Raw genomic sequence first — 108,821 nt, forward strand, 5'->3', positions numbered from 1 at the left:
GGCAGAGAGGCAGCAGTAGGGTGATGTTGCTGCTGGTACCAAGGGAGATGAGTGATGACAGCAGTGAGCTGTGTCAACTTAGATGAATTATTCTCCCCATCAGTCAGTCTGGCTGTGGACACCAAGAAGCACAAGCTTGACAAGCTGCAGTCCAACTGGTCCTCACCAATCATCTGTGTCTCACTGATGTCATTCTGCTACAGGGAGCACAGCAAAACTCAGAGCTTTGCTTTGTTCTCAATTTCCCCATTTCAAGAAATCCTAAAAAAAAAAAAAAAAAAAAAAAAATTGTGCTTCCTCAGATTTGGTCACTTCTGTGTCTGTTTGACAAATATCAAGCTACAGCTATCAAATGGTTAGCATAGCTAAAACCTGTATAAGTACCTTTAGACTGTTGTTTGAACATGCTTTACCTTAGTGGTTTCATCACAAAATTGCTCACATTTCCTGAAGTTTGGTTTTTGCTGTTACCTGCCACACCAACAAATCAACCAATCAACATCATTCCTATATGCCATGTTTTTTTTCAACAGTGACTTGCAAAAATTTTACTCAGAAAAATTGTATCTCACATGTAAACCTCCTTGGTCATTCTTAGTCTGTGTCTTCTTTCAAAGGAATGTCATGTGACATGAACACAGTCTTGATCATGATTCAGACTGTCTAACCCATATGCAATATTAACTGTTTGCTGCACTTAATCTGAATATTTAATGAGTGTTGTAGACACTAGTTATTAGTCAGCTGATATTAGTTGTTTGCTGATGTATCAGGCTCAGCAGATATGAAAAGTTGAAAAGTAAAGAACGGACGAGAGAAACTGTCACGGTCTGGCTGGCAGACCGTGGGGAGATGGGGAAATAGGACCCAAACGCCGGACTCTTCAGTGCAACAGTGTTTATTTACAAGGTGGTGAAGTAAGCAACAATAAATCCCCAGTTTCCCAGACTCCCGTGTAGTGTCTTCTTCCCAAAAGTCCCCGTGTAGTGCTCTCTGCCCCAGTGTCCCTGCACTCCCCGTGCTCACTGCTCCTTCTCGTCCCACACTCCTCCTGAGGGGAAAACAATAGAGGCAGCCATTACAACTTATCCCAGCAGGCATACACTCACACTTGACTTGCTTGAAGACTGACGTGTAGTCAAACGCAATAATCCAGCGTCAGTGGAAGCTCCATCGCTCATCTAAATAGCTCCCCCGACGAGCCCAGATGAGGAGCAGGGCCCTATTTCAGGAAGCCGGTTTAGAAAACTCAGAGTGAAAAACGATACTCAGGGTTGAGTAACCCTGAACTGTCCAACTCGGAATATTCGGTTTCAGAAAGGCTGATAACAATTAGTTCAATCAACGCGGAGTTGCTTTAACCCCAAGTGAAGCGCGCGGACGAGGATACATAAAGCCCTGATAAGCGGAGCACAGATTAAGCGAGTCACCATGGAGGGTAAATGATAAATGAAAATGCTCATAGTAGCCACTCGTCACTCGTTGAGAATCTTGTGAAAGGTCCAAGTATTTGTTGACCGAGTGAAAGAAGGCGCGGTCAATGTATTTCACAGCGCTTGAGGCCGAAATTCTGATGGCAGCATATGCCGATAACATGCAAATTTCTCAGAAAAAAAGTAACACAGCCTCAGCTGCAAAACAAAGGGAGCATGCATGGCAAAACATAGCCGACAGAGTCAATGCGTGAGTGTTAATATAAACATTGATCTAGGGATTTCCACCCATTTAACACGTTATTTTATCATATGTTATTTTATTTGTTATTTTATACATTTTATTTTGTGATGTGATGTGAGCGCAGGTGCAACCCAACAGGCCCCAAACGTTCCTGGCAGCAAGTAAAAATGAAATATAAAAATATAGTCCAAACAGGTGAGGTGTAATTGTATTATGAGCCATAGTGCTTGGTCTGTTTGTCCTATGTAAATCAATTGCAGTTAGAGGCTACATTAATTTTCTTTCTGTAATTATTGAAATTATTGAAATTATTGAAATTATCTGAGCACATTACAAGTACATATTTGCTTACTCTGTATGCTCAAATGTGGCCCGTTATAGCCAACAGAAAAAAAGCGGAGGCCCGAAAAACAGGTGGGGGTCCTCCACCACTCACAGAGGCTGAGCAGTTGGCCCTCAGCCAAAACAGTGGGCGCCCTGTGGCCGAAGGCATCTCTGCGGGGACATCCTCTGAGTCAATAACCCCGCAAGACACAAGTGCCTACATAGGGGGTAAATTCAAAATAATACATGATGTGCATACATCCTTTCTTCACAGTCACCTTTGCAGTGCTGCTCATTCATTTGATAAACTCTTTACCATAATGGATTATTTTGTAGTGAAGTTATTTTCCTACTGATTTTGCCTTGCCTCAGTCTTGGTTGTCTTTGAGAGCATAATGACAATGACGTGTAAGGTGATTGGTATGTTTGTTAATTGCCATTTGGTCCCTTGTAAGTTATAAGTGACCTGTATAAACCTCATATTCTATCAGTTGATGGTGGTGGTGTACTGCATCTGGTGCAGCCTCCTGTTGAGCCAGACCAACATGCAGTTGTGAGTAATACTCCACAGATTATATGAGTTTACAGTAGAACAGCAATGTTGTTAACTTCTTTACTACAGGAAAATAATGAAGAAACATTGACAGCTGTTACAGAGGAGGAAGCAACAGAGACACTTTATGAGGTTTACATCTTTTAATACTTTGTGTACAGGAAACACAGGCGACCAATAAAGCCAGTTGAACAAAAAATCTGTTTATTCTTCTTTCAACATGTTGAGGTGATGGGTCAAAGGAAATGATTGTGACATATGGTGTCTCTGACTGCGCTTCCATCTTATATGTCCGTGCGAGGGTCAGGATGTTCATGGTTTGGATCACTGCTGATGTTTGGTTCAGAAGGACAGTGTTCTCCTCTAATTGTGGCAATGTTGTGAAGAATCACACATGCCACAATAATGTCACATGCCCTTTCTGGGGTGACCCTGAGTCTTTGCAGGCACTGGAACCGGGCCTTAAGCATTCCGATAGTCATTTCAATTCTGGCTCTTGTCCTGCAATTAGCCAGATTATATCGCTGCTGTGGGACCGGTTCAGGGTCAGGGTAAGGGGTAAGCAAATAAGGTAAACATGGATACCCCCTATCACCAAGCAAGTAGCCAGTGAACTCTCCTAAGACAGAAGGATACACTTCAGTTCAAATGTCCCTGAAGCAATTGGTCTTTATATATTTTAAAGTATTCTCAACTCACCATGTCCAAATTTTGTGCTCAGTGTACATTCACGGAATATTTGTGAGTCATGGACAGAGCCTGGCCACTTGGCTTCCACATTTGTGATAATGTTGGCAGCATCACATATGATCTTCACAGTGCAGAGAACACAAATTAGCATCCATTACTATAATGAAATAATTTGTTAGTTTGAAATGCTACAGGGAACTATGTACCTGTACATTAATGCTGTGGAAAGACTTCCTGTTCACATAGTCTCCTTCATTTACTGAAGGAGCAATGATTGGAATGTGAGTGCCATCTGTACAGCCAATCACGCCTGGGAACCGTGAAAATAAATGTAAAATTTAAGTAGTAGTCCAAGTATCACCACATCATAAATTAAGTTTTGGTCATCCTGATACCTGCAATTTTGTGGCATCCCTCTTTGATAAATCTTGTGGGTCTATGACCGGGGAACACCACAGACGAGTACAGGAGACGTTTCAGTGCAACTGTAACATTCCTGACTGCCCGACAGACGGTAGCCTTGGAAACGTGCTCAGCGTCACCAATATTATACAGAAAGCTCCCGTTTGCAAAAAACCGAAGTGCAATACAAATAATATGTACAGAACTGAGAGAATGTCCACGATGTGTCACATGCGTAATATATGGCCTGAGGATGTTATCCAAATAACTTATAGATTGTGCTGAGAAACGGTAACGTTCACACAGAAAATCATCAGGAAATGATAAAATGTCCAAACGCGCTCTGATCACTCTCTCCCGGCGGAGAGCTCTGCGGAGAATTTGGGCTTCACGATCTACTGGCTCTTCAAGGAGGGGCACGCCATGTCCGACACTTCCTACTGTCAGGTTTCCGACAAAGGGGCGGAGACAGTCAGGGTTAGTTGTAGTAAACCTGCTAGGGGGCAGGTTAGCTTCACGGAGTGTGTCGTCATAGTGACTCACTGAGGCTTCATCTGAACTCGCTTTGTGAAACCGAAAACCCAGAGTTTTCGTTAACTCAGGGTATACTTACTCAGTTTTTCCACTTAACCGGCTTCCTGAAACAGGGCCCAGGTGTGCGGCCAGGACTTCGGGTGTGGCCAGCCCTCAAGTTAGACCACGCCCCCAGGGCTGAAGGTGCCTGTAACTTGGCCACAGCAGAAAGGCAATACACACACATACCTGCCTACATACAGATGTGCACAGGGGCAGTGCAGACAACACACCAAATAATAATAATAATAATACCAATAACAACAACAACAACAACAACAACAGTCATCGTCCCCACTGCCCACGGACCCCGAGTCCCCAGAGCCGGGTCCGTGACAGAAACACCCTTCATTCATGCTACGAGTGTTGATGGTGCATGGTTTGTCCACCAGGGCCCTGTTTCAGGAAGCCGGTTTAGTGGAAAAACTGAGTAAGTATACCCTGAGTTAACGAAAACTCTGGGTTTTCGGTTTCACAAAGCGAGTTCAGCTGCAGCCTCAGTGAGTCACTATGACGACACACTCCGTGAAGCTAACCTGCCCCCTAGCAGGTTTACTACAACTAACCCTGACTGACCCCGCCTCTTTGTCGGAAACCTGACAGTAGGAAGTGTCGGACATGGCGTGCCACTTCCTTGAAGAGCCAGTAGATCGTGAAGCCCAAATTCTCCGCAGAGCTCTCCGCCGGGAGAGAGTGATCAGAGCGCGTTTGGACATTTTATCATTTCCTGATGATTTTCTGTGCGAACGTTACCGTTTCTCAGCACAATCTATAATTTATTTGGATAACATCCTCAGGCCATATATTACGCATGTGACACATCGCGGACATGCTCTCAGTTCATTGCATATTATTTGTATTGCACTTCGGTTTCTTGCAAACGGGAGCTTTCTGTATAATATTGGTGACGCTGAGCACGTTTCCAAGGCTACCGTCTGTCGGGCAGTCAGGAATGTTACAGTTGCACTGAAACGTCTCCTGTACTCGTTTGTGGTGTTCCCCGGTCACAGACCCACAAGATTTATTAAAGAGGGATGCCACAAAATTGCAGGTATCAGGATGACCAAAACTTAATGTATGATGTGGTGATACTTGGACTACTACTTAAATTTTACATTTATTCTCACGGTTCCCAGGCGTGATTGGCTGTACAGATGGCACTCACATTCCAATCATTGCTCCTTCAGTAAATGAAGGAGACTATGTGAACAGGAAGTCTTTCCACAGCATTAATGTACAGGTACATAGTTCCCTGTAGCATTTCAAACTAACAAATTATTTCATTATAGTAATGGATGCTAATTTGTGTTCTCTGCACTGTGAAGATCATATGTGATGCTGCCAACATTATCACAAATGTGGAAGCCAAGTGGCCAGGCTCTGTCCATGACTCACAAATATTCCGTGAATGTACACTGAGCACAAAATGTGGACATGGTGAGTTGAGAATACTTTAAAATATATAAAGACCAATTGCTTCAGGGACATTTGAACTGAAGTGTACCCTTCTGTCTTAGGAGAGTTCACTGGCTACTTGCTTGGTGATAGGGGGTATCCATGTTTACCCTATTTGCTTACCCCTTACCCTGACCCTGAACCGGGCCCACAGCAGTGATATAATCTGGCTAATTGCAGGACAAGAGCCAGAATTGAAATGACTATCGGAATGCTTAAGGCCCGGTTCCAGTGCCTGCAAAGACTCAGGGTCACCCCAGAAAGGGCATGTGACATTATTGTGGCATGTGTGATTCTTCACAACATTGCCACAATTAGAGGAGAACACTGTCCTTCTGAACCAAACATCAGCAGTGATCCAAACCATGAACATCCTGACCCTCGCACGGACATACAAGATGGAAGAGCAGTCAGAGACACCATATGTCACAATCATTTCTTTTGACCCATCACCTCAACATGTTGAAAGAAGAATAAACAGATTTTTTGTTCAACTGGCTTTATTGGTCGCCTGTATTTCCTGTACACAAAGTATTAAAAGATGTAAACCTCATAAAGTGTCTCTGTTGCTTCCTCCTCTGTAACAGCTGTCAATGTTTCTTCATTATTTTCCTGTAGTAAAGAAATAGACAACATTGCTGTTCTACTGTAAACTCATATAATCTGTGGAGTATTACTCACAACTGCATGTTGGTCTGGCTCAACAGGAGGCTGCACCAGATGCAGTACACCATCACCATCAACTGATAGAATATGAGGTTTATACAGGTCACTTATAACTTACAAGGGACCAAATGGCAATTAACAAACATACCAATCACCTTACACTTCATTGTCATTATGCTCTCAAAGACAACCAAGACTGAGGCAAGGCAAAATCAGTCGGAAAATAACTTCACTACAAAATAATTCATTATGGTAGAGAGTTTATCAAATGAATGTGTCGCACTGCAAAGGTGACTGTGAAGAAAGGATGTATGCACATCATGTATTATTTTGGATTTACCCCCTATGTAGGCACTTGTGTCTTGCGGGGTTATTGACTCAGAGGATGTCCCCGCAGAGATGCCTTCGGCCACAGGGCGCCCACTGTTTTGGCTGAGGGCCAACTGCTCAGCCTCTGTGAGTGGTGGTGGTGGAGGACCCCCACCTGTTTTTCGGGCCTCCGCTTTTTTTCTGTTGGCTATAACGGGCCACATTTGAGCATACAGAGTAAGCAAATATGTACTTGTAATGTGCTCAGATAATTTCAATAAGTGCTTACAGAAAGAAAATTAATGTAGCCTCTAACTGCAATTGATTTACATGGGACAAACAGACCAAGCACTATGGCTCATAATACAATTACACCTCACCTGTTTGGACTATATTTTTATATTTCATTTTTACTTGCTGCCAGGAATGTTTGGGGCCTGTTGGGTTGCACCTGCGCTCACATCACATCACAAAATAAAATGTATAAAATAACAAATAAAATAACATATGATAAAATAACGTGTTAAATGGGTGGAAATCCCTCGATCAATGTTTAAATTAACACTCACGCATTGACTCTGTCGGCTATGTTTTGCCATGCATGCTTTTGCAGCTGTGGCTGTGTTACTTTTTTCCGCGGAATTTGCATGTTATCGGCATATGCTGCCATCAGAATTTCGGCCTCAAGCGCTGTGAAATACATTGACCGCGCCTTCTTTCCCTCCGTCTCCATGGTGACTCGCTTAATCTGTGCTCCGCTTATCAGGGCTTTATGTATCCTCGTCCGCGCGCTTCACTTGGGGTTAAAGCAACTCCGCGTTGACTGAACTAATTGTTATCAGCCTTTCTGAAACGGAATATTCCGAGTTGGACAGTTCGGGGTTACTCAACCGTGAGTGTCGTTTTTCACTCTGAGTTTTCCAAACCGGCTTCCTGAAACAGGGCCCAGAGGGCGATTGGAAACCTACCTGTATTCGGGACACTGTGTAGGCTATGTGAGTGGCTGAAACTGTTACCAGCAATCTACTTTTGGGCAGTGCATGAATTACATATTTGTTTTGGTTGTGTCCCACCCACTTTGTAATACTTCACATCCAATCCAGTAGCTTTGGCTATTTCCATCTGCAAGACTTTATATTGAGGCAATAATTGTTATTCAGTCAAAAGCAGTATCAAAATTAGTGCTGTCAAGAGATTAAAAAAAAATAGAGATTAATTAATTATGATTTTTAATTAATTGATCTAATTAATCTCTTTTTTAATCTCACCTAAAAATAGCTGAGGAAAGCCCTCAACTTATTGTGGCAGACCAAAAGACTGATATAACAAAGAAAGTGACTTTATAAAGTCATTTATTGTTTAACAAACGTTAAACAGATGCAACCATTTACATACTGTTGTATTCTTTTGTAAAATAAGTGGAAAAATAAATACAAATAAAATCAAATAAATTAAGTGCTGCAAGTTAGCACATCAGAGTTGCTCTTTTCTGAGCAATACAGCACTGAAATTCCTCTGCTTCAGATAATGAAAAATAAAACTGACATTGCAGTGCTGCAAGTTAGCACATCAAAGTATTCTTCCATCACAAAAAAAAAGTGCTGAACATCAAGCAATCTATTCTAGTAGGCTACAAATGACACAGCAGCTATGCTGACCACATGTGTCTCATTTCTTCTTCCTCAGCCAGTCGCTAAGACACACCAGCCTGGTAACATTTTCTGGAAGCAAGGCTGCCCTTTTCTTTTGCACTATGTGGCCTGCAAGGCTAAAGAGTCTCTCACAGGGTACAGAGGTAGCTGGGGAGGCCAGGTACTTTTGTGCTAGGACTGACAGCTTTTCATAGACTCCTGAGTGAGCATACCACCACTGCAGGGGGCAGTCATCAATACTGATGCTGGGTTCTGCTCTGTAGCGCTGCAGCTCTCCAGACTCAATTCCATCTTCTGAGTCAGAGTCAGACCCCAGAAGGAGTTCGCTCCTCCTCTTCTTCTGAGCTGGTCCATCATCCTCTGTGGAGGGCTGGAGACTATCTGCTCTTCTGGGCTCTGCTGCCTGGAGCATATTCTCCAGAATGGTCCACACCTGAATGAATGAATGAATGAATGAATGAATGAATGATTGTGATTAAAACTAAGTGCTTTTTTATTTTATTTTATTTAATCTTGAAAAGAACTTTGTGTTCCATATAATAAATAAAAGTTTGATTTGATAATGAATTGGACTCATTAGTCCAGCTTAACCTTATTGTCCTACCTGTTCCCTCTTTTCTCTTGGAAGACATTTCAAATCCTTAAACCGTGGATCCAATGCTGTGGCCACCTCGAACCATATCTCGTTGCCATTAGCTCGTCGTGCTGCCAGATCCTTCTGGAAGGCATTCTTGAACTTCACCACGTAGGCAGGATCATCATCAGTAATGTCCATGACACGGTACAGATGGCGAAAAGCAGGCAGCACTACAGAGCAAGAGACGTAGGCCTCACCACCCAGCAGCTCTGTCACATACCTGCAGAGGTGGAGAGGTTTGCTAAATAAACCTAGCTGGATTCATTTAAATCAAAGTGTAACTGATTTCCAATTTAATTGTCCTTAAAAGTTCCTTGTTATGTTCATTAATTTTGATTTTACACATGTAACAGTAGTTTATATAATTAAAATGGGAAGGTGTTTATTTGAACTTACTTGCATGGTTCAAGCAGGAGCTCCAGCCTCTGCAGTTTCGCCCACTCAGCTTCGGTTGGCAAGACCAACCTGTGGTTCTGTTGGTCCAACGTAGCCTGGACAGCCTCTCGGTTACATAGGAGGCGTGAGACCATTGCGAGAGTCGAGTTCCACCTGGTGGGTACATCCTGTATAAGTTGATCGCTCTTCTTTCCGAGTGCTACTTGCTGTTGGTTAAGTTCTGTGGTACTCGCAGGGCTTTGTTTAAAATGACCAACAATCTTGCGGCACTTTGCCAGTACACCGACAAAACCACTGCTATCCAGACATACCGTGATGGTCCTCTGGAGAATGTGAGCATTGCAGGCGATGTGCTCATATGGAAGTGCTCTCATAGCAGCCAGCATGTTTGCTGAGCTGTCTGTGCCAATGGTGGATATCTTGTTTTCAATACCCCAGTCATTTGCTACCTTGAGGAACTGTTCGGCGCATTTATCAGCAAAGTGCCTGGTTTCTGTTCTCATGACGGTCAGTGCAAATGAGTTGAGGTTCCACTCACTATCAATAAAGTGTCCAGTCACCCCAAAATAGCTGTGGTTGCCAGCTGAGGTCCAGTGATCTCCGGTTATAGCAACACAGTTGGGAGAATCCTCCGCCAAAATCTCAAGTTTGTTTTTCTTTTCGCCGTCGTACATTTTGCTGATTTTGGTCGTTACTGTAGTCCTGCACGGCGGCTTGTATGACGGGTCATTGGACGCAATTTGCAACACCTCTGTCAATCCTTCGTCCTCTACTATATTTATCGGCCTACAGTTCATCGCTATCCACTTGGCAATAACATTAGTCAGCCTGTCGGTCGCAGACTTGCTCATACGAGGGGTATTCTCTAGTTTTGTTTGGCGAAAAGCTTTGCTCTGGCTTGCTATATTGCTAACGTCTTCACTGCTAGCTGTTGCTGCACTCGCGGCTGGGTGCTTTGCGTTGAGGTGATAGGCCAAACTTGAGCTGCTTCGGTGGTAAGCAAACTCCTTCTTACACTCTAGGCAGACCACTTTACCTTTGTCAATGGTGCCGTCGGGGCGTTTATGAAATACAAATTTCCCGTTCATTGGGCCAACAACTCTCAGATGCGCCTCCATATCCACACTGTAAGCTAATCACCACTTCTCACCTTGACCTCACGACGTGACTCCACCCCCAACAAGTCAAGCACAAGGAGCCCAGCACATAAAAACGGATTTTATAACATAGCAACTCTCATACAAAATCAATGACGTCAAGAGATTAAAAATTAGATTAACGAGATTAAAAAACATAACGCGCTAAATAGCATTGTAATTAATTAATCGCAATTAACGCGATAATTTGACACCCCTAATCAAAATATGCAAAGGAGGGATCAACAACGCTGAACAGGCAAATCACAATAGTTGTAGGTGGTGGTTGTAGAACCCTCTTTTTTATCAGGTGGAGTCTCTCATTCAAGTAAGGTGTGATTTTTTGAGCATTACTTTATTGAATCACTTCACATTGTAAAATCAGCATTGAGTGAAGGTAAGAATGGCACAAATAAATCATTTATAAAATTTCAGTCTTACTCTTTTTTTAAGGCACTCAGGAAGCCAATGTTAAAATGCTACGAGCGGGATAACCTCATTAGGATTAAACGTTTCTTTTAGGACCGGTTAGTGATCTGTCTTGCTTAGCTGACTGCAAAAGAGTCTCCTGCAGGCCAAAGATGCTTCACTGGTTTTGATTTTGCTTGGCACCGCTGTCTCCTGCTGATGTTTAATCAAAGGTTTGGGAGGGGGTTTTTTTTACCTGCTGGGAAGGTGTTGATGTTGAAATGACAGTGATGAATTACCTTTATGCGCTGTGACCTCAGGTGGTACATTTGCACCCATCCTTATTTAATCTTCTCTTCTTTTTTTCGACCAACTTTGTTTTGGCAGGATGCAGTGAAGCTGGATGATTCTGGGTGACTTTAATCAACAGAAAATGACATTTGGGAGTTGGCAGTTGGCAGAGGCAGTTCTAAGACTTGAAATAAGAAATTGGAACAAAAAAAGTAACATTAAGATGATTTTAGACACTAAAAGTTGCTCTGTCTGTCACACAAGGACGGTATGTAGAAAGGAGATTACAAATCATTGTATTTCTTACAAAGAATATCTCAAAATATGGCACGTTGATATATCACCGTGTCATTTTTACAACAGCGTACATGCACGTCTCTCCATGCTAACGCTTGCATATACCGTGTGTTTTATTGCAACTGAATTTGCATCCGCAAATCACCTAATCCCGATTGTACTTTGTCATTCGGCAAATGATTTAATAGCACGTAAAAGCAGGGCAGAGAAATGTGAGACGGCGTGGCCGATAGCTTCGGCATCATGAAATATTCAGTTGAGTGCACAGACTCTGAAATGATTTTATCAGCTGATTCATTTGAATCTGTTAGACATATGCTGCTAGAGACCTGAAAGATGTGGCCTCCCATCCGAGAAAACAAAGAGGAACTGATGACTGAATCAGACATGTCCTCCGCTAGATCTTCCCTCGCATTGTTTAGAATGGCTAATAAATCTAGTGCGCATGCGCCAACCAGCGTGCAGCCTGTTACAGTCGCTCCTGCTTTTCTCTTAGTTTAGCTCTTTTTTCTTACGTATTCTTTTTTTTTTCTGACTTGTATTTTCCTCCGTTTTCTATCTCTTACTCAATCATGTGGATTGAGAGAGTTTTTGTTCTTCTGGTGGCCGTGGAACTGTTACTTTTATCATGGAACGGGACCGCGGCACATCTCCTACACGCACGGACTGTTTACTCCAGAGATCAGCTGATCGCCCTGATGCCGGCCGGCTCGCTGGCCAGGCCCGCAGAAGTGCCCGCAGAAGTACCAGCTGAAATTTGGAGGAAAACACATCGGGGATGCAGAGGTCAAGGACAGAAGAGAAGAAAAAAGGTGACGGTGAGACAGCGGAGGCTCGAAGCGAGGAGGAGGTTTAAACCGTGTCTGCCGTCTATCGTGATGGGAAATGTGCGATCGTTGGCAAGTAAAATCGACGAGCTCTCAGCACTGGTACGGAGTCAGAGGGAATACCGAGAGTGTAGCCTGATGTGTTTCACCGAATCATGGCTGCACCAGGTCATTCCCGATGAGAATGCTTCCGTGGAAGGCTTCCACACTGTTCGGGCGGACAGGGACAGCATCGCTAGCGGTAAGCGTAAAGGAGGTGGGCTTGCTGTTTTAGTTAACAACCGGTGGTGTAACCCTGCCAACATAACAATCAAAGAAAGGATTTGTTGCCCGGACACTGAACTGTGTGCTGTTGGACTCAGGCCGTATTATTTACCCAGGGAATTCTCTCACGTCATCTTGGTGGCTGTTTATGTTCCCCCCTCTGCTAACCCCACAGCTGCATGTGACACTATCCACTCTGCCATAGCTCGGCTACAGACTCAGCACCCGAGTGCCTTTATTGTGATCTCGGGTGACTTCAACCATGTATCACTGGACAATACACTACCAACATTCAAACAATATGTGGACTGTCCCACCAGGGGAGAGAAAACTTTAGACTTACTGTATGCTAACGTCAAGGATGCATACAGCTCCTCCTCCCTCCCCCCACTTGGTAGGTCAGATCATAACCTGATTCACCTCACCCCCCGCTATGTGCCAATTGTGAGGAGGGAACCTGTGACCACCAGGACTGTTAGGAGGTGGTCAGAGGAGGCAATAGCGGAACTACAGGGCTGTTTCGAGGTGACCGACTGGGAAACACTCTGTGAGCCTCACGCCGAGGACATCAATGGGCTTACTGAGTGTATCACAGACTACATAACTTTCTGCACCGACTCCATTGTTCCAGCTCAGACTGTTCATTGTTACCCAAATAACAAGCCGTGGGTGACTAAGGACATCAAAGCCCTCCTCAACAACAAGAAGAGGGCTTTCAGAGGGGGCAACAAAGAGGAGGTGAGGAAGATCCAGGTGTTACTAAAGGACAAGATCAGAGAGGCTAAGGACAATTACAGGAGGAAGCTGGAGTGGAAACTCCAGCAGAACAGCATGAGAGAGGTGTGGAGGGGCATGAAGACCATCACTGGATTCAGGCCAACCAACAGCAGGGGAGCTGAGGGAGGTGAGAATAGAGCCGACGAGTTGAATCTGTTTTTCAATAGATTCGACACCACAGTGTCTGCTCCCACCCCCACAACCTCACCTGCAGTCAGCCTGGAATCCAGAGCCACACCACTGTGCCAGCCTCTCTCTTCACATGTTGCCTCCTGTGAGATTCCTGACACCCCTCCCCCACCCATCACCTTCACTCAATACCAGGTTGAGATGCAAATGAGGAGACTTCACTCAGGCAAGTCTGCTGGACCAGACGGAGTGAGTCCCCTTGTCCTCAAGGCCTGTGCCCCCCAGCTGTGTGGAGTCTTTCATAAACTGTTTATGCTGAGTCTGAGTCTGCAGAGGGTCCCGGTGATGTGGAAGACATCATGCCTCGTCCCTGTACCAAAGACGCCTCGTCCCAGTGGCCCCCAGGATTACAGGCCCGTGGCACTGACCTCCCACATCATGAAGACCCTGGAAAGGCTCATCCTGGACCAGCTGCGACCCATAGTAAGACCACATCTGGATCCCCTTCAGTTCGCTTATCAGCCTCGTCTCGGAACTGAGGACGCCATCATCTACCTGCTCAATCGTGTCTACACCCATCTGGACCAGCCGGCGAGCACTGTGAGGGTCATGTTTTTTGACTTTTCCAGTGCTTTCAACACCATCAGGCCGACCCTCCTGGGTGATAAGTTAGCAGCGATGCAGGTGGATGCTTCTCTGGTGTCCTGGATTGTTGATTACCTGACAGGAAGACCACAATATGTACGTCTCCCACAGTGTGTGTCTGACAAGGTGATTAGCAACACAGGGGCACCACAGGGGACTGTCCTCTCCCCCTTCCTCTTCACCCTCTACACCACAGACTTCAGCCACTGCACAGAGACCTGCCATCTTCAGAAGTTTTCTGATGACTCTGCGGTGGTTGGATGCATCAGCAGGGATGATGAGACAGAGTACCGGGCTGTGGTCGACTCCTTTGTCACGTGGTGTGAGCAGAATCATCTGCAGCTCAACGTGGCAAAGACCAAGGAACTGATCGTGGACTTCAGGAAGACCAGGAAACACTTGACCCCTGTTTCAATCCAGGGGGTCAGTGTTGACATTGTGGAGGACTATAAATACCTTGGAGTACACATTGACAATAAACTGGACTGGGCTAAAAACACCACAGCACTTTACAGGAAGGGCCAGAGTCGTCTCTATTTTTTGAGGCGACTGAGGTCCTTCAACATCTGCCAGAAAATGCTGAGGATTTTCTATGAGTCTGTGGTGGCCAGTGCGATCCTCTATGCTGTTGCATGCTGGGGGAGCAGGCTGAGGGTCGCAGATGCCAACAGACTTAATAAACTGATCCGTAAGGCCAGCAATGTTGTGGGGATGGAGCTGGACTCCCTCAAGGTGGTGTCGGAGAGGCGGATGCTGTCCAAGATAAAGACAATGTTGGATAACACCTCCCACCCACTCCATGACATGTTGGTCAGTCACAGGAGCTCGTTCAGTGAGAGACTGAGATTACCGAAAAGCACCACTGAACGACACAGGAAATCATTCCTGCCTGTGGCCATCTCCCTGTACAACGCATCCACTTAACACACTGTTTGCTGCTACAACTACACATGTTTCTTTTCCAAATATTTATTTATAAGTGACTTATGTATGTATGTATGTATATATATGTATATATTGTACTATTCTTAGTTAGCGTATTGTCTGTCTTGTCTTAATGTTGGTTTAAAATGGAGCACTGTAACAAAAAATAATTTCCCCCAGGGATCAATAAAGTATTCTGATTCTGATTCTGATTCTGAAATGGCGTGCAGTCTCCATAAAGCAAACCGGGGGGTTGTTAAGATCTCGTAATAATGGCTTCATCGTGATGCACATTCCTAATGCGACCCTGCTGCACGCTTGCATGTTAGACAACTGTACAATGATGCCACTGATCCCACCTGTGCTTACCCAGCATGCACCAGCAGAGATGTGGCTCATTTGTTTTTTTTGTTTTTTGTTTTTTGTTTTTTTTTGTTTTTTTTGGCCTGTCCCGTTTGGCTCTTTTGCCATCAGAATTGTTGTCTAAAGGCAAAGAAAGATGCCCAACGGATTTACTTTACCAAACTGACCATCCCAGCCTTGCCGTAATGGTCCATTTGATTCACCTTTTATTGTTTATTTTATTTTCACTTACTGAATACGGGACAGACTTGACTGGGGGAAAGAAGGGGAGAAAGAAAGAGGGAAAGAGAAACAGCTGAGAAGGGGGACGGGGGAGAAGGGCAAAAGACAAAAACCAACAGAACGGGCAGAGAAAAAAAAATGCATATATCAATCACCTGGATCACCTGCTGAGAAAGAAAAAAGAAAGCAAGCAGAAGAGAACAAGAGTAATAGAATAAACAACATCACAATGATATATGGGAATATGACAGTAAATACTAAATGTTAAACATTATTGTGCAGCACATAAGTATTTAGTATTTATTTATTTATTGTCATTGTCAAGAACAATGAAATTGCGTTTGGGGCTTCCATACAACCCAAAAAAAAGAAGAAAATAATAAATACCCCTTAAAACCCAAGTGTACATATTTAACCCAGTGTGACTCCAATGCAATAAGACAATCCTTAGCAATAATGTTCGTAGAAATTCAGACAAAGACCTGAGAAACATGACAAAATACAACAATGCAACCCGTTCAATATTATTGTACTGTGAGATATGATATCAGATATGATAGTTATCTATTTAAGAAAGAGGGGGGGGCGGGGGGGGGGGGGCAGGAGGGGGAAGAGAATAAAGATATGATGCACCAATGCAGACCAGTTCATTGCTATTAAGAAGTTGGATATGGTTATTGTCCGTGAGAGGGGGGCAGAGAGTTCAGGAGCCTCACAGCCTGTGGATACAGGCTGTTGGCCATTCTGGATGTTCTGGCCTGTATAGACCTGTACCTTCTCCCTGAGGGAAGCAGGTGGAAAAGGTGGCACGCAGGGTGATGTTGGTCCCGCAGGATACTGTGCACCCTCCTCAGACAGCGAGTGGGGAAGATATTACTGATCTCTGGCAGACTTGTTCCAATAATTCTGCCAGCTTCCTTCACCACCCGCTGGAGTGCTTGCTGATCGGCCTTGGTGCAGCTGGGGAACCACACTAGAAATCCATACGTCAGAACGCTGCTGATGGCACAGTTGTAGAAGTTCAACATCAGAGATCTGGGAATGTGTGCGCTCCGCAGTCTCCTCAGGTAGTAGAGGCGCTGTTGGGCCTTCCGTACAACTGAGGTGATATGGTTGCCCCAGGACAGGTCCTCGGTCACAGTTACCCCCAAGAATTTAAAACTGCTCACCCTCTCCACCGCCTCACTGCCAATGAAGAGAGGCAGATGGTTGTTATGACCCCTCTTCCGGAAATCTACAATGATCTCCTTGGTCTTTTTGGTGTTTAAGACCAAGTTATTGTCGTGGCACCATGACTCTAGTTGTTGCACCTCTGTCCTATAGTTTGTCTCATCATTGTTGGATATAAGTCCGAGCACTGTAGTGTCATCTGCAAACTTAACAATGAGATTGGACGCGCGGGAGGAAATACAGTCATGGGTGAAGAGAGTGTATAGCAGAGGGCTCAGAACACACCCCTGAGGGGCACCGGTGTTGACCACAAGGGTGGAAGAGGTGTTCTTACCCACTCTGACACTCTGTCTACGGTTAGTGAGGAAGTCTACAATCCAGTTGCACAGAGAGGAGTTAAGTCCCAGTTGGTGGAGTTTGGGACGGAGTTTGTATGGCCGGATGGTATTAAAAGCCGAGCTGTAGTCTACAAAGAGGAGCCGTGCATAGGTGTTCCTGTGTTCCAAGTGCTTCAGTAATGTGTGCAGCACTGTGGCGATCGCATCCTCGGTTGACCGGTTCTCCCTGTATGCAAACTGGTGCGAGTCCAGGGATGGTGGAAAAGCAGCTCTGATGTGTTTAATGACCAGTCTCTCCAGGCATTTGGCGGGAATGGGGGTGAGTGCCACAGGTCTGAAATCGTTCAGACATGTGACATTTGACTGTTTTGGGATGGGAACGATGGTTGCTGCTTTGAAACAGGATGGTACCAGTGAACAGGACAACGAGGTGTTATATATAGAGGTGAAGACGTCCGCCAGGTCCGCAGCACAGTCTTTTAGCACCCGGCCCAGCACTCCATCCGGCCCGGCCGCCTTCCTGGTGTTAATGCTCCGGAACACACGCCTCAGCTCATGAGTGCTCAGGACCGGAGCAGGGTCGGTTGAGGGGAGAGGGGACAGGACAGGGTCGGTGTTCTCCCTGTCAAAACGGGCATAAAAGAGATTTAGATCCTCAGCCAGAGTAGAACTGTCGGCTGAGGGTGATGGTGTTCTTCTTTTGTAGTCCGTGATAGCCCTGATGCCCTCCCAGACCTGCCTTGGGTTTGTGTTGTTCTCAAACCTGGCCTCGATACGCCTCCTGTGCTGCTGCTTGGCAGGCTTGATGCCTCTTCTCAGGTTGGCCCTGGCAGCACTGTATGCCTCCTGGTCCCCGGATTTGAAAGCGTTGTTCCTTGTTCGAATAAGTTGTTGAACTCCGTGTGTCATCCAGGGTGGATTATTAGGGAACACACGGAATCGTTTCCAAGTTGTTACATTGTCCACACAGAAACAGATGTAGTCCAAGACAGTGGAGGTGTAACTGTCCAATGCGACACGATTGTCAGTGTCCTGCCCTTGAATACATCCCAGTCTGTGCAGTGGAAACAGTCCTGAAGCATCGGAGTAGCATCCTGCGGCCATGTTCTCACGGTTTTGGTTGTAATCCCAGTGCTCTTGATCTTTTGTGTGTATATTGGGTGTAGCAGAAGGGAGAGATGGTCTGACAGACCCAGGTGGGGATAAGCCTGGGCTCTGTACGCATTCGCCATGTTGGTGTACACCTGGTCCAACGTTCTATCTCCTCTGGTAGCACACTTCACATTACGGTGGAAGTTGTGAAGTACAGATTTCAGGTCCGCGTGGTTAAAATCCCCAGCCGCAATAAAGACACTGTCCGGGTGTGCTACCAGGCTGTTATTGATGCTGCTGCTCAATTGTGCTAACGCTAGCTTAGCATTAGCATCTGGTGGAATGTAAACAGCGCAGATGTAAACGGCAGAAAATTCCCGAGGGAGATAGAATGGACGGCACTTTAACACCAACAGTTCTACCTCTGTACTGCACAGTTTTTCCGTTACCGTGACGTTCGTGCACCAAAGGTTGTTAATATAGATGCACAGCCCCCCGCCAGTCTTCTTACCCGAGTCCGCAGACCTGTCGGCTCGATAGGCGGTGCGGCCTGCTAGATCGATAGCCGCATCGGGAATGGCGCTGTCCAGCCAGGTTTCAGTGAAAATCATGCACGAACAGTTATTAAAAGTCCGTCGAGTGGCGATCTGCAGTCGTATTTCATCCAGTTTGTAACGGATTGAACGGGCGTTGGAGAGGAATATGATCGGGAGTGGTGGTTTAAACGGACTAGTCTTTAGCCGTGCCCACAGGCCTCCCCGCTTGCCTCTCTTCTGCCTCCGCTCGCAACGTCTCCTCCTGCGGCTTGCTGTTGCGGGTAGCCCCGGGGGTTGCTTAACGATCTCCGGGGGGATGAGATACTCGGATGTTAGTTGAAGATCTCCACGGCTTAGTTGTAGTAGATCATCTCTGTTGTATTGAAGTAACCCCAGACTGTGTGAAATAATACACAGTACCACCAAAAGTGCAAAAGTGTAGGAGCTCCGGGCCGCTGCGTCTGTGCGCGCCGCCATCTTCAGATCAACAGAACACAGTGTGCTTTGAGGTAGGAGCCAAAAAGGGTGTAGTTTGTGGGTGTGATCACCCGTGTGTACACCTGTGAGCATGGACGCGCTTGTTTTTTGTTTTTTAAAAGGTTCCTTCATGTAATAATCTGCTAGAGGGTGTGGGGGGGCCACAGCCCCGTCCTCCAGGGCATGAAGCAGGTGTGGATGAGATCAAAACTCCAGACATCCAGAGGCCCCCAGAACACAAGAGACCAAGGAAGATCAACACAGGGGCAGCTGCGCCACTGTCCCGGAAAGAGCTGAGGAGAGTCCCAGATGAGGGCTCACTCAGCAGCCGCGGAGCAGAAGCCAGGGGGAGTTGCAGTGACGCGCCCGTGAGCTCCGCCGGCAGCCAGCTGCGCCTGAGTGACCGAGCCCCAGGCCGAGAGGCCGGGGGCACCCCACCTCCGAAGTGGCCCGAGCGAGCCCCAGGCTCCAGGCCCCGATAAGCGGCCGCCAAGGAGTGAGCCGGTGTGTACCTGGACGTCCATCCCCGGACACAAAGAACCACCAACGCACCGATGTCTGAGGGGGTCCGCCACTGGCAGGGGAAGTGGTGGTAGGGGGAGATAGGCCTCCAAACCTTGGAGGGCCTGAGATGTCCCCAGAGAGGTGGCGCCTGACACCCAACCTGACATATAGACACAGACATACAGGCACACACAGATACAAACATCCATTCCCACCCTCATGCTCTCATATGCTCTTACTCCACACTCAACCAACGTGGAGACAGACATAAAGAGACGTTGTACACACGATCACACTCCCCAAGCGTACTCTACAAACCGGGTCTAGGTGCCCCCGCCCCTGGAGGGGGGAACTGCACCCAGACCCAGGTGGTGTTTCCCTTTTCCCTGTGGTGGGGGGAGGCAGACCGCCCCGACTCCGCAGCAGCAGGAAGGCTCCACACTCCAGACCGCAGTCGGACGGCCAACTCCTCCTCCTAGTCCTAGCCCCCCTGCTCCAGCAGGTCGCAGAGAATGGGGGTGAGAGAAGACTCCAAACCTCCCTCCACCCGCTCATTGTAATGTTGATGCATGTGTGTTCTAAGGTGCATTTAAAACCCAGGAGGGCTTGGAGCTACCTGCCAGAGAGCAGCAGGTAAGCGCATGGTCCCTCCTGCTAGCCCTCAATGTCTACGTGTATTTAAAATTGAGAGGTGGGCAACGATGCCAGGGGTGGGGTGTACACCCTGATGGTACTTTGGACTCCGTGTATCGTGCCCACCCCCAAGATCCTATATGTATGTGTAATGAGAGTGTGAGTAATGTGAATGTCTAAGTTGTGGGATAAAATTGAGGCAGAGGCAGCCAGAAGGGGACAGAGGGGGGGGGGGGGGGGTAGCCTCCTCTGCACCCTGGTGACATACCCCTACTCCAAGGCCCTGCATGTGTGGGTGGTTGTGGTGGAGCGGGAAGAGGGAGGCAGCTGGAGATGGGGAGGGAAGGAAGGGAGGGGCAAGTGACCCCTCCCTGGGGCCAGCTCCCCCGCTGACCCCAGTAGGCACCCCCATACTCCGCGACCCGCCAGGGAAAGGGGGCCCAGGCCCATCCAGACCGGGCCCAGTGCAGCAGCGCCGCCCGGCCCCACAGAATGTGGGGTCTTGCTTAGCTGACTGCAAAAGAGTCTCCTGCAGGCCAAAGATGCTTCACTGGTTTTGATTTTGCTTGGCACCGCTGTCTCCTGCTGATGTTTAATCAAAGGTTTGGGAGGGTTTTTTTTTTACCTGCTGGGAAGGTGTTGATGTTGAAATGACAGTGATGAATTACCTTTATGCGCTGTGACCTCAAGTGGTACATTTGCACCCATCCTTATTTAATCTTCTCTTCTTTTTTTCGACCAACTTTGTTTTGGCAGGATGCAGTGAAGCTGGATGATTCTGGGTGACTTTAATCAACAGAAAATGACATTTGGGTAAGTTGGCAGAGGCAGTTCTAAGACTTGAAATAAGAAATTGGAACAAAAAAAGTAACATTAAGATGATTTTAGACACTAAAAGTTGCTCTGTCTGTCACACAAGGACGGTATGTAGAAAGGAGATTACAAATCATTGTATTTCTTACAAAGAATATCTCAAAATATGGCACGTTGATATATCACCGTGTCATTTTTACAACAGCGTACATGCACGTCTCTCCATGCTAACGCTTGCATATACCGTGTGTTTTATTGCAACTGAATTTGCATCCGCAAATCACCTAATCCCGATTGTACTTTGTCATTTGGCAAATGATTTAATAGCACGTAAAAGCAGGGCAGAGAAATGTGAGACGGCGTGGCCGATAGCTTCGGCATCATGAAATATTCAGTTGAGTGCACAGACTCTGAAATGATTTTATCAGCTGATTCATTTGAATCTGTTAGACATATGCTGCTAGAGACCTGAAAGATGTGGCCTCCCATCCGAGAAAACAAAGAGGAACTGATGACTGAATCAGACATGTCCTCCGCTAGATCTTCCCTCGCATTGTTTAGAATGGCTAATAAATGGCGTGCAGTCTCCATAAAGCAAACCGGGGGGTTGTTAAGATCTCGTAATAATGGCTTCATCGTGATGCACATTCCTAATGCGACCCTGCTGCACGCTTGCATGTTAGACAACTGTACAATGATGCCACTGATCCCACCTGTGCTTACCCAGCATGCACCAGCAGAGATGTGGCTCATTTGTGAGAGGAGTAAAGGAAATAGAGTCAAAGAAATATTAGCAGAAGGTGTTTGTTGACAGATACCAGAACCACAAATAAAAGTCTCCCAAGTGAATCTGAGCGCAAACAAAATTGGTTTCTGTGTCATCGCCCCCCACCCCACGCTTCCGTGTATTCGCTATATGATATGCTTTTTTTTTCTCCTTTGTGTCTCAAAATGTCAAGCCATAAGGCATCTCCATCTCCTCCCCTGACTCCAGCGGCAAACCTTTCTCTCTGCACACTGGGCGGTCAGTCTCAGGAAAAACATATGATGAAAACAAAACAAAAAAAGCTGCCTCAAGTGCATTCATTCATTTCCACTGAATTTGTTGTCCTGGCTTCTGGCTGGATGAATAAAAAAATGTGTTTGTTCCTGGTCTGTTTTCCTCATATGAGCTATAAACCTTCAAGGTGGGTTTTTTTTTTTTGTTGTTGTTGTTTTGTGGGTATTTTACATGAGAGATGCCTGCAATTTTGTGCACCCAAAGGAACGGCATTTGAAGTGAAATTTGATGGGACTGTTTGTGCTTTGTTTCCAGCGCTCAGCTCAGTTTTAAGGCAGAAGAGTATACAATACGAAACACAAGAACTCGGTTAAGTGAATTCATTAAGCGATTAATTCACTCTGTCCTTGTTTGTCTTTCTTGAATGACATCAAGGGGAGAAAAAAATCTGCTCGTATTGTGCCTGGGAGAAATAATTAATGCTTTTAATTTGGGCCTGTCCTTGGCTGCTGTTCGGGCCCTGTACCACACACAGGTTTCAATGACCCTGCCTCTCTACAGGGGAGCACCGTAGTGTGGAGGAGAAGCCTGCAGCTTCAAAGCTGATACTCTAAGAGCCTGAAAATAGAACAGTGCTACTGTATGTGAGTGAAGAGCGGGGGGGAAGTGCAGGACCATATGCTCTTCCTTCTGGCTGTGAAACAAGATGATCTAATTAAATCAAGGGCTAAGTTTTACATGAGTGGGACAAAGCTTCTCCTGCTGAGAGAAGGTTCAAAGTCATATTGCTAACTGTTTCCGTTTGGCACCAAATTCAACAAATCACCTCGATACTTTAAGAATTTCTTCCTGAAAGTCGTCTGCACTGACACGCAATATGCCGTTTATGTTTACGTTGCAGGCTTTAATATTTCTTACTTCAAACTTTAAACATTTTTCTTCATTCTTGAGCCATCTCAAGCTTTCTCAGTCCCCTCGAGAAATCTCATTTCTACTAGGAAACTGAATTTAACGACCTCCCAGATGCTGCCTTCCCTCATGACGACAGCTGAGAAGAACAAAGGAGATCCACGGGACAGCAATGCTAATTCATCCCCAGCATGCTAATGATAACCGCTGACAATTATTTGAATATTATTCTAAATCCGATCCAAACTCATGTGTTATTTACCTGCTTTTCTGCAGGGAAAACATCACCGGCTGTGTGCTGTGTATTTACACATCAAACATCTCCCTCGCTTCCCTGTCGCTGCTTTCCCTTTTTTGTCTTCTAGTTCTTTTTTGCAATCCATCTGCTCTTAGCATCGGCTTTGCCTCCTCTCTAATCCTTTTACGTGATGTTTCTCTTTCCATTTTTTATTTTCTTGAAAACTTTGGCTCTCTCCCTCTCTCCCAACACAAAGTACAGCATTGTGATTATTGTCTGGTAATCATCTTAAAATTAGACCATGGTAGAAATAATTAGTTGTGCAACATCTGCTGGAATACATAAAATGAGTTGAAAGCCAAAGTAAAGGAAATAACTGCATGAATGGCACTATGAAGCAATGAACATCCAGCCCTGCTCTGTGACATGCATTAAAATGCTGAGCAGGCTCAGCTTCTTCCATCCTGCAAAGAAGATTAGATCTAAGACAGTTTGAAAGAGGGTTCATTGTTGGGAAATCAAATCATTGTTTACAAGTCGAGACAGAAGTACAGACATGCTGTTTGTCATCTTTATTCACTAAAATGATTGGTTTCAAAAGTATAAAACTGATGTAAATCTTACGCTGTGGCCTTAATGGTCACCAGGTCTCAACCACTGTGGATACGTCCGGTAGATTTTGGACCAATGTGTCAGACAGCACTCTGTCTCACCAAAACACCAAATCTTGGAATATCTGTAGGGAGGATGGTGTTTCATTCATCCATTAGAGTTTCAGAGACCTTTCAGAAGCCAAAGAGTGCTGAAGTTTTTAAGGTGACATTTGATAGACTGCCGCATTGCCAACACACTTGTTTTATCCTTCAATTTGTCACCAGTCTTCAGCAGAATTACAGAACACAGATTTCTTGGCAAACCCAGATGCGATTCACAAACTTTGAATGTTTGAAGAATACTTAACACTAATCAGCAGAGCAGTGAAACAAATATATACGATTCTTCAGACTGCAGTGGCTCCTATTCTGCCTCTGCACGCCCACACAGGTGCTGGAGCGCCATGTGGGAGTGTGCAGACTATGTTTGAGTGACATGTTCCAGACTCCCCTGACATTTTTTTCAAGATCCTGTTTTGATTGTTTGGGAATAAAATATGTGGTTTTAAATCCTGGCAGATTTGTGTCATATGTGCGCATAATTTTCAAATCCTCTTCTATCCTAGCATTCAATACAATTCTCATGGCCCCAGTCTGCCGGTAGGCAGCATTGAGTGTTTAGTTTGGGGTGTTTATCTGCTGCTCCGCTAAACTGCTGTTGAGGTTCTATTACAGCTACAATTATTGGCAAGGTGGTGGCAGAAGGAACGCTGGGAAGCAGCAATGGTCTTAAGTTGGAGAAACTATATTTTGCTGCTATTGACAACGGTGGTACTAAAGGTGTTGGAGCACTGGTATTACAGCTAAATTAATTTTGCCACACATTTGACTGTTGTGTTGATTGTGGAATGCAAAGCCACGGGACGTGACAAAACGTCGGTATACTACGCCCCGGGAGTGAGAACAGGCTGAAAGTACTGTGCAAAAGCCATGTGTCACCACTCATTTCTTGATTCTGCTAGAAAAATGCAGCACATGCATGAGGCAAAAACAGGGTTTTTATTCTTCTAACAACCTTGAAAGTCAGTATTTGGTATGACCACCTTTATTCTTCAACACAGCCTGAACTCTCTTAGGCAAACTTTCTTCTAGTTTCTTTAAGTAGTCCTCAGAAATAGTTCCCCAGGCTTCTTGAAGGACATTTAAAGCTCTTTTACACCATGTCAATAATCCCAAACTCACTTCTAACACAGTAAAAACATACCTGGAGAAAAAAAAACGCATGATAATAAAGCCCAGAGCCCAGAGCATGATGGGATTATCTTGACAGAGAACACAACAAATGGCAGTCAACAACCAAAGAAGATCCCCAACACCACTGGCCAAAATGCAGAGCATCTACCATGTTTTACAGAATGTAGACACTCACCGGTTGCCACAGATTTTAAATCCAATTCTTGTATAAATTGGCATACCTGAGCCTTTCCTCCCTGCTTCCCTTTCTGAAGAATAGTTTCATGACAGGAACCATTCCACATGCATGTCTCAGGTCCTGTGTCAGGATTTTGCTGGATTTTTTCCTATTTCTTATTTCAGTTCAATTCAATTCAATTTTATTTATATAGCGCCAAATTACAACAAAAGTCACCTCAAGGCGCTTCATAGATACAGAGAAAACCCCAACAATCATATGATCCCCTGTAAGCAAGCACTTTGGCGACAGTGGGAAGGAAAAACTCCTTTTTAACAGGAAGAAACCTCCGGCAGAACCAGGCTCAGGGAGGTTGGGGCGAGAGAAGAAAAACAGGATAAAGACATTCTGTGGAAGAGAGACAGAGGTTAATAACAGATATGATTGAATGCAGAGAGGTCTATTAACACATAGTGAGTGAGAAAGGTGACTGGAAAGGAAAAACTTAATGCATCATGGGAATCCCTGGCAGCCTTCATCTATTGCAGCATAACTAAGGGAGGATTCAGGGTCACCTGGTCCAGCCCTAACTATATGCTTTAGCAAAAAGGAAAGTTTTAAGCCTAATCTTAAAAGTAGAGATAGTGTCTGTCTCCCGAATCCAAACTGGAAGCTGGTTCCACAGAAGAGGGGCCTGAAAACTGAAGGCTCTCCCTCCCATTCTACTTTTAAATACTCTAGGAACAACAAGTAGGCCTGCAGAGCGAGAGCGAAGTGCTCTAATAGGGTGATATGGTACTACAAGGTCATTAAGATAAGATGGGGCCTGATTATTTAAGACCTTGTATGTGAGGAGCAGGATTTTGAATTCAATTCTGGATTTAACAGGAAGCCAATGAAGGGAAGCCAAAACAGGAGAAATATGCTCTCTCTTTCTAGTCCCTGTCAGCACTCTTGCTGCAGCATTTTGGATTAGCTGAAGGCTTTTCAGTGAGTTTTTTGAACATCCTGATAATAATGAATTACAGTAGTCCAGCCTGGAAGTAATAAATACATGAACTAGTTTTTCAGCGTCACTCTGAGACAGGATATTTCTAACTTTAGAGATGTTGTGCAAATGGAAGAACGCAGTCTTACATATTTGTTTAATATGTGCGTTGAAGGACATATTCTGGTCAAAAATGACTCACAGGTTCCTCACAGCGTTACTGGAGGCCAAGGTAATGAGTAAGAATCTGCTTAGATACCATATTTCTAAGCTTTTCAGGGCCGAGTACAATAACCTCAATTTTATCTGAATTAAGAAGCAGAAAGTTAGCGGCCATCCAGGTCTTTATGTCTTTAAGGCATTCCTGCAATTTAACTAATTGGTGTGTGTTATCTGGCTTCATGGACAGACTTCTTAAGGACATGCCCTTCACTTGTAGAGTTTCTTCAAATTTTTTTAGGAGCACACTGCACACTGTGCTGAGATATGCCAAGTCTTTGGCTTATAGCTCTTCGGGAATAACTGTGTCGGTGCAAAAACATTATTTTATTCTTGTCAACCTGTCTTTAGCATTTTTGTACATTCTATTAAACTAAAGAAATTAGAAGAAATGATGTGTTACTTAATGGGCTTTTTTATGTTTCAGTGAACTATAGGTCTGCGTTTTTAAAAGGTTTAACAAACATTTAAAAAAAAAACAATTATTTCTCTGAAGACAATCAGGTAGGAGGGCTGGATTGAAAATGAGTGACAAAGCCAATGTCCAAAGAAAAACAGAAAGACCTTCAGAAAGCCTGAAGAACTATTGTTTAAGACAACTTTGAGAAAATTCAAAGAAAGTCTGGCTCTGTGGAAGCAAAATAAAAAGATATAAGGGTAGCTCAAACTTTTTGCACGGTACTAGTCATAAGTAAAGCTGAGATAAAGTTGAAATCTATCACGTGTAAGGATTTAATTGAAAAGCAGACCCCAAAATGCTGGCAGGTGTAAAACAGAAGATGATTTTAATAGGACTCGTGGAAAAATGTGACAACAAAAGCCACTGCAAGCTGAACAGGATAAAAACCAAACTAGGGTACAGAGAAAAAATCCAATGAGTACAAAGGGAGATTAATATTAAGGAAAAGTTAAAAATAAAATAAAATAAAAAAATAAAAACACATAGGGCACACAAAGAGACAGGAGGCTGATAACTTGATGAACTGCCAAAGACTAAATGAACGGACTAAATACACAGCAGGGAGAAGGATAATAAGGCACAAGTGAGCTCACAGGAAGACAGAAAGGGAAAAAGTATAACAAGCCAGATGAGGATACAATAAAGAAAAATGGAAATAAGAGAAAGAGTAACATACCACATTCACACAGTTACTAAAAATAGGGGAAGAGAGGTAGAACAAAATATTTGTTGTTTTTTTATTTTCAGATACAGAGACAAAATCTCACATTTTTCCCTCAATGTCTTCCTTAAATCTTTAAGAGAATCTTGATCCCTCTTAAACTGCGACAGGGTACAAACACGGCAGCGACAGCCGAGAACTGCAGCTCTGTGCAATGCTTGGGTGGCCGACGCTAATCACATTACAGCACGCACAACCTGAACTGTATGGCCATTCCTCAATCTCAAAGTCTATTAGAGCAGAGCAGCCTTTTATTAATATTCCAATATGTCAGTGCCAGTGTTGTAACGCTATCTCATTCTAGCTCCTCTATCTGATTCGTATGTAAGTAGGTCAGCAGTGCAGGGTCAGGCGATGAATGGGCTCTGTTAGCTGAAAATCCACAGGCTCAAAGCAATTACACGTGAACACCGGGGTTTGGTCCCAAATTTCGCGTTTAACATCTGGCTTTTGACCCTTTAGCTCTTCCCCAACTTGCAGACCAAACATTTTAACAATGAATAATTAGCCTTTAGAGTGTTACTGGATTTTTTTTTTTTTTTTTTTGTATATATTAGGATCACTTATAAGAATCTAGAGGAAGTCCTATCCCCAACCTCACTTCATCAGTGCTACACACACACGCACACTCACAAGTTTCTTATTAAGCAAGCTATCAGAACAGAGGAAATGAAACTGGTTGATAAATAACTGCAGCTGGGAACAGTTTGCTACCAAAACAATGAAACACATTTACAGTGTTCAGATTTAGAGTGGTGTCCTATTCCTGTGGGATGCCTCAGAAATGACCTGCAGCAGTCCCAGACACAGGCGCTCTTTTGTCACTGAGTGAAGCACTAACGTACAGAATGCCAATAAATCCTCAGCGTGCCAGTTATTTATCAGATTCATACAAGACTCTAAATATGTTGTGCTGCATTACCACTATAGAGCATGGGCATCAGGCGTATTTTAAAGATAAAATCTTTGTAATATTACTATTAGTTGCCCATATTTCTCCTAAAGAAAGGCAATATAAAGTATAAGCCTACGTCTCATGAGACAGAGGACAGGTTTTGAAACTAAAAGGCCTGATTTGGCAAAGCAAAAAGATCAATAATGAAAATAAGACAATAGGAATGTATAGTAAAACCAACTAAGAGGATGACATAAAATACACCAGGAATTCAAGAGCAGGATTAGACTATATATACATTTCCACATGTCTGTCTGTCGGTGAGCCTGTGCAAACTGTGCCCGATGTGGACTTCTGCTGCTGTTACCCATCTGCTTCAAGGTTTGATGTGTTGTGCATTCAAAAGATGCTCTTCTGCATTGTGATTGTTTGAGTTACCATTGTCTTGGATATTGTTTTCTGTGTTGGACCATTCTCTGTAAAGCCTAGAGATGGTTGTGCAGGAAAATCCCAGTAGCTCAGGAGTTTCTTAAATATTTAGAACAGTCCATCTGTCGTTAACAACGATTTGGCGTTCAGTCACTTAAATCACCTTTCTTTTCCATCCCGATGCTCACTTTGACAAAAAGTGAAAACAATAAACACAATCACAATAAAAGGAAGAAAAACAACAGATGCTGAAGACTAGCCTAAACTCAATCACAGACAGTGAAGCACAGAAGGCATAAGCACACAAACACAACAGAGGGAAATCAGTTTGGACACAATGGGAAAACAGCAAAACAGAAAGAAGAATAATTTTACAATCAAAATAAGTCCAAAACTACCAAAATAACTGTACTAGAATAATAATTAAGTCAAATATGAATTTAAAACTCAAAAGCCACAGAAAATCCTAGAACTGTGGTATCACCATTTAACAGTGACAAGCTTGTGTCTTGCAACAAGCCAAGAGAAGAAACAATGAAAACTAAAACAGAGTGTAATTGGTTCAAATGTCAGTGAATTGCTTGAAGTTTCAGTAAAGCAGTTGTTCCCAAACTGTGAAGCTGACCCCCCTGGTGGGACAGAGAGCCATTGCAGGGATGGCGCTGACAGTCAGGGTAAATGCGTGGTGGAGCGAAGCAAGCACAAAGTGTGCAGAAGGGCAAAGAGTACGCTGATGGGTCTTTATTTTACTTACATTTCAGCTTTGATCCTTTAAACTACAAAAAAGAAGAAGCTTCCCTCTGAGCTTCTTGGACACAAGGTAACATGGCACAAAAAAGGTGAAATTACCTTTACCATGAAGTAAGTAGTTTTACTTTTAAGTTAGTATAGTTTATATTATTGCTTGAGTATCTTACCTACGTAGAAGACCCAAGTGTCAGAGTATTTCTTAAAATTTCTCTGAGCTGATTGACCTGAGCTGCTTGCATCTTAAACAGCACACCTCGACATTTGGTGTTACATTTCTTTCACTATGCACTTCCTGGTCTGCAGCATTGCTTCAAGCGCATCTGCATGTCCCAAATCCATCCTTGCATCCATTTCAAATCTCACCACATCCTGAATCCACCCCTACAAAGGTTTCACAGGGCCTGTCACCCTCGTGTTGCTGTTGCAGTCTTTGACATTTCACCTATTGCCATAATTGGAGGGATCTAAAGGCCCTATGTGTGGCCCTCTTATCCCCACTATTGTAAAAAGTTGGGAGCTTAAATGAGGAATGAACTTTTCGCTTTGGCTTTGCTGCTTTACTCACCCAGGATGCTGCCTCAGTGGAATCCATGCATTCTGATCGTCCCAAATCCATCCTGTAAACACTGCATTAAATATTGATCACGGGTATCATGCAGAACAACGTTTTATTTATTTATTTATTTATTTTTGCTGCGCTAAGGCTTGTGTGAGGTTTTCTTCCTAATGAGACATTTGAAGTGCTGCGAGTCATCCTCACCACCGCAGATTTGATCAAAGCTTTGGAGATTATTGAAATTAGTGGTGCATGACAGGCTTTATTATAATGATCACCGAGGAAGGCTTACATAAAATACACACAGCGGTTAATGCACATATTCCTCCGCTTGTCCTGAAAAACCTGCAAGGCGAAGTAGAAAAATCTGCTGGAAGTGATAGATGTACACATTTTCGGTCCAAAAAAATCAAACAAACAAAAAAGCCTAGAAAGGAAGTCGGTTCTTTCTTTGAAGCCTCAGCAGGGAATAATCCACGGATGACCGTAGCTGTGATCACCAGCTGTGATCTTGCCTTTTGTGAAGCATCTGTAGAGCTACAACTGTTTACACTATTAAAAACATATTGTACTTTACCTGTTGTGTAGCTTAAACAGACATCCTTAAGGACACAATCTCTCACACACACACAGCCCACAGCTCGGTAAACAAGAAAGCATGGCTGCCTCAATGAATGTGTCAAAATGCTTTGTGCCTGGCTCCATTAAAAAGGTGCTCTCATATTGTGTAAAAATAGATGGCATGTGGAAAATAATAATAACCTTGCACGTAAAGAGGGCGCCTCTTACACTTACACTATGGTATCATTTAACATTTATTTTTTTATTTTAAATAATACAATAAATATACTACAAACGAACATTGGCTTTGGTAGAGTTACAAGTTCATCAGTTTCTCTCCACTTCACAATTGTGGACATGACCTTTTTATTCTTCTTCTTCTTCTTTTTTTTTTTCCATCTGTAGCAATGAAAAAAAAAAAAAAAAAGCTAACGTATCCTGATGAATAACACATGGACCGGAGATCATGCCACGCTACAAAAAAATCATAACAAGAGAAAAAACTTTACAATTTCATGCATACAGATAGGTTTTAATGCTTCAAAAGACATACAAGAGTGGATGGCCACAGTAAACTTGGATTTATTGACATAAAAACCAATATATCTTCTATCCTCTGATCCTTACACAGGTTTGACAAAACTGTGAAAAACAAACAAACAGAAAATCTACAAAATGAAACAAAGACAAAAAAAAAGAAAAAAAGAAAATAATGGCAGCATCACTGCTGGTTCTGGAAATTTACAAAATAATTGTTCGTTCTTTTTAAAAAAAAAAAAAAAATCATTATAATTATTATTGAGAGCGGAGTGTTAAATTTGGATTTACTGCATCAAATGAAAAATAAAGCCAAAGATCTACAAGCATATTGAGTTATCTTAACAGAAAAGGTTCAAGTCACATATTTAAAGATTTTTTTTCTCTTTTTTTAAAAAGGAAGCCAAAAAAAAAAGAAGAGCTGTAACAATTCTGTGGTAGATACTAGTGGTCATAAGCATAAAGAGTGCATAGTTTGAACAAAGAGCAATATTACAATAAGGGCAAAAAATAAAAAAAGAATTATAGACCGATAGGCAAGTTTTGACGCTGCATGAACAAACCGTTCCATCTGGCTAATCAACAAGTTTCTCGAGTTGTTTTCCCATAACAAAAAAAAGAAAAGAAAAGAAAACCTTTGGTGGAAGGACCTTCTAATTTGCACTGTATCCATTTGGCCCAATTGCAACATGTCCATCTTTTAACCTAGTTTCATGTGGCACACATGATCAAAAAAAAAAAAAAAAAATGCAGCGTCACAGAGCATTGATACGCAAAGCCAACAGCACCATCTTAGATCCCTCTCGTCATTTCCAACATTTTTTACAGACCCATTTCTTATCTGTGTGGTCCGCTGAAGCAGGAGATAACATGCTGCACTGATCTCAGAGTGGCTATGTATGGGAAACAAACAAAAAAATAACGGCATGCATAAACCACCACTGGATGCTCAAGCGAGTCAAAGGGACTGGTGGCGATGGAGTTACTCTCAGCACAAGTTTTCCATATTTCAAACACAAAACTAGAAAAAATACATAGCACCACAGAAGAGAGAGAAAATAGCACCTAGGTTTCGATTTCTTTGTGTTTTCGTTACAATGTGACATCATCACCATCATCATCTCCCACTGCAGTCAGATTTCAGGAAACGTGAAGAAAGCTTTTATTAAGTTAAGAATATTGCCACCAATGCGGTTTGTTCTGTTCAGAGGACACAAAAAGGAGGAATGTATTTTTTTTTGTTCTTTTCGTTTTCTGTCTGCAAATTAACTGTCACATAATAACAGAGCTTGTTTTCGTCCTTTATTTCCATTTTGTTCTTAAATTACAACAAAGGCGTGCTCCACAGTTGCAACAAGACAGGACTCACCACGGGGTTGGGGTTTGTTTTCTGGATTTTGATTTTACAAGTCGAATTCTCTCACTTTTCTAAAATTTTGGATGTCGTCCACGCGCTCCTACCTCACAAATATAGAAAGTCACATGCATGTTTTGAAGCCAGAAGCAATAAAAGATACCCAGAAAAATATACAGAATGTACTTACAAACATAAAAAAAATCATTTATATATATTTATATATATATATATTTATATATATATATATATGGCCCATCCCAAGAGAATGGGGAGACAATTATGCACAAACAAAGCTCCCGTAGTGAAATGAGCAAACAAACTGAGAAAAAAGCAAAGCCAGGGAGATGAAGGAAAACATGAGATCAAAACTAAAGCAAAGAAAAAAAAGAGCCAAATCAAATGGAGTCCAAGGCACATAGCGCGACCGTCTGGAACGGCTGCGGCTCTCAAGGTCGCCTTCGTTGTTTGGAACAAAAGTGTGGTGACATGGGGCTAGGTTTTTGTGTGTGAGTGAACTGTATAGGAAGGAGGATCTGACATCCAGTTTCAAAACTTGCATGTGATGGAGAAGGCACACTGAGGTTTCAAGGTTTTTTCCTCTGTTTCCTATAAAAAAAATTTCACCGCATTCTCAACTTGATTTCATTTTACTTTATACTTGTTGCTTTTTGGAAAAAAAAAGTAACGTTTTTCTTTTACAAATAGAATCGTCTTATTCTTTTTCATCAATTGTTTTTGAGAAAACAAAAATATGCTTTTTTTTTTTCTTTCTCCATTTGCTCAGTTAAAAAGTCTTAGCCGATGAAACAGACGGGCCCCACTTCGAATCCGAACTTCTGCGTGGGGCCGCCAAAATCGTTGAACATGACGTCCACAAATGGCACCTGTTCCACCTTTGGTGTGTTGATCTCAAGTACTGTCTTTTCATAGCCCTTTTTCAGCTGTCAAAGAGAAAAGACACAGTGGGGTTGAAGAATCAGTGTGCGGAAAATATTCTTTTCAAAAAAAGAGAAAGAAACACCACACACACACACACACACACACATTTGCTGGACTCCTGCTCACGCAACGACTACAAAGATACTCAAAGCATAACTTTCCAACAGTTTCCATCAAAGGAACCCAGCTTACCTCCCAAAAAACACACACCCACACATACGCACACACTTCCCTGACTTACCGCACAGCCATCAACTAAGGCGCGGATGTAGGGGTTGTTGTCATAAGACATCTCCTCATCGTTGGAGCCCAGGAAGCGGATGGCCTTGTCATAGTTGTCCTGCTCCTGGTCCTGCCATGCCACCGATTGGTAGCAGTTGTATGTCATGTTCTGCCTGGCTGCTGCGCTCAACAGCCGCAAGAAAGTCATCTGGACCACACCGATGGGATTGCCCTCGGCATCCACATAGGAAAGCTGCAAAAAGAAGACATTTCCATGTTTACACCATGCAGTTTCCTCTGTCACCTGGAAGCATTTTTTATGTGTTGACTATTGAAAATAGTCAACCAGACAAAAAACTTGATGTGCCATTAATATATAATATGACTCAGCATATAGACCTAGTAGAGCAGTAAGGCTGGCATTCATCAAAATTAGTAATAAAGACCTTAACCAAACAATGCTAATGTCAGTCCAATACTAAAGACTTTTCATTAGGCGTTCACAAATATGTCGTTCTTTCTGTCTGTAAACGTGATAGCTTGAGAACTTTTGAATGAATTCTCATTAACCTTTGTAGTGGTGTAGAGTGGACTAATGTTAACAGACCATTAATATTTGTCTTACATCCAGGTTGTCAAGGTCAGCTTCATGATTGATTGGTTGGAAATTGAGGAAATTAACTTGATTTAACTATGTTTCTTTCAAGTTTGGTGTATATTATCAATATGCAGAAAGGACCAAGCTTTAAAATGTCACATCCGACCTCTGACCTTTCCTTCAAGTTCAATAGAGTGATCTGAAGGTCAATGTGATAATTATAATATATAGAGCAGTAAAACTATGTTTCTTACTGCCATTGTTTGTATTGATAACATCTAGGCATATAGGGATTCAAAATATCACAATACTTTGGATATCTAACCTCTTCTTCAAGTTCAAATAAGGTCAAACTTTCATTAAATCCCTTTTATCTTCAAAACTTTGCTAAAAAATTCTATTGCCTTTGTTTTTATTGCCAACATTTAAGAAATTACACTGTCATATGGGAATTATAAATACTCTATTATAGTTTGCATCTCAATATAATGTCACATTTGACCTCTGACCTCACTTTTACATTTCACAACAGCAACAACATTAAACATGGCGCCTAAAATGGAACCAGTTGAAGAGCCCGTGCAATTAGTTTACTGACAGCGTCCTCTTACAATCAACAGGCTACTTATGTGAGACCTGCGGCACATCTTTCTATGAATAACAGACCTGACCTTAATTTAGATGTTAATTTGGCCCCACCAATGTATGAACGTCGCAAACACAAGTGCGAGAAGAACAATGGAGAACTAATCTGTCTCTCCTGTTCTACGCCTTTTGAAGGCTTGTTTTTTTAAATGCTTTTCAGCAGCACTTGACAAGCTGACTGGGCAATACTCCAGGTGTGACAGAACAACGTCAATCATAACAGAAGCAGGAACATACACGGAGCATTTCCATTTTGGAGACGATGAAATATCAAACCAAGACAGGGGGTAATTTAGTTTTTAGTGACCTATTCAGCTGAAATCCCATCTTTGAACAGGTGAAGTGCCTTGACATTACCAAGAGCAACCTTACTACCGAATACCATATGTTTAAATCTTTGCAAAAACAGCCCGCAATACAGAGCTGTCATTTTTACTTTAAGTTCTTAGAGCATCTGTGTTGTGTAGTTTTATAAGAAAAGATCAAAAAGCACATATTCAGCTGCAGTTCAATACACATTTAGTACAATTTTGAGTGTTTATAACAGCATCGCTATCAGGCGTTAAACACACTGTGCTTATTAGTGCTGTAATTCATTGTTGGTTTGGGTCTTTAATGAAATCTGCTGACAACGAATAAAAAATGTAATTACCAGCCTTATCCTTAAGTAACGTACAAATATGTGTAAATTTTTAGAAGAGGAGGATAAGTGCAGAATATTTCCAAGGCCTTATGCCCGGGAGCTGCACTGATGTTCAAGGCTTAATGCGGAACAAATCTACCTTCAAAGTATAAAAAATAAGCATAACTAAAGAGCTCATTTAAATCGTAATTGTGTGATTATGTAAAATATATAAGCGATACGAGCAAATTATGGTAAAATCATGAAAATGTATTGTCGTAATAGGAACTATGTGGCAGTAATGATATGTTAATTGCTTGCTAATTAGCCTATAATTAACCCAGCATCCCTGCTTTTCAGGCTCATGTTACAAGAAGGAAAACAAAAAGTCGCATTAAGCTGATTATAGTAATCCTGACTGACTGACAAGACAGCAGATTTTGGAAACAGTTGTATTTCATTTTAATGTCCGTAAATGACTATTTGCATACCAACCAGCAGGAATCCATTAGATCCACATGGTCACTTTGTCTTTCAGACAAACAGGACTTACTGAAGACTCATGCACATGCGGATCCCTTCCATGCAGCCAGAGCAGCAAACTGTCTGTGTGTCTGTTCGTCTATTACCACTCATTCTTCCACGTAAGCGAAGGTCCATGCACACACACATGCATATAAAGAGCCCAGAGTGCCGACACTTTGACTTGACGCAATCTCCAGCTAATAATGAGGATAAATGATCTAATTTGATTTTTTAATTATGAATATATTTTAAAAAAATAAGACTGTTTCTCTGTAATTTATGTCTGTGAGTGTCGGCACTGTGGCTCAAACTGTGGCTGAGCAGGTCCGTGCTTTTCTCATTTACCCCACCACTCGTCATCCCCTCCCTCCCGCCCTGACCCGTACATCGTGTGAATCCAGCCTGGCATCATCATAGGCACATTACCTCTTTATCATCACAGTCGCAAGTCAACAGTGACTGAGTACCCAGAGGGCCCCTGGGTTGTGACTGAGTGCCTGACCCATTTGACTCAGAGGTACTCTCCAGCGTTTAAGGGAGAGAATGGGAATGTGAGTGCAAGCTGAGAGAGAATGACACTTGGGTTTTGCCATTTGTGGAGGACAGATGCCCTGCTGAGGCAAGAGCTTGTCGAGATCACAAAAAAACAATAACAAATGTGTAAGCGATGCATTCAGTCTGAGACGTTTTGTCCACACTAATAAATCAACTATCAGTAGATGAACTAACAGAGCCGTGGGATTGTCAAGGCACACAGTCACTCTTTAAAGATGCTCTCTTAATGTAGCAGAGGTATGACAAGAATTTTTACGCACATTGTTTTCCTTTTTTTTAGACTAAATATGTTTCTTCACCAGATTCCATTTCTTGCTTTGAATGGTCCACAAACCTCTCCTCCATTTCCGTGTAAGAGCATCCGACTATGTCGTTGGACTGAAGGTGAGTGCAGCTCATGCTGAATCATGCAACTCAATAACGAAACAACCAGCAAGCGAGGAGCCAGTCGATACATACTTCACAGAACCAGAACCATGCAGAGCCTCAGGCACACGGAGTCCAGACCTGAGCCAGGACTCCGGGACCGCGGGCAGCAACACTTACCAGGGAACCTCTCTTGTAGTGACTATACCATGTGCCTGGCGAGTCTTTGGGCCATTTTGCCATTTTGCTCTGTAAAATATAAGAGGCATTCAGGGAAGGGAAAGGGACTTGAGAAAGTCGGGGGTCTGGCTTACCAGTTTACCACGTTTGAATTCACTGAACCAGGAACCGGGATTCTCCTTTAGCCAGGAAGTGAGCCTAGCCTGGGGGCATGGATCGACAAAGAGGAAGAGGATGGAGGAGGAGGAGGAAAAACAGCAGTGTTATAAGAAAAGGAAACAAGATCCGACAGAAATCCCACATCCCCTCTCAGCTTTGTTCTCTCGCCTTCTGTTTGTCTTCTGAGGAGTCTTCCAAAAACCTGAAACTGTTTCGCAGTGAGACCGACCGACTGGACCAGGGAAGAAGATTTTTGTAAGCCATTATGCTATTTTGTACTGTACACACTGGGGCTGGCAGCTAATTGCTGCTGAAAAATTCATGAGTACACAGTGATTAATTAAGAAATGATCGCAGGCAAGGAGCTCTGATAGTGCGGGCCTCCATCCCTGCTGCTCGGTGTCAGCGCCGTGCAGCCATGGTGCACTAACTTTGTTACGCCATTAAAAGCTGTGAACTGGCCAACGGGGGCACAGCTCTAATGGTCTCAGCCATGACAATGATGAATTTCTCTATAATTAGAGAGCAGGGTCTGATATGGGGCTGTCATCAATGGCTTAATGCGTTAATGAATGATGGGCCGGAGATCGCTTATCGCTGGGAGATGGCACACATTAGACCCACGCTGCATCCAAGGTGACCTTCACTTTTTTTTTGCCACGGTGCACAGAGTGGAGGAGAAAATTCAACCTTGAAGGCAGCACTATCCCTTTGAGGATCTTACAAAGCGTGTGCTCTTGTGACCACTGCGCCCATCTCAAAACGCGCATGGGAGTGTTTGGATGTCTGAAAGCAAAAAGACAGACAACGCGGGCTTTTCTTTCTCACAGCCCTGACACGAATGAGAACAGCCCATCACCAGCGCGCTATAAAAAGTCTGCTTCATTATTCCGAGCTTAGGCAAACTCCCGCTCCTCTGAGGCTTGGTGAGTGGGATCATTAAAATGGCTGTAGCGCGCCGCTATTACACAATCCCCGACTCGTCAAAGACAGTGTTCCCAATGTTTCACCTCTCCGCTGTGCTACACTCCTTCACGCACTCATGCATAATGAAGCAAAAATCTTTTCACCTGCCAAAGGCTTTTATGGGTGATAAAGTCCTTAATGTCATTCTATCTAAAAATGGTTCTGAAACAACAGAGTGAATGTGAGTGCTTGTCTCGCTGCAGGACTAAAAGGAGACTTTTGCACGCTAGCAAAATAACTCGGTCCCTCTCGTGGGATATGCAGGAGGAGTCCTGGTGAATCATCTCCCACATCTTCTTAGAAGCAACACACTGGCTAATCTCGCGGAGGCTAATTATACGGGTAAATACATTTACTGTTGTATATAGTGTTGCTTTGGCATGCTCAGGTTAGTCCCGAATGTGAAGGGTAAAAAATTTTAAAAAGCTTATCGAGAGTGCTCGGCTCACATTACCCTTGCTGTCAATCTTATCACCAAAATAGACGATGAAAATAGCAAAGATTTTGTTTTTTGTTGTTTTTTTAAGGCCCAAACTTTCTGTTTACTGTGTTGTCATCTCATGTTGTGCGATTGCATTGCTTGTATACACACAGCCAGACTTACCCCTCCAGACTTCTTATCTGGGAAGATGCAGCTCTCGCCGCTTGCTGTGAAGTTGCAGTAAACCTTGAAGGAGTCCCGGGAGCAGCCCTGGTTTGGATCAATCCAGTACTCACCTGGACAGATAAAGGAAGGGAGAAGACACACAAAAACACACCCACGCACACACACACGGATGGGAGAGAGAGAGAGAGCACAGAATATATAATTCAATATATATATAGTGTTTCATTGAGGTCAAGGTAAGGCTAGACACTGGGTGTGTCGTGCCTCTGTGTTTACATCTTCAGTTCACATTAAACACATTCTAAACTGTGGGTGTTTTTCTTCTAAATTAGCATTGCTAATAAATGCATAACTCATTATTTAATTTCATTATTTGATCCTATTTTTTAAGGTTTTGGCTTCGTTTTAACAGCTGCCAAAGCAGACAGCGATCAGGAAACTGGAGCAATTAGAGGGAATTGAACCTTGGATGTTGTGGTTATGCGGTATGCACCTCACTCATTAGCACGCCAGACATCCCAGATGGTTTATCAAACATTCATTTTTGAAAAGTAAATCCTGCTGTTTGATAACATCCTCACCTAGAGATGGATGATGCACCGAGAAGTGGAAAAGTACTTTGTTTACTAATTAATTAGTAATTAACTAGTCCGTATGTGAGCAATTGCAAGTGTCACGCTCCTGTGACGGATACACTGCAGATATAATACGCCTCTGTATTACAAAACAGAATTAAACAGTGATTTATATTTGGACGTTTGTTTGTGACTAACAATTATTTTCATGATAAATAAATATTAGAAAAACACAGGAATGCGATGGCTTGTTTTGTCCAGTCAACACATTCAAATATGAATACAAAAAGGTTTTTAATCTGCAGGCAGATTAAGAAAAAATTACTTAATTTAATGCATTATTATATTATTAATTTATTTTTGGTTTTTGTTTTGTTTTTAGTTGTAAGCATCTTTCGGATTTATTCATCATGACCCATTATTAAAGGCTGGGTTTAAGTTATGCAGGGCACATGACTCCCTGTATATGTTACAATATAGAAATAAGGGGTGACAAGTATATCCACCCCTGGAGCCCAGATGTGCATGTTGGGGTGGTGGAGGGGTTAAAAGAGCATGTAGTGAAACAGGAAATATTGAGTCAGGCTGTATTCTTCTTTTTTTTGTTTGTTTCACCATTAACATTACATACCCGATTTGTGGCCAGTAACACTGACTTTCTACAAACATTTCTAGCTAGCTGTGTTTGATTTTGTTAAAGTTTAAAAGGCGTAAAGAAAGAGAATTAAACAAAGCACCAATTTGGGCTAAATGTAACACGAACCATCAGGGAAATCAGGGTGGCAGAGCTGCAGGTCCTTGCAGGTACGTGCAGGGTTGCCCTGGGTGCCCAGTGGGTGCTTCATCTGCTCAATCTCCAACTTAAGAGAGTTAAGTGAGCCAAAGATTTCCTCCATGCCATCATCATAGTCTTTATAGTTGGCATCCATAGCTGCATCGTCCACCATCTGGCTGGCATCGATGTTCCTACGTGATCGGCCCTTAATAGGAGCCTGGATGGGGAGTGGGTGGATGACATCACCAGGAGGTCCCTTTTATGGAGAGATGACACGAGAGGAGATAAATGTCGGTTACTGTCAACCAAAATTATAATGACTGATTTCATCATTTTGAATTTTACTGCTCAAAAAGTAGAGCATCTACTTACAGGAGGGCCAGGAGGTCCAGGTGTACCAGTCTCTCCCTTTGGTCCAGTTTGACCCTGAGCAGGACAAAATGAAACCAGCGGTTAATCTTCGTAAATAAGTGTCATGATAAATGCTTGCGTTTTTTTGCAGCTTTTGGTTAATCACTTACCGATGAGCCTTTAGCTCCTTTAGGACCCGGGGGACCCTAAAAACACAGAGACAATCAAGTGATCAGTACTGGCTCAAACATTACATCATGAGTCTATAGTAAGACACACGTGCTAAGCTTACAGGTAATCCAGGGGGGCCAATGGGACCAAGTGGACCCGCAGGACCAGCAATACCCTGAAAGAAAAGAGAAATTGCAAATCCATAAATGTTGTGTGCCAAGAAAAAAAAACCTTCTTTATTCCTAAGGCAACAGTATTGACTAGTATGAAAGATATTAACACCAGTGGTACCAATTTGCTCTTGCTAAATAAGGAAGATCAAACAAAAGTCTGTCAATAGCTAGCTGACTAATGGCACAAACTGAGCTGCTGTTCAAAAATGTAGGTGCAGTGTTGTTTACTCACATTGTCTCCTTTGGGACCAGCTGATCCAGAAGGACCAGGAAGGCCTCTGTCACCTTTCTCTCCCTGTTCACCTGGTGGTCCAATTAAACCAATAAGACCTGGATGGCCCTGAGCAAACAGAACAACACAAGCACATGTAATCAAAGCAACATTTAATGAGACACGTTCCAATCAGAGGAGTAAGAATTTGATGGTCAGTGGAAAACAAAAAAATAAAAGGAAAAAACAACTCAGCAATCACTAAATTGGTTCCTGAAGTAGCTCACCTTTTCTCCTTTGACACCAGAGTCTCCTTTCAAACCAGGTAAGCCAGGTGGGCCCTGTGAGAAAATGTAAGCTGTCAGATCCAGTCGCACATTATATGAGGCATGGCAATACAAGTTATTTCTACTCACCATAGGTCCGGGAGGTCCATCTGGGCCTGGGGCACCAGGTAGACCTTGTTCTCCCTGCAAAAACATTTGTAGAGTTTTTTTAACCCCACTTCACAAGAAAACCAGTTCCTTTTAATATTCTGGATTTATTTAGCAAATTAGCGAATCATATATGCTGTTTAAACAAAACCACACTACATAAAGGTATGACAGTGATGAATCGCTGCGAGGCTGAGAAATAAGATACTTACGACAGCACCAGGGATTCCCCTGAGACCTTCAGGACCTGGCTTTCCGGGTGATCCTTGAGGACCAACGGGACCTGTTTTTCCAGGGGGACCTTCTAACCCAGGCTCTCCCTTTCACACAGGAAAATGATTCACACGAAAACATTTGACGTTAGCTCATTTGTTAGGTTGTTTTACTTACACAAAAAAAATTTTGTGTTTTTGGATGAATTACCTTGCCTCCCTTCTCTCCTTGTCTTCCCTCGGGTCCTGCAGGTCCAGGAGGCCCCTATTTAAAAAATAAAATAAAATAAATTAAGCAACTTTTTAACATTTTCACAAGGATAGGAGTAAGACAGTGCAGGGCAGCACTTACTCTCTTTCCTGGTGGTCCAGCAGGACCAGATTCTCCAGTTGGTCCAGGTGAACCCTGGTTTAAAAGAAATAATTCAACATTGAAAAGACTATTTACATTTCTCAGTAATGACATGCAGCAGAGTGGAAAAGAAAAAATAACACTCACAGCCTGACCAGCCTCTCCATCATCGCCCTTGTCACCCGGTAAACCGTCTAAGCCCTGTATTGGAATTGAAGAGGGTCTCAGTCATGATGTTTTGCAATAAAAAGTGCATAAAGACTTAAGTTTGGATGGTTTATTCACAGAACAGCTGCCATACGTACAGCTGGACCAGGCTCTCCAGGGGGGCCGGGGTCACCAGGGAAACCACTTGGACCCTGAAAATGAATAAAGTTACATTTTTTGTTTGTTATTTTTTAGACATTTACTTTTAAGTAACTATGATCGTCCTCTGCTTAATGACTTATGTTGCAAAGTGTATTTTAATAAAAAACCTGGAACAGAACTTACTGGGCTGCCTTTTGGACCATCATCTCCTGGGGGTCCCTTAGGGCCTGGAGGTCCAGCAGCACCAGCCGGACCAGCCTCTCCCTTCTCTCCTCGTTCTCCTCTTGAACCCTATAATAATATGCAGCATGTTACCAGTGCAATTACTTGTATAAGCTAGAATTCAGAGTTGCTAGTGTACAACATGAGGAAAATGGCCTGTGGAAGATAAATACAATCTCTTTTTAACATCATGGACATTATAGATAAACTCTTTGTTGTGTTTTTTTTAATAAAAATGAAATGAAATAGACTGAGATAACTCACTGGTGGGCCAACTTCTCCCTGAGGGCCTGGCTCTCCCGTTTCACCGGTATCTCCCTGAAAGAGGTGGGCAACAAGGGGTATTAGTAGGTGAGAGAGAGACATACATTACAAGTAAAGTGATTTGTTGATCTTCTGTGGTTCTAAAAATCCCATAATTTACTGCAGCCCCTCACTGTCCCAGTGTCCTTGTCACCAAAAATGGGAATAGAAAGAGATGGCACAAGAGATTTCAATTCATCAAGTGCAGGCAGACTGGGTGGCAGGAGCAAGGACGGCGCTGACCTCACTGTTCTCCCTGGACCCTGCCCATATATCTTGTCCTCTTCCTTTTGCCTTATTGCCCTGTTGACTCACCTATATGCCAAGCACTATCGTTATTCACTGCCATATGAGACTACTGTCCTCCCTACTGAGGTCTACCACACACGTGTTTAGTGGAAGAATATTAGCCCATGTCATGTTTGGGAAACAAGGATGTCAGTTGATGGCACAGCTCTGCAGAGCCAACGACAAGCTGCACAGTGACTCGTTATGATAAGCATATCCAGATTCCCTCTAGCATGAACAATAGCTCTGTGTTGTGAACATCAACTGACACTCTAAATTAGTGTCTGGCTGTTTTCCAAAATCTGCCTCCATGCTGTCAAGAAATTCCCTCTAAGCAGCTGGTATGGCTGTTTACAAGCCTCACTGATCCGCCTGTATTAGCGGCGTACGCTGCTGTTTTATGCAATGCTGCGCCTCCGAAGCCCTGCAGAGGCCTTGACTCCATTCTTATGATGACCTTCACTAAGGACTGCTGAGAATAGGAAAACCAGGAAAAGGCAGCTGCTCATCACAGACACAGTGAGGGATGTGTTTACCAAAAAAAGGCCAGGACTCTGTCGCTTGGCAGCTCCCTGGGCTGGATAATAAAATGCCAGCTCAGCTGACGCCCGATTAGCCCAAAGACCGCTGTGTTTGCTTGCACAGAAGCAGGACAGGCTATCCTCGGGGAGATTAGAAAGGAGCAAGAGGTGATTCTATTGACCGAACCAGATAAAGCAAATTATACCATCACCCCGGACAGCAAGCGCTGAAAAACAACAAAAAAACTGCCCAGCGCTGCATTCCAGCGGCTGCAAAAACTACCAAAGGAGGCCATCGATGATGAAGCAGCAGCAACAAATGAAAGCTGTAGCCGCCTTTAATAATGCATTTATCTTCTTAGAATTGCAGTAAGATCTTTTTGACAATTTATTTATAATCTCTCCACCCCAGCAGCAGGCTACTGTCGGGAATGACACCCTGTCCATTCGATTTGGCGTGCATCTGTCACTCTCGAGTAGGAAAAAAACATCCCAAATGGTATCATATAAATAGGCATGTGAAATATTAATAGCTGCAAAAGCCTTTCAAGAGGTATCAGTCTTTGTATAAAACACAACCCAAACAAACTGCTTAGCACAATGAATCTGACTTTTTTAAGTTCGCTTCTCCAAGTTAAAACTTTTTCTCTATGACAGGTGAGTCTGAAAATAAACATACCCAGCACCGCAAATATATCTATAACGGAGGAAAAGTTCGATCGTCAGGAGTCTAAACAGCTGATATGAATGTGTCATATCAGAATTTCAACTCATTAAATATTGATTATGTTATCAGCCTCAAAAGTCCCACTACTGACGGGACTAATCAAACTACATTATACACATGAATGGTTGAGTTTCCGGCTAAAATCATTCCATCCAAAAAAAAAAAAAAAGAAAAAGAGTTTTACCTTTTCTCCAACAGCACCAGGGTTTCCAATACCACCGGGAGGTCCCTGAGAACCGTCGGCTCCCGGGGGTCCTGAGGGACCTCTGGGACCAGGGGGACCTGGTGGACCCTGTAGGCAACAAGCAGAGCCACCTCAGTTTAAGAAATGGAATTCATCTTCATGCTCCTTGTAGTGTAAAGGTGCTCAATGATAACACAGTCAGAATGCGCACAAACTAAGCTCTTACCATTTGACCAACATCTCCAGTTTCACCTTTCTCGCCAGGTGGACCAGGTAAGCCCTGAAAGGTTAAAAAATTATTTAATCAGATCTTTCTAAATAAAACCATGGTTGAAGTTTGCTTAATACTCTAGTTCGCACCTGCAGACCAACTGGGCCTGGAGGTCCGGGGAATCCTCTGGATCCTTCATCTCCTTTCTGGCCAAACATACCCTGCTGACCTCTGGGACCAGGCTCACCATCTGCACCCTGCACAGCAGAAGAGATAATGAGATAATGAGAGTCAGTCTGCTAACACATAGATAAGGCACTGAATAATGTGAACACATAGCTCAAAATGAACACTTACAGCAGGACCCGGTGCTCCAACAGGTCCTTGAGGGCCAGTAGGACCGGGTGGACCCTGCAGTTGGGGACATGAAAAAGCGTAATTTTGTCTGTCACTCAGTATTTAAAATTCATGTATCAGCCTCAGAATTCTAGAAAGCAAAACAATGAATAAATGATGTGTTTTCTACAGACAAACTTACATGTTCTCCTTTGTCACCCTTACTTCCTTTCTGGCCCGGCTCTCCAATCTCTCCCTGTGAAGAGAGCATCAAAGCGTGAAACAAAAAAATAGCCAGTGGTATGCACATAAAAGGAAAATAAAACTTTGACAATGAATATTCTTAACAATCTCTAATTTGCCTGAACTGTCCTTCCTTTCAAAAAACATTGTTTTGTACCTTTAGATCTGCCTATAGATATCTCAATTACATCACTCCTTCCCTAAAAAATATACTTCTGAAGGGGGCTTATCGTGATGGCTGACTCAGTGACAGAACAAGCAGCCAAAACAGAATATATTATGACTCCCATCAGAACCTGTTTAAACCAGAATATACCAACTGAAGAACCTTGTACTTTGTTCCCCCCAAATGCCTGTGTGGGTGTTAAAAATAATGCTAATAACCACCAAAAACCAAAGGCATTTACTTTGGTGTTTGAATCAGAAAAAGCTCTTTCTGTGGTGGCTTTAGTCTCCTAAATAAAGGCCTTGGACTTATCCATTCCCTGTGAGCTGGGCTTATAATGAGAAAGTGTCTGAATGTATGTAAACATTATCTGGCAAGATCGTTTTTTATCTGCATGGCAAATACCCTCTGTATTCTCTTTGTCCGTTTACACCACGGGGAATGTTGTAAGGCCAGTTAAGAACTGAGGCATTCTTCAAAGGATGAGAGATTATCCTCTGAGTATTTCCGCAGCTGATCTTCCTGCAAATGTTTTAGAAGGGATGAGCAGTTGCTTGGATCTGAATACTAAAGGGTCACTTTCACCCATCCTGTCGTTGCCTCTCTCTCTGTGTCTGTTTGTAAAGACGGGTACAAAGCAGCAACAAGGCCAGTTCTCCTTTTAAGGATCTGTTAATCGATGCAAACCCTGTCAGACAAATTCCCCTCACAGCGTTTTAAGGTCACAGAGAAAGAGACAAGAGGGTCTGGCTGGGAGCCCAATTGCAAAGTTTAGTGTCTAGTTTAGGCCTGTGCGTACACAGAGAGACACAGATTGTGAAACAACAACTGCTCACAAACCAAAAAAAGAAATTTAAGTGCAGCTTTATTAAATTGCATTATATTTTTCTTCACGTGGATACAAATAAACCAAAAATACTATTGTACCTTGTCTCCGTCCTCTCCAGGTGGGCCAGGAGGTCCTCCAGGTCCTGGCAGACCAACAGGTCCCTGAATACCATCTCTTCCAGCTGGACCTTGAGGTCCTTTCTCTCCCTAAAATAATGATTGTTGACATAGAGCAACATTGTGTTTGTCAGTGAGACAAAAATGTGCAGTGTAGCCATGCTATTCCTACAATGTGGTGCTCTTACCGGTCCACCTTTCTCTCCAGCAGGGCCTGGAGGTCCCTGGGGGCCAGAGCGTCCTGGGAGACCTGTAGGTCCTGCTGGCCCTGCAGGACCACGCTCACCAGGAGAACCCTACAGCAGTACCACACACTGTGTTATTAGCTAGCTGGTAGCTAGTTATCGAAATAAGACACCATTAATATCAAAGCCATCCAACACAGGAAACTAAAGCATAATATCAGGCACATCAAATAGGTCAGACCTCCCTTATGTAAGTAGCAAACAGTGCATATCATTATATTATATAAGGGTCTGGAATAGCTGAGGGTAGGAACTTTACTATGAAGATATCAGAGATGCAGAGAGGGTACAGAAGGTGAGAGTGACAAAGTGGGGATACGGATGCGGTAAATTGTACTCACAGCAGGGCCAGGTGGGCCAGGAGGACCCTCATTCCCTTTCAGGCCATGAGCTCCCTGCAGATGAGAGTGAAATAAAGGCCTCAGAAAACAAACACATCTGTTGGGGAAGCACACATTCTACCTTACACTGCACTCCTTATCTGCAAAGAGGCTCAGCATGAGATGGAAAGCCTCCTATAGACTCCAAAGTGAAGGTTGAGAGTTGAAGGGGAAAACAGTTTGGCAAAACTGCAGCAAACACCCAAAGGAGCTAGTGCATCACATAAAGTCTGAATCCTAAGGTTAATGAAAAGGCTTTGTAATAAAATGGCATGAAGAAAACAATATAAGTTGCGTAACTACCAGGACACGACTTTGTCAAGTTAGAATTATTTGAAAAAGATAAAAAAATCAGCCAAGAGCAGGCTGTTCCTTTACTGACGAGTGGATCTGATATCATCTCCATTTCTTGAGGTTTACCGCATTCTTACAGAAATTTAATAGTCCAGAACTATTATGCAATAACCAAGCTGTGAGTGATATTGATTTTGTCACGAGGCTTTAAACAAAGCAGAAGGCAATACTAACCACAGGACCAGGCAGACCTCTCTCTCCAGGGAAACCTCTTTGCCCAGGTGGGCCATCTTTACCAGACGGGCCAGCAGGGCCAGGATCACCCTGTAAGTGAAATGGGAAACAAATATGAGCTTTGTAGTTACATACGTGTATTTTAATTAGCTGACAATGTTAAAAAAAAAAAGTTCACTAATAAATAGAACTTCAAGTTTCACCTTGGCTCCTTCTTTTCCTGCAGCTCCAGGCAGACCTTGCTCACCAGGTGGTCCCGGGGGTCCAGGGTGTCCACGTTCTCCCGTTTGTCCAGTCTCACCTGTTGGTCCCTAGAATTGAAAATAAATAAATATATCCCATTCAACACTAAAGTATAAAACCAAGTTACAGAGGAAGTGTGAAAAGAGGGACAAAGCAGAGAGCAAAATCAGCAAATTAACACAAAAATGATATAACAATTTTTCCATTTATTAGAAACGTGGCGAGGAAAAGCTGAACATTTGCTGTGTGGGAGGCTTACTAGTCATTAAAGCCACATACAGCTTCATTATTATGAATGTCCTCAGCCGGCATTAGCAGAACGGCTGGGAGGAAAAGTCTGTTAAACATTTATGCATAATGGATGAAGAGCCCATTGCAAATATGAAAGAGGATAAACAACACTTAAGTCGTGGCTCTTGAGATATAGGTAAGAGGAGCTAAATCGATTTTCATTCACCGAGCAAAATGCTAAGAAAGCATTCCTAATGACAACTTATAGGTTTCTATTGTGCTTCTGTGTGTGAAAGGTTTGCAATTCTGCAAGAGCCTAATTTTTCGAAAAACAATGCAAATGCATATTTAATTATTTTTTGTAGGAAATTGATAGCTATTTGTTTGCGCACAAAGGAATACAGTGAACAAAAAGCTGTGCGTCAATGAAGCAACTAAGAGAAACACTCAATGGCTGTCACTCACCTGAGGTCCAACCACTCCTGGAGGACCAGGAGGGCCTGTTTTGCCTTGGAATCCCTGTGTATTATAAAAAGGAAATAAAAGTCATAAAGTTGCCTCAGTGGATGTAGATATAAGATAAAGAGTTGAATAACCAAAGCACAGCACACTCACAGTTTCTCCTCTCTGTCCAGGATGTCCTGGCAATCCGTCTTTCCCTGCAGGTCCCTGAGAATTTCAAACAAATTAAAGAATTTATATTAAAGGTCACACAGAATGGAAAGACAAAGGGCAAAGGTCATATTTCAGTAGAGTGTCTGGACTTACAGGGGGGCCCTTTGGTCCTGGGAAACCTGTTGGTCCCTGAGGCCCAGGCAATCCCTATAAAAATTTAAAAAGCACATAATTGAGTTAAGAATCGCGTGTCTGATCGAAACCTCTGCACGTCCCGAGAATAAAATGACTCCTGGTGATGCTGTTACGGTACGTACCCTCTCACCGGGAGGTCCCGGTGGGCCGTCATTCCCTGAGTTACCCTGGACACAAAAAATAAGGAATCAAATGTGAACATGTATAATGACATATTTCAGAAAGTGGCATTAAAATAAATACTAATACTCACCTTTGGACCAGCTTTTCCTGTCGGTCCTCTTGGTCCTCTCTCTCCTCGAGGCCCCTTAAGAAAGAAAAAAAAAAGCTTTTTAACAAAAAAAAAAGTTTGTAAAGGATGCATGTGATCTGAAAAGCTTGGTTATTGTCTCAGTGTGGATTCCCCTTCGAGCACGTTCAGGTCGAACGGCCACTTTTACTCAGGTGCCAAGTTCGCCATCTGCATGGAAGCACGAGTCTGCTGAGTAAGACTAACCGTTGGTCCTCTCTGTCCGCGTGGGCCCGGCTTTCCTGCTGTTCCCTGTGGACACGAAGAACACACACAACGATCAAAGGAATGCCACTCACATTATTAAGATCCTGCATCCTCTGGAAGAATGACTCTAATGCCAGGAGACAATTGAGCCATTTATGAGCTCAGAAATAGTCTTTTTATAATAAAATAGGATTTACTGTAAAAAAAAAAAAAAAAAGACCATTAACATTTATCTTCACTTACATGTGAAGTCATTGCCACCTTGGAAAATGATATTTTAATAATCAATTATGCATGATATAGCAATTTTGCAGCAGTGTTACAATGACACTGGCTACATACAAATTTAATGAGGAAAACTATTAAATCTTTTATGTAGCTTTTTAAGTTTCAAACAAGTGTTGTGAAACTATCTTAATAGCTCTATTATCCCTTTCTGTCTCGGAGCTGGGTCTCATAAACTTTACAAATGTTTTGTGAAGATGACAAAGCTTAATGCGCCTTGCTCCACTCGTGTTGACAAACCATTACTCTTGCAGGCGAGCTAATGACCCATCCCTTCGACAAAAGAAAATGAAGCATTGCTCAAGAGCCACAAAGTGATAAACAAAGCTTTTGGGGTATCCAAATGAATTGTGCAAGTGGTAATGAAAAGCAATTGCAATGGTGAGCAATTGTGTCTCTGTTGCTTTGTGTTAGAGCCATGCAACTTCCACTAGGTTGATAAATCTGGAGCTGGGATGGGAGCCTGTCTCTGGCGGTACGCCTGTATCCAACCCTTGAGGGAATGAGACGAATATCAAGAAGTCTATCTACATACATACCCGAGTTCCTTTCTCTCCATTGGCACCAGGGAAACCTTGGAAACCCTGGGATCCCTGTGTGTGAGCAAGAGAGCAATTAATCATTTGAGAAGCAAACACAGTCACTATATTCCTTGTTTATACCCTTGGCTTAATACATTTAACAGAAGACTGCATGCACACAAGTAACAGCATTCCTTTATTGCTATTGTATCAGCAACTGAAGGCTGACACCAAATAGCATATTCAAATCCCCAGCTCTTTGATCAGGAAGCTTCAAGCATGTCCGCTTGTCAGACTGCAGCTTTGCCTCAGAGAGGCTAAACGATGAGCCATCAAAAAGTTCAGCAAAAGCAGCCTGCACATGCACGTGTGTGTATTTTTTATTTTCCTCGTTCTCTTTCAAATACACACAGAAAAGCACGTTTTGGTCAGGTTAACTGTGTCTCTGTGAGTTCTAACATTAGCTTAAATTAAATTGTCAAGTAAGTTTAATAACAAGCAATGTTGGCCAAAGCAAGGAAATAAGACATAATTTAAATTATTACACTGAATTAAAAGAAAGATAAAGTCACATTAAAGCACAATTTAAAAAAAACTGTTAAAAAAAAAAGAAAGGCAATTATTTGAGAATAATTTGGGATTATTAACACCATACACTAAACAACTTACACGTAAGTAGACATAACCTGAAAAGGCTTATGAATGGAGGTATATTTTCAGCCACGAAAAAACTATTGGAGAGCTAGATGATCAGCAATTAAACCAACCTGACAGGCTCTGCAAATATGGAACTTAATAAAATAGTAAAAAGCAGCAGTCGACTGACCCTAACAAGTGTCACGCAAGTTCATGTGTCCATGAACACAGAAAGCTCTAACAGATAACACAGAGCTAACCCAGGGACTGGTGGTGAAATACTGTATGTTCATCTAGCGGCATCATTGGTTTCATTGGTGCCTCGCCCAAATTAACATACAGTAATTACTGTAACCGAGCATGGATATGGTAAAATCAGTAAATTAATAACAATGCTCTTTAGCAGTATAAATGCAATTACCTTTGGTCCTTGTCTTCCTGGGTATCCTGGCAATCCAGGAACTCCGAGTTTACCCTGTAAAAGAGAAAGATTAGTAAGTATACTGTTATATACGGTCCTGACAGGAACTTATAAAAGTTTATCAAAAAGTATTTACAAAAATTAATTTACTACTTTTAACAAAAAAAACGACAAGGTTGAGCTCCATGAAACGATTCATCAAATTAAGAGACATAATAAGGTTCCTGCTCTATGTAAAAATGTAAAAACTGAACATTTAACGCAGCATTTACTTAATCCACTGATCTTCTCCTGCCTCAAACCAAACTCCTTATTAGAGCCGTACCAAATTATTCCTCTTAATCCGTGACACCTGATAACCAGTGATAACCTCTTCTCATATTAAAAAGACAAGATGTTTCAGACTTTGAGAGAAATGTGTGCTTTTGGCATCTGCCAAATGCATGGCGATGATGGGATTATTTCAAATAAAATCCTGTAAAAAAATGTAAATAAATGTTTTTAATTAAACATTCTCAAGCCAACAGAGGATTTCAATTGGCATCAAATTAAAACTTATAATTACAACGTCTAGTAAGAGTCTGTTGATTTATAATTTAATATTAACACTGTCTTTGCTATAGTACCTATAATCTACACATACATTATACTGTATATGAACCTTCTCTGTACCCAGCTGAACTACTACACTCATCTGAAGGGCAGCAGGACACTACAGCCATTACACAGAGGCTGCCAACTGTGTTTACTGTGATTAGCCAGGTTGCTACAGAGTAGCCGCAAACAGCTCTATATACATGAAGCACTCTGCTTATAAATCTCATCAATCCCGAATTCCACAGCCTCTATTTCAGCTATGTCTGTAGCAAAAGCAGTGTCTTAATTTTTTTTGATTCTTGCAATGCAAGAAGTATTTATAATGTTGAACACAAGATGTTTTCATGAACTACATAAACCAAAATAGCAGCACTTGTGAAGATGCCCACACAGTCTAAATAGGGTTTACGAGTTATCTACAGACTTTCTTTACCTCGCTGATCTCCTAATTCCATGTACATTCCTAACTTAATGCAAGTAAAGAAGGCTGGCTCTCTCCCACAGTATGCTGTAAGCTCTTTGCATCTGTGAGTTTAAGTAATAAAAACTCTGTTATTCTAGCGAGTAACATCTCCATTAAAACGTGCAGAAACACTACAGCGGTATTTTTAGAACCGGATCAGTGTGTGGGGAAAAGCTGGTGTGAAGGCTATAATTAGGCATGAAAGAGACTGCTGTTAGCTAATGTGTGACCAAGATTCGGATGGATATCGGCTTTTTAAATTACACTGTGAATAACAAACACAAGTTTCGCCTGTCCTCACTGGATAAGGATTGGACCAGTCAAGCAATTACTCTGCCTCTGTTTAAGTCAGTTTTTTTAAGAATCTCACCTTCTCACCACTTGGGCCAAGAGGACCAGCATCTCCTGGAAGCCCGGAACGACCCTTTGGCCCCTCGGGGCCATCTTCACCTCTGGGTCCTGCTGGTCCAAGTTCTCCCTGGAAAGCACAAGATGTAAAAAATACAAATGCCATTAGCCTGTATGGTAAACAAACAAACAAACAAAAACAAGGTACTTGAGCACATCTCTCCCCTCAGGTTTTGCAAAGATTATTCTATTGACTGTGCATTCACAAATTATTAGCATCAGTGGGAATATTTTTCCACTCATATAGCTTTCTAAGGTGATTAAAATGAATCTGGGTACTATAAGAGAGATCTGAAACAAGTATTTTGTTATGACTGGTATAAAAAAACAGTTTTGCTCTCTATAGTCTATAGCTTGTTACCTTAATAAGCAAGATGCTTGCCTTTAAAGTGTTTTACTTCCTCTGAGGGAGTATATCAACTTGTATGTTTACTCATAGTTGCCATAGTTTATCTCATTTACATAATGTTTAGTAGGCTATTCAATCACTTGAGCGAAATGTCCTACAAGACTGGTAAGCGGTCACGTGCCTGCAAAACATCTATTAGCACTAATTAGCTGGTTGCTAACCAAGCTAGCTTGCACTTTTGACAACTTAGACCTCCATCCTCTTGCACAAATATGGTCACTTTTTGCTCTATAACTTAAGAATGCTTTGCTTTTATTATTCATCGAAAAAGGGGCTTAAGGATGCTAATTTCTGTTGCTTCATCATTAAAGAAATTAGCTATTTTAATATTGCTTCTCTTTTTAAGTGTGCTTTCCTTCAAGCGGGACACATATTAAGTGACAGACTACAAACTCACTCTGACAGCCAGTCACTGTTGCATGAGACCTGGTGGTGTGTAAAAAGATATCTAGCTAAAGGCTTGCGCAGAGTTGAAGGCAAAGCCAGTGTGCTCGCACACCAGCACTTAAAACGGCATCAGACAAACTGTACTTGACTCACACTTGCAAGCTCATCAAACAGAACACTTTAAATTGAGCACACTCACACACTTTTCATAGGCACGCTTCAAAATGAGTCATTTACATTCCGGTCTATGTGCATCTCCAAAGCAGAGGGCCTCCTCAAATCTTTGCTTTCATCTGGATCTGCTGCATCTCCAGAGGAAAATAAGCCGGAGCCCCATGTCTCTCTCCCGGGTTTAAAGGGGTTTAAAGTGCCATTGATTTCTCCTTCCTTTCTATGCTCAGCTAGAGACAGCCTGGTCAGGGATTGGAGGGTTGATGTTTGAAGTATTGGCTTGTGCAAGTTGTGTTTCTTACTGTAGAAAGCATTTTTTTCTTAAGACTTGACAGTGTAAATCCCTGAAGCACTTTGGAGAAAGAGGCTGTAATCAGGAAAACCTGTCAAAGTCGCGCTTTTCTCCTAAAGTTGTCGAGGTTAGGAGTGACTGGAAAGAGGCAATGGGGATGGAAAAGAAATTGGAAACTGCTCACATTAAAACAAACGCACGCACACAAACCACTTGTCAACTGGAACAACACCTTATGTTTGCTCATTAGCCACAATTCTGCGGTAGTCACAGAGGCTTAGGCAATGAAAGTGGATAAAGTGACAGGAGTGGTTGCTCCTTTCACTTACTGTGGCTAAAGGTCACCCTCACCCCCCCAATAAAACAAAGGTAGTTCTGAGTGCAGCACTTAAGAGTTGTTTCATTAATGTGATCATTTGAGTGATTCATCCAGCAGTCAAGTTTAAACAAACAAGCCTTACCCTGTCGCCTTTGATACCCATATCTCCCTTGAAGCCGGGGAAGCCGTCTTCTCCCTAGCAGAAGGATAAAGAAAACGATGTTGAAACCATTTGATTGGTATGCATGCAGAGATGATCAAATAGGTCCACACAACTTTCTTAGACGTTTTTTAGCCGGCTGTTTGAATTCCTTTACCTTTTCACCCTTGTGTCCTTTAAGGCCACGCACACCGTCAGCTCCCTGTGATACAAGAACAGGCAGAAATTACAAACCAGTGGGGAGGATAACGGACGGCTACACTTTTTTTAAAACTTAGAAGTAAATTGTGCAAAAGAGGATACTCTTTAGGATGGATTCATTTTCATTGTTTTGGTGTATAAATTAGCATACAAAGTTTCTTCCTTCTTGACCAATCTTTTCATCTTCCCTGAGAGCAGACTTCAGCCATGTAACAGGGGGACTATTAGCTACGAGTCGAGCCACTTGTGTGATCCCCCTAGCTCAGTAGCAGCTTTAATGATTGGATCAGTCACACTTTCTTTCTAAGAATTATTTGATGGGAATTCTTTTGTCTCGGTTTCATCAGATACTAATGGCACAGAGGAAGGAGAGGGCTGTGCACCTTGAACTGTTATCAGCCCCTTTGCCATCTCAGTCTTTCTGACAAACACAGACAGAAGCCTATACAAAACATTTTTAAGGGGATTTTTATTTATTTATTTATTGGCAAAATCACACTAGTCTGGTTGGCCAAACACCAAAAAACAACAACAACAACAACACTCAAATGAGATATTGGGGAACTATTAACACATTAAATGCAAAGTACAAAAAAATACATAAAATTAATTTCTTAGTGGTTGATAATCAACTCACCTTCACGCCTCGAGGCCCAGGATAACCAATAGGTCCTTGAGGGCCAGGAGGACCCTAGAGAGACAAATATTTAATAAGAGTTTGCAGCACGTAGTTTTTAACAATCCAAGCATGCACACACACACACACGCACACATTTTGCTAATCTTATCTTCGTGAATGCAAACACATTTTATGCAAATGTTTCTGAACAAGGACAACAGGAGGGGAAACGAAAAAGTGAGAAAAGCGTAAATAAAGGAAGGACGAAATGAAAGCTAGCTCATGGGAAGCAAATGTAATAAAACTCACCATGTGGCCTTTCTCTCCAGAAGGCCCCTCTTTTCCAGGGTGACCCTGTGAATTATTAAGAGCAATATTATGGCATTTCATTTGAGGATAATTACTACCATAAATACCACAAGGCCCCTTAAACAGAGAAATTAGGTTATTAAAACTGTTGGAGGGACGTATCAAAGTGGAAAACTGCAAAAATAAAAAATAAAAAAAATAGAGCCATTGCAGTCTAATTGCATTTGAGATTTGTATTAAAGAGGCCCTACTAGCTATCACTGAGCTCAAAAAGCACAGACTGTCATTTTCTTAATTTTGTACAAGCAATATAGCAAACAGCATCGTGCATGTATGACACAAAACTCCACCTCATCAAAAAACGCACACATCCACACACATGCATGGATGCTCATCTGAAAGGACTAAGAGGAAAATGATTGCATTCTCATTAACAAAAGGAGCTGTGCAAACCCTCTGATGGGCTATTAGTGATATGAGGATGGAGAGAGAAACAGATACATGAGAAGAGGCAGAAAGGGAGCACTAAGGTTGGGAATATTGTGCTTGCTTTATATGCAACAAAACAGATTTAACAGGAACAGCCTGGCTGTGTAACTCAGGGAGAACTACCCTCAAAAGAAATTATTAAAAGGCTGAGAGATATTGTGTGTCGTGGGGCTCTACTTTATCTCCTTTTTCTGTTTTGCTTTTTTTTTTTAAATCTTTTTCTTGCCCTGTAGTTATTCAAATCTTGGCCCTATCTCTCTTAGGTGCCACCTGGTACCTTCCAAGAAACATCTGCCATTATAGCAGGTGTACTGTCTGTGCAGGGATGTCAGAGGGACTGTTTGCCTATATAAAGTGCGTCTGTTGTGATGTGTTTTATCCTGTGAAGCAAAAGGCTGTATAAAATAAAATTTGAGATATGGCTTTAAAAATGTGAGTTCTCACAGCTACCTATAAAAAACTCTTTATAAACAGACAGAGGGGAGGAAAAAGATAAAATACGGCTCTTTGGAAACGTGGCCTAAAAACTCACCGGAGGGCCATCAGCTCCTGGCATTCCTGGCAAGCCTGGCTTTCCGGTCGGGCCCTGGGTAGATGATAGAAGGTCAGAGTAAACATGACAAGATAACAAGAGCACACGGAGCCATCACAGGATATAGATGTCTATCGGTATAACAACAACGTGAGGTTTAGCTGATATAACACTGACTATTGTTACATAATCCATTCAAATGCTGGCGAGACATATCCCAGAAGCCCACACATGACACCAGAACCCAGGGGATCACAAAATTCTGTAGGTGTCATCCTTTGGTGATGATGAGTGTGCGTAAAATTTCATTTATTGTCATTATAATTCATTTGAACCTCAGTGGCCAAAAGACAAACAGTAGGATTCTTAGACAAGCAAAGGTACAGACACATAAAATGAATCATGACGATAATAGGATGCAGATTTCTTTTCTCTTTGTTATGCTCATTAGCTCTAGTCCCAAAAATTATTTACATGGTGTTTTGGGGTGGCAAAGTCTTGCATATGTATTGAATGTGTTGTATTAAATTCAAAGATCTACGATTTAAGTCTACTGTTTCGCTTTATTACACTTAGCAAATATCATGATGGCTTTAATGTCTTTTAAAATCAGGGCACACGCGGTACCTACATTACCAAATCCCAAATGCTCAATAATAAAGTGAGTGTGCTCCATATAAGTTAGCCAATGTAATTTAGCTGAAATGAAATTAAAATGTATCAGGATTCAAATCTGTCTGTACCATCTACAAGGCAACATTTAGTCCTGCATTGGGGATGAGGAGGCATTTGCATAATTGTGTGATAAGCATTTCTGAATAAGATAGCAACTTGGCTTTCCGCTCATGAAAATGAATGCGACCAGCTATTTTATACATTCTGATTCTTTTTGTTTTTAAAGCATCTTAGAGTTTTTTTTAGTGGAGTTACAGGATTTTAGAGCCACGTGGTATGTTACCTTCTCTCCTGGAGGTCCAATGGGTCCTTGAGGCCCTGCAAGTCCCTGTGGGGAGGATACAGAAATGATCAGCAAGCTTTCATTTCACACTTCCGAGAAAGAAAGATCTAAATTCACACTACATTTTCATCACTCACCTGGGCTCCTGGGTTGCCTTGCTGTCCGGGAGGTCCTGGCTCTCCTTGGGGTCCCTGAAAAAGAAAAATTGTCTTAGAAATCTCCCCATGTAGAAAAGACTGAATAATTTATTGATTTTCAACCAGGCTGTGTGAATGCGAAACTGATTTGGTGACCAGCATTGTCCAGCAAAGGGGAAAATTTCCTCTGAAAAAATATAAATGAGAAGCAGTAGCACACTTCTGCATGATTACCTCATAACAACACAATAAGCCACAACTTTTGGACTGATGGAGTAGCATCTTTCCACGGCTCGAGGTAAGAGACACACACACACGTACACAGTGCACATTACCGCAACTACTTTCCTAATGAAAGAAACTGCTGAGGCACAAACACAACAACACCTTTCCCAATGAGATAACTGGCAATCAATTATATTTCCTCAGGCCAAGAGTCGGGGAACGCTCCTGGTCTTTCATCTCTACCTCGTTGGATCGTTCCCAACAGAACAAAGGAGCTGCTTCAGTTAGGCATTCTCTCATTACAGCCGGGCGCTGCCTGAAATTGAGCTGGAATGGTACAAGCGGTCGAGGTGGACTGCTCAAATAGACCCAAACACAGGCAGCCTATTCTTCATTATGTCTTAATGTCTGATTGAACTGGTGTGTGTGTGCTTGTGTGTGTTTGCCCATGAGTGCATATCATGGGCTTTTTTGAGGGTGAAATTAAGCAAACGTTGATTGAAATTGAAATTGTGCGTGTTGGTTTATCTGAGAGTTTGCACATATAGGCAATTTAGTTCATTCCAGCTTCACTTACTATGTTTCCCTTGGGTCCAGGGTGGCCATCCATTCCAGTAACGCCCTACAGCAGGTGACAAAAGAACATTAAGAACAAAAAATGAAAAGGGAAAGGCAGCAAATCTATAAAAGACTAAAATGGACAGAATCGACTGTGTGAATGAATTTTAAAGTCTGATGTATTTGAATCGCTAACTCCTACAGAGAGATATCAGTTTCAAAAATGTGCAGTGTCCACGTTAAATTAAATCCGCTGGAACAAATTAGATTGAAGCCTCGCTGCACTGTAGACATCTATCAGAGAAGCTGAAGTTAAACTCAATAACATATGCTACTCTTTTGTATATTGTGTCTGAGAGATATTGAGTTTTGTATTTCCCCGTGGTTGTTGTTTGTCCTTCCCTTTTCTCTCGCTGCTTATGAGATGCTAAAAAATTGATTCCGCTCTCTAAACTGTAAATCTATTGCTGGATATGAAAAGTTGAGAAGTTGAAGGAGAGGTGAGAGGGTTGGGTGGGGGGTGGGCACTCACAGGTGGTCCAGGAGGTCCCTGAGGTCCTTTTGGTCCCAGCAAACCCCGAGGCCCCTGTGGTAAAAATGAAGGGAAATGAGATTGAGAGTGATATCACACCTGTGAAAAAGGACTGATGCATTATTAAACACGTTCAGCTAAATCAAGTTTCAAAATTATACTGCTGGAAATAACCTCACTTTCCAAATGTCCTTGAGGATTTTCTACAGAGTGAGATGTGAGGGAAAGCTGAAGCCCGCTCTCCTTTTCTTCCTTCTTTCTTTCTTTCTCTCTCTCTTTTTTTACTACTCTTGCATTTCCCTCAGCCGTACCCATGAAACAGTGCTGTGATTTTCTTTCTGTGTGCCATGCCTCACAGCTACAGTTACCCAAGTAGATGGATTGTCCTGACTGTGTGAATTCAAACCAATGTAGCGCACCCTGGTGGATAAAAAAGATCATAACATGCAATATCAAGGGCTTTCTGATGGTTTCTCCTTTTCCTGTCTTTTCCACCCTCCGCAGGGAGTATCCTGCATGGGTGAGGCGGGGTGTGGGAGGCTATTAAAAGAAGCTTGATGTGTTCTGCTTGCTTTTCTCACCACTAGAGATTCCCCTGTACACATGAGTTCTGATCAACATTCACTTTGCACCACAATAGCACTAAAAAATAAAAAATTCCAAGTCTATATGACTATGAACATGTGATATATGATACCAGCCGACAGTATGATTGTTCAGTAACACAATAACATGATGACAGCAGGCCTGCAGCTCTTATACATTTCCCTGAGTGTAAGACTGAATGGTAATATATGTGATCACTCACTGGTTCACCAGGAAGTCCCCTGGGTCCGATCTCTCCATCATCTCCCTGGGAAAGAAAAGAGCAGGTCAGGCTGTGGAACAGACAGTGAATTATAATGGAGGAGAAAGTGAGGATGTGCAAGTGTGTGTGTGTGTGTGTGTAATGTGAAAACATAATGAAGAAACAGAGGAAGTGGGGGATCAAGTTGCATCAGTTGTGTTTAATGGAGAAGGTGAGGGAAATTGGGAAAAGGTATTTTTGCAAAGAGAAAAAACTGAACGTATTATAAGGAACGAAATCGACGAGAAGGAGAAAGTAGGAAGAGAAAGTGGAAGTTCAATTCAAATGATGACAAAACGGTGCGTTTGGGAAGAATCCTGCAAAGAAGTCATTTGTGCAAGAGCAGAACAAATTCAGATAGTGCGACTTCGTGTGCACAGCACTTGAGGTTGATAAGAAAATGAAGGGGCAGGAGTGAAATTCTTTTCTTTTTTTTGTTTTACCCTCTCTCCATCCTCTCCAGGACCACCCGGAGGTCCATGGGGGCCGGGTTCACCCTGTGAAAACAAATATGAACATGTTTAACTGTTGTCCAAATTCCAACAGGCACACACCTCTCAGGTTAAAGGTTAAAATGCTTACTCTGTGTCCTTTTTCACCAGGAAGTCCAGCCAGACCATCAAATCCTCTGTCTCCCTTAAAAGCGGGGAAAAAAGAACATTTAATGATATAGATCACCACCTCAGCTTAAAAATTAACTTCAAAAAATCTTTTTGTCAAAAGTGGCACATTTAAGTGCATCGTGAATGGAAAAGACGACATACCTTTGGTCCAGTCTGTCCTGGCATGCCCCTGGCACCATCAGCTCCAGAGCGACCCTGTAAAAGCAACAGCACATGTTCTACCTCCAGATCAAGACAATCACAGAGCATTTACTATTTGCAATCGCAAACAAACACTGTGAAGTGCATAAAAACTATCATGCTTAGTCTTAATATTACTTCTTTGCTGCTGAATAGCTTGGTTGACAACTTACTCGTCTACCAGGCTTTCCAGTAGGTCCAGGGGTTCCCAAAGGTCCACGTGGTCCCTAAAACAAAAGTGCTGTAAATCACTGAGCCATCTTTTTCATTTCCAATCTATCCACCTAAATTAGGCTTTTTAGCTGATTTGCTAGTAACGGAATATTACAAAGGCTCAGCATTAGTGAACACATTTCCACATTTGCTTAGACTGATATGATCAGAAACTGATCCTGAAAACAGAATGTAGCATGGTGATTTCTAGTACCTGAGGTCCTGCCTCTCCAGACTCCCCCTTCAGTCCTGGTACACCAGGAGGACCCTTAAAAAGAAAAATACTGACTAAAAATTCATATAACAATTGAGCAAGACCATCCTGTGTGCAACAGAATCTGCAGATCAGAGTATTTGTGCTTCAGTGTTTTTGCTGGGAGGTGATTTGCCATACATACCAGCGGTCCAGGTCTGCCAGTCAAACCCATTGGCCCTGTAGGACCGCGCATAGCCAGCTGACCAAAGAAAGGAGAAATAACATAAAAATGAAATCAAATGAAACATATGGAAAAGAAGGAAAGAGGACAATTTAGCTCATGTGTGAATAGAACTGCAGCAGATTTAGCAATTCATATTTGTCTCTGCTGTATACTGTGTCTATACTTGTGCTCTGCATGTTAATGTTAAACTTAATTCACAAAATGCAGCATCTATTAATAATAAATGAGGAAGAACATTGTAGGAAATGTGCCACAAATACAGTAAAAGTCATGTGATAAGCAGTAACAAAATGTTAAAAACGAAACAAAAATTAAAAAAAATATGACATTTGAGGAGAAGTGAGGGAAAAAAGTTAAAAGTATAGAATGAAATGATCTGAAATAAGATATTTTCCACATGAGAATCTTATAGTTCGCAGAGTTTAGCAACAAAGAGCAGTAAAAATAGCAGAAATGTGAAGGTGTAAACTGTTACCCTAGCCTGCTGCATGATGGCTTGCATCTGGGCCTCCTGTGCTGATACAGCAGGTCCCTTCTGCCCAGAGTCACCTCCGGCGCTGAGTCTGAACTATGGAAGGAATGATAGCTTGGTGAGACTTCAGTCCCATAAAAAGGAATACACAAGAAACAAAAAAATGAGAGCCAAGAGAAGCATGTGTAAGGACTAAAGTGCTGGCCTGTGGCAAAATTAATCTTTTAAGTTTAAACAGCCACACACTGTTACCAACAATAGCTCTAATATTTCTTTAATACAGTCTGTCCATTTAAGAAAAACAACAACAAAAAAAACAACAACAACTATGCTACAGCCTCCAGCTGTCAAATCAGCTCCATCCATGGCTGCTTGCAGGCCATAATGTTCACATTCGACTGCCATCTGGTGGTGATAAGCCAGCATTACACCCTAACATGAATATTCATGCCTATGGTGCAACTCTTGACTTTGTTTGGGCCAGACATCTTGGTTTGGATTACACGGCACAGTCCTCAGGAGACTGACTGTCAGTTGTGCTGCAGATGCAGAGGCAAGACAGCAGTGAAATGCTGTGCAGGATTTCAAAGTCACAGAGAGGGTTGTTGCCACGAAGCAAAATACAAACCGTTGATCTAGAACATCAGGGATGAGTCAGATGTACTGCAGCTGAATAAAAACAATATTTTTTCATATTTTCCCACAAATCCCGCAGTTTTTCTTCGTCCACTTGATTCTATCTCTGCCATGCAAACGAGATGTTCTGATTTATCAAGAAATGGCTAAAAAAAAAGAGAAGCTGCTTCACCAGTGTCTAGATTTGCCACCTAACCCTGCCGTGCTGCTCATGTTGACTCCATCATTTCAAGACAGAACGTCTTGAAATGATGAGAAGGCGTGTTTCTCATTAGACTTGGAGCTCAAGGATCGCCGGCTTTCTGCCAGCAGATACACCAGAACACCTTGTCCAGACAGAGTTTGCCACATGACTCCGCCAGACAGTTTTTGAGGAATCCTGAAACCACAACTCTGTATCTGCACAACTAATCAGTTACAACCGCAGCAGCAGCATTTTCCCAGCACCTAATAAAGAAAGCGGAGGAGGTAGACATCACAGGAAGCTATTAGGATGTCTGAGCAACTGTTGCGGTCAAGTCTGACATAGAAAAAAAAAAGATGCTCGGTAGCATTAACTTTGCTGACTTGGCTAGGATTTGTGCAGCTTAAAGCAGCTGACATTACAGCTGTTATTTAAGAATCTCACTCAACATGTTGAAGCACATATTTATGCAACAAAACGCTCGTTAGTAGGGCTGAGTATCGTCACTGATTTCTAGAATCGATTCGATTCCGATTCACAAGGTCCCGAAACGATTCGATCCACGATTCGATTCAATTCGATTTGTATCTGGGAAATTTTGCCTCAGACAGTCAGAAATATTCTAATTCAGATCAGTACATTTACATATATTTGTATCTATAAAAAGGAAGCTGACACTCGCAAGACTTTATCAAAGGTGTGAGCATCACAGCAGATGCTTCTGTGTCAAAGTAGCTGAAGATAAAACACAGAAAAACATGAAGGTGATTTTTCCTGGCCTGGGATTTTATAAAAGTATTCTGCAGTACATCAAAAACGAAAGAAGAACATTAATCAACACATGAACATTACCTCTGAAGTTACAGCGGTTTTATTAGAGACACGGCTAAGCGTTTTGCATTTTGCATAATTTTAAAAAGTTTACATTTGTTCAGAAGCCCATTGAACAACAGAAATGAGGTTTTCTTTTCGGAAGTAAGTGAAAGGAAAAAAACAGCGGCCAACAGCGCTGTAAACAACGGTAGACTTGTGGGTAACAAGCAAGCAAATAATGAAGAAAACAGATTTTTAGACGGGAAACTGTTCTTGAAGTACAGAGAGAGAGAGAGAGAGAGAGAGAGAGAGAGAGCTGTGCATGAAGTGTGGTGGAAGCAAAACAGCAAAAGTCAGAGGGAATTCATGACGATGTTTATGTGAAGCGTAGTTTGGATCTTCTTTTGCTGCTGGTTCGGTCAATATTGTTTGGAGAGAGATAAAACTAACAGCTTTAGAATCAGCGCAAAAAGGGCGTAAACACAAAGCGCGGACCCGCCGAAACATCAGAATCAGCGAGCTCTCGGCTTTCAGCCCCGACCGTGTCCGTGCCGTCGGGTGAGAAAGGCGACATCTCACTGATTCTTGTCCGTGGGTCTGCGCTTTGTGTTTACATTTATGTGCAGAATCCGTGTTCCTGCTCTCATTTACTGTTTTAGCTGTTTGGTGGTTGTTGAAATTTTGTGAGGTTTCACCTGAGATTCTGGTGTTTCGGGCAAAATAAATTTATATTAAAAAATCGATTCAGGATTTTAATGAATCGATTTTACGTTATCCAAGCCAGAATCGATTTTAATCGATAAATCGATTATCAAAACCCACCCCTACTCGTAAGGGTTAGGCTCATCATAAATGGCTTGATGGGAAACCCCCTTTATTCCACTTCATTGTATAAGTTATCGCTAAAACACGGTGTCAATAATAACAATTGGTCTTAAAGGAGGTTAAACAAGGATTAAAGCACTAAGTTAGAATTTCTGACTTTGGAAGAAGAAGAAGAAGAATTGTATTTTACTTACAGGCAGCATCAGGACAGTTCCAGGAGGTCCTGGCAGGCCATCAGCACCAGGAAGACCAGGACGACCTGGAAGACCCTTAGATGGGAAATTACAAACACAAGTGAGTGTTTTATTATTTGTATTTGTAAACCTCTGGTGATGTTTAGGACATTAAAAAAAACAAAAAACAACCTTACCCTCTCTCCAGAATCTCCAGGACTGCCTGGTGGGCCGGAAGCACCTGGGGGTCCAGGGAGACCCTATTTTAAACAGAAGACCTCATTTAACTTCTATATATACACACAATACAACACAAGGTTTTGCCTTCATCTTGCAAAATGGTCACATACAGCAGAACGGAATGTGCATGTGGGAATATTTTATAAGAGAGGCTGTGAAGCTGTAAATCTTTGTGGGGTATTCTTATTTGTTTATATTGTAGTGCAACGCTTCAGTGGCTGGACTCCATCTGCAGGGTGTCAAAGCAAATCTGTATTAAAGGAATCTTCCTAAATAAATGACGACGTTCCTTCGACATCTAATCAAGTCCAAAAACCGCTTTGGGGGAACTGCTCGGGCCACTCCTTTTTGCATCGGGAGCCAGCAAAGCATTAAAACTCGAATTTTCTGGTAGTGCAGACAAACAATGAATGCGTGAAAGGAAGCTCTATTGGCTTTTCTTTACCAAGCGGCTGCCAAGAAAAACGGCAGCGATTACGATGCGGGGGGGGGGGAAACACAGGAAGTTAAGAGACAGGAAGATTGACTTACTGTTGGCCCTTCAGGCCCAGCCGGACCTTCCACTAACATTCCCTGAAACACACAAGCACAAATCATTAGGCCTCATTCATAAGCACATGGCTGCAAACAACACTGTCACACTTGAGTACAATACACAGGAAAACGTTCACTTGTAAACTTGTCCCTTCATCATGTTCCCATCTTTGCTGACTCATGTGCATGCATGCCTGTCACTGCAGCTGTGTTTGCAGTCGATCCACAGAGAACGAGAGAGTGGCTGCAAACAACAGGCAAAGCCATCCTGAGGTGCTTCCCCTACCCGGACAAGTTCAGTTAAGGGCTAATCAGATCAGTGGGGATGTTAAACTTATTCACACATGCAAACGGAAACATAAAGCCAGTTTAGCCATGCCTATGAACATTTTGGAATTAGTTCAGTCTAAGTGTAGGGTTAGTGTTTGAGTTAGGGCCTGATCAGTAACACTGAAAAGGCAATAATAGCAGTTCATCTCATTTCAATGTCTCAAAGACTCAAGGATCTGACTTAACAGATGCATCAGTGCAGCTCTACAGCTACATAAATACCACATTGTTTGCTCTTGTGGTAGCAATTTGGCTTTTTGTTTTCTGAGATTAAAATTCTGCCCACTCTCCAAAGTTCAAGCTGCCTTCAGAGCATTTTTATTTTAAACACTTCCTTCAGACTTGTTGTTTTTTTTTTTTCTTCAATCCCTGCAGTTATTCCTGTGTGTCACCTGCATTGTGGCTACTGATTGAGGGGCTGGGTCTGTACATGTATTTATTTTTCATTGAAGTTAGCACTTCATAATACAGCCCACACTTGTACTTGTAGCATAATTTCTGTCAAAATTCCTGCAAAATATCCAGACGTTGTGCTACTTAAAATTACTTACTGACCAAATAAATGTATTTACAGAAGCGTCTTTCCTGTAAAAATCTGACTTGTTAGGTCCTTATTTTAGTGTACCTATCATTAAGTATTTGTAGGTAAATTTTATTGCATACTTTAAAAAAAAAAAATACATAGAAAGTCCACTCAGTTACAGGGGAATTACACCCTCAGTCAAGGGCTGTATTATAACATGTTGCCCTTTTGTAATTTTTTAGCTTTCTTAGTTTTCTACCTCACAGCTTTTTGCATGTTGCAAAGGGACAAAAGCACACTGGGAGGTTGCGTATGTGTGTTCCAGCATGCTTATACGTGTGCATACACAAAAGCTCATTAAGGAAGTGGACTCAAAAAACATGAACTCCTTCTGTAAACACTGAAGGCACTCAGTCACAGAGGCAGGTATGCCTGGTGGAGCTCCATGACTTCTGTTTGAAGTAAAACAGCTGGTGCTATATTAGATACATGCAAACCTTTTGTGGCATATATATCCATATAGGAAGAGATTTTCACAGTGTTACCTGCAAATATATATGAGTGTCTGTTTTAGGTTTTTTAATTGAACAATTCCTTTCATACTTCCTATTGTTCTTCCTGGTTTTACTTCCCTTGTGATTACACGCTCCCTACACCGTGTGTAGAGCTTATTAACAATTGCCGCATGGCTCTACAACAAATGTTTATGGTTTAGCCACGATGAACAGCCAGGAGCAAGGCCTCGTCCGAGGATGCTAACAGATGACTGTGGTGAGCTTGTGTGGCTTATGGAGCCTTATTCAGGAAGTAAGGGATAGTTTGTGTTTAGATGTGGATTACACATATGTCCTCCCCATGAGCCCAAACGGAGCCTTCGTCTGCTGCTTGTGTATGTTGTTCAAACAGTCATACTCACAGGCTCAATAACAGCAGGCTCTCCCTTCTGTCCTTTCTCACCATGAGCTCCGTAACCCTACACAGCACAGACACAAAAACAAAGTCAGCCCACCCTCACTTATCTTCATCACCTTTATGATTTATTTTTATTCTGCAGTGTATCCTGTTTAATTTCACCTGCCCATAATCCTGAGTGTTAGCGGGCAGCCCTATGTTAGGCAGCTCTGTGCCGTAATCGTAGGTTTCATCTAGCTCTCCGTCATAGTTTTTCAGGTCCTCCTGATTGAACCCTTCCGTGTAATCATAGGCATCCACATCCAGGCCAGTGCCGGTGGCGATGGACCCTCGGTTTCCGGTGCCTGCGCTGGCTGAGCCGCCTCCCACTGACACGGAACTTCCTCCACCCCCGAGAGTGATGGTGGAACTGCTGCTGCTGCTACCACCACCTCCACCACTGACGTGCACAGTAGTGCTACTGCTGCTGCTGCTGCCTCCACCTCCAATGTTCAGAGTACTGCTGCTGCTGCTGCCACCACCTCCACCACTGACGTGCACAGTAGTGCTTCTGCTGCTGCCTCCACCTCCAATGTTCAGAGTACTGCTGCTGCTGCTGCCTCCACCTCCAATGTTTATTGTACTGCTGCTGCTGCTGCCATCTCCATCAATGGTGTGGGTCCTGTCAAAGTCATAGTCGTCATATCCGTAGGATCCGTAGTCATCGTGGGAGGCTCCTGCCTGTTGGAACAATTAACAGGACAGAATAATTGAGGATAACTGGCAATGTGGCCTTTTGAATACCATTCCATCCATAAACATGATAGCTCGAAAAGTTTTGAATGAATTCTGATCAAATTTTGCAGGGGTGTAGAGTGGGGTGGTGTTAACAATCCATTAACATTGGGCCTACATCCACCAACATTTTCAAGATAAACGTATTGATTTGACAATCTAATTATAATTGACTTACCATTGTGGTGTGTCAGCGTATAAAAGTATCGGATAAAGATTTAAAATATCATGACAAGTTTGACCTCTGACCTATCCTTCAAGGTCAATAGATTTAATGCTGATAATAATGCTACATAGAGCTATTTAAAACCATGTTTCTTACTGCTATTGTTTACACACATAAATATCACTTAACTTTGAATCTCAAGTCAAGGTCAAATAAGGTCAAACTTTCATGAAACATCTTTTATCTTTAAAACTATGCTTTAAATTCTACTGCCTTCATTTGTATTGGCAGCATGTAGGAAATGATACTGGTACATGGAGATTCTAAACATCACACTATAGTTTGCATCCAACCTATGCTTCATTTTTACTTTTCCTTGTTTTTAATCACTGTTGCACATGTACATTTTCTCAGACCCTTACTAGGCACCTGTGCACTTTTACATTAACTTTTTTGTTTATTTATTGTAGACTTTACTATCTATCTAGTCACATTTGACCTCTGACCTTATTTTTACATTCTTTACATTTCTTTCAAGAAGGCCCCAAAAAGGTTTTATGTCAACTGAATGAGAATGAGCCGCCTAGTTAGTTAGAAATAAACTGTAATATAATATTACATAATAAGCCCAATTTATATTTATGTCCCATTATTCACAAATCAGTAGTTATTATCTATGACCTATTCCTACATACATGTTTGTGTATTCTGTCACCCTACCTTTGTCTGACTTTGCCTGTGCTACAAACTTCTTAAAGTTTTTTTAAAAGAACAAAGAAAATAAAATGAATATATACAAAGTACAATACCATTCATAAAGGTGTGCAGTAATACTGGCAACAATTAACTCCCATGATTAATGTCCACCTACTGATGTTTTGTTGCTGGAGATTGTGACTGTAGTCCTTTCACCAGTGGTGATGACCCTCGTTCCAGTCCCGGCATTCAAATCAACCCTTCCCCCTGCTCCCAGGTCCAGCTCGCCCCCAGTGCCGATGCCGGTGATGGTGACACTTCGAGAGGTATCAACGCCACCAGGTGAAGACGTGGAGTCATAGTAGTCGTCATAGCCCTCATAGGTGCCGTACGTGACCCCCAATGCGTAATCATCTTCTCCTCCTCCAGTATCAGTACTTGAAGAGCTGCTGGATGAGCGAGCGGATGAGCCGGTGGAGATGGAGGTCCAGTCGGTGCCAGTCGAACTGCCTTTCAAAATCTCACCCCCTGTGATCAGACTGTCCCCTTCTGTCTCCTGTAAAGATATTTGGAGGGGGACGTTGGCATTGGATGCTTTACTGTAGTAACATAGAAACAATACAGTTATGTATAAGATGCGGGCATTTAGAGCAAACATGAAATGGTACCTCTTTTGTGGTTGTCTCAGTTGTCTCAGAATCAAGAGTTAAGTCATAAGGCTTTTCCAAATCATCGTAGTAAGGGTATTCATAATAGTAGCTGTCCTCCGCTTTCTTCTAAAGGGAGAAAAACATTCCACCAGCATTAAGAGAGTGTATGACTGAGAGAGAAAGATTGGCAATCAATTATTAGCAACATGATTTTTAAATATGTTGCACTGCGCTATTGCCTCTGGCTGGCTGATGTTTGTACAACCGGTCGACCATCGATCAGAAGCACACAGGAGTTCCTCCTCCTTGTGGAAAGCTCACACTGTATCTGCCTGTTGTAAACTGCTATGACTGAATGACACATTGCTCTTACATAGTTTTCCTAATGACTCCAGCACCTATCTTTAGAAAAAAGGAAAACAGAGGGGCAAGATTTTGTGTAACAAACAGGGCCCTGGGCAAATCAAAAAGTCAAAAGGAAGAGCTTCCTGTTCATCCTGTAACACTTCTTTGACATCCCGTTAATTAGCACACACTGAGTATATTGGTATTCAGTGGGAAAAATGACACAGTGCATGAATGCAAGCTTAGGCAGGCACCACATCATTCCTAAACATGATTAAGTAAATGCATAGACTGATAACTTGGTTCTTCCCAGTCAGCACTTTTCCTCTGGCACATTGCAGGTTTCTTACACAATGCCAAGAGGCTCTTTTCAGCACAGGATCCAGCAAAGATCTGATTTGAGTATTAGAGACAATTATGGTTTAATCATTTCCATGAGTAAGACCAGCAAGAAAATACTAAGTGGTTCTTTTGTTGGATTCTATAATGTGTAGTTTCATTCTGTATGTAAAGAATCTACAAAAACTGCTTCTAGTAAGCGGTAGCCTACAAAGCTGCACTTACACTTATGCACTGGTTAACAAGTAAAAAAAAAAAAACTTGGACGAAACCTGTGATTTTTTTTGTCATTTATGTATAATTAGATGCATAGCTTTTTGTACACTAACATCTTCATGGGAAACACAGCGTTTGTTGACATCCAGCAGTTCTAGACTTTCGCACATTTTGATTACTGGCTTTAAAATACATTCTGGGATTGTACAGAGGCAAAATTACAAAAACCACATCATTGGCTCTGCATTACATTTCTTTCTTTCTCATGGACGAGCATTTTCTCTTCTAACACTGCTTCGTTAAGCTGTGGGGTTCCACAAGGTTCAGTACTGGGTACATTATTATTTTTTTACTATTTTTTTCTACATCCTTTCTTTTGCTATCACAATTCAAGCACCATTCAAGCTTTTTCTATGACAATGATGCTCACCTATATATGTCTTTTAAGCCTCACCAGCTGTGCAGGCTGCTCACCTTAGTCCATGGTTTATTGGTTGGCTCTTTAATAATTACCTTATTTTAAATGTCAACAAGACTAAGACATGATTATATCTCCTTGTGATATATATTCTCAAATCAGTCGGGCTCTTACTTCATTTTGTTCACATCAGTCAGTGCTACAAACCTTGGTGTAATATTTGAATCCTCTCTAGGTTTCAACTCACATGTAAAATTCATGTCTTGTTCCTGCTATTCTCATTTAAGGAACATTTCTAAATTGCAACTTATGGTCTCTTTTGGAACTGGAGAAAATTATTCATGCATTTTTTTCATCGTCCTTAGATTATTGTAATGCTTTGCTTACTGGCTTAGATAAATGATCTCTTTCACGTCTTCAAGCAATAAAGAATGCTGCGGCCAGATTATTAACGGGTTCCCACAATCGAGCAAGCATCACTCCCATTTTATATTCTTTACACTGGCTTCCAGTAGGTTTTAGAATTTGTTTTAAAATTCTCGTTTTCACATACTGAGCTCTAAACACACTGTTTATCCCAGCTCCTTACAAAGCACACTGCTGCTCATAGGCTTGGATCACAGGATCAGAATCTGCTGGTTGTTCTTCCAGCCAACCATAAAAAAATAATTTAGAGGAGTGCCAGAATAAAACATGGAGCCAGAGATGATTTGAAAAGCAGAAAAGTAATGTTACTCACAGCGTTGTCTGTGCCGGGGTCCTGGTTCTGTGGCTGGTCAGGGGATGGCACTTCACAATCAGGGCTGTAGTGCTCACAGTAGTCATAGGCAGCACGATGGTCTGCTACAATCATTAGCTGCTGGATGTCTCCCTAGAAACCCAAACATACATGCATGCTAATAAGTAAACAAATGAAAATGACAGAAGCAATGCATGACACTGTGTGACCTGTGAGGTGAAAAAGGGAAAGCATCTACACTGCAAATGTGACATTGCTGCAGAACAGGCAGTCAAGAAACTAGGTCAAGCCAGGGGAATCTCAGGGTGACTAAATGATGAAGAACGTTGTCAAGGGTCCAAGAATGCCATTTTGCATCAGAGTTAAGAGTGTCAGGCGAACAGAGTTACAGCAACACAATAAACAAGATCAAATGTTTGGAGCACAACATGTAAGCCTGACCTCAGTCTGTGTGAATTGTAAGTGATTTTACCTTCAAACTGATTGTGTAAGGCATGTGCATGAGCAGACCTGCAGCTAGGACTAGATCAGAAGAGATAAGAGCTCTGTGTATATCTATGTATACACTGAGTGGACATGCAGTTGTGGAACAGAAGAAGAGGAAGAGAGATTTAAGACAGAGAGAAGTTAAAAAAGAGACAGAACAGAGAAGGCTGCTAGAAAATTACTGAGAGAGAACAAGGGAGAGAAAGGCTCAGAAGGATCCCCAGGCTACATAGGGAGCTGGGTGTGCTTCCCACATGTTTCTGAAAAGAATTCATATGGCACCAAAACCTTGTATTGCATTTATCCAAACATGTCCTGGTCGCAATTCCAAATTCAGTGATGTCATTCCACATCAATCAAACACGATGTCAGCGTAGCTGACACAAATATATTTCCAGGAGGCAGGAGGATCGTGAAGCGACGCAGCTATGGGAACGGACCGCCACGGAGGATGAAGTGTTTTTAATTATGTTCAATTGCCAAAAGTTGAAAAAGAAAAAACCCTCAACATGTCTTTCCAGCTGAAATGAGCTTTCTTTACTGACATGCATAAATGGATTGCATTTGTGGTCTAACCAGTGAGAGTTCAATGAAGTGCACCAATCCCACTGCTTTGCTTGAACATACCACTCAGTACCCCTTGCCTCAGATCCTTTAATAACCCTTGCAAAACACTTCACTAGAAGTTGTTTCCTGCTCCATCCTTGGTTTATGTTATAGCTGGACTTTATAGTGGATGCAGGGAAATCAGTCTCTTCCTCCAAAACAGAAGGACTAGAGGAGCCATTACACAGCACTCCCAGCTATGGACTTTGAAGCTTTCAAATGGCCACCTCTGAAGCCACAATCTACAGGAGGGTAGACTTGGTATCACTGTAGCGCAATGCCCCCTCTTATTTCAGCGGAGCAGTGTGCCGCAGCTGCGCTGACAGGGGACGATGGGAATTCAGTGTTTGAAATGAGGTCACACTCAATAAGAAATAAACCCACTCTACAGCAAAATAGCCCCCTCCATTTGGAGCATTGCACCGCTTTCCTATTCACATGCCATTCTTGCACTTCTCTGTTTTCTTTTTTCCCCCCTCCATCTCCCACAGCAGCCAAAGGAATGTCAGGGTACATTATGGCCACAAGTGGTATTGCATGAACCTAAGTTTTCCAAGACGAGACTATTAATCATACACCAAAGCTTTAATTAGCACATCCTCGCAGCACGTAGAGCACCATGGCAGAAGGCGCTTAATGATCTGTGACATGTACACAGAAAGAAGAAAGAAAGAGGTCCTTGCTTGCCTAGGTAGAAAAGTATACTGTTGCACAGGCCCTGCTGGGGATAGAAGTAAAAAAAAGGCTGACATCCATCAACCTCCACTAGAGTTTATAATGAGGCTCTCACTATGACTTCAGCTGTTTTATGAGTTGCATATCTGTATAAGACCTCCTTTAACTTTTAGCCTCAATTGCCAGGCATGTGATAATAGTAAGTCCACCGCTTTCTTGTGTGTTTTGTTTTCTACACCGACATTGAAAGCTGCACACCTTCACAGTAAAACTACTGTCGAAGTCTCGAGGCGGCATGGCAACCACTAAAGCTGGTTCTGATTTCCTGTCTTTGAGCCTCTTTTCACCACAAGTCACTCCACGGATTCTGAAGCCAAATGTTGCATAAGCTACTATTTTACAGTTAGAGGGGAGGAGCTAAATGTTCCCTATACTATACCGCAGACGTATGCTGATGCTTAAATTTCTCATTTTGAATTCTGGCCCTGAATGCCCAGCTTAGTCCAGCAACCCATTAGAGCATGAGGAATTTACTCTATTAGTGCAAATGGGTTGGGCTGTGTCACCATAATTTTGACGAGGGGAAACGGCAGTGCAACTGCAGAGTCAGACATTCAGCGTGTAATAAGGCTGATTGGTTAACAGGACATTATAGATTATTCTTCACCTCACGAGTCACATCACAAGGAGCCGATATGTGACCCCGAGAAATGAGGTGATTGACATCTGAGACAAAGGGTTAAAAAAAACAACCAAAAAACCCTGGTATTATTGCATAACACCCAAACGCTGGGTGACACCATAGAACACATGCAATCAGCTCTCCTGTTAGAGGAGGGACAGTGATATTTTTCACTCTGGAGCATCATGTGGCACATCAGAGCAGTGCTTAAGGCAGAGTTCTCAGACAATAACAGGGCTGCAGTTGTCAGCATCTCCCCAGACTCCGCTGAAATACGACTCTGCTCCTCGCCAGAGCTCGCCTGATGTCGAGCTCTGGTGTTAAAGCCATCGCCTGTGGCTGTGAGCGACAGCCAGCCTCACTTGGACACGATTCACGCTGAAAGACACCTGCACGCACATAACATGTTAAGAGCGCAAGGCCACAGCTCGCAGCAAGAATGCGGAATGGGAGCAAATCCGTACAGATCAATGCCACTGAAAAATTCATCTTTTCAGAGTTTTCCTAAATAAAATATCACACAGTCTTTTAAGCTTTTATTCCCCAGCGCACCCTATTTTCTTTTTTTTTCTTTTTTCCCGAAACACAACACTGCTAGATTTTTCTGCTTATGTCCAGATGGGGGCAGGAGAGTGCTCTGGTGATCACAATGCCAAACATCTGTCTCCATTTGTATCTGACCCACAATCATGCAGGGTGGACCAAGTTCATTGTGTTCCGTCTTCTGAATTACAAAATGCGATGGATAGGACGAAAATCAATATTGGTGACATTTCAAAATCATCACATCGCATAATGAACGGGAGTAAACGTGGCTATGTTTGGAGGTTAAAAGTGGACAGTTACCAATGCACACATATTCTTCTTCCGTCTTTTTCATTTTACTTGCACACACAGAGACATACTTAAAGCATTAGGTGAGCATAGACCAAAAGAGGTGCATTTTGATTAGAGGAAGGGCCTAAGGCAACTCCCCCCGCCCTGCTGGTGGAGGGGCAGGCACTGTGTCCTATGAAATCTGCACCTTCTCAAGCTTAGAGTAGCGTACCACGAAATACACAGCACAAACCAACGCTCATTATGTTCACATATCCACGGGGACATCTGATAATGGTTCTTTTTACCTTCTAAACCTCACAGGAGACAAAGGCAGCAGTCAAAAGAAGAAAAACTCTAGGTGAGTTTTCATCATTTTTATGATCAGATGTCAGCATAGGAAAATGAGTAGGTGGCCCCCAAAGAGCAGAATGTAACTCTTGGAGGTCTTGCTGCAGTTTAAGGAGCGCTACTTTCCCAACATATTTCCACAGTCACCCCCGAGCTCCGAGCCAAGCGTTGGTGTCACTGCCAGCCCACACCGGCGCACTCACATGCAGCCCCAGCGTCTGGGCATTGTCCAACCTGACCACAAAAACCAAACAACAAGCTGCAGAGGTCAGCTCGCTGCATAGGGGAAATAAATCAGAAAGGACACATGCATAGAAAGTCACATAACCACGCACATGTAGGTATAGAAGTATATGTGTAGACACACGCACGTGCAGAAAACTAAAGCAAAATGCATAAATGTAAACCGTCGTCAGACATCAATTGAATTTTCATCCACTTTCCCCTCCAGACTCTAGTCCAATCTCAGTCCTCAGAGCTGCTGCCAACAGCAACATGTCTGTCTGCCGGCCCCACTTATCCACAACACAGCCCCCTACAGTAACCATTCCCCCACCTCATTGTCGCTGCCCAGTTTTTTGATTCCCTCTGGATGTCCCGTGTCACTCTAACCCTTAGTTTCCCAGCCCCTGCGACACTCACTGCACATAAGACTTTAATCCCACATCTCTATGGACTGCGGGAAGGCATATTCCCATTTCCTGTTCTTTTGGGAAAGCTGAAACCGCCTTACTCACCTAGGAGGGCGTTTGGCTTGGGCATTTGCTGAAATCTACATTAAAAAGTGCTGAGGGCACACTTCACGGTTTGCTGACACAGTAAAGGAATAACACGGAGAAAAAAAGGGAGTGAAATATCAACTTTTGACATGAGTTAAGGAAAATCTTAATTATCCGTGGAAATTCCATCTATCCCAAGGATAGTGATGTCTGGCCTAGAATGTACAGAGTAGTGTGCTTTTTCAGTGAAGCAGGATGTATACCTTGGACAAGATAATGCAAAGAAGCACGTGAAGACATAAGTATGTGGAGCAAGTGGCTACTAGGATCCAGGTCCATATACTTGGGGTTTAAAGTTATATCACTAACCACAACCCTTTTCCACAGTAAAGGCAAAGACAGCTGTGGCTTAAGGAGTACAGTTGTCTACTAATTAGAAGGTTGGTGGTTCAATCCACAGTTGCCATCATAGTGTAATGTTAGGTATATAAGTACTTGTGTGATTGGGTAAATTAAACTTTCAGTAAGGACTTTCAGCATCATACACTGAGTTCTTTATTAGCTAAAGCTTTCTGCTGGAACTTTTTTCAAGTGCTGATTAAACTTTATCATATATTTAGGGGCTGGGTTTTGTGCATTGCATTGCATTTCACTGGAGTTTGCATGATATATGTGCCCTCTCCATTTATGCCCACCCCTCACCCAAACTGGTTGCATCTGCCGCAACTGGTTGCATCTGGGAAAGTTTAAACAAAAAGAGGTTTTGCTGGAGGTTTCTTCCTGTTAAAAGGGAGTTTCTCCTTCCCACTGTCACCAAGTGTGCGCTCATAGGGGGTCATCTGATTGTTGGGGATTTCTCTGTATTATTCCAGGGTCTTTACTTACAGTATAAAGTACCTTGCAGTGACTTTAGGTGTGATTTGGCGCTATATAAATAAAATTTAATCTAATTGAACTGAAATGCCATTACAAAGATGTAAATGTAAAAAAAAAAAAGACTGACAGCGCCACTAGCTTCTGACTTGTAAATGATCATGATGATCAGTCAGCATCTCATAGAAATAGTTTCAATATAAACTGAACATCATGGCGTCTTTGGATTAAGGATTTATACTGTGGCAGAATGCATTTGAATTCAGAAAGCAGAGTGTAAGATGAGTGAATTGGATTTAGGAATGTAGTTACAGAACTTTCTCTGAGCTATATGTTGATCAGCCATGTTTGTGGCCTTCTCAGTGTCTGCGCTCAAGGGCTAATTTGCCATCACACTTCTGAACAGGGGATTTGAGGGCTCTCTACATTGCAATTCAGGGTTATTTGAGACCTTGAGATCATTTGAGATGATCTATCCAGAAACACTGGTCCCTGGCTCACATGGTGAGATACGCCGTACAATCCCTCATCCCTCATTTGGAGTTCTGTAGAGCAAAGACAGCCCCGGGCGAAACTCTGCATTAAATTCTGACTGTGTTACAGTCAACCTAACAGAAAAAATGACCCAGCACACACTATACTAGTGAATTATATTGAGTAGGGGGGAAAATGCATACACACATAAGATTGGGGCTACTTTTTTTTTTAAAGTTTCTATAACATTAGGAAGTCCTGTGTAATATATGAGCAGTGTAAATGAGAGACACACTTTTGTAATGCTTTGATTAATTACTATGTGTACCACTTTTATTGTCCACTTGAAGCCGGATCTCCTTTTCCCCCCTTTCTTTTCTTTGTGGAAGAACCTAAATTTCCACTTATAATTTTTTTTATACAAAGCAGTCATGGAGACCCAAGCAGGGCATCAAATTTCTTGGCCTCCTCTAATGGGGCAAAAGAAGAGAGGCCATTATCCACGCATTAGAAAAACTGAACAAACTGCTACTGCTTTCTGACACCCAATGGAAATCTGAGGTCACGTACATTTTTAACAGTAGAGCCACAAACTGAAATGCTTTTACTAAAGCTACTGAAACTATTAACTGAGAAAAAAATTAATAACACAGGAGCCAAGCCAAGGTCTGGCAAAGTCACTCAAACTGACCAATGAAAACTGAGTGACAAAGGGTTCAAAGTGTATTGGGAGATTGCAAAGTCTGCTGCAAATATCACTCATTCTGTCAAATCTTTACCTTAGATGACTGAAACATGTGAACAATAAAGATGTTGGCGGGAAAAAATGGAGGAAAGTCCTGAGGTGAAGATGGGAAAACAGGATGTGTAAAAACCCATCAGGCCATGACAATATTAAAGCTCATTATGAGCATCAAGCTCATGTGTTGCATTTTTTTATTAGTTTTTCCTGGCTCTATCTGCTCTACAGGGGCCCCGCAACTTGCTTCTTTCCACTCCGACTGAAGGCTTCCAGACCCATTCCCCTGCTCCCTTAGTCTTACCCTATTACTTTTAACCCTCCCTATTCATTTCATCATTAATCCTTTATTTCTGTATATCTAAAGCGTAATCATCTTCTGTTTTGTTACCTATCCTACCAAACTTATCACTCACCCTCCCATTCGCTCTTGGGACAGCCTATCGGCGGATACCAAGGAAACCTCTGGATGATGTCATGTGGTGCGGCTCCTGTTCCAAGACTGACATCAGCTGGGGAGAGAACTCCTCATTCTTTCCAGCGAATGACCCAACATTTTTGGCTTCTGTACCCACACCTCCTGTTCTGACCTCCCCCTCTCCTCCAGCCCTTCTCATTTCGGAACATTATTTTGTTTTCTGTACACTCAAAACTTCCCTCTGATGTCTTCCCCTATAACAGGCCGAATATATCTTTCTGTGATAAAGACTCCACCATATCATTGTCCACATTCATGGAAGTTGCTGTCTGTGCTTTTGGCCAGACAAGAAGTGCTGTGTTTGCACATCTCCACCTCAGTTGCTTCAATTCAACCGCTTTCCCCTGTGGATTAACTCTGAGTGGGGCCAAGTGGTTCATCTGTCCCACTTAGGTTACCTCAGACCAACCACAGGTCGCCATTTCACTGAATGCTACTTACAACTAAGGGATGGGTATTAAATTATCTCTGATTGTTCTTGGCTAACTCAGTTTGAAACAACATTGAACAAGGAAATCAGGGGTACATTTAGAATCTGGAGTCTTTCATGCAGAGATAAAGAGACACTAGAAATACATCCAAACAGAGAAACAATAATATCTAATCTGTACCCACAGGTATATCTGTCAGAGAAGTACCCTTTAAGGTGATTTAGCTACTCTTTATATTGCAATTTTGTTATGCTAATGTTAATTTGATAGTTTTCAAAACACCTTAATCTAATGTTGGTTGATGACACGCTTATTCTCTTAGAATGACCAGTCTACCACTTTTGTGTAGATTTTGCAAAGACCAGCAGGGGTCAGCATTCCAGGTTGCATTCCCAAACATAAAACGGCACCTTGCTTTAACTCTTGTGTGAATATTTTCCGGAGCTAAACATATAACAGAAAATAAGTGAAGGTTTAATCGAAATTAAAAAATATGAGGAAGAGAATGTAAGGGTATGAGAGTAAACAACTTTCTAAAAGACCTCATGTTAGCTAGCTATGTCAACCAAGCTAAATGCTACACAGGCTACACTCTCATTTGCTGTTTCAGGGAGTTTGTTCATTGAATCAAAGAACTGTTAATCCTAATGAGAAGACCATAGCTGTGGAAAGCACTCTTAAGCAGATTTAAACCACAAAATGATGATCTCAGGGGTGACACTGGTCAGCGTAACCAATATTTCAACAATCAAGGCGATCTTTGACTTGCTTTCAAATTAATGGATAAAATGAGTGTAGTCATTTTTATTACATTCATTTTACATTAAATCTGCTTTAAACACACACAAAACTTTATGCTTGCACTTCCGCATTTCAGTGTATGAGGAGTAGCTCTACTGATCCATGGTCATCATCTCATAACAAGTGAAAACTTCAAGAAGATATTTCACACATGGCCGGCCCTCCCTGAGCCTGGTTCTCCAGGAGGTTTCTTCCTGTTAAAAGAGAGTTTTTCCTTCTCACTGTTGCCAAGTGCTTGCTCATAGGAGGGTCATGTGATTGTTAGGGTTTTCCCATTAATATTGTAGGGTCTTTAACCTATGATATAAAGCAGCTTATACTGAATAATGGCGGCAATTGATAGCATTCAAACAACAATCATAGAGAAAAAGGGAAAAAACAAAAGATTACAATTAGTTTGCAACAGCACCGATTACTGTACCTGGTTCCAAAAAAAGTTTGCTTACTTGCACACCTAAAAATCTTTTTAATTCCCTTCACACTTTTTATTGGCACAAGCGCAAACACTATGGAAGCCCGTTTCCACCACTAAAAAAAAAAGGATCCATAACTCAAAATTTCGAGTTATTTTCTCGAAATTCCGAGTTACTTTCTCGAAATTTCGACATATTAACTCTAAATTTCGATTTATTAACTCAAAATTTTGAGAAAAGCAACTCGCAATTTCGAGTTAGCGCTGCCAATCCGTAATCTACATGAATGACGTCATTTCCTCGTTACCCGGAAGCTGAGGCCCTCAGCTACAAATGCTACAGCTAAGCTACCGGTATTACATCCAGTCGTGAATGCACAGATTGCTGAGTGTTCTCAGCCTGGCTTCACAAATTATGAAATCCCTGTGTTATTAGCTGAATCACATGGTGTTACTATCAGCAAACATACTCGCGAAAGCGCCAATTTGTTGGGATCCGTTTTTGAGTGCGCGTTCCTCTGCGCCATATGCTTCCAGGTGTATATTTTTGATTGGCAAAGCTAACTCGAAATTTAACTCGAAATTTCGAGTTAATAAGTTGAAATTTCGAGAAAATAACTCGAAATTTCGAGTTATGGATACTAGCTTTTTTTTTTTTATTTAGTGGCGGAAACGGGCTTCCATACAAACATAGCACCCTTAACCAAGCAACTAAAATAGAGTGGTGCAAGAGGACAGACAGGCTCTTTGTGACCACAAAAACCTTGTCAGAAACCAAACCACAAACCACCTAAGCATATAAGTACTGCTTTTCTTCTTACTACTGTATGCAAAGGAAAGGCTCCATTAAAAAAAGAAGTATAGCACCAATCACCAATCACTCTGATTTAACAGTGTGATAAATCCTAATCTTTTCACTTCATGTTTTTCTCTCCAAAACAAGTGAAATGGATTAAGAGGCAATACAGGCAAGAAGGAAAATATGTAAATGTGATTCGGGGTTGTACTTTCCCTTTAGGACCCATTAAGTATGTCATTTTTAAAATCTCTTATAAATCAGCAATTACCAGCAATTATGTTTTCTTTTTAAGTATCGTGCAAAAAATAAAAATAAAGGTTTGCAGTTTTCTGAAGAAATTGACCTGGAAATCCCCAGACTCTAATGTAAAGGTCCGACAGTGAAATCACATATGTTATTTTGTGTTTTCACACTTACCAGCTCTCGGGGGTAACCAGCTCTGGCAAAAGTCAACACGGGATCAGACTAAACTACAAAGAGAGTAATGAGAGGAAAAGGAGTGCAACCTGAGCATAATTTGGAAACTATGTGGCATAATTTCCATTTTCTGCAGCACTGGAGCCTGTCCTGTCTCCTAACTGGCAGACGCACAGCAGGGGGGGCTTTAAACATCTCCCACAAAATATCTGTCCGTTCCCACGGTAACTACTGAACTGTTACCGCCGCTAAAATTGCTGGCTAAGATTTAATTGTTCCACTATCACCCCGATCTCCTGATTTGTATGCTAGGGGCAAATAATAGAAGTAGAGCAGAGTTACAAACGGATAAATGCCGTCATCTTTTTGGCAGCTGTGAGCTAATAGGCTGAAGAGGGGAAATAATGGCTGTAACACAGAATGCAGACATATAAACAGATGACACGATATCTTTATTTGTGCTCCAGTAAAATTGGCATCCTTCCCTTTTTCCCTCATGAACCACATTTTCCCCACAACATTGGATAAAAAGCTTCATATGTAGAGTTCATTTTGCAGATAAGTCTCTTACTTAGAAACTCGATTTTGTTTACAAGGCTATAATTTTGTCCATGTCTTTCAGGGAAACTTTAGCGACAGTGGCTAGGGAAGTGATGTCATATTTCTTTCTCTTCATCTGATACGGCTGAGTAACAGTAAGGTTAAAGGTCAGCTGGCTAAGGATCAGTCACATCAGTCAGCCTCTGTTACTAATTATTATTGAGGGCTTTGGCCTCGCAGACTAATCCCCTCTTTTAAACAAGCACAACTCCAAAGGGACAAAGGCAACACTATTCTTTGTGCCTCTCAGAATATTTTGGTGTGTCTGTGTGTGTGTCTGTGTTCCTCACAAACACAGGGGTCAGGTTTAAGAGACACACATATTCAGACAAAAACTTGTTACAGGAACCCAACAAAAGCTCTCTTACAGGAACTGTCCAAATGAATTCATAGTGCACAAACACTTTTTGAGCCATATCAGGGACTTGCAGGTATTATAAAGCACAAAAAGCTTCTTCTCACCAGTCAGATTATCATACATCTTTTGACTCCCTATCTTTATTAAGCATAAACGGAAGAGAAGGGGTGGAAGGAATAAAGCTCTTATTCTAATAACTGAAACAAGTAGCTGCCTGTGGAAAAACCTCTGTAAAGCGAAGTGTCATAGCCCTTTTAAACAAAGAATCCAGACGTGAAGCCGCAAAGAGAACTATAACAGCTTGATTATAGATTTAGCTACAATAAGGCAACACTTTGAAACAGCAAAAGAGGATGAACTGAGCAGCAAGCAAATCTAGCACAGCTGGCAGCAGAAGGGAACTGCAGGACACCAAGTTCTTTTGCGGACGATGTGGGATATGTGGTACCTTAAATTAAGTCTGATTTACGATTGTGTGCGTGTGAAAGAGTGGGTGGCAGGAGGATCAGATGCTGGTGGACTAGGGCAAGCCAAATATCTCTATAGAGGATGCGGCCTCTCCCGCAGTCCCCAATTTCAAGCAGTATTTCAAAAGAATTGGGGACTGGGGATGACCACCATTGGCACCACAGCCACATGTGTCTGTGCTGTAATTAAAAAGGACGAGTCTGATTATATAGAAATGGGCCTAAATCATCTGTTTAAAGGCACTGTTTGTTTGTTTTGTTTTTTCATTTTCATACAGCCTTTCAACATGAAAACAGCAAAAGCTGAAGCTAATTTGAACCTGGAATAAATGGCAAGCCAGCAGTCCATGAAGCAAACAGTCCCAAATGACCCATCAAATTTGCCAAATTATACTATATACAAAGCTCGGATTAAAAGTTTGAGTTTAACGCCTACCTCAAAGACTTCTTCATCAAGTATTCTTGTTCCAAACACTATAATTCCTTTGGTATCAATGACTGGTTGGGGACTTCGGAGTAACTTCTGTGTGGTCTTCTTTTTACAGTCCAGAATGAGGGTGATGGTCTGCTTGTGCACGCTGATGGCCACTCGATGCCACCTGGAATGGGAGGTACAATCAATTCACACACTTACTGGATTACAGGCCTCTTTTTGTGTTTGTCCATTTGAATTCGAATCTATCCATCTCTGTCTTCCAAAGTGAAATACAATCTCAAATCCTAGTTGTTAGTAGCGTAGTGAGGTTACGCAGTCAATGACACTTAAGGTTGAGAGTGACAAAAAGTTGCTTCCAAACTTCTAAATTTAAACAAAACTGCTGTCAAAGCCTACCATCATCGTGAGGGTCCACTCTAATAGAATGATTTAAATTTGTTTTAAAAGTAGAGCCTGACACGCTTTTTAAGCGTTTTGTACAAGTGAGGTGAAAGACTGCACTTACTTTCCGTCGGCTAGGTTGACTCCTCTGAAGAGGGGGTAGTCCTCGGGGCTGGGTCTGCCTGTGTGGTCCTCATACAGGAAGACTGGAGAGCGGCCCACTTCTAGACCAAGCTGCTGGATGCCCTGTTCATTGTACAGAGACAACAGGAAGGACTGGCTGCCCTTCTTAGGCTTCACTGTGGCCATGATGGAAAAGTCCTCAGGGAAGACATCACCTGGCAGGACAAATGGTGGGTTTGATAGAAAGAGAAAAACATTTATTTTTTTTGGAGACTTATAAGCAGCCGTAACCATTCATCATCGTAAGAGGAATGAAGTATGAGGTTTGCTTTTGCAAGGTTGTAGTCGTTGTGTTATTTTAGGAGACTGACTGCGTTCTTTGATGTCTAAAGGGAGTGTGGTTATTTTTTACTGATGCTTCTAATGGAAATCGAACAAAAACTAACAAATATCATTTATATTGGTGGAATCAAAGATTTGGTTTTGCGCACCAAACGGAAACACCAGAAATTTTTGAGTGCCCAAAATATAACCGGATAGGATTCATCTGAACGGGTTGGCCGGTAAAATGAAAGTTAGCGGGAGGAAAAAAAGTGGATCGATTCCAGCGCAGCGCAGAGTGAAAAGCATTAATGACAAAAGCATGTGATCCCCAGAGACTTCGTCAAACTATCCTTCAAACTCCTCCTCTCCGCTTCTCTCCTCTGCCACAGCTGATGGGTCTAGCAGACGCCGAGACACCAATGAAGGGCTGGAGAGGAGCAACACATTTTTACAGCAGAAATAATGAAAGACACATTGCCTGGAAATGGAAATACCAGCAATATAGTGGTATTTAAACGCAGAAAAATATATAAAGAGGATGTGTTGGCCTCCGTCTGCTCGGCTCCTTTGAGAAGCCTCACAAGTTCCTGCATTTTGCTTCAGTGTGGAAAACATCTGCCAGACAAATTCCTGTAGTGGGGTGTTCTTAGGACCTCCAAAAAGGAGGAAGCTTGCCAACTGTCTGTGCAGACTGTTGCTTCCTAGATAGTGCTAAGGTCTGACTACATTTGGGAACACAGATGACCTTTCAGAACAGGAGGCAACCAGAGTGTATTAAAGCCACCACTGTTATCTGGATTATACTGAACATAAGCAAAGAAACCACTTGAATTCCAGTTGTAATCTCCAGTCTTTAGCATGTGTGGAGCAGAGATTTCCAGACAACCGGAAAAGAAAGGCAGGGTTTGTGGCTACAGTGGCTACGCTGGTAAAGCCCCTTACCCAGCCACCATATTCAGAATATGAAGACACTGCTAAACTAAACTGGGGAAACTTTGGTAATACTAGCCAATCAGACAATGTGGAGGAAAAAAAGAGGACCTCAGTCGGGTTAGAGAAGAGAAGAGACGAGAAGAGAAGACAATTTTTTAGTCTAACCTTCAACTGCAAAGCAGTTTTCATGGGTTTTAAGAAGTCGCTGTTTACACAGGCGACCTCTGGTGGTCACATGAGCGCACAGCAAACACAAAAATGAATAGCTTATTTAAGGACGAAGCAGTCTGCCTTGTAGTGTCCTTCAGATCCACACCGCCACCTTAGCTCAGAATATTTGTTTCAGCAAATACTCGTATACGTATGTCATTTCTACTTGGTAGTCAACCGATTCTGAATTTTGCTACCGCCACTCGTTCGCTTTCTTCTTTTTTTTCCCCATCGGCCTTCAGCCTTGTCAGCATCTGGACGTCTGTTTGCCTTCCTGTCTTGTCTTCCTGCCTTTTTCTATCATTCCTTCATTAAACGCTAGGCATCAGATCGCATCATGCGGAGAGCACATGCCTTGGCAGTGAGCTCCCTCAGGAATTCTGCTTGGCATCATATGAAAAACATTGCTTTAATTGACAGATGCTTCAGTGGGACGGTGTAAAGCAGAGAAAAAGGAGAGACAGAACACAGACAAGCAAGGCAGCTCTTCAAAAAAAAGCTCCTGAGATGTTAGCGTTTTGTAAGGAAGACAGATCCACAAATCTTTGGCTGATTGCATAGTGAACATGAAATTAAAGCACTATGATATAAACAATGTAAGTGGGAAATACCAGAACAAAGAAACACAATTAAGGAAATTTAGTGCTGCATCTGTCTTGCACAATAGCCACGTCAGACACTCAGGCAGTGATTCAGCAGTGGTTTGGTGAAGGCTGTTTGTTCAGAAGTGAAGGGTCAGCTAAGGGGTGAAAGGGAAACCAGAGCACACGGGAAAATGAGTGGGTGTTCTGTGGAGTGTAAGCAGCAAATTGCAAAGCATCGTCCTACTGTATCTGCCCTGCTGGGACTATAACGACCCAAACCCAGCATGAGAAAATCTAACCCCCCCACCAGAATGTGTTTCTCAACCTGCTGCTCCAGGCCACCAGATGAGAGATACCTCATACCTCGTGTGTGTTCGTGTTGTCAGTGTGCGTCTGTGCCAACATGGTAGGAATGGAAAGGCTGGGGTGCCAACAGTCCCGAGAGTTTACTCTGGCATCTCAGCCACCAGTGTCAGGCCAAAAAAGGTCACGGGAAACTCAAAGACGCCTCCAGCTAGCCAGACTAAATCCAGCATTTTACTCCAGATTTTGCTGAAGAGTTTGTATCTATCTTTTATTCGTCACGTAGGAAAGGGCAGAGGGAATGTCTTGTCCTGTGATATCATGCTACAGGTATGTGATGTGTACGCCTGAGTATTCTTCCTCAACAAAACTTACAGAGCCTCAGAGAATGCACAAAACGTCAGCATGGGACCCGGTTATGGCGGCACTTTCTCTGATGATGTCTGCCATCTGTTAGAGTGCATACACGCAGGTAATGGGGTAGAAAGCTTTGTGTCCTGTAATTGGTCATTCAGTCATCACTGTGTCCAACTCTCTTCTTCTGTATGAGACAAGCTGCATTCCTGTGGGACTGCATATTGCTGCAGAGACAACAACTGCCTTGCAGAGCTGTCTGTTTGCAAAGGAGTGCACCTAGCAATAGGACGAAACAGTGAAGTGACTTAACATAACAGTAAGTGGCTCTAATGTAAACAGCTCCCACTGTACAACTTAAGAAAACACTAATAATAAAAAAACATTTTAGCTGTGATATGACATGTTATTACTGTCTTACTCTGGAGTCATTGAGCTTGCCCTCAAAGATCATGTTGTACATCTAAGTCTGAGATAGGCAATTTTCCCATGGGCCCACATGAGAAACTATGACTGTTGTGGACGGCCACACCAATGAGCTTGGAGTTATTCTATAAACTCTTTATAGGCTTATTTGTGCAGCTCTCCACAGCAGACTCCCTGTTTCTCATGGAGAATTAATTGTCCATCCATGAATTCTACAAAATCTTCCAAATAAATAGTAGTAAACACGATTACAACCTAGTTTTGCTTGAAATTAAATGCCACTATATATGTAGCATGTGGCACTGAATGCAACATATCACTCTTGAGGGATGCTGGCACACAACAGAACCGTGATTGCTTTTACAGCTTGTGAGTTAAGCTGTAGCAGAAGCCCCTGGCCATCTGTGGTCGGTGCCGTCTAGCTAAAGCAGTTGTGACCACAGGTTTGCAGGCTAAGTTACAGCTAACCCCATTCAGAGAACCTAGGATTTGCTGAGTCTTTCTTCCTTTGGTGTTTGATGGCTATTGTTTATGATGGCGCACAACATACGCAGAAGGTAAAGAAAAAAATGTTCCAAATGGACAAAATTAAAATGCCCAGATTGGGATTTACTGCAATTTCCATTGCAATGAATTCTCAGATGCTTATTTGTTCTTGATGGGTTGTAGTTTAAGAGAGAGGCAGTTTTATTGCCCAGTTTCTTCCCAGCTCCTTCACTTAATAAAGGTAAGAAAGGTCTCTTCTGTTCAGGGTGCCTCAGAAGTTTCAAATGAATCATCTCTTCCACATGTTTGCCTAATGAGTGCATGTCTGCACTTGCTCTTTTCCAACACATCATCACAAGCTGTCTGTGGCTATGGGGTCACAAGGCGGTGTGATCTTAGCCGGTGCTAGTGTGCTTTTGTTTCAATACCATTATTGTAAAGCAAAACAATTGTATTTGTATGCCTTTATTTTCTATGTGTGACTTTTTTGTACCTTTTCAATAATTAAAGCAAACTGTACCTCCAGACTGAAGTCATAACTCAAACTGTACCTCCAGACTAAAGTAGCAAACTTAGTTAAAGAGGGGAAAAAGAACCGGATAAAATGACCTCAACTGCCTTCTGGAATATATTAGCTCTATGTTCTTGTACCATAAAGGCAAGAGATGGCCACATCACAAACACTGCGAGTGAATTTTAAAGCCTTCAAGCCAAAGACAGCTAGTTAGTCTGTTTGCACCTTAAGACTGTGCGGTGCCTGTTGTGAATTCCTCCAGTTGGTTTGTTTTATATAGACTGTTATTTTGGATGATCCAGCGTAGCATGTGTGTAATTACAGCATGTGTGTCTAAACAGAGACTCATATGGGGACATGCTGTCATAAAGCATCAAAGTGAACAGTATTTGTTTGATTGGAGGGCATGTAAGGGCATGCAGCCCACAGGAGCCTTGCAGCTCTACATTAAGCCCCTAGGAAGAGTTATGCCACGGATCAAAGATCCACCAAGGCCAATGTAGCATCTTAGAAGACCACGAATGGAGTTGCCATCCAATCTAAACTTTGTGGAAGCTTAGCGCACAGGAAGGGATATTATTTCTCTCTTGTTGCTATATCTAGACCTCACCGGCTTTTTATATCTGTAAGCCAAAGGAAAGGCAACAATCACAATCATTTTCAGAAATTGGTTGTCTGGGTCATGAAACTGTGGGTTTTTTAATTTATGTTTTATGGGGAAAAAAAAAATATACAGCAAAGACAAAGGAAGAAAACACTGCAAGGCAGAAGCAGTCTAGGAGAAATGATAGAGGGAGAAGCGATGACGCTTGAGGGAAAAAATGAGAGAAGGAGGGAGAAGAGCAAGGAAAGAGCGCTGGAGAGGGAGGGGAGAAAGGAAAGAAGCACTGCAGCACAGTATATAGCAGTAACTCAAAGCCACGTCAGCATGATAGAACACAGAAAAGTGGAACCCCAGGCTTCCCTCCCATCCACCAACCATATTTTCGCTGCTTTTTCATCACCCAGCTCCTCCTGCTGCGACATTAAATATTACAGGGCAATGCATCTGATGTGCACTTTCATTATCGTTCTTTTACCAACATTTGCTAAAAGTGTCCACACGTGGTAGGCAATTTGTTTCAGTAAAAAATACAGACGCACTTGGACATGCATTAGCAAGATGTCAACATGTTTGCAGGGGACTTAAAGATTAAACAGCAGGCACAGCCATTTTAAAACCTAGAAGTTAAAGGTAGAGTCGAGATAAATTATCAGCTTATGCTAACGGACAAAACTGCGAACCTGGAGGGGGAGAAAGGAACAGGCTAGACGGGAGCAAATGCAAAATGCTATCCAGCCAAGTTAAGACGTTATATTTGGAGTTTAATGTGAAGTAGGATTAAAGGTCACGAAAGCCAAACAGATGGTAAGACTTTAACTTTAAAACCTGGGAAAATGTCTTTAAGCAGAAAAAGGTTTATTCCCGCTAAAAAGGAGTTTTTCCTTCTCACTGTCACCGAGTGTTTGCTCATAGGGGGTTGTCTGATTGTAGGGGTTTTCTCTCTATAATTGTACGGTGTTTGCGTTACGATATAGAGCACCTTGAGGCGATTGCTGATGTGATTTGGCGTTATTGTAGTGTTATGTGTTTCATGTTTGAAAGAGGAGAAATTCTTCATTGCAAGTTCTTAAATTACTTCTTAGTTGAACATGTGCAGCATGAAAAGTTCCTTGAGTCATATACTCACCTGGGTACAGCTGTTTGGTGGGGGCACTGAGCTGGGCATCTTTGGATACTCTGTAAGCCACATCGGGTCCTTGTGATGACCTTCTATGTGAGCACAATCCCGTTGTTTTCGTAACACCTTCGGGTAAACTGTGAAAATCTAAAATCTTCAAGAGGTCTGCTGGTTCCACTGCAGAGAAGAGAGAGAAAAACACACAAAAAGGACATTAGATTCATATTCAACAAACTTAACTTCGGAGCATTTGGCTAGTCTCTATGAAGGCCAGCGCATTGCTAAAACAATGCCACTGCAGAGTTTGTGCAACTCCAAACTTCTGCATATTAAGCAAGCCTTAATTATGGCACACTCAATCTATTTTCTGTCCTTTGCTGACTTAGAAGCACTAGTTACTCAGCAGGAGACTCCACTGTTGTGGTTCAGTGAAGATTTCTGTTATCCATTTAGGCGCTAAACAGAGACATGCCCATTTATAGATCACCCATGATCACTGGTTTCAGCTGCACCAAAACCCATCCTTCCATCTCTTTCCCTGCTATGTTAAATCTACCGCTGCCTCCCTTAGACCACAACCATGCAATTAGCACACTCTCAAGCCGGTCGTCCAAGCTGTAACCAGGCCACCACAGAAGTACACTAGGTCAGAACAATGTGACACGAGGTTTGACCCTGGACCGCACTGTCACATGCCAAAACCACCCAGGACAAACAGCTGTTCCTGCAGCCAGATGCACAGATAGCAAGCTACCCAATGACACACATTAGTACCAAGCATTGCCCAAGAAAGGTTCTGGACAATAGCACACAGGGTCACGACTATAGGGACGGTCACATAATGACTGAGGATCAAAGGCTGTCCTCATTTTTGAAAGGACAATCTAAAAAAAGGACAACAGAGGGGGTTATGGCAGTAGAGTTAGGAAAGAAAAAAAGAAAGCATTTTTGTATTGTTATGTGAATACCAAGGGCCAACCCACTAGACAAGATTAAAAACACGCCCACACACAGGTAAAGCTGTGTCTTTTTCGGTCTACACAGACCACACACATTGTTTAAAAAAATGTTCAATGGTCCCATCCATCTAAGAGTGAAAGGGCTGCTAAGAAAGGTGAACAGGCATCTCTAAATAGTCTTTGAGTGCATTCTCCATTGCCCTGCAGCAACCTCCAGCTGGATGTCATTACACATGACTCACGTTCAGAGCAGATCAATTAAAAAGAAAAAAAGGGGGGGAGGGGGGCGTCCTAAACAGAGGTTTTCAGTTAAGAGTACTTTGGATGCACGTGTTCCTCTGCAGCTGTGCAGGCTTCGTAAAAGAAAAACTTCCTCCTCATCCTCGAAGGTTTGATTGCATGTTTCCGACATTACAAAGAACTAGCTAAAGAGGGCTGCTGATGTCTAAGGCTACAATTAGTAAAATAAAAATCATACTGTTTTTATTTGTTTGCTTGTTTTACTAAAACATCAGGTTGGCAATGAACACAAAGCAAGAATGCTGAAGCATCTGTTTCCAGTTCAGATATTACTTTGTAAAGGCAAGAAAGTTGTACGATTCGAGTCGTGTCCGAGTTACACTGTGTTGTTGTGCTGGGGTCATATTAGGCAAAAGTGGTTAAGGGATTTGTGATAGCAGCTCTTTTACACCCACTGCACCCATCTGTTTAAAACCCCAACAAGTCAAGCCTGTGAGTATGTCAAAAAGATAACTACTCTTATATTCCTGTCAGTCCAAACCCACAGGATGACAGAGCCTCTGCGCGGGTGAAGGGTCTAAACACAAAGAGCTTCGTCTGTCATCAGCTCACAATGAAGCAGCAGCTCACGCAGCAGCCAGAAAATGTCTATCATTCAGTCATGATGACAGAGGTTCACCTAATGAGGCTTACTTTCAGAGCTCAGCAGCAGAGTAATGATATATCACATGTGCTTCTTGTACAAATTTCCTCATTGATAGATTACTAATCCGCATTCGTGTTCTACATCATTATTGCTTCATGAACAAAAGGTCAGAAGAGCCTATTCCTACTGAAGGAGTCACGCGGCACAAGGCGAACAAAGCCTGTGAAAACTTGGTCCACCTATCATCATATAGACAGATTTTTAAGGCCAATATGTTTCAAAATATCCACTGATTTTATTTTTTCAAACACGTGAACAGATTTCCATAAAATTCATTATGTGTAGATATTGATTTACCCTTTGTGTTACTCGACTCTGTTCAGGTTAGCTGCTTGTTGTGTTTGTGGCAGAGTTTTGCGATAAAAACAGGGAGGGTGCAGTGCCCTCTGGTGGACAAACTATGCAACGCTAACACTCATAACATGGTTGAAGGGTGTTTCTCCTCTCTCTTGATTTCATTTTCATTTTTCATTTAGCAACTGTTATAAAAACAAATACCAACAGACTGGCAATTAGATAATATCAGCCTGCTGATATATTGGTCACCCTCCAGAGTTGAAAAAGTTTAGAATACTTTAACTCATTTAAAGTATGCATTTGCTTTCAATATCTGTGTCATTCCTCAATTGATAATGTGAGAAATATTTGGCCGAAAAAACAACTTACCCTGTATCTTCACACTTCTTAAATGGCATTAGCAAGCACAATCTATTCATCAAAATATCCATCTGAAGCCTCTATAATCCATTATTAACCACACAGGAAGATTATTTATAAGGCTGATGCATTAAGCATAGAATCACAGAAACATTTTTGTTATTTGCTACAATTTTTGAGAGGGACCACAAAATGCAAATATCTCTGCTGTTCCCCAGCAGACTTCTTTGCCCCAACAGTCATTCCCTTTAACCTGCCAACATCTAACAGCGCTCACTGGGAGACAGATCAATTGATAACTGCACAGAGGCAGTCCATACAAGGGATGGAAATAACTATCTCACAGCTGACACAGTGACCACTGTCTAAATGATGCAGCTTAGTAGTGTGGTCATAAAGTCAGTACACAGTGTTGCAATCCAATAGTAATGCTCAGGTGGTGGCGTACTGTGGTGTCTTTGATTCTCAGACTGTTTCAACCAGCAAGCCACAACCTCCCTTTTCCATCTCACCTCCTCATACATCTTCATGTAATCTCCTTCTATCACACACTGTCCCCGTGTCCTTATTTGGACACAACCTTGCTATTCCCCACTGCTGCAGACTCTGGTGGTGACAGGTAAAAACACCAAGTTCAACTTTAACTCACTGATAAAAAAAAAAGCCTGATTTTTTAGCCTGTGCTTCTAGACCGTAGGGGTAATTTAACACAACCCCTTTTTATCATTTTGTATGAAGTATGAACACAAACAGATACACTACCTCCACTTATGAGATGTTTCCAACAAGCCATTTTATTAAGTCACAGACAAATACTGACAAGTTAGATCAAATATTTTTGTGCTACAGCCACTTAAACTCAGATTAATACTCAATAACAAGTTAGTAATAACATCCAGGTCAGTACTAAGGGGAGAAAAAAAGGAGGATGTTTGTAAGGAGCACCCAGCGACCCTTTCCAAGGAGTGTTGCTTTTGCTAATCCACACTGACATGATCAAATGTCAGCGTGGATTAGCAAATTGGAAGGGAGCATCAGGACAGCATTCTTTCATATCCAGTTCAGAGCATCCATAAGTCAATTTCTTATATTATTCTTTTATCCTCATATAAAATCCTTTTGGTTTCAGGTGAGGTTATGGATGCGCCTGGTCCTTAAAGCAACCTCAGGGATCGGTCACCTGGAGGTGAACCAAGGTGGAGCCTGCCAATAGGATTAAAAGAGAAGGGGGTAGACTAAAGGAAAGCATAATATAACAGCTATAAAATAAAAGCCCTATTGAAAAACCCATTTGAGAATCAGCCAAAAGCGCGTCCCTTTCAATAAAGCAATCTTTTTGGGCACTTCAGAGCACAAACACCAACATTATCGCCTATGTTTCCATCATCCGTTAACACATACGCACTTTCATTTACAGATTTCTGTCACAGGCAGTCGACCTTTTTGACCACATCCTAAACCACAGGTATGGCTCTCAATCCCACCTTGTTAACCTGAGATGTTTACCCACTTAGCATGGCAGATCCCTCAAGAGACCAACACCTGAGGTGCTGGATGCTAAAAATAATTTTCTCCCAGACCACAGCCCCTCACATCCAAGACGCTGGCTCTCCATACATACACAGAAAACTGTTTACATGACACGGTCTTGTGTACATTTGCTCACCCAATGGATCTGCTGTAGCACTTTTGCTGTTGTTTTTACTGCTTTCATGCAAGTGGATGTGACACAAATATGGTAAATGGCATTCCTTAAGCTTTAGTACTCTACAGGAACTCCTTCAGTGTAAATAAAAACATTATACTTCTCATGTTACCTGCGCATGCTTCCACTAAATACTGAAGCACCATTCAAGATGTGAAATAAGCAATGCCACATGAATCCTGCATGAAAAGTAAACCTGCACTGCCACCACTCAGAACATCGGGTGGTATTAGCAAGACTGTGAAATTAATGGATCTTTTCTCAGTAATGAAAACTACGACCTGAACACAAAATTTTTCTTTCTATGAAACTTTCTGTTGGTTTTTGAGAGTGGCTGTAATCCTACAGTTAGTGCGTCCCCATCCATGTACAAAGAAAAAACCCTGTACATTGGATACATATATTAGCCACCAAATTACTTTGATCTTTGATGTGACATGCTAAAAAAAGCCGTTTATGGTTTTGTTTGTCAAGCACAGGTCGTCACAGTGGAATAAAGTGTAATGAATTCATAAAGTCTGAGTTAATTTGAAAGGTGTGGTGAAACATTACATTGCAACAAACTGTTATACAAAGAAGTTGGCAGAAAGCTCTTTTATAAATCTTCCCCTCCCTACCTAACTACACCTTTTTTATTTCAGATTTTCTCTCTTTATGTGAACAGTAGCTCGAGTGCCACATTCTTAATCCACATTCGGCTCCGTGCCAGGACTGTGGTGGATCCCATTCCCCTAAACATCCATCTACCGTCTACTTCCACTAACGCACACATACGTGTACACACACAGAGTCTCTGTGACAACACTCAGCGACTCCAGACAGCAGCATTTCATTTGACAGGAGGAGGGGTGCCGGACCACTGAATTAGGACTTTTTCATGGTGGTGGGGTGGATTAACATTCTTCCCTCTTTCACTGCCTCCTCCTCCAGCCCTTCCTGAAGTGAGGCCTAACTCTCCAGGCACATGCTTGACCTGGCGCTGAGGACAAGGAGTAATTAGCACTCATAAAGAGGACCCTGGCTCCTCTTGGAAATCAGCACAGTCAAAAACAAGAATGCCCAAAGAGAGACTTCCCCCTCCTAGTGCGCATCACAGATGGGGAGGGTCTGGGAGTCTTTTTTTATTTCACCTGATTCTGTTATAAAACTTGAAGCCAAGTGTTATGAAGCTGGAGCCACACTGTGAGTACAGCAGGTTACAATTAGGGTCCTGGCTTTAATTACTTAAAGCAAGACTATGTAACTTTAAAAATAGGGCGATGTAAGGCATTCCTACAGTTCAAAATTGAAAGCAGAATTCATAACCAACAAAACACACAACCAAGTAGCCTCAGGGGTTTTACACATAAGATATATTTGGACCGGCATGACTCATGCGGGTGGATATTATCTAGTTCACCAACTTACTTTTGTAACTTACCCTTCTGCAACACCTCATTTGAACATTTATTGTTATTATTCCATATTTGTCCTTCAGCAAAACACTTTGCTTTACAATCTGAAGCGGAAAGATTTATCTTAAAACTGGCTTAGATCCTGACAGAAAATGCCTAATCAGTACAAATTATTTGAGATTTTTTGCCATCCTTTTTCTTTCCCCGTTAATGGTTCACATTTAATCCCATAAAAGTAACAAACCTTTTATTAAGTTTGCAGATGTTGTCTTAAGATGTGAACTCCTGCAAATGTACAGCATATTAGATCCAGAGCATGAAGGAAAAAAATGAACACACCTCCATCAGCGCTGACCTTAAGTTGTTGCTTCTGGGTTTCATGTGACCAGACATGAGAATCATACTGTAGGCATTATGCTCATGCTAGACTGAGCACATTATACACACTGCACGGGCACATGTTACTGCAGATGCATGTGTAAACTAATGCAAGCACATACCGGAATGGGATGCCAGTACCCAAGATGGTAATCATCTCCACAACTTTAATTAACTCGTAAACTATAACTAGACTGGTTTCTTGCCAATCACACTTCTCTGCATGCGCTGCAGTGAGGCTCAGACAAAGTTTTAAGTTGTGGCAAAGCATTGAAATCACCTTAAAAAAACACCTACACTGAATACCAAGTGAATGTGAAAGTTCCTGTTAGCGTAAACTATATAAAGAGAATCACAGGGCCACAACACATTACACCGACAGGAACTTTTCAGCCATACAAACTCACGTCATGAAGCTCCCAGCATACAGTATTGTTGATGAAGTTAATGCCAGAGGTCTCGGACTTTGCAAGTACTGAGTCAGCGGAGTGTTGGTGACTATTATACACCATGTGGGTCAGCACTACGTGACCCAACTTTATATGGTCTGCCACTTTGTGGTTGAACTACTGTGGTTTCTAAACACTTCCACTTTGCAATAATACCACTTAGGTTGTTCATCGAATATCAAGGAGGTAAGAAATCTCACAAACGGACAGTGTCATAAAAAATGTCACCCATTTGTGACATTTTGGTCTCAAGTTTCTGGTAATTGCTAGAGTAAAAGTGACAACAAAGAGGTATTTGGTGCTGCACCAAAAACCTCTATGCTTTGATTGTTAGCAGGTTGCTGCAGTTGCCAACTGATTACATGGAAGACAGTGACTTTTCTGCAAACACTGGCAAACTACTCAGCAACTGGTCATGAAACTGTAAGAAGAGTGAAACAAACTGGAAACCTATACCATTTTCCTTGGAAAAACCTATACCATGGTAAAAGTAAACACTTTACCATTTGAAATGTGTCTGCTGCAATTCAGCTCAAGTTACAAGTCTAGATGCCTTTGCTACTGTTAGCATTAGCAATAGCAACCATCATGTCCTCAGCAGGGTTGTACTTTACAAAGATCCAAGTAGGGATGAACCAAAGTATGAACCCAATATTGGCATCAACTGATATTTGCGCTGCTGACAAAAAAAAAGAAAAGAAAAGAAAAAGAAAGATGGAATTTATTCATGTCATTGGTGGAAGTTTATTTGTTGTATTGCATTACCTTTGCACAAACTAAATGAGCTGGAAAAACTTTAAAACATGTCCAGAGAGAGAGAGAATAAATGAGCACAAAAACAAAAGCTTGAGAAAAGAAAAAAAATTAATTGGTTTCAGGTATCACCCACATTGCTCGTTTAAACACTGGCATTGGTATTGAATTTAACAATCAGTGCAACCCAAGTAGCAATACACAGTACATCTAGTTAATGACTAGATCATAAGAAAATGTTTTCTTAGGCAACAACTTCCAAAGGCAACAAAGGCCAGTGTTTAGTCTGTAAATGACTTCACATGCCAGTATCAGTTTCATTTTATCCGCCAGCTTCAGTCCCAGACATTTCAGGACACTGACCCAGTGACCAGCTGAAAAAGCTGCACAAGGATAAAGCAGCAGGGAAGATAGGAGGAGAGGAGGACATGAGAAGCCCGGGATCGTTTTGTTTACATATCCACTGCATTTGTTCCTGTGGTTTTGATCAAATAAATCTGACATTCATTTAAAATATGAAACATTAGCTCAAGCCTAGTTGCAAAATGACAAGACACTAAAAAAATGACAAGCAGGTAGGATTCACACACAGACACACACCTGAAAGATGATCCAGACAACAGAGTTTTCCTGACCTGAGCTTCCTCAATGCAGTCTGATGCTCTGTACTTTAGCTGCACTCTTATTGCTTTAACAGTGTAAATGCCATATGGTTTACTTCACTGTCTCCACGCTGCAGCTCACAGCGCTGAAGATAAATCATTGTCTGCCGTCCACCACAGAGTCAAGATTCTACTGTGCACCTCTCATTTTACAGCAAAAACTACAGAATTGGTTCTTTTGAAGCGCATATGCGATCCATGTTATCTCTCACTTATTAAGTCTTTTCTCATTCCGCCCACTGTGGTTTTGTCTTTTTCGGCAGCTTCTGTTTTATTTTTTAATCTCTCTGTGCAACCTTCTTCCACACACAGACTGCCTGTTTTATCTTTTTCCTTTTTTCTGCACTGAAGCCTTCCCCTCATTCTGCCTCTCCCACAAGCAGATATGGTTTTAATAGCTGACTGCTGAGAAATTCATGATAAAGGAGAGCCTTGCAGCACTGACATTACGGAACCATTTCCTCTCGGAAAGCCTCACAAAGAACAGCTCCAGCACCAACACACTGGGACAGCGCAATGAAACAGAATAATAAATACAAAATCCTGCACAATAATGATGCTTTTGTCTTCGTTGAGGACTATCCAGCACTGCCTATCAAACCTATTTGCCTCGACGGCGCTGCTGTGCCTCACAGCTAATGATGGGAATCAAATGTGCAATGTTTTCTCACCAAGAAGGTGTTTCATCATCTTTAGTGAACTCATTGACCCATAATGAAATAGTCCCACTCAGCCCACATAATCAATAATATAGTGGTTAAACATATGTGTGGTGGAACATGGGTTATATTTTGTGTGTGCAAAAAAAAATCCAATTATATTTCTAAATTGGGAATGTTTACATTCATAGGCATGGCTAAGGAGAAGTAAATGAAAGCATAATTTCAAGGCGCACATCAAGCTTGTCAGTGATGAGAATGGAAATCACAGAGAAAAGAATGAGGAAAGTTTTTTCTTTCTTTTAAAAGCAAGCCAATGAAGTGTGAAAAGGCATGAAAACAACAGGAATATATAAACTATCAGTCATAGTTCTCATTATACAGTCTTTATATGAAACTTGCAGAAAAACAAAACCTTGCCATCTCATCACGGTGCCAGATAACATGCAACGAGCTGCACTGACAGCCAAGTCAACCATCAATTCATCTCCTGCTGACACTTTAACCAGTGTCACAGTTGAGCAACATCAAGCCTGTGGGTGAACAGAAGTTAAAGCATGAGTAAATCTCAGGAATGACAGACAGCTGCAGTATAAGTGATCAAAATCAGCTGCTAACTATGATAAGATGCACAGTCTTGAAGTCTTGAAGAAATGATCCTTCAGGTTAATTTCATTGAGGAAGATCTGTTCCCTGACAGTTTGCTTTTGTTCCTCTATGTCAGAGTGATGCTGTAGTCCCGTTCTGTTGCTCTATTTTTCATCATTTTTGCTTTCCCACTTTGTCAAACTCACTCCTTTAACAATTTTGACATAACTGTGTTCTGAAAACCAGTCACTTCCTGTTCTTGAAGTAGCCTTTACTTTTTAAGAATTCTGCCTTCCACGTAAAATGCAGCCCTCCGTTCCCTACCCATCACGGCCTCGTCCTCCTGGGTTTCCTTTTACTAACTCTACATTATCACCACTAGCATCTTGACTCTGGAGGTCCTGCACTAGCTCCGAACTTCATTTAGAGCATCACTGTATGACATTGCTTCTTATCATGAGTCTGTTCACAAAACTGTAACTCAAAACTCTAAATTACACAATTTTTGTTGTTTTTTTACTTTCATTGGAAACATTTTCTGGGTTTTTCATGCAAACAGAGTAAATGACATCAATGCCACAGGCCATAGTTTGTATTCTGAGTACAACTTGTGGTTGAGTTTGCATAACAAAAAAGAGTTTTGGCCTAGGATAGGGAAAGATTGCGGTTTTGGTTAGCATATCAGTGCAACCAAAAAACTTTTTGTCTCAGTTTTTAGCTTTATAATGTGTAGCTTTTCAATATCTAATGCGAGCAATAGTATTCACTAAACCGCGTACTGTACGTGTAAAAGTTTTATCGTGTTTTAAATTATGCTATTTTGTTGCAAGATGTTTTGACAGTGAACATTTTCCTCTTATATTGTCACCATTTTGCAACTGGGAAGATAATAAGAAACAGGGTTTCCTTTCCGGGACCTTTAGCCTTCATTGAGCTTGCTTTGGCAAATTAGTGAAACTCAAGCTTGTTCCTTTGTTGCTCCCTTGTAAGTTCATTGAGGCTGGTTTCATGACAAAACACTGCTAAATAAGCAAAACCTTACTTTTTACTGTGTTATTATTTCAACTCCTTCTAAATTTGTCAGCCAATAAATTAAAGAGTACATGGGGCTACAGTAAAGTTTTTAGAGTGACCAAAAAGCCATTGTATTTCCCCCTAGTAGGAAAAAAAATGCTTACACTCAGTATTTCTACTGCCCAGGCTGTGGCTTAGCTCGGGCTGGGGAAGGGGGAATGGGGTTGGAAAGGATGAGTCATACATTGCTTTCCATGCTCAATGATTATAATACCCCATTACAGAGAGAAGCACTGTTTCCCAGCTAAAGTGAATACTCGGCTTGTGAGCCTGGACCAGAATTCACTTTTCACTCTGCCATGCACTACACGCTGCAACAAAGCATACGGTTGAAATCAAAAACAGGCGTGGGGGGTTGCATCATTAGGTAGAGCATCCAACTTTTACATCACTCGTAGGGTCATGTTGACATTTCCAACACCACTGTCTCCATTCTGAGAGTGTAAGGAACACATCGTCCCCGTTTGCTTGTAGTTTGGAGCTGGAATGATCCATCTATGTCGGTGTGCTTTTAGCAATAAGCTAATTTGGAGAAAAATCTACCACTGGCTTCAAATCAAGCACACTGTGTCATGAGTACAGAGGACCATTGAGCGGTTCAACACAATTATTTGAACCTTAATTAGTCTGGAAAGGACTAGACGATATACTTTCCAAGATATGGCAAATAACGAACTATTTGTGCAGCACAAAGGATCTCCTTAACTCTGACACGGGGTCAAAAACTTGTCCTGCATATTTTGCTTTATCTTCCATGCTATTATCAGGCATTAGGGCTGATTTACAGAGTCGTTTCCACAAAGCCTGTATTTACAGGGCTGAAGTGGCACATGCAGTTGCAGGGTCACTGCTTCTCCCCACAGAACAGCTAACTCGGATTCCTTCCTCAGCGCCATGGCAATAGGCACACACAAGAAGCCACTTTTTCTCATCGCCATTTATCTGATTGAGTTTGACGTGACCTCAGGATTGCCACTTCAAGGTAAGTAAGAAAAGCCCTTCAGAAATTACAGTTACATTCTCACTGGAAGATTGAAGCTAAGGCAGATTGGTGATGGTAACATAAATCTGAATATCCCTCTTAAGGTTAAAACCCAATGTTGTAAATGAAACATTGGCATTGTTGCCTTTAATTTATATAAACTGATATGCAATTACCAATCAGGAAGTAATGTCATTGGTTAAAATCTCTCTGGTCACAGTATCTTTTATGATTTTTTTCTTACTGGGCTCATGAAAAACGGTATATGGAAAAAAAAAAGTCAAAATCAGAGTAAGCCACATAAATTCCTTTTGAAAACGAGTTTTCCAGATATGAGACTATAAATAAAAAACAGCTGTGGACCAGCTGCAGTCGACCTTTAACCCTGCCATAAACCTGGCGTGCTTAAACAGAAAGAACCTTTTAACAGCCCTCAATGTGTATGTGCAAACCTTGCTGAAATGCAAGGCGTAGCATCATTATTTTTATAAAATCTGCTCTAAGACTGCAGATGTTATTTGATTAGAAATCTTCTCTAAAACTAGCACAGAATGTATTTTCACTTGAAAAAAAATGCAGCAGTATTTTTTTTTCATGGTCCCCTGTTCCACATAGAATGGGAAGAAAACATCTGGAAGCCATTTTTTCTGGCTTTTTGAAGGGCTTAGCAGACAGCACAATGGAACTTATCAAGTCCAGATGGGAAGGAGCTCAGAGAAACAGCGAGGCCTTCTTCTCTATATTTCTTTAAAACTTATGTAGAGAATCAACATATATCAGTTCTTACTGTATAGGGTATTTCTCAAGTCGTTACCATATTTTGTGATCTATTAGCCTGTCAGCCTTTTCTTCCAATATTTTCAATGCCCTTGGTGACTTTGGCCAAAACCAATTCATGTTTTCATTTGCACAAGGTATTCAAAGAATGTTATTTCAGCATTTTCGATGACTAAAATACACTCGACAAGTACGATCTGAACTGGTTTAAATGTCTGGTATTAACAAGGGTGATCCAAAAAAAAACTTTTACTAATTAAACAACAACAAACCAAAGAAAAAAGAGTCAAAGCAGATTATCTAATACTTGTGAAAAGAGTCCATTGATTGAGGAGGCCAGATTAAAAAATGCAAGTCAGCAGAAACACAAAGGAAACCATTTGTAAAATAAGCTAGATTTATTCTATAGCAGTTATACTGTGTCCCACAGACATGTGAAAACATCAGTAAGCTAAAAAGTCGAGACTACACATATCAATCAATCCTAATTTGAATTCTGCATTTCAGGGTTTATATTGGCTTCAAACTGTTGCAAAGGTTCTTTGAAAAGCTCACATCTTACCCTGCTGCCTCCAAGACACAGAGAAGAATTATGGGAAGCAAAGATGAGAGGAGCTACACTATAAAGAATGCCTCTCTTCAGGCAGTGAAACTGTAAACCTGACAGCAGTCCTGACCTTCACTTTTGAACTCTGACCCCTCTTCAAATTCTTGTCCAGGGCCTTCTGTTATTACCACTTTTCACATAGCTTAAACTGAGTTTTTCCTCTCTAATACCAAGACAAGGTCTTTCTAAACGTAAGTCTACTGAAAGACAAACTGACCGCAAAATATTAAAATATATACACTGTGATACAAGTATATAACTTAATCACAGTATAAATTCAATGCATATTTCTGTATTTGTCTTTATAAAATAATGAGTAAGGAGCTTATTCCACATAATTCAATTCTGGTCAGCATCAAATAAGCTAAGCTACATTTAACAGCAGACACACAGCATTAAGACTGTCTTTTATACTTTAAGAGAGACTGTAATAAAGCTGCAACAAATTAGCTTAGCTCTACATAGCAGGCTATTTTAACATCGTTTTCCCAACTGCGTTAGTTTATAGAATGTGGCGTTTTAGTATTTGTTTATTAACTCATTTCTGTGTTTCAAAATGTATCACATGCCAACAGTTTACAGTGAAAAAGGCTCTGAATCAAATGTAGTGAAAATGTAGTTATGCTTCATGGGTAAGTAACCCGTTGTGTAAAGAATATGCTAACTGCTAATAGGTTAGGCCTTGCTGTATTGTTTGCTTGTCTTTTTATTGAGCTCTATACGCATTTTAGTTATAGGAAATACATTAATTATAGATTTATGAACACATTATATATCATTTGATAAGAAATTTGTTGGGCTATGATCTTGACTGGGTATTGTATTCAAAACAAAAACCATTGTGGAATTAGCATCATACTACCTAAACAGCTGGTGATAAAACATGAATACAACATTAATTCTTTAGTAAATGGTATTTTCTCAACTGTCCTTTTTTGATTTCAGTGTTAAACAAAAACAAAACAAAAAAGCATACTTAAAATTTTGGTTTTTAATTTAACCATAGCTGACAAGCCCTAAACAATTAGTATTGTATGCCTGGGCAGGTCTCTACTAGTCTTCAGCTTGATGCATTTTGGTCCTCCCTCAGGCTAAGAGGTGATGAGGCTTAGGTCAGCAATAAGCTTTCACTTGTGATAAACTTGCTAGCTGTCAGTAATTATTTGTAGACTATTTGTCTTATCTGATTGTAAGAGGTCTAGAAAAGCCATTTAGCAAAAAAAAAAGAAAAGTTTTTATTAATAGCTAAACTGGATTTCATTTTTGCATTGCACAGTGTTTAACTGAAAGCAGCTAATTTTAAAAAATGAATGTAAAAATCTAAAAGATATTTGATGGACAGAATAATTAGTTCACAAAAAAAAAAGCTTTCATGGAGTTGGCATGTTTCTTGCAATCAGTCATGAAGTGCTTCCTGTCTGGCGTGTGTCAAGTTTCAGAAAATATACCAGAACCCTTAGGGATTTCTTACAAAACTCTCATTCCTCTCTGTCAGTTTCAAGAGATGATTAAATCCAGCCACCACCATCAAAATGACCTCAGGCCCACACTCTTTAATGTCCCACCAAAAATTCAACTCCTCCTCAGTCATCACAAATGACCCAGATTTGAGTCCAGCCAGCATACAGTGACCAAGGTTTTGTCCAGTTAATAACCAGTGTTTATAGGAAACATGAAAATAAACACTTTGCAGTAATTTTCTTAGTGTATATTCAACGACATGAACCTATAAAACCACTTCAACTTTATATGTTATCATGGCTTTCTAAACCGGAGTGCATTTTGAACTCCATAATGGGCTGTAATCAGGCATCACAACAAATTTACACCATCAGCACAATCATGGAAGCTTTTTAACTGCCCCGAGCAGACAGAAGAAGCTATCTGTTCATCTCAATGTCCTGTGTCAGACCTTCACAGCACACAGCAGCCCGCCACCCATGCCAGGCAGTCTTAAGGCGCTAATAATACATATAGGCCAAGCATAAACCCAACTGCATGCCCTCTCACCACTGAGACAAAGAGGTGGTCACTTCTCCAATTAAAATAAGCGGGCCTCTAACTGGCATACCAAACTATTATTTGTTCATGTTTTTGGACTAGACTCATATAACTGTCAGTGAGAAACATCGGGAGAATTTATAGAATGCATTTAGTGAAAGATGTGTTTGCTTGAGCCTCAGTGCAGGGCCCCAGTGCTGTCCCCTGATGTGGAGTCCTTAAGGCGGCTCCACCCTACCACTTCAGAGGAGCTTCAGCCCCTCCTTCTTATGAAAATTATACTCATCCTTCTCATCTGCTGAAAAAGGAGCACTGGTAAAAGAGTATTTAGACTTTAAGATGCACCACAGCAATTACTCCTACATAATAAGTATGCCAGAGAAAAACTAGTTACTTATGATGGTTACTAATTAATACATATATTTCCTATTTTTTATGCATTGAAATAAATAAATGCACTTCAGCTATACTGCTTTGGCAAACAAAGAAACAAAAAAAAACTTAAGCACAACTTGCAGATGAAACCTCCAAAAGCAGTCTTTTAATTCTTTTTGACAAGTTCCCATAGTTTCGGGGCACACCACCAAGATGAATACATTAAAGAGGAGGGGCAGACATCTGTGGTCCACTATGAGCGAAAAGGCAAAAAACTTTTCAGTGCAACGCTCCTCCAAAGTGCATCCACAAAAAAAGAAAGAAAAAAGCCCCACACAGCTGCATCTCACCTGAGCTCGCTTGCGACGTGATAAAAAGGAGAATCACGGATAAAGTGATTTGGACGTCCCTTATCCTCCGTTTAACTTTCCATCTTATATGGGTATCCATGACCGCCAGAGACGTCCACGGCAAAGTGGGTTCACTTTTTCAACAGCTAATTAGACTTGCAAAAACTTCTGGTCAGGACAATAAAAAAAAAAACTAAAAGCCAAAAAAGTCCCAGAGAAAAAAAGGGGGGAGGGGGGGTATATCGTTATTTCTCAAGCAGCCATAAGGGTTTGTTAGTGTGTGTTTTCCCCCAGCTGGTTGACGGACGGCCACCGTCTCTCCCGTACTCCTCTCTGCGCTTCTGAACTGTCCTGCACCGCTGCGCCTCCGATCTGAAGTGCTGGCCCCTCTCTTTCAGTCACGTAGAGCCCCTTCAACTCAACAGGGCAACACACACACGCACAGAAGAGGAAGAAGTCTTCCCCCCCAGGCTGTCACTCACTTTGCGGACAGGAGACTCGGGCAAATCAGAGGAGCCCGTATATTAGGGCCAGCCCTGTTATTGGCCGAGGGTGGGAGGAAAAGTTGAGGTGAAAGTTTCACGCCTCCAGCTCTTGCGCTCGGAATTCTTTTACATGGAGTCCGCTATTTCCAGAGAAGTGGTTCAGAGCGGGAAAAGCAAAACTGCTTTTTTATAGATGGAAAGGCGAGGTGTTTTATCTGCAAGAGCTGATTTATCTGGAGCTGATTGTCATGGGACTGCGAGAAAAATCGTGCTGTGCAATCCACAGGTGGACCCCCAGTGCTAGTTGATATAACAGTATACTGAGCCTAGATGATCAGATACATCTATTTATGACTTTTTGTAATGTTCTGCCTTTTAAATGAATCAGATATTTACTCTAAGGAATAATCCACTCAAAGCTCATATCTTTTTCATGTTAATCGGTGATCTACGGGCTTTAAACCTGTTGAATGTATGATGAAATAATGTGCTTGCAGATTTTATTACCCTCGGAAGTTTTTTCATTAGTACCACAACACTTTAATGTTTAAGAGTTAATAAAAGTAAATATGTAAAAGAATTTCCACCTTTTATGTGGTTTCTTTATCTAGAGCAGAGACGTGAATTCATTTAATATCATTCCCACATACAGCCCACTTTGATCTTATGCAGGCCAGACCAGTGAAACTACCCTTTATGTCAGTGTAGAGAAATTTAACTACACATTTAATCAATGCAAGATCTCAATATGAGAAAAAGAAGCTCAAATTCAACAGTATGTCTCACTCTCTCTACATGGCAAAGTAATGCCTCTGTAGTAAATTAAAGAAATCTTTCAGCATGACTCATTGGGCTTGAATTGTAAGAAGTAAATGTGTAAAACACAGAAATCTATTGCTTAATTGCTTTGGTGTTGTATGAACGGCCATAGGGGAAGTCTTTATCAGTAGGAAAAGCTGTAAAGCTTGTGAAAATACAGTTAAAAATGCCCAATTTCCTAAATTTCCAAAGCCATCCAATGGGCTCGAATGGAGTTTTTGCTTATGTTTGACAACCCAAATCTAGAGGAGCAGAGGTGGGTGGTGATCGATGATAAGAATTTATATGGCAGTGAAAGGGAAAAAAAATAACAGCTGAGGGTTAAAAAGAGAAACATCTCCAGGAGGACCAGGAGGGTGGCCATGTGCCGCAAAGCTGGTTTGAAGGGGGGGGAAACAGGAAATGGAAAAGATGAGGATAGAGAGGCAACAAACAATGCAACACACAAGAAAACAACACTTAGTGCCATATAGTCACCAAATAACACTTTTTTTAGAGCTGAATGTAGCATGAGATTCAAACTTTCTGTTGTTTCAAGAACTGCCAAAAATGGCAGCTGTCTTTTATAAGCTGTCACATGCCTCCTCCAGTGGGGGGCAGACTTCTATTAATTGCCCAGTAAAAGTTGGTTCTACGCAAAGTAAACAAGCAGCAACATTGGAAACCGTGCCATGATGTCACATTGTGAAGTGGGATAGGATAGGAAAGGATGAGTCTGAACATGGTCCCTCTAACTTCAGACCTCTAAATTCAGACTAAGAGGTGTTGTATGTTACACGCTGTAGGATTTTTAAGAGCAACAGCTTTACTTGAAGGCTGTTAAGCTTGTTAGATTAGTTCAGCACCTTTGAAAAATCTCTCAGATGGCCTCTCTCAGATCCTCAGGTGACCTCTTTGACCACATGGAAAAACTCCTTGGTTTTAAAGACATTCATTTTTTCCCCTCTGTTGTTTGAAACGAAAAGCTTGTTCTAAAAAGCGGGGTAAAAATTTACATTAAGTATAAAGTAGTATTTCTAAACTGACCACTTAGCCATATACTGTAACCGTTATGTGGTAACATGGGTCAAATTATGGCCCGAGCCCTATATTTAGGGTGGGTTCATGCCTACACCACACTTGCCCACACTGTGTTAATCTCAGAGACTCCAAACTACTCCTGAACAAGGCCGTCACGAGCTTACTTAATTTGCCTTCTAACAAAAAGGATGTTGATACGCTAATGCTGGCACACTGCTGGTTAACTTTCATTTTAATTTTGACTTTCATCATTTGCTAAAAAACAGTTCCTGTGAGACGTAAGATAGGATATAGTGTCTAAAACAGGAAATTATGATTTACTCCTCAAGTGTTTCTATCCGTTTCTCCACGCTTTGTTTTCCACACACGCACCAAATGTCAGGCAAGCTATGACAGTCTGGCAGTCTGTCTGGCAAGCTATTACTATTACAGGGAGTGCAGAATTATTAGGCAAGTTGTATTTTTGAGGAATAATTTTATTATTGAACAACAACCATGTTCTCAATGAACCCAAAAAACTCATTAATATCAAAGCTAAATGTTTTTGGAAGTAGTTTTTAGTTTGTTTTTAGTTTGAGCTATTTTAGGGGGATATCTGTGTGTGCAGGTGACTATTACTGTGCATAATTATTAGGCAACTTAACAAAAAACAAATATATACCCATTTCAATTATTTATTTTTACCAGTGAAACCAATATAACATCTCCACATTCACAAATATACATTTCTGACATTCAAAAACAAAACAAAAACAAATCAGCGACCAATATAGCCACCTTTCTTTGCAAGGACACTCAAAAGCCTGCCATCCATGGATTCTGTCAGTGTTTTGATCTGTTCACCATCAACATTGCGTGCAGCAGCAACCACAGCCTCCCAGACACTGTTCAGAGAGGTGTACTGTTTTCCCTCCTTGTAAATCTCACATTTGATGATGGACCACAGGTTCTCAATGGGGTTCAGATCAGGTGAACAAGGTGGCCATGTCATTAGTTTTTCTTCTTTTATACCCTTTCTTGCCAGCCACGCTGTGGAGTACTTGGACGCGTGTGATGGAGCATTGTCCTGCATGAAAATCATGTTTTTCTTGAAGAATGCAGACTTCTTGCTGTACCACTGCTTGAAGACTGCTTCCAGAAACTGGCAGTAGGACTGGGAGTTGAGCTTGACTCCATCCTCAACCCGAAAAGGCCCCACAAGCTCATCTTTGATGATACCAGCCCAAACCAGTACTCCACCTCCACCTTGCTGGCGTCTGAGTCGGACTGGAGCTCTCTGCCCTTTACCAATCCAGCCACGGGCCCATCCATCTGGCCCATCAAGACTCACTCTCATTTCATCAGTCCATAAAACCTTAGAAAAACCAGTCTTGAGATATTTCTTGGCCCAGTCTTGACGTTTCAGCTTGTGTGTCTTGTTCAGTGGTGGTCGTCTTTCAGCCTTTCTTACCTTGG

The 108,821-nt window shown here is 41.9% G+C and overlaps 2 protein-coding genes and 1 long non-coding RNA gene across 5 annotated transcripts; 1 reads left to right on the top strand and 2 right to left on the bottom strand.

Annotated features, from left to right (window-relative positions):
• Nucleotides 1–4,998: 4,998 nt before the first annotated feature.
• On the top strand, nt 4,999–6,168 carry LOC146706129 (uncharacterized). Its single transcript, XR_014921739.1, has 2 exons — nt 4,999–5,656; nt 5,737–6,168. It is a non-coding gene; the product is annotated as an uncharacterized LOC146706129 (long non-coding RNA).
• A 1,816-nt stretch (nt 6,169–7,984) lies between these two features.
• Nucleotides 7,985–10,682, bottom strand: LOC146706130 (E3 SUMO-protein ligase ZBED1-like). The gene is made up of 3 exons (XM_085464152.1): nt 9,335–10,682; nt 8,906–9,158; nt 7,985–8,734 (listed from the first exon to the last, which is right to left on the bottom strand). The coding sequence occupies exons 1-3, from the start codon at nt 10,450–10,452 to the stop codon at nt 8,318–8,320; spliced, it is 1,788 nt and encodes a 595-aa protein (XP_085320278.1). The 5' UTR covers nt 10,453–10,682; the 3' UTR covers nt 7,985–8,317.
• A 20,471-nt stretch (nt 10,683–31,153) lies between these two features.
• col5a1 (procollagen, type V, alpha 1) lies at nt 31,154–105,459 on the bottom strand. Of its 3 annotated transcripts, none has more exons than XM_085464155.1 (66): nt 105,043–105,459; nt 89,736–89,903; nt 83,873–84,086; nt 83,368–83,530; nt 71,748–71,879; nt 69,709–69,813; nt 69,216–69,596; nt 67,567–68,124; nt 67,409–67,465; nt 65,637–65,678; nt 65,063–65,125; nt 64,887–64,961; nt 62,238–62,330; nt 61,721–61,777; nt 61,537–61,590; nt 61,283–61,336; nt 61,071–61,124; nt 60,889–60,942; nt 60,750–60,803; nt 60,268–60,312; nt 59,460–59,513; nt 58,947–58,991; nt 58,145–58,198; nt 58,008–58,052; nt 57,050–57,103; nt 56,029–56,073; nt 55,738–55,791; nt 55,057–55,101; nt 54,882–54,935; nt 53,124–53,231; nt 51,694–51,747; nt 50,655–50,708; nt 49,831–49,875; nt 49,588–49,641; nt 49,457–49,501; nt 49,293–49,346; nt 49,140–49,193; nt 48,990–49,043; nt 48,254–48,361; nt 48,051–48,140; nt 47,484–47,537; nt 47,086–47,193; nt 46,880–46,987; nt 45,746–45,799; nt 45,565–45,618; nt 45,357–45,464; nt 45,223–45,276; nt 44,997–45,104; nt 43,238–43,291; nt 42,935–43,042; nt 42,748–42,801; nt 42,590–42,643; nt 42,443–42,496; nt 42,302–42,355; nt 42,091–42,198; nt 41,861–41,914; nt 41,732–41,785; nt 41,466–41,573; nt 41,182–41,235; nt 41,060–41,095; nt 40,911–40,964; nt 40,527–40,794; nt 39,186–39,298; nt 37,591–37,659; nt 33,985–34,218; nt 31,154–33,745 (listed from the first exon to the last, which is right to left on the bottom strand). In XM_085464155.1, exons 1-66 carry the CDS (start codon nt 105,140–105,142, stop codon nt 33,599–33,601), a joined length of 6,018 nt encoding a protein of 2,005 aa, XP_085320281.1. In that variant the 5' UTR covers nt 105,143–105,459; the 3' UTR covers nt 31,154–33,598. The 3 variants fall into 3 exon arrangements, with proteins under 3 accessions (XP_085320281.1, XP_085320280.1, XP_085320279.1); XM_085464154.1 differs by lacking the exon at nt 37,591–37,659 and adding an exon at nt 37,457–37,525 and having other exon boundaries at nt 69,709–69,816; XM_085464153.1 differs by having other exon boundaries at nt 69,709–69,816.
• Between the last annotated feature and the right edge of the window lie 3,362 nt (nt 105,460–108,821).

The sequence above is a fragment of the Copadichromis virginalis genome, linkage group LG7 (genome assembly GCF_057382275.1).
Source record: "Copadichromis virginalis isolate Kocher_CV1m ecotype Utaka linkage group LG7, C_Virginalis_male_GT1.1, whole genome shotgun sequence".
Classification (NCBI taxonomy): Eukaryota; Metazoa; Chordata; class Actinopteri; order Cichliformes; family Cichlidae; genus Copadichromis; species Copadichromis virginalis.

Bases quoted from the DNA above. Each gene is read 5' to 3' on its own strand.
- LOC146706130 (XM_085464152.1), bottom strand. From the start codon at position 10,452: ATGGAGGCGCATCTGAGAGTTGTTGGCCCAATGAACGGGAAATTTGTA. The intron at 9,159-9,334 runs GTAAGTTCAAAT...CCACCTCTGCAG, and splicing joins CTCCTGCTTGAACCATGCAA to GTATGTGACAGAGCTGCTGG. The intron at 8,735-8,905 runs GTAGGACAATAA...TCATTCATTCAG, and splicing joins CAAGAGAAAAGAGGGAACAG to GTGTGGACCATTCTGGAGAA.
- col5a1 (XM_085464154.1), bottom strand. From the start codon at position 105,142: ATGGATACCCATATAAGATGGAAAGTTAAACGGAGGATAAGGGACGTC. The intron at 89,904-105,042 runs GTGAGATGCAGC...TCTTCTCTGCAG, and splicing joins CACGTCGCAAGCGAGCTCAG to TGGAACCAGCAGACCTCTTG. The intron at 51,748-53,123 runs GTGAGATTCTTA...TCTCTTTTACAG, and splicing joins TTGGCCCAAGTGGTGAGAAG to GGTAAACTCGGAGTTCCTGG.